The following is a 144,179-nucleotide window of genomic DNA, read 5'->3' as shown; positions in this document are numbered from 1 at the left end:
TTTAGTTACTGAAGCACAGATGGAGTAGATAAAAAGGGCAACATCTCAGATTCAGAAGTATTAAAAGTATCCAAAATGAATCACAAAACCCAGTGATATCTACCAGCATGAGAGCAGCATGTGAGTGAACAGTTTTCTGTGTTCTCAACCATTTACCTATAAAAGCAGGAGCACAGTAAAGAGATATTTTTAGATTTCAAAAACACATTGGTGTCATTCTCTTTAGAAACAAATTATGTTAGGCATTTCCATAAAAGCAATATAAGCTTTTATAGCAAGGCCAACACTCATGAAATCAAGAGGCACATTTGGTCTTTACCATACTGATGTCCTTTTTCTGCCATCAATGAGTATTCTTTATCTCTGCTGATAACAAGAACACAGTCTTGGGAGTTTTCTTTGAAGGACACAGAAGTCTGATGCCAGAGGAACCTGTGACTTGGTTTCCGCTTAATCATGCAGTGAGGAGCTCATCATCTGAACGTCCAACAGCGTCTGGATCTGAAAGGGGATCCAGGTCTGCAAAAGCACCAAACCATGCTGCCATGTCTTGGGAACGTGCCTCTGCAGCTGAAACACAAGAGAGATTAAACTATCATGACAAACCTTTTAAGAAATAAACTTTTTTGTTGTTCATGAGTCTTGTTTTTCATAGACAAAGGAATTTGCTAGGGAATGCTAGTTGATAAAAAAGAACTGAGATGTTTTTAAAAATATTGAAGGGAAAAACCAACATTCAACAATGTTTACATTATTATTTAATAAGGCTGAGACTCCTAGCTTTGCAAATGGCACAAAGGTAGATACTGTAAAGTGATTTTGGGGATTGTTCATCTGCACTTCTAAAGAATGACTATTTACGGCAAATACTAACTATACATTTACTTCAAATGAAGAGACAAAAGATACAATTAAAAAGGACAGAACCTGTTTTCTTGGTACTTACTACTGCATCTCTCTGCAGTGTGGAAGCCAAAATCAAGGAGTTGTGAAGGCAGAAATGCAGGTGAGTGAGCTTGGGACTGTTCCTCTGTAGCCAATCCCTGAACAGGGAGATGGATGCAAGAACTATCAACCACAGTGTGACACTCCTGTGTGATATTTCCTGCACTTGAAGAACTGGGCCTTGACAAATTCTTCAGGAAAGAAAAATCTTCCAAGGAGTCTGTTTGGAGTTCTGAAAGTTATATAAAATATATTAAGGTAAAGAAAATGTATTCTTTTGACTACTTAATTTGTGAGGTGCTTCACAGTACATTATCGCTCTTGTTTTATCAATATGTATTTACTGTTTATTTAATTTTTACAGTCTATTGTTCTAAATACCCTAAAGGCACCAAATCCCATATGATCTTGGAAGCTAAGCCAGGTCAGCAATAGCTAGTATATCTGAACTGACATATATAATTGTTGGACTCCAGCTCGCATCACCCTTGATCACTGGCCATGCTTTTGTGGCTGACAGGAGTTAGAATTCAACAACATCTGGAGACTGTAGGTTCCCTACATGTATTCTAGTTCAATACTGTTCTTTATAACAATGCTGCTTTTGTTACATCACACCAGTAAATATACCACATGATACAGCATGACTTAAAATTTGAGCCTTAGACTTAAAGATACAAGTAAAATTAAAAATTAATGTTTATTGTGTGTTCTATAGAACAGTTCCGTCTTTTTAAACGTAGAAAACAAACAAGTGCATTCATATCTGAAGTCAAAGACTTTCACGGCCAACATCCTTAATTTTTTGTGGGTTTTTCAGGCTATGACGCTAAAAGAGTTTATTGCTGATGTTTTGCCAGCAGCTGTGACTGACATCACAAAACGTCAGGAATAAAATCTTCTAGAACATGGCCTCATAGCCCGAAAAACTCACAAAAAACTATAAATGCATTCATATATCTTTATTGTTCAAAACACAGAATGCACCATACTTAGACCTGTACATGTGTACCCTATGCCCTTCTCTGGTTTGGTCAGATGTGAATCAGTCTAATGGAAAAGAACAGTCTATATTGCCTAGAAATATAAAAACGTATTACTGTGTTGACAGATACATAGCTATTAATTTGTTATATCACAACTATATTGTGATAGACTATATTAAATCTTCCTTCTGTGGTTATTCCTTAATCTATCTATGACAATTCTTAACACTAAAGCAACATCCATTCTTTAGGCCAGCCTTTCTCAACCTGACAATTAAAGTATCTGCCGGACTCCCATCATTCCCATGCAGCAGTCCTATTATGGGCTTTGTAGTCCAGTGGTGAACAAGATTCTAGGAAGGAGTAAGGCAACTTTAATAGGACAAAAGGAGACCTTCTAAAGGAGCCATTAACAAAATGGGCTACCTTAATGTCAACAGTGAAAAACTCTGTACCATTCTCTTTAAATCCCATAGTTTGGCCTAACACAACATTTTAAATACGTTAATTAAGAATAACATAACTAATTAAAAGATTTATATTGTTACTGTTTACAGCAGTGATTTTCTCAGATTGTAAGCCCGAGGGCAGGGAACCGTCCAATTAAAAAGATTGTATGTACAGCGCTGTGTAAATTTACAGTGCTTTATAAATAAAGGTTAATAATAATAATAATAATAATAATAATAATAATAATAATAATAACTGTCAAGCATCTTACCTGTCAGAGCTTCAGAGCTTTCATCTTCCACTAAAATCATCCTTGATTTTTAAAAAAAGCAAAAGAAATAATTTAAAATGGTGGTGGTGCTGGAGGCACTGAAATGCTATACACTGATGAGAATTGGAGCCCACTGTTTCTTATAATAAAATGAAGAAAGGTGTTTACAAAAAGATTTATCAATATTTATCTGAATATTTGTGGAATAACACAATGCATATTTTCTGTGAAGCTAGATCTACACAAGCTTAATGTTATGCCCATCACTTCCCCAGACGTAAGAAAGACACATTGGATCAAAATGTTTGGCTATATAGTCTCTCTCAGCTCTCCTCACTAGTTATTATGTTAGCCAAGCCTGCTGCAAGCATTCAAAATAACTTCATAGATTTTCATTATGAACACCTCTGGGAAAACAACAGTCTATCAATGCCCAAACGCGCTGCTCAGCCACCAAATGGCTAACTGGACTCAAGCCTAATCCAGGTGTGGGACTGAATTTGACGTAGCACATCTTGTGTCAGACACCATGGCTACTGAAGTATTAGTTGAAACATCATTGCTGTTATGTAAATATTTCTGCCCCAAGATCCTGTGGGACAGAGATAAATGGCTTTACTGAATGGAATCATAAAACAATGAGACTGCAGACAAGAGAACCTTGTCCTGCGGTCCTTGCAGGCCTTGCTGTAGGAAGATCCCCTGGGAGGCATAACTTTAAGTAAAGATATTTCCTGAAGACTCAGAAAAGCCAACAAAGCAGCCATTAACTCTGTGAAAACACAAGGGCACTTAGGGCAGGACAATATAGTGCTAACAATATAAAAGGTCAAAGGCATTGCCTTGAATCGAAAATGGTGAACCTAAGAAGTCTGCTGTTTTCCTGCTTTAAGTAAGCCTTAGCTTAAATTGATTAATGCTGAAAACTCATTTTCTGTGCTTTATGAATAGTGGGTTTCTTTTCTGAAATCACGTACACTACAGAACTGTGAATTTCAGATCTAAAACTGAACACTGCTTGTTCCTTCTCTTTGGCTTCACAAATATGGAATATGCTCCAGAGAAATAATCCAATTGAGAATGGTTCTGTGTCTTCAGTCAACAAAAATCTGGAAGCCTGTTCCACAGTTTGTCTCTTCTTGGGACACAAGGGAGGGCAGAAAATTATTGTCTGGGGTTGAATTCTATGTTGTAGCACTAGGTTACAGTTTATAAAATATATTTATCTGTGATGGGGCGACTTGGTGGGAAAGTGACACTGATATATCTTCTTCCTTTTTTGTCAAATCTTCTAAAGACTTCTTCTGTTGGTCCTGAGGCAAAGTTGGGTCTTAACAAATCAGGCAGAGAGGTCTTGTGTCAAGATCTTATTTCCTTCCCCATCACTGCCTGAGTACAACAGATCTGAAACAGGAGAAGCTCTATTCCCTCTTTGTTCTCAGCACAAAAATAGCTATGGCTGTTGCTTTGTGAGCTGACTCTGCTCCTGTCGTCCAAGCTGCTGGATGAGCCTGTACATTTTTGTTGGGACAGAAGACTCAACAGAATTAGATACAGCAGAACACACCCAAAAGACAAAAATTCTAACAAGGTTTCTTTCTTGTTTGTAGACATATTTTATCTTTTTACTCAGAGGGGAGAAAAAAGAACAGATAATGAAAAGAAGTTATCTTTAACATAAGGAATTCATTAAATTTAGGAAATAGAAAACACCAAATTGCACAAGAGAAAAATAAATGCAAAAGAGCACAAGGCCAGGAATCAGATCAGAAGGGAGCTGAAGTAGCAGCTGTGCTCTGAGCAAAGTAGGACGGAGAACTGGCTTCCAATGGGGGAGCCTGACCAGTCAATCATTTTGGTATCAATTGACTTTCCCACCCTCTCTGGGAAATGATGGGCATAATGCACTTTGTGTGGGTTCCTCCTACAGCCAACCCAGTGGAAGTGTATTTGGACAGAGTTAAGGTATTTTTGAAAAGGTCAATTTCCTTGAAACACAAACATAATGATTCCAGGCCTGATACAGCTCCTCTCAGTATATTCAGAAAGATAGTGGAAAGGCTCAATGAAACCCACAGGAACCAGACACTTGGAGTGGCAGTGTGCATGTCCTCTGATCCAGCATCTGATTCTGGCATGGTAACATATGAGCCCCAATCCTACACCTGGGCATATAGCAATCTAGGCCCCCAATAGCAAACTGTCCTGTTGGATTCCAATTTATCTGTTTAGTACCCTTACATCCCACCTTTCATTTATCATGGAAATCAAAGCAGTGCACATGGGATTCCTAGGCATTCATCTACTGAGGCACTGATTCAAACCAGACTTGCAGAGCTTGGCAAAAATGTTTCCATCATATGTCCTCAGATCATGTCTGGAGAATGAAGCCTGATTGGGTTGTCAAAGAGACTTTCACATTCCCACTAGGGATGTATGATGAACCCAATCCTTGCACATTCAAATGCAAAACTGAACTGATGCATATCTCCTGAACTCATGTGCATATTGTAACACAACTAACTTTTGAATTTTTCACATCTCTGAATTTTTTTGTTCAATTTCTGGCTCAAAAAAGCACATAAATAAATAAATAAATTTTAAAGTACACTAAAAGTATATTTAGAAATGTATATTTCAAGAAAATTGAAATTATATATTCAAATGCAAATTTTATAATTTTTAAAAATTGCAAATCAATGTAGGATCAGACAGATTAGACAAACTAATGGCATGCATGCAAAATGTACATGGATTAGAAACAGACTAATCCATTGATTCTTAAGACTGACAACAGGGATGGAGCTGGGAAACCTTAATTCACCACAAAGGAGATGAAAAGGACTGGCTTACAAAATCAGTTTTGGTTCTATGACATTTTAAATCATGAAAACATACTTATTAAATTCTGCAGTGGTAATGTCCCTCCTGGCATCATCATTGTCTTCTACAGTAGATTGGTCAATAAGTTTCTGAAAAAGTTCATAAAGGGATGATTTTAAAACAACTGTTGATAATAATAATGATGGTTATTGTTGATCTTTTCCCCAAAGAATGTGATTCAAGGCAGCTTACTAATTAAAATAACAATATAGTTAAAAATATATAAAAAGCCAACACTAACATAGCTATCAACAAAGTAAAATAACTGCCCTGTCATCTGAACTATGGTCCCCCTGTGTAAGACTTATACCATGGACCCTCCACATTTGCTGGGGTTAGGGACACAGGACCCCCATGGAAAAAATGCAAATAAAAACCATTTTTAAAAAAAAATCTGGGTAAACACCTCTCTAGGAAACCCTAGGCCCCCCAGTGCAACTCTGTGGTCAACACCCAGCAGAAACTAACCACAGAATCATGCTGGAGGGCCTACAAATGGCTAGAGAAGTGCTTTTTTCTAGGAAGCTGTAAGTCTCCCAGCATGACTCTATGGTCAACTTTCAGCACATCAGAATTGCTTTAGGAGGTACTTATCACACACATACATCAACAGTGGAAGAGCTACATGATTGGGAGGCACTGATGGATATGTGGTGTGAGTGGGTGTGATTTTGCTCCTCTCCTTCACTCCCCCTCACTATTCCCAAGCAGTCTATTATTCTGCATGTCAGATTTGCTTTGGGAGGTACTTATCACACACATACATCAACAGTGGAAAAGCAACGTGATTGGGAGGCATTGATGGATTTTGTCCATCAATGAAGGAGCACTGCAGCAATGGATATACTGCCGTCCAGCTACTGAACAGACACAGGGGTAGTGTAAAAGGTGCGGTCACAGACTCTGCTATCCTTCTCTAATTCCATTTTTCAACCCTCATATGAGAAAGTCCTTAGTCAGTAAGAATATATCCTCCCCAAACTTGCATAGATACTTCTGAATGCAGGAAAAGCTAACACTTCAAATTTTGTTAAAAGAACAAGTGAGAAGATTGCAAGAGCACTGCCTCTTGTTTTGAATCTTTCAGCCATGCAAGTTTCCTATCTTTCCAAAAAGATCTATTGTTCCTTTGCTCATCCAAATGCGTATGTTAGTGCTGCTTCACACATTACTGTTTAGGCGAAGTATGCCTTAGGTTCTAATTGTTTGTTAGAGGTGGATGTGTTAATTGTCCTTACAGATAGTTATGAGGGGCATGCAATGAAGCAGAGGAGCAGACAGGAAGACATTAATGTGACAACAGCACATCAGATGGTTTTTCAATTGTGTGTTATGCACTAGAAAGATGTACATAGGCAGTGCTCTTGTGTCTCTCCAAAATGTTTTATTTGAGCTTAAGAAGTTTTAAATGCACACTAGAAAATGTACATTTGCATATATTCATGCAACAGAATGTGATGCATGTTCATTTTAAGGCAAATCAAATACAAACAGAAAAACTGTAAAAAAAACCACACACACACACAAAGTAGTCAGTGAATATTATCATGCTTCTTTTCTATAGTTGGTATTCTTGATTTGGGGAAAAAGTAAAATATATTAACCTCAGATGCGATATGATGAGGTGACTGGAGATGTACAAGGTCTTCCTTAATTTCAGACATCTTTTGAGCAGTCTTCTCACAAAAATGCAAAAAGGTTGTCTAAGAGAAGTACACCAAGAGATTATCCTTTAACAATGATATATGCCATATTTCCTCTCTGCTTGTAGTGGAGTAGACACTATAATCATGTTTGTTTCTATGTTGAAGCATCCCCTGTTTCATTGGGCAACACTTGCCCGTCCAGAGCTCTTATTTATCTGTATGAGAATCAATGAACAGTTGGGAGCAACCAAGCTGATCATATAGGTGTTAAAGAGGGTAAACAACACCTGATGTGCATATATTTTAATACAGCATACCATATTTTTTTAAGAAAAAGAACACTTTGTGTAGTAGCAATTTATAGCAGAGAACTAGTGGGACGGGGATAACTTTCTGCCACCCACTATTCATCTGTTCCAAATTGTCTCCACAAGGAGCCTTTTCCACCAGAAAGCCCTAAAGATTTCTGGATTATTCACATGGGAAAAAAACCTTGACAAACTGTTTTTAGAAGTGAGGCAAGAGATTATGAAAATATAGTTCCAAAGGTGTTAAATTTTAAGAGTATTAATAAGATCTGTAAGAACTCAAACTGGCTCTTCAATGCCGGCTAGTTGGATTTCAGGTCAGTAGAATCTAATCAACATTAATCATTTTAAAAATTCTTTTGGAGACATAACTCTCCCTTTCATTATGTATTAAATATATCAAGTATGAATAAAGCTTTGAACCAGGTTTGAATTGTCAGTTTTAGTTTCATCCAGTTTCTAATAATTTACAATCTTAATATTGGTTTATTTACATGTTTGGTATTTTTTTCAGAAAGCAGCGTGAAAATCTATATACATTTTCATGCATTAATATACACATTGTATATGCAATTTTGCCTAGCATACACATTTTTGCAAGCAATATCCCCTAATATAGCCATCTATGTGTGTACATTTCCTTAATATATGCATCTTCCCTACCATCTGCACTTTTTGATTGAACTACATTGCAAAATCTAAGATGTAGAAATGAGCCACTTTGGTGTAGTAGTTTGAACATTGGACTATGACTCTGGAGCCCAGGGTTCAAATCCCTGCTTGAGCATAAAACAGCATAGCAATTTTATGGAAGGAAACAAAGCACTATCTGGACACAATGTAATGGAATTATGGAAGCAAGCAGCAATATGAGGACACAAATTGGCCCATTAAGGTAACACAGGAGCTTATATATTTTATTTTCGGTATAGTTCTTCTATATAGTTTTTAGCATCTTGGGTGGTTAGGGTAGATCACAGGAAAACATGCCTATTCAAAACTAGTCTGCCAAGTGCTATAACATATCAATCTGCTCTTTCCCAAAGTGGGCAGTTTCATGCCAATGTGAACCAATTCCAGCTTGTCTCAAAGAAATTACTGAATTATCTGTGTTAATAAGAAACAAACTAATTACAACAAGCACTCAAAGATATAGGCCACTTTCCCCCATTAAAAAATTGCTGGTATTTCAAAATGCAAGCCTGGGAGTTATCTACTCTTAGATATAATTTAACAGAAGATATTTTGATGATGGAGGTGGAGCTGAGGGACCTTGCACTTCACTACTCTAGGTCATGTTAAGAGCCCTAATGTATCCTTTATATCTAACTCTGGCTAGCGGTTTCCATGTCAGTGGGGCCATAAATCCTCAAAATAGGCTCAACATATTGGACAGCTCCTTTAACATTTGAACCAACATCCAAGAGCAGGTTCACTATGCCACTGACATGGAAGTCACCAGCCACCATTAATAACATAACCACATCAGCTGATTTGTTTCACATGTCTGAGTGTATAACTTAGGAAAATATAATTCATTAACTTATCTCATTAAGCGAAAGATGTTCACCCTAAAGATGTTCACCCTCAAAGAACATTAGTGAATGGTATTCATGCCATCTAATAAGCTGGTGTGTATACCTGGTAAGAAGCAAGACAGTGTGACAACATATTACAGCGGCTGGCTCCAAGAAGGTCTACCTTCTGGCAAACATCCATCTTCAGTTTATCAAATTGGGTTTTAGTATTTCTAACCTGCATCTGCACCTAGAGTGATAAAAGAGAAAATTATAAGAGCCTTTTAAGAAAAAGTCTTGAGAAAATACACTCTAAAAATAATTATTTATGTTGCTTGTTGGCGTGAGCATTTTATACCGGCACAACAATCAATTAGACCATGTACCACACATGTGTAAGGAGCCAATTAGCCTTGGGTCATTTCTAGGACCTGAGACCCAAACCAGGACCATTAGTTCTTTCAGAGTGACAACAATAATTCATCTCAGTATGCGTAATCATGCATAATATGAAAGATATTAGGGATTTTTTATGAGTTAATTTTTTTAAACTTTTCATGTAGTGAGGGAATTGGGGAGGGGTTCAGGAGAGAATCCTTGTTTCTAAACCCCATGCCAAGTCTCTCACCAAATACACTTCCTAGGAGAAATAGGACCTATTCTAGAACATTTCTGCTTTGGGAATATGTACTTTTCTGAACTTCTCCATTTGTTTGCATGTATCTGGATCCAGTCCCTGGGAAGCATCCTTCATCCACAGCAAAGTCCCTCGATACTCGGTACGTGCTTCCTCCATTCGACTGATTGTTAGCAAGGTGTCAGACACAGCTCTCTGGCTGAATGTTGCTAGTTCTTGTCCAAGGCGAGATAAAGCAGTGCAAAGAGCTAACCTAGATTTTAAAAAGGAAGTGAATTAGATTACAGATCACATTAAAATACCAGCACTGCATTACCAGGCTGGGAAATATGTCCCCCGCCCCCCCGATATTGTTGGACTGAAGGAATGATGGGAACTGAAGTACAGTACAACTCTTGGAGGGCCACTGTATTCCACCCCGATATATAATGACAATAAGTTTCTACAGTATATTCTAAAATGGTATAAATGATCAATGTTTATACTGCAACAGGTTTAATGTGTATCACACTACTTCCTTTTCTACATAATAAAGGAAGATAAATGAACACGTGTTTTTATGAACAACTCAGAATTTATAAATTTAGTATTCACTTCCTGGCCTTAATCTTGTCACAGAATGTCTGCTCTGGGATACCAAATCTATAAAAGATACCCTTTTAGTATATTATTTTTGTAGTGGTTGTACTATATTCACTGCTGAAAAAATGGGGTAGTAACATCACCACCACAAACAAACCTTTGTTGGGAAGAACAACAGAGGGCCTGGCCAGTGGAAGCAGTCATTCTGTCAATTTGAGTTTCTTCCTGCACTGCTTGAAACTTCAAGAACAGCCCTAATTCATTTTCCTGTTCAGATATAGCTACAAGCGAGAAAGAAAAAAGCAGTGTCCTTAGTATTTTCAATACTAAGTGCCCTTGTATTTCAAGATTGTGGATAGTTGCACATATAGGAAGAAGACCTCATTAAATAGAAAGAACAAAAGGATCATATCTGGCAGAAACAAAATGCATAAACTCAATTATTCCAACTATTAAAGAATATATTATATAACTGTAACACAGATTAATTATTTTTATATTTAATAAATCATAATCAAGGCTAGCAAATCATCATTATGTGGAAAGACACAGCTATCTCTAGCAACAGATTTTGGGGATGTTATGAAAGGGCAGCAAAATTATGCATTATTTACCTTCCTATTTTACTGCTAGGATTGGGAAGAAGTATTTTATAGGACTGTCTGACTTGTGTGCCAAACTAACTTGGCTGGCCCTGAATTGTACACACCTTGCTTTAGGTGCATGAGGTGTGCCATTTGGTGTCAACCTCAAGCAGGTAACAAATTTGGTCCAACCCTGATCATCATAAAACAAACTAAAGCACATTTCTATCTATGTTACCATTTAAGCTCTGCTGGTATTTTTCCATTGTTTTTCGAAGATCTGTGCAGGTCCCCTGAATGCTGTGAAAAACCTTTAACAGAAAATGGTTATTGTTAGTGTATTAATTGGACCAAATGAACATGAATAATAAATGGAAAACTGTCATTAATTGAACTGGCAAACCTCCCAAGCTCAAACTTAAAACAGTACCATTTGCTATCCTTCCCAATATAAATTTCAGACAAGACTGATATACATGCAAATCCTTGACCTGTATTTTACAAACATACAGTATGTTAAATGATTACCTCTAATTTGGCATCTAACTCAGCATCAGATGCTACCACATGTTCGTCTTCTTTTTCTCCTGTTAGTTTTAGTAGAACTTGCTTTGTTTTCCAGAATTTCTTCTGCATTTTGCTGACTACTGACTGATCTTCTGGATAAAACTGATTGAAAGTGTCCATGGAATAACTAAACCATGAAAATAAACATACATTTTTATGATTTATTGGCATTTCATCATGTTGAATAAAGTAGTCATTAATCAGATAAAACAGAAGGAGAAAATGATTAGTCATTCTAAACTTATCTGAAGTTCGGATAACTAAACTTAGTTACAGTGATTTTTTAATGTCTTTATTACAATCTGAATTTGCTTCTTTCTTAACAACCTCTGTCTATGTGATGTAGGCTGCATCGCGCAACATAACATTGTTGTTAAATGGCCCATGACCTTCCTGATTGAATCTATCCATATGGGATGCAGTCTTCTTCTCTTCCTACTACCCTCTACTATTCCTAGCATTGTTGTTTTTCCTAATGAGTTGTACCTTCTTATGATGTGGCCCAAGTACAACTGCCTCAGTTTTGCCATCTTGGCTTCCAGGGAGATTGTCTTTGCATCTCCATCTTTGACCTCCTTTAGTAATGTTTTCAGCGACTAATTTGGTGTTGTCTACATATCTAAGACTGTTGCTGTTCCTTCCTCCTATCTTCATTCCTTCTTCTGAATCTAAACTGCTTTTCTTGTGATATTTTCTGCATACAGAGTGAATAGATAGGTGATAATATACAGCCTTGCCTAACCCCTTTGCCCTGAGAATGAAACTGTTTCTCCAAATTCTATTCTAACAGCAGCCTCTTGCCCTAAGTGCAGATTCCTCATCAGGGCTATCAGATGTGTTGGCACTCCAATGTCTTTAAGAACATTCCATAGCTCTCTCTGATCTATGCAGTCAAATGTGTTGCTATAGTCTATAAAGCATATGCTGATTTCCTTTTGGAATTCCTTGGTGTGCTCCATTAGCCATCATATGTTTGCAATGTGGTCCCTAGTGCCTTGACTTTTCTGCACCTCTGGAATTTGTCTTGCCATGTATGGTTGAAGTATGCTGTAGAATTTTAAGCATAATTTTGCTTGTTTGATATATTAATGCTATGGTCATATAGTTCCTGCAGTCTTTTATGTCTCCTTTTTGGATTGGGATATATATTATTTCCAGTGTTTTGTTTTCCATATTTGTTGACATACATTAGTTAATGTTAAGAGTTGCTTCTGCCTGTGTGCACTGTATCAGTTCGATTGTTCTTGGCTATTTATTTTTCCCAGTTTCCCTTATTGTAGCTTCCACTTTGCTTTTTAGAATTTGGGGGTCATCTTCGTATGGTTCTTTGCTCTATGTGTCATTTATTTTTTCATCTCTTTTACATAACTTTTCTGTATATTGCATCCAGCGTCTTTATTTTTTCTTGATCTTGTAGTATTATTTTTCTCATCAGAGAGCATTCCGGCCCTTGGTTTGAATATAGCATTACTGATCATTAATAACCTTCAGGTGATACAAAAGGGCAAACAGATGCTTCAAGAACTTTACCTATTGCATCTGCAAGTGTTTCATCACTAATATTAATTATTTGTTTAATTTCAAGAGACCTATGTGTAAATAGCTAGAGGAGATCATGAGAGCTACCTACGCAAAACGTATGCATATGTGGTAACCTTGTATGTATTACTCCTTTTAAATTTTAAGCCAACTTTACTTGCAAGTTTGGGTGAAAGGCATGATGGAAGTAAATATAATAGTTATAATAATAATAATAACAACAACGTATATCTGTAACTTATGTTAAATGCACTTTAACTGCTCTGCCTATATGGAATGTATATATTAAATAAATATAATTACAAAACAAACAAAACTATATACAATTTACTATGCCAGTTCAGATGGGGAAATAACAACTGGCAAGTTTCTTTAATAATTGCATTAAACCTTTATCTTAATTTTGTTTAAATTTTCAAGAAATGACAGCTGACAGACATATTTATGTCTGGTCTCTCTGTAGGATTTATGTAAGATGGAGAAGAACATCACTTAAAATAAGAATACACTATTAACTTTATTGGGGGAGAAATAGCACATCCTGCATAAAAAGAAAAATAAATGAAAAACATACCGGCTAAAATCCTATTGATGGTGTATGCTGATGTAATCCCTGTTTATGGGGAATGTTGCAGAAGGGAGGTATCCTTTTTTAAAAAATATTATATTATATTATATTATATTATATTGACATACAGATACATCAACATCTATATATACTCATATATAATTAAGACATATAGAAAACATGAAAAAAGAAAGTAAATTAACATAAACAGTCTTTAGTTAACATATATCTAAAACATATATTTGCTATACTAATATTTACTATGTTACTATGCATTTATAGTATAGCATTATTATATTATATATTATAATATAATAGTATATTAACTAAATTACCCTTGAAGGATTGGTCCCTTCATTCCCCCGTTAACATAACTATTCTGTTCCTTTCTATCCAAAAATCTCTTACCTTACCCACTTATTTCCTTCTAGTTTCTCTCTCATTACTCTCTAACCCTTCTCTTATATCTTCCTACTACCTCTACTCCTTCCCTTTTCCTACCTATGACATACACATACCTTCAGCTACGTTGTCTTGTCTGCAGAAGGGAGGTATCCTATACTGTATTTTTAACTGTCAAACAGAAGAAGGATAACAAAATGTCATACTTCCTCCCTCCCCCCTTTTTTTTTTTAGTGGTTGAATACTGTTTGCAAACAGTAGCCCTAGATCACCTTAGGAAGTAATGGCCAAGTCACCTGATATCCAGGCTTGCTTTAACTTGATCAACTCAGTTTTCCATTTAGATAGATGCCATTGTTTATAGTAGCCATCTCTGCAATTAAATTATTGAAGAGCTACTACAGAGTAAGTTCTTTGTAGAGGTGATCTACAATCATAGCAACAACAGTTATTCTGTGTGTTTTTTTTAAACATAAAAACTCAAGTATCTGGATCCAGTATTAGAAAGCTGGGAGAGATGTCCGCAAGAAGAGATTTTTAAAAATAAAGCCCTCACAAGCACAGCCAAATCTTACCATCTAACCCTGTATAAATCTACTCACTGGTAGATCCCATTGTGTTGAGTAGGTTTTATTATTCCCAAAAGCAAGCAGGTGCAGGATTACTGGATTAGCCAATATTTCCCTTTAATTTCCTAATAACCTGAGTCGCCCCCTTTTCCTCCGCTCTCCTCCTAAAACATATTAACAGTATGTAGTAATGGGAGTAGTAGGAGTAGTTAGGGGTAGCAGCAGCCTAGTGGTTCCCAGGCCAAGGCTATGGGGGCGAGGAAGAGCAAGAGGAGGCAAACTAGGGCCTTCTCCTCTTCCTCTTCTTCCCTCACAACAAGCAGCCTTGACAACAACAACAACAAGGCCTTCTTGCTTCTTCTCCCCTTTGGGTCCGTTGTTGTGTTGGCAGGGCAACCGCCTCATAACTGCCAAGGAGGCCCAGGCACCACAAAATGGAGGGCCTTCTCCAAGAGAAATGGAAGGACATGGCTCAATGAAAGCTCAAAACACTTGACCACTGGCCTTGGCCCCCCTTCCCTTCTCTTCCTCTTGTGTCATGTCTTTCTTTTTAGACTAAGGTTGAAGGCAGGGAACAGTCTAAGGACCAAAACACACTGCAGAAATAATAATCCAGTTTGAGGCCACTTTAACTGCCCTGGCTTGGTGCTAGGGAATTCTGGGAACTGCAGTTTTGTGACATTTAGCTTTTTCTAACAGAAATATCTGGTGCCACAATAAACTACAACTCCCAGGGACAGTATTGTACTATATTGTTGTGGCCCAGAGCTCTCTCTCTCTCTCTCTCTCTCTCTGACAGAGAAGGATCAGTTGCACCACACAAATCCCCAGCAGTTGGTTTTTATTATTAAAGACTAAAAATGTCAAAAATACACCGCAGAAATAATCCAGTTTGAGGCCACTTTAACTGCCCTGGCTCAGTGCTAGAGGATTCTGGGAACTGTAGTTGCCAGAGCTCTACTCTGGACCCCACAGCAAACTCCAGCTCCCAGAATTCCATAGCCTTGAGCCAAGGCAATTAAAGCGGTGCCAAACTGGGTCATTTCTCCAGTGTGGATGCAGCTTAAGAAAGCTTGGCCAATAATCAGGAATTCTGGGAGCTGCAGTCCAAAACATCTGGAGAATCAAAGTTTGGGAACCACTGAGCTACAGGATTCCTATCTTTTTATGCTGAATCACACTGGCAAGGCTGTGTCTTTCAATACCTTAAGAAGTCTGTAACAAAGTTCAAAATATCCATTTTGAAGGCATGGCGAAATTGTTTTTTAAAATAATCAGTGCAGGCAGATATAGGTTCTAGGACTCAACCGCAGCCTGAAATGATGAGGTGCCCTGACACAGGGAAAGTGTCCATAATTAACAAAGTGCCCGCCCTTCTCTACTGGTTTAAATATTATGTCCTCTCTATTCTTCAGATTGAGTAAGATTAGTCTCTCTCCCCTTCTCATATTATACCAAATGCGGGACTCATTCCTATAAAGCGCCTGAAAGCAAATGAAATGCACAAAGTACTACAACTCCCTTTGTGTGTTAAACCACATGCAGAAGCTTCAATGTACAAGCATGCAACACACTAACTGAGATTAGGGTTCTCTGGTCCACTGTATCTGTATGATGCTTGTATTCAGAAGTATTACATTGACACTTGCCACATCTTTAAGCATCAAAAGATTTATTTGTCTCAATCAGTTTAAATTTCAAATGCCTTTAATGAATTATTTTGTTTTTTGGTTGAATAGCTTTTGTGCCTGTTTTTGTGCCACAATATGGTATTTTGTTTTTTAAAAAATATTATACCCACAGCACTGGAATCCTTCATAGATCACTAGCAGTTTATATAACGTTTTAGAAAAATCAGAATCCCAGGGAAGTACTCTTCCCCTTTGGAACCTTCTCTACCCCAGAAGATGCTTTTACACCTGAAGGGAAAAAGCATATAGATATCTGTTTCCCCCCTAAATAAGGTGCATCCTCAAGCATTTTTTTTAAAATGATGGCATTTTAGGAGGTTACAGATTTTTCCCCTTCTCCTGTTTCCCTGTTAACAAAGTAGGTGTGTTCCTAATTATTACTTCTTTAACAGAAAATTTAGTAGCAGAGGCAAAAATGACATAGAAGAAGTAAGGATATATTCCTGCATTAAAAAAGAAAGAAAGAAAAAAGAACAGCTTAGCATTACAGCAAACATTTTATTCAAAATAAAAAATACACACCATCAAGTCAGGGAGGTCATGCATAAATAAACAATAACTTTCAAGAGGCCTCCTGAAGGGCTCTTCCAAAATGCATCCAGGGATAACTTTTTTTCTTTCACCACCCTCCACTTTACTTACAATTTCCCGTTATTGTGGCCAGAACTATGCTTTTCTAACAAACTGGCAGTAGCTGATGAGCTGTTTTGTTTTGCTGTTCATACATTCTCAGGAAGATATTCTGGAAGAAACTGTTTACCTTGCCTGTTGCAGGCAGGCAGGCATGGCTAGAATCAGAGCCGCTACAGAACAATCCCATTATTTCCCAGTTCAAACTTTATTGCATTGTTTATGGCACACACACACTGCTGGAACACCATACATAAAGTCTGTGTTTCTCCAGTTCTCTTTCACCATCCTCCCAATGCTGTAGCTGCTAAAAAACTTCTAGCTACCCAAAGAGGTAGTAGGGTGTTCATCAGACTTTGCAAAAAGCTTATTTGTCAGAGGTTTTGTTGGGACTTGCCTGTATAGTTACTCAGAAGTACTCACCCTAAATTAAAGGGGAGGGGGACATGCCATGATATGAGGGTATAGGCTTACAGCTACACTGTCTTGAAGTTAGTAAAAACATCTACTGTAAATACTTGACTATAAGTCGACCTCATGTATAAACTGAGGGCCGGTTTTGGGGGCAAAATTATGGATTTTGCCATGATCCTTGGATAAGCTGAAGATAAAACTTAGGGACATGTAATAAAAGATCTTAATGATGATGCAAAGGAAAACAATGCCAAAGAACCTACAAAATTATGGCATGAATTTTGGCTCACACTAAAAGCTGGATGGAAGAGAAAGTAGAGGAGGTAAGTGCTTCCAGGACAGATTGCACTCTTGCCTTTCGCCAGGGGATGGTTCCCTTTTAAATAAGAGTTAAAGTATAGTATTTACATTAACCCGCAGATAAGTCAACCTAGGTTTTTGGGGTCAATTTTTTGACTAAAATTTCTAGACTTATACATGAGTATATACAGTAGTATCCACAGCAGACATCCTGTAATGCATGGGTTTTATCTATTTATTAAATGTTGACAGCTTCTTTATAAAATGTGACTCCCCTGTCATTCCCAAGAAGTCACAAAATACATGTTGCTATTTTTTTCCCACCTGCAATGTACCAGAAAATGGTGAACTTTCTATGAGTAACATGAACCACAAACGAGGTGATTTGGCTGAAGTCTATTAAAAATTAAAGACAACATTTCGATCATGTAGCACTGGAGAGGAAAGCAAGTGCTCCTGCTCAGAAGTTGAATGAAAAACAGCCACCACACCACCCAGTAATCAACAGGTATACCTTCAAGCCAATACATTTCTTTTCCCAATGGCTTAGAGAAATATAGCCTGGGCTGTTCTAACATAAACCAAGAATCTAATACTTTCTTTTCAACAGTTTCTAGCGGTGTTCTTTCAATATACAACACTGTTTTGACATTTCTTCAAGTAGCAGAAATGCACTTTTGGGTAGCCACTGGGGGGAAAAACACTCAGTATTTGTTACAAATTCAATCCCAAGGCGAATATCTTTTTTAAAAAAACAAAACGATTTTTGGTGTGTTCAAATCAAAGATGGGCATCACATCACCCCTCCCTGCCACTGTTGTTGACCATTGGACATGCTAGTTAGGGCAGATGAGAGTTGGAAGCAACAATACGTGGAATGCTCTGACTTTCTACCCTTGTATGATTTGTTCAGTGAGATTTCCCTTTTTCATTTCACTAACAATGTTACATGCTATAGAATGCTTTTGGATGTCCAATCAAATTCAAAAGTGATTAGATACACAACACTTTGGGCTGCTGTTTAATGAAACTCTAAGTCCCCTTGGATTTCTGAACCACTCTGTACATTATTTGGGATCCTGGCCCATTAAAATATCCTGACTTTGTGACAAGGAAGCGGAATTACTTCATAACCATGAAGTAGACCCAAAATGAACCAGAATCTACAATATTGTCAACAGATTTTCATTAACTAACTCCTCAGTTGACTGCTGAAGGTAATGGAAGCTATGAAGCAAAATAAAATTGTTCATTTAAGAAATACACTTGCATAAAATAAAAATAGTTTAATATATTGTTACACAATTATATACTGCTAAGCTCAAACATGCTTCAAGCTACTGACCCAGATTTTCTTCAAACAGTTCGTAAAGGGGAAAGGCTTTAAATACAATCACCCAGCCATACACAACAAAGGGCAGAGTCTTGTATGAATGCACAAACATACATTTTGGGTTAGAGTCTGTCCTTCAGAGAAGAGATTGAGATCTAACTGGAGGATGCAGAAAAAGAACTATTTCCACCGATTATCCTTGCAGCTCTCTCTACCACTTTGTTTCAGATAGTCAGTCAATCCTCCTGAGGAACATTTTAAAGTGAAGGAGGAATCAGCAAAAATTACATCTACCCTGTTCGTCCAGTAGAAACCTCTGAGAGCACAGTTGCACTTGTGGGAAGTCTGGATCAAACACATGATTTCTCAACCTGTAAAATAGCACATTTTCTACAGTTGTGGTACAAAAGGGTGCAAGAATATATAGCAGAAGAGAAGGTCTCTGTTTGGTTGTTTGCTTATTTCATTTTCATGCACCAACATCAGAGGTGGTTGCTTGATATCTGTAGGAATATAGCTTGTTGTCTGCTCCACCACTCAAAAGCAACTGTAATTTGAGAGGAAGAAAATTAATTATAACAAGATATATTTTTTAAAAAATAGCTAAAATCTAAATAACACAAACTCCTAAAAAATGAAAAACTCACCATTCTGTGTCTATTTCAAAATATTATTATTTTTTAAAGAGCAGCATTTTTAAAATAATGAAACCTACCATAAAGCTGAATCTTTTGGTCAGTTCGTAAGTACCAGGAAAACCTGTCATTTCATAATTCCCCCAATATTAAAAATAACAGGATGGAGAGTTCTTTCCCTGTGTTGGTTGAGAATCTGTTTTGTCTGTTTTTATTCTTCTGCTGTGATATGAATGCATAACTCTTATTAGTCTGTGTGGTATGTACTTCTTGGGCATAAGCGTTTCATGAGGGGTTCCTGTTGTTTTGAAACGTTTTTGTTTGTAGGGGGTAAGATTTGACCAGGGAGGCAGAGTATTTATTTTGCTGCTGCTGTTTTTACCCTATCCAGTGTGTGTAAGGGAAGAGGCTGTGGGGTATGTTCTCCCATTTTTACCTACTCCACCAATATATCCTCCATTTTTACCCACTCCAACTATTCGAGAAGAGGATGCTCTTACCCCGGCTTCTGTCCATTCCACACACAAAACTTTGTCTTCATGAGCCGCCAAGTCATAGAGAGGAGCCTTGCAACTGATGATACACAGATATTTGAGATAGTCATTCTACTCATAGTGCACAAAAGTAATATTATCCTATTCACAAAACTTCTGAAACCACCCATCAAATTATTTGGATAACAGGGGTGAAGAAAGTGGCATTTCTGAACTCCTAAAGGCCCTCAAACCCCTCTTAAAAATCAGGTCTTTTTTGCTTTTTTTGCCTAATACCCTCAAATGAAAGAAAACCATTTACAAAATATAAGTTCCCCTTTTCTTCCCTGTGTCCAGCCCCTTCAAAATTACTTTGCTATAGCCAATAAAACAGTGACTCATAGTCACTTCCAATAGCAAGAGCAATAGCATTTACACTTCTTTAACATTTAGTAGTGAACTCAGCACTTTTTAAGTGGTTTACAGTTTGTTAGCCAATGGCCCCAACAAGCTGGATACTCATTTTACTGACCTATGAAAGGACAGAAGGCTGAGTCAACCTTAGAACCCTGGGATCGAACTCACTACTTTGTGGCTATAGGACTGGCATTTAACCACTCTGCCACCAGGAGCACTGGAACATGATCATGGAGCCCAAAGACAAGTCATGGGGTCAAACAGTGTACCCTATTTCAGTTTGTGAAGCCATGTCCAAACAAACAAACCAAAACACACACACACACCCCTCCGAAAACCAAGATTTAGGCTTACCTCCTCGTGTCCCAGAGCTTGACAACATTGTCTAAAGAACCTGAGATGAGCTGTTGTTCATGCGTTGGTGACCACTTGACTGAAGTTACCCAGCCAGTATGTGAGGTGAGAGAAAGTAGTACCAAAGAACCATCTGCAAGAGGGCAGACAAGAGTTACTAGACATATTTTGAGAAAGGGTCACATAATCCACACAAGGGTGTCAAGACAAATACATACAGTATAGGGAAAATTAAAGGCCAACATTTTTAGAAACTGTACCCAAAAGGAAATGTATCAGGTTGAAAGAAGGAAACTGTGCCATGCCAGTGTACAGTACAATACAATACACAGTCCTCATCATTCAGTGCAACTTTGGATGAAGTCTAGAAAGGTGAGAGGGAGGCACCACTTTACCTAGAGAGGAGGAGGTAGGAATGCCATCTAAATTGTGCTATGGCAGATCTGCCTCTGTCTTTTCAGATCTGCCACAAACCTGTTGCTTGTGGCACCCCTTCGGCTCAGCAAAATCACTCAAGAGTAGAAACATTTAGGTTGTTTTGAAAGTAGAAATAAAAAGGTTAAAAAACCCAAAAAAGCATAACAGGGCTTGTAAATACTAAACAAAAGGACACTTGCAGGCCCGCAGTGGGTACTTAAGCATGCAGGGAAGTAGAATCACTTTTTGGACTAGAACTTCCAGAATCTTCCTACCAGTATAGCCTTGTACCCAGTCAAACTATTTATTTACCTAGCTCAGTACTGGAAGCAAGTGTGGTTTTGTGGTTTGAACACTAGACTAGGACTTTGGAGACCAGGGTTCGAATTCCTACTAAGCCATGGAAACCCCTCTGAACAAATCTTGCCAAGAAAATTTCATGATAGGTTTGCTTTAGGGTCACCATAAGTCAGAAATGAAGGCACACAACAACAAAGCTCAAAAATTACTCTTTTCTTAATGGCAAAGACTTGCTAGTGTCTCAAGCAGAGAGGGGTCCTCCCATTCACCTGTACCTGATGTTTCTAATGGGAGAGAGAACAACCACTGCAGAGAAGAGAGAAACTACTGTGGCCAAAACTGGCAGTTCTCCTCATGTTATAAAAGTATGCAATCAGTCATTTTAGGTTTGGAAGCCTTATCAGAACACCTGTTTCAAAATGTGCATGAGCAACTCGGGGAAATGCATTAAATTAATGTTTTAGCTATTGAGGAACATGTAAAAATTTTTCACCATATTTAATCTTTACTCACCTTTGGTCCGAGGATCCCATAACCGAATGTGTCTGTCAGTGCTTCCAGAGGCTAGGCGCCGACACAGTGGTGAGTAAGATATAGAGTTAAACACTTTGTTTCCAGTCTGTGTAACAATAAAGGGAAAGGTAATGTCTCTTCACATCTTATACAAATGTTCTGTTGAAATCAGTTAACTGAAAGAGCTGAGAACCAATCAAACTTAAATGGCAAACTCACTTACCAAAGTTGATCTGAGGCCTCCTGTCTCAACATCCCACAATTTGATTGTGTGGTCCCATGAAGCACTGCATATTTCATCTGTATCTGACCAAAGTACAGAAGAAACTGATTCGGTGTGACCTGAGAAGGTTGCAATAGGAGTCTGGAGATAAAAAGAAAGATTAGAAAAGATAGTTACTGGAAACACTTTAAATTTGTTGACACAAATTTACATCCATGAAAGCTATAATCACATATACATTCAGTGGAATTTATCTGCAGATCAGTGTGCATGGGATTGTGCTATGAGTTTCTGGTATTTATCCCCATTAGTCAGCTCTAGAGTCAATGCAGCCTCTGCTGTCTGCTAGGATAGCAGCACTGCAACCGCAACCTTGTTTTTCCAAAAATGTAATACCTTGGGTGTAATATCTGTGCTGGTTCATGGGAGGAGGGTTAAAAAGCCCCAAGCCCATAGCATCTATCATGTTTGTAGCAGTGTCTGTGTTTCCTTATCCTCAATGAGCTACAATGGAAATGTTATGGCAATGAATTCTGGGGAAACAAAGATGGCAGCTGCAACGACAGCTCCAGAAACTGCGGGGTGAATGCCATAGGTGTAACCAATAATGGTAGGCTCAAACATGGTAAGTAGCCACTTTGTGTCTTGGTACCCATCCATTCTAATGTAACTGTATTTGGTCCAGCTTTATCTTACTCTTGTAAGTCCCAATTGCTCTGTTTTCTGCTTTTTCCTTGGTCTATTTGCTACTTCCTCTGTTTCCATTTCATCCTCTTCATCTGTAGGCACTGAAAACAAAGAAAGATTATTTTAACCATAATTCAAATGGTCCAGTCTACTACTATAATAAATCTTTACGTTAAAAAAATCTTTATCTAGCTATTTCCTAACAAACCTGACACTAAAATAACTAATTCTACTTTCTACTCTGAAATGTTGAGGCACAGGTGTATTATTTTTAGAAGCTTAGCTAGAATCTAAGTTCCCTATTAATTCACTTTTACGAAAGCATGTGTTTAGAATCCAAGTGTTATATAAGTAAAATCCAAACCAAAAATCATTAAAACCTGAAACAGTCTTCCCAAAGCTGGGTTCCAATGTTTTAGACCACAACTCACATCTGTCTGGCATGGCCAAAGGTTAAATGATGGAAGTTGTAGTCCACAGAATCTAAAGTGACCCAGGTTGAAGACACATTACAGTTCTGATAGGGTCACAGAGGTGGACCACCAGAGACTATCTGAACATTTAAATTGGTGACTTCACAGAATTAGGGTGACTGTGATCCATTAGCACTGCAATTTGAAAGTTTTATCACCTACATCCAATTGTTATTCCCAACTAGTTATACCTACTAAATCACTGGGATTTACATAGATGTTAATTTATTACAGGCCTACTGAATCACTGGATCTAATTTGGATGGGACTAATTATTGGATTTAGGCCTAAATCCAACCAAAAGCAATCATTGTGATGTATAACGCTAGCAGAACATACATTTGTTTTAGTCTACTCATGGGAGATAGTGGAAGCTTCTCCCTCTGCCCATTCGTTTCCCCTAGTTTGCAATAACAGCTGGATCCAGCCAGATGCAGCTTCTTCTCCCTAGCCACTAATCAGCCATAGGGACATGTCCAGACTTGTTTTGGCTTCACCTGAACAAGGAAAGAGGAAGGAGAAACCTCCATCCCAGCGTAAGCCTGCTTGGTCCTCTAGAGCATCTGGAATAAGCCTGGGCTCATGGCTACAACCAATCAATGGTGAAAGAGACAGAACTGTATGCAGGAACCACTGGGCTGTTGCCATGCTCTGGGGTGGAAGCCTTCAGGAATAAGGTACTTGACAGCAATTTCCACAAGGTCCAAAAAATGCTGTACACTAGCATAACTACTAGTTATCCCTGCATATGTCAGCAACTGAATGGTAAGAACTACATACCACTGAGTTGAAAGATGCTTACATCTATGTACATTGGCACAGGATTGCAGCTTAAATGTATGTATGACCGTAGAGTAAGCTTGCTATAGCTAGATCAGCAATTTAAGATTTCTATGACACTTTAATAGTTTCATTGAAACATAAAATTTTGTGGCCATAAAGTGTTATCCACATACATGATAGTGTGAAAAAAGACAGTCAGTGGGTCACAGATGACTTACCTACTTTGTACATTAGTTGAAACTAATGATTATTATGGTTAGCTGAAGTATTTATCCAGCTCATATTACTATAAAAAGATAAAAAGCTAGAATTTTCTGCCACATTTGAAACTTCCAGTAGTCAGTCATTCATATATATTTGTGAGAAATTTTAAACTGCAAAGCTTGGGGTAGATTATATTTTATAAACTGTTATTCAGGGTCATTAAAAGCTGTGCAGTGCAGACACATGCAATTACAGCCCAGATTTAAAGGCTTGTAAGTTGAATTTCTTAGGATACAAATTTAACTTAAGGTTCAGATATCATACCTGCAGACCAGATCTTCAGCATTTTATCCCAGGATCCACTGCAAAACTAAGAAAAACAGAACAAGAGTCACTTCTCAACAAAAAATGGTTTAAATTTACTTCATAAATAATTTCAGAAGGCTCAGCTTTTCCTAAGCTCAAGTCAGAACGAGTTTGACTCACAAAGTTAATTTGGACTAAACTGGACTCCAGCTCAAATTAGTGTGCCTATACCCAAAGCAGATTTGAACTGAATCCAAGGGAGCATTTCACTAGCACGCCCCCCCCCACCCAAGTTTCCAGAGCTACTTTGCCTCAGACCTTGCTAAAATTCCTTTTTTTCATGGGCTACAACTTCCAGAATTCCCCAGCTAGCACAACCATGCTAGCTGGGGATTTTGGGAGTTGTATTCCCCCCAAATGAAAGGTCTGTGTGGTGAGATTGCCACAGCAGTGGAAATAACTGACAATATTAAAGAGCTCAGGCACAAAGGCTAAATGCTTCTGTACGCACTTTAGGAACATCCATTCTAACTTGGGTAGCACAGAAATGCCTAATATTTCTCCCTCCTCCGACCTGGCCCTGGCAGTCCTAGCAGCAGGCTCCTTGTCTTCATAGGGGCTGAGAGAGTGACTGGGTTGCTCTCTAGCCAAGTTTAGGGAATCACAGGACATGCCTGGGCTGTCCTCCTGATCCCCAGCCCCTGACATCGTTGTTGGTCCCCTGGCAGTCCAAAGAGACAGGAGAGGGGACAGATAGGAGGCAGAGGCAAAAGGAACAGGAGAGAAATAAAGTTGTTGTTGTTGTTTTTGTTGTTGAAAGAAATAGAGGAGGAAAAGCAGCAGAGCTGATCTGAAAGCGTCTGACCAGAGCAGAGGCAGAAACGAAACTGAAACTTGCTTTGGGGGTTAGTCCTATCCTGTGGACACGCCTCTAAAGTTTTGTCTACTTCCTGCCTGACCTAGAGCGAGCCACAGGGTCTAACCCATACATCAAGGATGCCTTCTCTCCATCGCTGGAAAAATGCCTAATATTTCCTGGCATCCTTGGATGGTCATAAAGCAAGTGGAGGAGGGCCTGGCCTTGTCTGAAGGCTCTACTGGCATGAAGGCTACTCAGTGCCATTCCCCTTCCCCTCCAGTAAGGAGAAACAAGAGAGATTTGATGATAGGATGAAATCTAGCTCATTGTGAATCAAGCTGAAAACTTTGGACTTACTAACACGGTGAGGCAATGTTTTAAGACTAAACTGCAACATTTTGTCCTGTCTGGCTTTTTTAGTGAGCTAGGAACAGAATGTCATGCAACTTACTTTAGTCCCTGAGCCATCCACAGATACAGACTCCACACTTCCTGCATGTCCTCTACAGCAGTGAAGGACCTTTGTTTTGTTCTTTTCTACATTCCATTCCCACAGCAAGATAGTCTGATCCATAGAAGCACTAAGCAGCAGGCATGACAAGCTGTCTGAAGAATGCAGGTAGAGAACACAAGTTCAGATGGTAGCATGTGTGAGGCGTTCATCTTACTGAGAGCTGGCATGGCACAGTCTAGAGGCCAGCACCACCAGGCTTTCCCTCTCTCAGTGCTATCCAGTAGATGAGCCTCAAGGCTGAGGTACTCCATAACATTAAACATTTGTCCATCTTTATGTTTTCCTTTTCTTTTGTACTGTATATTTTAGAGTGGTTTTCCACCTCTGGTCCTCCAGAGATTTTGGATTTCAGCTCCTATAAGCCCCAGCCAGCATACAGGGCAAAAATATCTGGAAGGGCAAAGGATGAGAACCACTGTTTTAAATTGGAAGCATGAGGAAGGGACTTTCCCAACGTTTCTTTTTTATTTATGACACAAAATCTACTTTGAGAGCCCTTCCATCTGTAGAATGTGGTATAAAAAAATAACAATGACAATAATATTGGCCTAGGAATGAGAAGACTTAGGTACTAACGCCTCTGCCATGAAGCTTGCAGGGTAACCTTCAGCAAGTTACAAATCACTATCCCTCAGCCAAACCCACCCGACAGGGTTGTTATGAGACTATAAATGGGGAGAAGGATCACCTTGCCAATGCTACTTGCAGGAAGCATAAAATATAAATTTAAGAAATAAATAAAACATACTCCACACAGTGATGGAATTAAGGATGCAAGTTTCACAAAAAGAGTAAAGAATTTTGTAGCTCTGGCAGTGCATATGATCAGTGAGAATACAATAAATGTACGAAATATGTATGGATTCTCAATTTAATTGCACTGATGCAAAAGTCAACAAGCACTTTTCAGGTGCTGTTCAAGTGAAAGAGTGGTGCAGGGACCCAGGATTGATGCCAAGGTCATGCTAATCCTTTCTAAAACCTTGCTGGTGCATTACTTGAGCCCTTGCACATTTTTCCAAAGCTGTACAATGTGGGAGGGAAGGCACACAAAATCAGCCTTCTCTGGATAGCATACTTTTCAGCCTCCTTGCTTCTTCCACAGCTGCTGCACCTGCCACTTTCTTTCTCCTGCCACCATCACTTGCACAGGGTACAACAGGATTCCTGTCAGCATGCTCAAGGATAACCTCTGTAGTGGGTAACCTCTTCTATCTGTGGAAGCTCCCCATGCAATCTAGATTCCTGAAAAGTTAGGGTTCTAAAACTCAGAGATTTTCCACTGTTAGAAAAAGCTCCCTTTGCAGAAGTCATCTGAAAAGACTCAAGCAGTTTGGAGAAGACTCTGGGGGCAGGGCTGAAGATACGGCCTCACAATGTCTTCTGCATGAGTAAAACATGAACCAGGCTAATACAATTCAGCGAAATGCAAATGGAACACGGATCCTTGTTTTAGAACCCTTGTTTCAAATTAAAAGTGCTACCTGAAATGCTAGCAACCATAAAGTAGAGATTTCAAAGAGGACTGAAGGATTTGCTTAGCACCCCTCTAGAAGACATCTTAATCTGTTGCAGCAAAACAACAAAGACTAACACATTTATTGGAGACCAAAAAAAAAAAAAAAAAGTATCAGTTTGTAAGGTGCTGCAAGATTCTTTATTAGGGCTGTACTTACCTAAACAAGGAAAACCAGCAAGCTTTCTAGGGAACTTATTTAGTCTAAGAGCCAAACAAAGTGAAATCTACTCACCCTTTTTTACCCAGGCCACATCTTTCACCACATCAGTATGCCCAGCAAGTGTGATGATGGGTTTGCCTTCCACTGACCAGATGCGAGATGTCTGATCATAGGAGCCAGTTAAGATCCTATGGAATTCAGAAGTAGAGAACTTGGTGTTTAGTGTTCATAATCTGGCCTCTTCTCTTATAAATTTCAGATTTTTCAGATGTGTTTGGACAACTGAATATTTGAAACATTAGAAACACACACCCTGCTTATGTAGGTCTGTCCCTAGACCCTCCATTCCACTCCATGCATGAGGACTCTAATCTACGAAAGCTCGTGCTACCACCAGCCTTTCTTTCAGTTACAGTTTTTTGTGGGTTTTTCAGGATATGTGGCCATGTTCTAGCAGAGTTTCTTTCTGATGTTTCGCCAGCACCTGTGGCTGTCATCTTTCAGTTAGTCTCAAAGGTGCTACAAGATCCCTTTGCATAGCAGCTTTAAGGCTGTTTTGACTACACAGTGGGCTGGAAACCAATGCTTTTAATCAGTGTTGGAGTGTCCCTAAACTAAATTCTGTTTAAAGTGGTCCTGCTGGTGGGAAAAGGGGGGGGGAGGGAGTCAGGAAGGCAGTTTCTACCCAGTCCTCCTGCCCTGTGCAACCCTCAACACCACTTCTATACCAGAAAGTATCTCAATCCTCCAGAGAAAGTTTTAGATGAAAGGAACCCTTCCATCTTCAGAAGGCTTTTTGGTGGATTTTAACCACTGTTACTGATTATCAATCCTTTCCTAGCAAAACAACAGGGTTATAAATACTGTGCTTAGTTTAAACTACTCCTATTCAAAGTGGTGGTCCTTGGACCAGTGCTAGTCTCTGAGCCATCTGCTACTTGACCCTGGAGGGCTTCCAGGAAAGAAACAACACAAATATGGTACTGATCCCTGACACCTGGGAAAAATAGTTGTTGGTTCCCTGCCACAGACAGCTCAAGAAGTACTGGTTTAAAACACACAAATGGTCACTCTTCATGGTAAGAGGCTTCTTAAATTGATTTACTTAAATTGATTTACTTTCTGTGCTATTTGGAATTTCACAGAAATATTGTTGTTGTGGGTTGTTCAAGTTATTTCTGACTTATGACTTGTGGGGGTTTCTCCACAAGATTGGTTCAGAGGGTTTTTTTGTCTTTTCCTTCCTCTGGGGTTGAAAGAATGTAACTTGCCCAAGGTCACCCGGTAGGTTTACATGACTCTCCAGAGTCATAGCCTAATGCTCAAACCACTACAGTACAAGGTTAGAAACTAAACTGGGAAAGGATGAAGGTTTAGCTGCTAAAATCACCACATTCCCTTATCTGCTCACAGAGATATCACAAGGGGAGGCAGGGAATTAGAAACAATAACTTCCAGGAGAAACAGGAGGGACAGATTCCTTCCTTGTAATCTGGGAATTATTTAAGAGATTTATAAAATACAATATTTCTTCTAACAATGTTCAAAACAGAGTTTAAGACACGCTTGCTATTTTTTAATATTTATACATGAATCAAGCGCAGAGAACGCCCAATGGTGGCGCAGTGGTTAAATGCCTGTACTGTAGTCACTCAAAACCATAAGGTTACGAGTTCAACACAAGCAAAAGGGCTGGAGCTTGACTCAAGTTTGCATCCTTCTGAGGAGGTCACTAAAATGAGTACTCAGATTGTTGGGGGCAATTAGCTTACAATTGATAAACCACTTAGACACTGCTTAGGCGGTATGAAGCAGTATATAAATGAAGCTTGTTTTCGTTTTGTTTATTCTGAAAATAAATAAATAAAAAATTAGCTTTTACCCTCCAGATGTTTAATGTAAAATTCCCACAATCTCATTTCATTGACTTTGCTAGATGGTAGATCTAGGCCAGACCATCTTAAGGCCAAGGGTCCCTTGCTCTTGATTTAAACAAAAGGAATCCAATGCAAATGATAGCTACTGCTTTTCTTCAGTTTGCTAGGGAACAACATAGATTCAAGAGATCATATCCTATCTGCTTGAAATCTTTGTGTGGGAAAGTACGAAGACCCCAAAAAACCCCACAACACTTTAGAACGTATGAGAGCCAACCACCTTTTAGATAAATCAGATATCCTTATTTTAATACAGATTAAAATCCTGTCTGCAGGGGTATGTTTAATTATGAATACTAAAATCCTGTCTGCAGAGGTATGTTTAATTATGAGTACTTTTTGAATTAATATATTCGCATGTAAGAAAAGGAGTTGAGGTATGAAGAATGGGTTTTAAGAAGAGCAATGAAATGGCTTCAAGATGGTGAACCAAAAAGATAGTAAGTGGCACAAAAATGAGCAGAAAATTTAAGTTTTTTTACCATTCTTCTGTAGCTTCAATAGAACTGATCCAATCATCGTGTAGCATGCATTCTTCAGGCTGCGGTGCTGTGTACTTCTCTACGTACTCTATTTCTACTACATCTTCCTGGTTGTGCACAAAAGAAGAAAGTCAATTAGAGTACATTTAGGATTCAATTCTGTGTCATCCACACCAAATCTATTTATTGGGAAATCTGGACTGGACTCAACAGAGTACTTCTGCTGATGAACTCCTTTCCACATAAAACCTTCACAATCTGCTCCAGAGCACTGGCACACTGGAAGGTAGAGGAAGGGGCTGCAGGAGGGGGAAAGAGAGGATGAGGGAGGGGAGGAGAGGAAAATCCTGGTATTTTGGTGCCAGTACACTATTGGATTTAAGCCTTTAAATCATCAAACCCCCTCGCCGAAGACTTACTGTTGAGAGATTCTCCGTTTCCATGTGCTTAACCAAGGCCATACGCAAAAACTGTCCCTTGATGAGAAAGTCAAATTCCACATATTTGTGGCCCTCTGGAGACAAAGAAACCACATATATCAGGATGCACAACTTAAGTCACACAATCCAAAGAAGCAATTTATGACTGAGCATACTTGATGAATGGAAGTGGATACATTTAAACCATAGCCTCCCTTCAGTTATACCTCTACAAATGTAAAACACAATCACTATTATCAAACTTGAACAAGTTTGAGCAAATGTAGTGGGGCAGGGCGGGGGAGAGAACAGTTTTAATTAATGGAGATGATTCATGCCTTACTTCTCAAAGTTTTACTAACTTCACTCACAGGTGACATAGTCAGTGAATTGGAGCCATGGGCATCTTGGTTTCTCTCGGTTGTATGGTTCATTGGACATTCCTCCAAAGCTTTTTTGCCCACATGTACAATCTTGCCCTTTTTTTCTGGGAAAGCAATCATGAAAACAACCCCTAGCCCAGGCAGTCCTGAAGAAGGCCAGAAATCATGTTCTGCCCTTTTGGCAAAAGCAGTCACAGTTATTAACAGAGACTGCCCAGATACATGCAAAGATATATGCAAGAAAGGCAAGGGCTATTTATTGGTTTGAAGTGGCTTTACAATAATTGCACAAACAGACTCAGACACTAAAACCTCCGTCACATTAAGGAAGATGCAAGTTCATCCACAAAAATCAGAACTGGAGGATGACATGGAAATTTGGGATGTGGAAGAGACTGCTACTCAGAAATCACTGGAAGCAGCCCTTAATTGCATTTCTTTCTCTCAGCCTAAACTATTACAGAAAATATATCCAGGGATAGCCATGTTGACCATATAGCAAAGTACAATAAGATCCCAAATCCACAAAACAGTGATACATTTACTGGGCCAACCAAAATGCACAATATACATGTTGCAAGCTTTTGAAGCTCCACTGGCTTCCTCACCAGGCAAATGTGTTAAAATCATACAGGAGGGGGGGGGGGGGGAGATGATGTTAATCATAGAACTGTGTTTTGTCAAGATGTTGTGGCTGTTGTCTTCAGTTGAGATGGTATTGGGAGGAGAGTATTCATGCAAGCAGGCCCCTCCTCCTTTTGGCTATGTCCAGGAAACAAAATTTAAATTCCCTTCTATTTTTAACACCTTTGCCTGATGAAGATGTTATTTCACTTTGCTATTACGCCAAGTTTTTGTGAGGGTAACACCAGTTCAGAGTTATGCAAAATGAAGCCAATTGTGTTCAGCTGATAAATGTATTAGTCCACAATGAGCCGGTGCACAAATTGTGAACACTGCTTTGCTAAAGGAGAGACAAACGAAAGGTGTGTGTGTGTGTGGAAAGGGGTGGGGGATGAACTTACTAACAGGTCTATAGCAACAAGTGCTTAAAAACTAAATTTTGTTAATTACAAATCCCAGATAAAAGTTGTTAGTCCTATGTATTGGATAAATATAAATTTCCAAGAAAGCTACAATCAAATGAGTAGCGACTGCAAAAGGGCAAAGCATCTAAAATAACTTTCCTCCAACTAGGACATACCATTTTTAGCTTCCAGTAATTTGTTGATAATATTACTGAGATCAGCAACTTCCGAAGCAGCTGGGACAGAGAAAGGGACATCGTCTACTATGTACCTGTGGAGAGAAAATAAGTGCAATTTTAGAAATGGATGAAATCTCAATCTTTCATACTGGTTCACATGATCTAGCAAGCTGTCATTGAAGCAAGTACGCAAGTGATTAAGTAGCAGTGACACCTTTGCTTGCCGGTGGTCGGCATCCTTGCAAGGTCCCTAAAACGAATACCCAGCTTGTTGAGGGCAATTAGCTTACACACTGTAAGCCACTCAGCAGTTGTCCCCAAACTGTGGTCTTTAAGGAGCTTTGGATTTCAGCTCCCAGAATCCCAGACAAGGCTTCTGGGAGCTGAAGTCCAAAATCTCTTGAAGGGCACAATTTGGGGACCACTGACTCAGGGAGTGCTTCAGTGCACTGATAAGTGGTATAGAAATGTACTTGCTATTGCTATTGCTATGGCAATGTACACAACCTTTGTTTCATACACAAAACTATTAAAAATACTGGGTATGAAATTACTTTCAGGCTATGTGTATAAGGCGTATATGAAATAGATATGAATTTCAGGTTTAGACTTGGGTCTTATCTCCAAGATACCTCTTTATATGCAATCAGCCGGCCTTATCCATGGGTGTTTTTATCCATGGATTCAAGCATCCACGGCTTGGAAATACTTTAAAAATAGACAAATCCCCATAGGCAACCCTTCATTTTGCCCTGTTATATGAGGGGCACCATTTTATTATGCCATTATATTTAATGGGACTTGAGCATCCACGGACTTTGGTATCCATGGTGTGTGTGTGTGTGTGTGTGTCCTGGATCCAAACCCCAGCGTCTATGCAAATATTCCCAAATGCAGCAAAATGACTCCATAGCTGGGTTCAGCCAAGTCTGGTTGCAAAGCCTCCTCATTCAGAGCTTTTTACTCAAGGAGGAAAGGTTTCGCTTATTTCCATAGGCTCAAAATCCAAAGCGCCGCTGGCCCCAGGCATTTTGGATGACGATGAGGGAGCCTCAACCTGTCCAGGCTCCCTTTGCAGACGCAGATACTGCAGCATGCGATGGGTTGTGTCTGTTTTGTTAAGCGTTGTTGCTCTGTGCCTTCAAGGCCTTTCCCATGTATGGGGGCCCTAAGGCCCCCCTACTATCATGGGGTGTTCTTGGCCAGATTTCTTCAGAGGAGGCTGAGAGAGTGTGACTTCACCAAGGTGGGCTTCATAACCAAGCTGGGAATCCAACCCTGCTCTCCGAGTCCTAGTCCAGCACTCAAACCACTAGGCCACACTGCCTCCATGTAGGGCAGGAGCACCCCCTGTTCCCAGCCAAGCCTAGTTGAAAGGGGGGGTTGGTTCTGGGGGGGGTGCCTGGGAACCCCCAAATATGGGGCCTGTTGCAGCCACTGAGAGGCAGCCTGGCCTAGTGCTTTGAATATTGGGCTGTCACTCTGGGGACCAGGGTTCGAATCCTGCCTCGGCCATGGAAACCCACTGGGGTGACTTTGGCCAAGTCACACTCTCTCAGCCTTCCAGGGGAAGGCCATGGCAGACCTGCTCTGAGCAAACCTTGCCAAGAAAGCCCCATGATAAGACTGCCTTAGGGACGGGGAAGAAGGCACAGAGCAACAGCCGAGCCCCATCCCTCACTTGGGGTCCTCCTCGGTGAAGAAGCGGGCCTGGAGCTGCGCCATGGTCCCGCTCAAAGGCGTCTCAATCCAGGACCCCTCCAAGCGCCACCGCCGAGGACACGTGGCTCAGCTGCTCCCTGGGAAGGCAGAGCGGTGGCTCGGCGAGCGACTGGCAAGGCCTGCCGCTAAAGCCAGAGAGCCAATCGCGACTCCCTCCCTCCCCGCCAGGCCGGCTAGCCGATTGCCCAAAGCACCCGCCCAACTTCCGCGCATGCGCTCTGGCTGCGGGACTGGGAGAGTCGCGCCGCCGCCAGATCCAAGGCCAGGCTGAGGAGACTCCGCCTGAATTTCCCCCTCCGCCTACCCCCACCTCATCCCTCGCGCCCAGGGCTTCTGCGCATGCGCGCGCCGGAGCGACACACAGAAAATGCTGTTCTTTCTACTAATGATACCTTTATGGGACCAACCAAAAATGCACAATGACGTCACGTTCAAGGCTTTCGAAGTCACACTGGCTTCTTCTTCTTCTTCATCACGCATTTGCGATTGACTTCTTGCGAGGGAAAGATTGACCCTTTCGCGATCTAGACTGTATTCGCAATAGATCCTTTTTGCGATCTAGATCGCATTTTAGATTCAGAGGAGATGGCATTTGTGGTGCGCCGTGTCCTTCCTGACTCTCTGGGGCGCCCTCCTGTGGCTGAAAGTGCGCACTTCGGTCCCTGGAGTCTTCTTATTCCTCCCTGCCCTGGAGCGCCCTCTGGTGGCGGAGAGGGGGCGCTGCTACTGCTCGCCCTGTGGCTCCAAGGGGCTCCTGCCAACCTCGTGGCCCTTGCCCTGGGGGGCTCCAGGAAGGGGCCTGAGGGGCCCAGGGCTAAGACAGGCTGCAGGGAGGCCTCCCCCGACCCCTGCTGCATCGCCTGGGGATGATGGGAACTGCCCTCCAACACCCCCCACAGACATGCTGCACCTTATGAGGATGATGGGAAGTGCCCTCCAACACCCCTAACACGGACATTCAAGTCACCAATAAAATTATCTATGTAATATTAATATGTGTGTGTGTGTTTATATTAAATTATATATATACATAACCATGTGTGTAATATTGTGTGTGTGTGTGTATATGTATGCACACACACACGTATAAAATTATAACTTTATAAGTATACATGTGTGTGCATGAGTGCATATATATGTATGTATGTGTGTGTGTGTGTGTGTGTGTGTGTATATATATATATATATATATATATATTAAATTAGATATAATCTAGTTTGACACCCCTTTAGCTGCCCTGGCTCAGTGCTATGGAATCCTGGGAATTCTAGTTTTGTGAGACATTTAACCTTCTCTCGCAGCAAACTGGTGCGACAAGAAACTACAATTCCCAGGATTTCATGGTGCTGGGCCATGGCAGTTAAAGCAGTGTCAAAGTGGTTCATTTTGGCAGTGCAGATACTGCCAAAGTGGCACCAAACTGCATGATTCCTACAATGTAGATGCACTCTTAGGCTGCATCCACATGGCAGAAATAATCCAGTGTGACACCGCTTTAGCAGCCATGGCTCCATGCTATGGAATCCTGGGATTTCTAGTTTCTTGGGTACCAGAGCTCCCTGACAGAGAAGGCTAAATGCCTCACAAAACTACAATTCCCAGGACAATTCCTTAATCGGTGGCAGTGAAACTAACAGAATAATATTTGGCCCCTTCAAACATTTAAAACTATTTCTTTTGGCACAGAATTTTGCATGTGCTGCTTCCAAGTGGTTACTAGCTACGTATCCCAGGATCCCACAGCATGGAGCCATGACAGTTAAAACGGTATGAACCTGGATTGTCTCTGGAGTGAAGATGCAGCCTGAGTTGGGTCCAAGACACACTGCAGAAATAATCCAGTTCAAGACCGCTTTAGCTGCCCTGGCTCAGTGCTAGGGACCCCTGGGAATTGTAGTTTTGCGAGACGTTGAGCCTTCTCTGTCCCAGGCCCCCCACAAATTCTGGGAAGGGCTCTCCTACAGGGAAGCTGTCCTTTGGGGGGTTGTGGGGTAAAGGTCTTGCCAGTGGCAGCCAGGCGCCCCTTGTGCATGCCCTCCATACATTGGAGTGCTGTGTGCTTTCTGGCTGGGAGAGGGCTGGACTGGATGACCTTTGGGGACTCTTCCGAGGAGCCCCTCCATGCTTTGAGTGGGGTCAGTTTCCCTTTGAGTCCCAGAAACCCCCTTCCCTGGGATCTCCCCAGGGCAGCCAGGACTCCCTTCCGCAGCCACCCCAGCTCTTCTGAGAAACTCCCAGCACAGCTTCTGCTCCGAGGGGAAACCTTCTAGACACCTTTTCTTGAATCATTCTATCTTTGAACCAGGGATATTCCCCCCAAAGGGAGGTGCACCGTTCCTGGAGGCACTGCAATACCAGGTCGATGCGTGGAGTGGACGGAGCAAGCTCCTATTCCATCTCCCAGCTCCAAAAATCCATTTAATATATAGTCCTCAAATAGAGGACGTATCAGATATTAAACTGATAAGAACAGATACTACACTTGATCTTAGCCAAAAGGCCGAGAAGCGATACTGAACCCTTCCTCCGCCTCCCAGCCCTCTCCTTCCAACGTCCTTTCAGCCTCCAGTGAGCCCTGACCCTGACCTGAGGCCTCCACGCAGATGGACCCACTACCCACCCTCCAGCCCTGGCAGTGCCCTCTGGCCATGTCCCCCTCCACAGTCCCCAAGGGGCGCCCTTCCGGAGGGGGAGCCTCGCCTCCCAGGGGACCCTTTGGCCCGCAGTGCCACTTCGGAGTTCTCCTCCCTCCCCATTCGTCCTAAATTTGCATGGCCCCACCCCAGGCCCCTCCCACCATGCCCTGCGCTCTGGTTAACCCTTGCTCCCCCTTTCCACAAGGTATCTGCCCTCTTCATCTGGGAAACTCAGGCCGGGAGGAGGGGGAGGAGGAACAGCAGGACTCCTGGCCAGGGAGGCTCTGCTGCGGAAGCATTAGCATACCCTCCAAAGAGGAAGAAGAGGAAGAGTGACTAAGGATGGCCTCTCTCCTCTGAACGCCTGCCTCGAGTCAGTAATGGGCTGGATCAGGGCCGGCTCTAGGTACTGGGCCACCCTAAGTGAGAAATATTGTGGCACACACACACACACCCCTAGCCCCTCAAAGTGTAGGGAAAATGTAGGGCATGATGTAGGACAAATTGTAGGACGTTCAAGAAAAATGGAGGACACGACCAATTAAACGCCAAAGGGTATGATGAGTTTAATTTTTGAGGAATGTAGGAAGCCTAGCTTAAGCAGAAGTAACAATAAACATAAGGATAGTAGAAAGGACGGATGGGGTGGGATTAGAGGGATTGAGAATAACAAAAATAGTATTTACAGTACTTTTGCAGCACTTTGTAGTGCTTTCCAGCACATGATGACCTTGCAGTGCAGGCGGGTAAAAAATATCAAAGACAATAAAATCAAGTCAAAAAACAAATCAAAACAAAACACGGGAACAATAGTTAAAAGACATATTACATTACAAGTTCCCAAACTCCCTCCCATCCTATAAAACATTAAAACAATTCCCAACCGACGGCCAATAAAATCAATCAAGATCATTCAATCCAATGGGAATAATTAGGTAAGTGGGAAAATTGGAAGCCAATTAGGGAAGGCTCGCTGGATAAGATCCATTTTTAATGCCTTCTTGAAGGCACCTAAAGATGTTATTTGGCGGATCTTGTGCGGTAACTTGTTCCAGATTTTTGGAGCTGTCGTCTGGGAAGTCGCCTTCAGTCTAGTTCTCTCTGACTGTGGTAGATCCATCCCAGAAGATCTGAGAGTGCAGCGGGAAGGATTGTGTGGGAGGAGGCGTTCCCTCAGGTATGTTGGACCAAAGTCATTTGTGGCTTTATAGGTAATGACCAACACCTTATAATCTGCCCGGAAGCAAATGGGGAGCCAGAGTGGGGATTTTAAAATAGGGGTAATGGATTCAAATTTTGAACTCCCTGTATCCAATCTGGCTGCCATATTTTGAACTAGTTGCAGCTTCCGAACGAAGCATGAGGGTTGCCCCATGTAGAGCACTTTGCAGAAATCGAGACGAGAGGTTATCAGTGAATGTACAACTGCTTCTAGGTCTTCCCGTTCCAGGAAGGGTCGTAGCTGGCGTATCATCCGAAGCTGATAAGAGGCACTCCTGGCCGTTGCATCCACCTGGGATGACAGCTGAAGCAACGAGTCCAGGAGTACCCCCAAGCTACGAACACAGTCCTTTGGGGGAAGTGTGACCCCGTCCAGAACTGGAGAGCTTATCACCATTCCCAGATTAGGATTGCCTATAGCAAGTCCCTCCGTTTTATTTGGATTCAGCTTAAGTCTATTTTCCCTCATCCAATCCATTATTGACCTCAGACAGTCATTCAGAGGGGAGATGCCATCCTTGGTCACCGAAGAAGTCTGAGACATGGAGAAGCAAATTTGGGTGTCATCAGCGTATTGATAACACCCTGTCCCATGTCTCCAGATGATCTCACCCAGTGGCTTCATGTAAATGTTGAAAAGCATTGCTATTCCTTCTCCTTTCCTTATTGGCCTATTTCTCTTTAAAAGGTTATACCCCTCTCTTACTACTTTCCAAACCTAAGACTCATCCCAACAGTTTCAGTGCTGCCTGTTTTATCGTATCTGCTTTCCTCTCTTAGTGGTCCAAGTTCATATTTGTGTCTGTCTCCTAGCGATAGGAGCAATGAAGAACTGAAGAGGGTTTTGGGGAGCTGTGGTCCAAAACACAGGGCAGAAATCCTCCAGTCTGAGGCTGCTTTAAGTGCCCTGGCTCAATGCTAGGGCCTTCTGGGAACTGTAGTTTTGTGAAACATTGGGCCTTCTCTGTCAGAGAGCTCTGGGTCACAGCAAACTATAGTTCCCAGGGTCCCCTAGCACCGAGCCAAGGCGGTTAAAGAGTCTCAAGCTGTGTGATGTTACGATGTTATCTTTTGTTATATTGTTGTTATATGAGGTTATTTTTGTTTTGGGGATAAACATATATGTTGTTATGTTTTAATATTCATTAACTCAGTTGTGACTCAAGGACACAGACGCATTAAGAAAGATAAGGAGCCTGAGAACGTAATTGTTCTGAAGAACTTGCCAGAATCCCGGAGGGGAGGACATCCCTGCGCCAATGAGAAGTCCAATTAATTGGCTTTATTGGTTAACAGGGTGAGGTTACTTTATGAGGTGATAAAAACAATGTGTCTGGAACCCTCAACAATTGCTTCCTGGCCGACCTGAGAGCACGGGGCGGATTATATGGGGAGAGGCGGTCCTCCAAGTACCCTGGGCCCAAGCCATTTATTGCGCCCGGAAGTGAATGGGCAGCCAATGTAGATCTTGTAGGACAGGTGTTATATGGCTGGTCCTGGAGCATCCAGTGACCCACCTAGCTGCCATGTTCTGCACTAATTGAAGCTTCCGGGTTTGGTACAGGGGTTGCCCCATGTAGAGCGCGTTACAGAAATCCCACCGAGAGGTCACCAGAGCGTGTACCACCGTTTCAAGGTCCCCCCGGCCCAGGAAGGGTCGCAGCTGGCATATCAGCCAAAGCTGATAACAAGTACTCCTGACTGTCGCATCCACCTGAGATGTCAGGTGGAGCGATGAGTCCAGAAGCACCCCCAGACTGCGAACTGAGTCCTTCAGGCAGAGCGTGACCCCATTCAGGACAGGTGGACAAATTTCCATCCCCGGGCCCGGGGAACCTATCACGAGTACTTTCGTTTTCTCTGGATTCAAGCTGAGTCTGTTTTCCCTCATCCAGCCCATTACTGACTCCAAACAGGCATCTAGAGGAGAGATGCCATCCCTGGTCACGGCATCAGTCAGAGACACAGAGAAACATATTTGGGTGTCATCAGCGTACTGATAACACCGCACCCTGTGTCTCCGGATGATCTCTCCCAGCGGTTTCATGTAAATGTTAAATAGCATGGGGGACAGAATGGCTCCTTGAGGGACACGAGATGTAAGTTCCCTCTTATCGGAGCACACGTCCCCCAGCTGCACCATCTGGAATCTACCCAAGAGGTAGGAACAGAACCATTGGAGCGCAGTGCCCCCGATGCCCAACTCCCTCAGGCATTCCAAAAGGATACCATGGGCAGCAGTGAGACAGGCCGATAATTACTCCGAATCAGGGGGTCTAGGGAGGGCTTTTTTAACAGCGGTTTTACAATGGCCAATTTCAAGCTGGATGGAAATCGCCCTTCTCTAAAAGATGAATTAATTATGCGGCATAACATAGTAGTTACGCCCCCCCCCTCCGAGCCGCTAACCAAGAGGGACAGGGATCAAGAGAGCATGTTGTCTTCCTAACACTTCGAAGGGTCTTGTCCACTTCCTCAGTACTCTCAGACTCAAAATGATCCAGTACAATTGAGTCCACGGAAGCTCTGGAGACCTCTTCTCTGGATCTTGAAGAAATACTGGCATCGAGATCAGCCCTTATCCGAGAGGTTTTATCCGCAAATAGGTATGCCATAACCTGGCGGCCCCTGTGACAAACACGCATTTGGAGGCCCCCTCCCGGTCCCGGTCCGGTTTGGCTCCCGGTTCGGGGCCCGCACGGCACCAACCCACCTTCCCCTGCCTCCCTGCGTGGCCGTGCCACCCACCTCCTCCTCCGTTCCAGGCCTTGTGGAGGAAGTAAAGGAGGAGGCGGTGTGCGGGGGGGGAGGCAAAGGAGAGTGGCAGGGAGGTGGGGAGGGGGGCGCGGGCGCACGCAGGAGGCGCATCTCCTTCTCCTCCTCCGTTGCAGGCCGCGCCAAGCGGAGGAGGAGGCAGAGGTGCCTGCCTGGCTTGGTGCTCCTTGCGCGCGTGCGCGCACCAGGGCAGCAGGCACTGGTAGGCAACCATCCACCGCCTCCTCTGCCTGACGCGCCTCCGTGCTGGGCACTTTCTTGGGCCCGGGAGGTGGAGGCAGCGGAGGAGGCTGAGGCGGAGGTGGGTGGCTGCCTGCCTACTGCCTTGACGCTGTCTCCCAGGCCCCAGGGAGGCCTGGAAGCGGCATCCTCCAAGCCTTGCCTGGAGCTTGGGGGACACTGTCTCCCAGGCCCCAGGGAGGCCTTGGAAGTGGCGTCCTCCAAGCCTTCCCTGGGGCTTGGGGGACACTGTCTCCCAGAGCCCAAGGCGGCCTTGGAAGCGGCATCCTCCAAGCCTTCCCTGGGGCTTGGAGGACACTGTCTCCCAGGCCCCAAGGAGGCCTTGGACAAGGTTTTAAAATGTAGGACCTTTTTTTAAAAATTTCCTGGCAAGGAAATTTAAAAAAAAAAAACCTACATTTTTAAATCATGTCCTACATTTTTCCCGGTTTGGAAGCCCTCAGGGATGGCAACCCTATCCGCAAAGAAGTTGTTAAACTTGTCACAGCAGGCCTTGGATGGTTCCAAAATAGAGTTCAGGGAGGAGGGCAGCTGAGTAAGCTCCCTCACTACCCTGAACAGCTCTGCCGGACGCGACTCCGCAGACGCAATACGTGCAGCATAGAACGAATTCTTTGCTGCACTTATTGCCACTCCGTAGGCCTTCAAAAGAGAGTCCAGGAGTGCCTTGTCGGCTAAGTGCTGGTGTCTTCACTAGTTGCGCTCTAGTCGTCGCAGGACCGGCTTCCTTGCCCTTAGATCTTCCGTATACCAGGGCTGTTTTTTGGAAGCAGGCCTGAAAGGCGCTTGGGAGCGATACTGTGTTTAGCCCTGGAGAGATCAGTATCCCAGATGTTGGTCAGGGCATCAACAGAATCGCCGTCAGTTCCAACCATATACCCCTCTAGGGCTTCTTGGAACCTTTTGGGTTCCATCAGCCTTCGAGGGTGGACCATTCTAATAGGTCCGCCACCACTGGGAGGGATCTGGGTAGATGCCTTGAATTTAAGCTCAACCAGAAAATGGTCCGTCCATGACAAGGTGGAGATATTTGTTACCTCCGCCCATGGATTCTCCATGACCATATCAAGTGTATTACCAGCAGAATGCGTGCGCCCTGAGACCAGTTGAGACAGGCCCATGGAAGTCATGGTAGCCATGAACTCCCGAGCCGCACCAGTTGGACTATGGCTGGCCTCGAAGGGGATGTTGAAGTCCCCCAGGACAAGAAGCCTAGGGGACTCCAACACCAGCTCCGAGACTAGCTGTGTCAGTTCGGCCAGGGAGTCTGTTCGCGCACAGGGTGGCCAATAAACCAACAGAATCCCTAAACTGTCTCTGGCCTTCAGGGTCAGGTAAATACATTCGATATGGGCAGTTTGCCAGACATGATTCCTGGTTAAGGAAAGGGTGTTCTTATGAATCAAGGCAACACCCCCCCCCCACCGCCCACCTAACCTGGTCTGGTCCTTGATTGAGTACCCGGCAGGAAGGGCCTGTGCCCACACTGCTTCGCTTTCAGGCCCAAGCCAGGTCTCAGTGATGCAAGCCAAGTCACAGCTCTTATCCTCTAATAGGTCGTATATTATGTGGGTCTTATTCTTTACGGAGCTGGCACTGCACAGGAGCAGAGACAGGGTTTGTGGTACAGTTGGACTGACCCTCAGATCTCTTTGGTTAGGAGAGTGGATGGAAGGAGAGATAGATATTACGCAACGATCTCGCCTTCCCTTGTGAAGTGACTCCACTCTCCTACCGCTATATCCCCCCCTGCCCCACACTACTCCAATGGGAGCCCTGCTCACACCAAAAACGTCATTCGCTACCTCCCCAAACTGAGCACTTCCCGTATCCATAAACTCTCCCCCCCCCCCACAAAGCAACACAGCAACAGAGAAGAGATACAACACCAATCATTCCTCTGCTTCGACACAGCTAGCAAGGACCCGCCCCTATCGCCTGCTACAAGGCTGCACAGCTGCGCAGTTGCTGAGTTGGAACTCCGTTGGCAGCTTCTCTAGGTCGGTGCGCAGCTGTGCAATCCTAACACCCGAACCTAGAGAGCCATCCGGCACAGCAAACGCAGCAAACAGTCCTCCAAAGGGCCACAAACGGGGGCGGGACGAGGAGGAGTCCAGTGGGCTGGCTTTGTAGCGTGCCCCTGCCACAGGCATACCCTTCTCTCCGCCTTCCCCCAGCTGTTAAAGGGCACTCCTTAGTCCTGGCTGGAAACGCTGATTTGGGACTCCGGTGGCAGTTTCTCTGGGTCGGTCGGTGCTCAGCTGCGCAATCCTAACACCCGAACCTAGAGAGCCACCCAGCACAGCAAATGCAGCACAGTCCTTCGGAGGCCCACAAATGGGGGTTTGTGATTCGACTTCGCTCCATCCATCGCTCCCACCATGAAAGCAGATCTTTCCATCCTCCCCTTGTAATTTCTTGTGTTTTGGGCACAATTATCATCCCCACTAGTTTGCACGGCTTCAAAATGCATGTCAGTCATCTGTCTGTCATCAGTGATGTAAGTGGCAGCCTGGCTTTGGAACTATATACGTATATAAATTGATAGAAGATTCAATTCATTTTGCAACTACTTTCAATTAGCCAGGCAATCTGATGGCAGCTCATAGCGACGCAAGTAGTTGCAAAACCAATGAATCAAATCTTCTATCAATTATATATATATATGTATATGTATATGTATATGTATATACATATAGTTGCCATGATTGACATGCATTTTGAAGTGGCAGAAACTAGTGAGGATGACAATCATGCCCCCAAAAGAAGCGATTACACTTATTATTGTTATTATTTATTAACCAAATCAGCAATTCACTTCCAATCATAGTGGGAATGCAGTCCTAAGGCCCAAAACACACTCTGGAAATAATACAGTTTGAGACTGCTTTTAAGAGGGTTTTACAGGAGTAAGAATAAGGAGTAACTAAATATATTTGTTATTCCTTATTCCTGTTATTGTATTATACATGCAAACACCAAAAAACAAACCAATTTTGTTATATTGCACTAATTTAGAATTATTATTTCTTAATTTTTTTTGTTTCAGGTCATATGATTTTTTTTTATTGAGGAGTATAATAGGAGTAGGAGTTAACACTGAGAAAAAACATGACTTCTTTTCCCTTTTCCTCCTCCTCTTTTTCACTTCCATTGACTGACAGCCATGCCTCCCTCTCCTTGCCACCAGGTGGCGCTGTTTCCCTCCTTCTAGCCTCAGAGCTTCCATTCCTCCTCTCTGGAGGCAGAGACCTCATGGAAGGCGGGGCAGAGAGTGGTGGGAGGGGCTGGGGTAGGGGTCATGCAAATTTCAGACCAATGGGAAGAGAGGAGGACCCCAAAGTTTCCTGGAGGGAAAAAGGGTCCCCCTGTGAGATGAGGCTGGAAGGGCAGGGAGGCTTTGGCTCAGGGGTCCTGGAGAGGGCCATGGGGGGAAGGTGCTGCTGGGGCCAGAGGGCAGGCAGTGGGGCCTAGTGGGTGGAGGCCTCATGGCAGGCTTGGGTCTCACTGTATCTTGGAAGAGCGTTGGAAGGAAAGGGTCCAAGGGCAGTCCCATATATCATTCTATGGAGCATTCCTTTGAGAAGCTAAGCATGCTTTTTAAGTATTTTGGAATAGATGCTGCTGTAGTAATTGCTTTCTTTTGGAGGGTGTAGCAGGCAGGGAAATGCCATCAAAGGCTGCTGTTACAGTGTTTATTTGTGCCATGCTTAAATTGATTGATGCTTATTGGCAGAGATTTTCCTTCTCAGCCGTTTTGTATCTTGTTGCAGTGAAGAAGGGAGCAGAGCCATGGCCTCCCCCACCAGCCTCCTTCTTCTTTGGTCCTTTATTTCTTCCTCTGTATTTGGAGACCTTCCTTGAGGGAGGGAGCCTTGGGCAAAGGACTTTGCAGAGCCCTCTCAGAGCAAAAGGAAGGAAGAGAAGGAGCCTCTGTGGATGATGGGCTCAAGAGTGGCTCAGCCATGCACAGGAGGCCCCTTCGGAAGACCTAGGGTTCATTCCCATTTACCTTTAAACTGGTTTGCGATGGGCCTTTGCTCCTTCCATCATTCCCTCTATGAAAGTGGATCTTGTCATTCTCTCCTTGTAATTGCTACCTTTTTGGCACAATTGTCATCTCCACCAGTTTGTGCCGCTTCAAAACGCATGTCAATCACCTGTGTCTCATCGGTGATGGAAGCGGCAACCTGGGAACGTTTTATTGCCATATTAACATTACAGGGACTTGTTGAAGATTTTGACTAAATATTTGGTGAGATTTGGGGGGGGATTTGGTGAGTTTTGGCCAAACGTTTGGGGAATTATCTTCGAGGCTTGAATCACAGTCACTGAAAATCCCAGTTTGGCCCAGTCACACTTCCAGCAGTGATCTGTGAGAAAGCAGCAGTTCTGTGGCTCTGTTCCAGGAGCCCCCTCCATTGCAGCCTTCTGCCCAGCCAGGGTCCCAAAAGGCCCTCCATTTTGAGCCTGACCCAGCAGCACCATTTGGTGTTTTCACTGTTGCCTTTTAGCCCTTGTTTTGGGCATGCCCTGCATTGTTCCATGCACGTCCTCCATTTTGAGTAGGACCAGGAAGAATGCATTTATATTTATATTATTTTAGCGTTTATTTTTATCATGTCCTCCATTTTTCTTTGCATGCCCTCCAAGAAGCAGAGATTTACATTTATATTGTTCTTAGCTATTATTTAATCATGTTCTACATTTTCCCTTGTCCTCCACTTTGAGCATGACCAAGAAGCATGTATTCAAATTTATGTGAGTGGTTTTAGCTTTTTTATTTTTATTTCTAATAATCAGAAAATACATATTGCATATTTATATTGCATATTGCAGAAAATACATATTGCATATTTATGTTACATATTGCAAAAAATATATATTGCATATTTATATTGCATATTGCAGAAAATACATATTGCCCAATCACTGGTTGCAGAATTGTCTGCAGCGCAGTGGATCTTGTCTGAGTTTCAGGTCTTCCTGTGATTTCAGTGATTCCGGTGATCCTAACACCTACATTCGTTATGGCTAGAAACGGTTAAAATCATTTATAGCGGGTAAAAGAACAGAATGAATCACAATCTCCAAAAATCACAGTTTGGTGCTCAAGAACAGAATGAATCACAGTCACTGAAAATCACAGTTTGGCATTCAAGCCAGTCCCAGTTCCATAAGAAGGCAGCAGAGCCATAGTCCCCACCAGCCTCCTTCCTTAGTCCTTTATTTCTTCCTCTGTTCTTTGGAGGCCTTCCTTGAGGGAGCCTTGGGAAAGGACTTTGCAGAGCCCTCTCAGAGCAAAAGGGAGGAGGAGAAGGTGCCCCTGTGGATGATGGGCTCAAGAGTGGCTCAGCCATGTCCAGGAGGCCCCTTTGGAAGACCTAGGGTTCATTCCCATTTACCTTTAAACTAGTTTGCGATGTGCCTTTGCTCCTTCCATCATTCCCTCCATGTCATTCTCTCCTTGTAATCGTTACTTTATTTGGCATGATTGTCATCTCCCCCAGTTTGTGCTGCTTCAAAATGCCTGTCAGTCATCTGTGTCTCATTGGTGATGGAAGCGGCAACCTGGGAACATTTTATATATATATATGATTCAATTCATTGGTTTTGCAACTACTTGCAATTACCCAGGCGATCCCACGGCAGCTCATACTGAGGCAAGGACTTGCAAAGCCAATGGACTGAAGCTTATGTCAATTCATTTTAAGTGTGTGTGTGTGTGTATATAGTTCCCAAGCCAGGTGCTGTTTCCATTACTGATGACACACAGATGATTGACACGCATTTTGAAGCGACGCAAATTACTAGGGATGACAATTGTGTCAACAAAGAAGCAGTTACACTTATAAGCTACAAATTTGCAGAAACAGACAAACTCACAAGAATTTTGACAGAAGGAAATTTAGGGGAAAAAGGGAAAAGACTGGAGCTGCGTGATCACATTTTTACCACAGAAAAGAGGAGAGTGAACAACAGAGAGGTTTGTAGAAAGATGGAGTTAGAAGATAAAGAAATTGTGTGATACAATATCAAGGTTAGATAAAGTCAAAGGAACTTGGAGAAAAAGTTACTTAGGATTTAGTAAACGATGGGTAGCAGACATACTAGAAAGTGAATAATAAAGGATTACAGATGAAATAATGAAAAATAACCAGATTTGTAGGCTAGGAAGGACATGTCGCATAAATGTAGAGAAGCATGGATGTTTTATAGTGAATTGAATAATATCTGTGTGTCTAGGGAAGTTCACTATAGCCCTCGGATCTAATGCCCAGAAGAAGAGGGACTGAAGATGGAAAATAGAGAGTGAAGGAAAGTAAGAGTAAATAGGGGGAAAGGGGGAAAGGAGGTAAGAAAATAGGGAAGTGAGAGGAAGAAGGAAAGTGGGAGAGATAAAGAGAGATAGTGGCTGATCTACAGAAGGATGTAAAGAGATGGAGAGTTAGAAATGAACAGGTAAGTAGATCTAGAAAGTCTTAGGAAAGGTTAAGAAACTGATAGGGAGAAATAAAATAAAATAAAGGAATTGCTTAATAAACTAATTAATAAATTAGGATAGATCAAAAACATTCTAGAATGATTACAGAAGAGATAATTTAGGAGTAGAATGAAAATAGTAAGTTTGTATTGTATTCTTTTATTTGTTTAATGCCTTATAAATGAGTAATGTATTGTTTTATTTGTCTAATGGTTTATAAATTTAATAGTTTATGTATTTAAGTTTACTGTTAATGTATATGTTTTTAATAAAAATTATATTAAAAAAAGAAAGATATAGCCCTGTTGCTCTGTAGATTCAGTCAGTAGAGAGGTCTAGTATCACCTTTGACACTCAATGAAAGCAAGAAATTGGCAGCAGGACCTTTTGTAGTTTACTTCCTCAGATACATATCATCATCATCATCATTCAAAGATAATAATAGTCTGTAAAATCAATATGTAAAGAGGTCTTATAGCACCTTTGAGACTCACTAAAAGGAAGAAGTTGGTGGCATGCATCTGAGGAAGTAGACAAGTCTACAAAAGCTCATGCTGCCAACTTCTTCCTTTCTGTGAGTCCTAAATGTGCTACTAGATGGAGGGAAGTAATAGTGCCGCTGTATTCTGCTTTGGTCAGGCCTCACCTGGAATAATCCTTTGTCCAGTTCTAGGGACCACAATTCAAAAAGGACATTGAGAAAGTGGAGAGTGTCCAAAGGAGGCAAAGGGCCTGGAAACCATAAAGCCTTGTGAGGAGAGACGTAAGGAGCTGTGTATGTTTAGCCTGGCAAAGGGAAGGGTAAGAGGTGATATGGGAGCCCTGTTTAAGTATTTGAAGGGATGTCATGTTGAGGATGCTGCAAACTTGTTTTCTGCTGCTTCAGAGAATAGGACCTGACACAGGGCTGGCTCTGCCATATAGGCGACCAGGCAGCTGCCTGGGGGCTGGGCACAAAATTGGAGGGGAGGATGCATGGCAAGGAGGCCAGGGAGAAGTCCCAGAAGTCCTGCCTCTTTCCCCCCAAGAGGAAGAGGAGAGAGGCTGGGAGGGAAAGGACTTGGAGGCACCCAAAAACAACAACAAGAAAAAAGAGTAATGAATTTGTGTATGAAACACAGTTTGTGCAGCACACTGAACCACCAGAAAGCAAAGGTGCCATTCTCTTAGCCACCCATTTATTCTATCATTCATTTTATTTGTACCCACAATTTTGGATCCTGGAGTATTTTGCAATTCCAGATATGGGAGACTCAACCTGTATGTTATAATGGACAGTCAAAGGCATATAATAGGCATGTTTTCATCAAAGGGCGTCCGATGGTATTCAGTGGGGCATACAGCCAGGTTACTGCTTAATTATCGTGGGCATTAAATGAACCCACTTTTAATGGTTGCAGACCTTGGCCTGATTTCCGGGGCGTAAGCCAAACTGAATGTAACAGACAAAGCTCTGAATAGACATGCTTTGCATTGCATAGAATGAGGACAGTTGGTGCCAATACTGAGTGGTCATTGCAAGCCATTGTCTTCCTTTGCATCTCAGTTGGCACTAGACAGAGCCACAACTTGGATTTTTATTCACAACATAAAACCTTTCTTCTTTTAAAACGGGTTCAAAATGAGGCAGAAGCACCTGTATTGGAAACACGTGATTCCTTGTCTCAGAATCTGAGTGGAAATGCAAAAATCGCAATGACTGTGGCCAGATTTAGGGAGCCATTTTCTCTCCACCTTATAAAAAAGGCCACTGGTCAGAATGCTGGAAATCTCAAACAACAACGTCCTTCTTCCGAACAGCAAAAACTTCTAGTATTTTGGATTCCCTGGATAAAAGGATTGCATCCAGCATAATGGCCGAGGGTGGAAGTGAGACGGATTTAAGCAGGCAAATAGTTCACAGAAATCCCAAGAAATCAGCAGAAGTGGTTGCAGTTGTGCCTCAGCAGACTCAGATATGGGTTCAGACGCTCCAGAATTGCTAGCTATTTAGTTGTGAAAGCACAGCTAGTTCCCCTGATGAAGAATCCCAAGTTCCTGAAGAAGAAATTCAGAGTGAATCTTCTTTGGGAACAGAATGTGACTCAAACCAAAGCCAAAGGTGTGCCTTGTCCCAGCAATTCCACCGTTCATCCCCCAAAGCAAAATGCTTGATGATCAGCTCTCCTCTCTCTCACAGGGATCCAGTTTGTGGGAAGAAAAGGACATTTGGAGGACCGTGGTTCTTTCTCAATATGGAATCCCAATGGAAATAACAAAGAGAACTGTGCCGCTGAACTTCACTCTGAGCATCCTGAGAGACAGAGTGAAGAAGCAGCAAGAGAGGAAAGCTGAAATACTAAATTACAGGAAATTTAGGGCAAAAATTAGTCCAGGAGAAAATAAAATAGCAGAGGATGAATTAAGAAAAAAATCATAAGGTATTTGTGCTTGCCTATTAATTTCTCTGTTTGCAAAATAAGAGTACAACCCTGGTTTTGGGTGTATGTTGTGCAGATGAGTACTGAAGAAGGTTTGAGAATACAGTGGGCCCTTGGTATCTACTGGGGTCTGGTTCCAAGACACTCTGTGGATAATGCTCAAGTCCCATTAAATACAATGAGGTAGAAAAGTGGTATCCTGGATATAAAATAGCAAATCAAGGTTTGCTTTATAGAATTTATTTTGTTCACAGTATTTTCAAACCATGGATGGTTGAATCCATGGATGAAAAATCTGCGGATATAGAGGGCTGATTGTAATAAGTCTGGAATTTTGGTTCTGGATAAAAAAAATCATCTCCCATTCAGTGAAACGGTTTGCTTTCTGTCTGCTGTGAGCCATAGCTTCCTATCCTCTGGGTTTCAAAGTCCTTCTGACTCTCCATTAAGAGGGGCTTCCCTTCTTTTTCAAGATGAGGGATATACTGAGAGTGTTCATGTATGAAATATTTATTAAAATGGGAGGACGGTGGTTGGTTGGAGAACCTCTACACTTCTGTTATAAATTTTATAACCTCCTTTTTTGTTTTCCACCAATATACAGTAAAGAGATGTTTGCAAAAATGGATATCGTTGGCCAGTTTAATTTAGGATTCATAATAGCCAAGCTGAACTCAGACCTCTTCCTAATCGGTCAACATGCTTCTGATGAGAAATACAATTTTGAGCAATTACAAGAGCAGACTATTCTACAGGGAGAGAAGCTAATCTCGTTAGTCTTTCCTAGGAGACTAAAGGGTCTGAGAAGGTGAGGGATAGTTGGTTTCACACAAAGTAAAGTCCATCCATTGGTATTAGCCTTGTTGCTTCTTACAGTCTGGGGTATCTTCCTTGTAGCTACTCTGGATGTAACCCAGCAGACAACCAGATATAAATATTGAATATTGCCACTAAGCTTTAGCTGAAAGACCCTATCTCCCTTTAAGAGTCAGCCCAAGTTTTAAGGTCTTTGGTCTCAGTTTTAGGACTGAGGCTTTCTCTCAGTCTTACCGCCATCACAAGGTCATTTGGGAAGGACCTGCGAGAGAGCCTTCTCAGTGGCTGCTGCTCCTCTATGTAAAATCTGTGTAAAAGGAAATAGTTTGTGGTGGGGTTGTGTTTATCTATTTATTATGATCTATATATTTACATTATTCTAATCTGCTTTTTAATCATTTTTAAAACTAGAAGAGTATTTAAATATGTTTCACTGTAAACTGTAATAAATGTCTTTGGAGGAGATGTGGTTCTCCCAGAATGATTCTGGAGAAAAGTGGCAGTCTGATCTCGCTGACTTCAGATATGACTGTACTGTTTGGTCTCTTGGACTTTTTCAGGCCTCGGAATCTAAATTTAATTGTTGTAAGTGAGAGTATCTTGATAGAAAACCTGGAAACCTGGTTCTGATTTTGTCATTGATGAAAATGGTAAGTTCCTATCTAAATTTCTTACTATTTGTTTACTTGCTTGTGAGAATGGAATTATAGTCACCTCAAGGATGCAACGTTCCTGCCTCCAAGACCTTCTGTCCATCTGGCTACTTCCTCTCAGACATACTATCTAATGTACCTAATGAAACTGTAAAGACTTTCAGAAATATATGATGTTTTAGTCTGATATTAAAGGGGAAAAGTCAACTCTGTCCACTACTCTTGTATGGTTAGTTCCTTCAAATCACCTAATTATTTGCATCTGACCCTAAGTCAAGAATCTGCTTCATAGGCTTCATTTGCTTCATTGTTTCATATCCAAGGGGTTGGAGGAACACATTGGACCTGCAATGGGATGCTGGGCAGCTACACTACGTTTGTCCCACCTTCACTCTTCCATATTGGGTGTGATGCTTGTTTCATCCCCAAAATAATCTCTGGCACCCCCCAAAGCTTTAGAAGCAGGCTCAATCTGTCTTAGTTCTTATATCTCCCCAGCTGTCCAGTCCCAGATGAATTTTATTGCTAAATGAGAAATAATGAGAAAGCCCCATCTGAGCCATAAAAATGTGCAGCACAATGGCCAAGAGCAAAGCAACTCAGGATCTGAGGGTGGTGTCGGTCATTTTGAGGTTAAACAACAAAAAACTGAACCCACAATTTGGATGAGTGGGATCCCTTGGTGGGATGTACATACCTGAGTTATGCCAGGATCTGATATGTACCCAGAGCTTTTTTCAAGTAAACTTTTCCCATTCCCTTCACTGGGCAGAAATTTATGTCAGTGTAACACTGCTGCATATAGCCATATAGCCTGAAAAACCCACAAAAATCTATGAAAGAATGAATTGGCATCATGAGCTTTCGCAGACTTCAGTCTACTTCCTCAGATGCTTTTGGGATGTTCCTTTGAAGAGTAAAAAAGGGTATTTACGGTATCATATAACTGATTGAAATTGCAAGAGAATAGTACTCCTTGTTTTTCCTTCCACAGGTGATGGTTGGAACAGCACTTAATGCGAATGAGATGAAGAAACTCCCCCCCCCCCCCCGCTCACCATTCCCTTCTCCTTTTGTGTCATGTCTTTTTACATTGTAAGCCTTGAGGGCAGGGAACTGTCTATTATCCCTTCTGTTGTAAGCTGCCTGGATTCCCAGTGATTGGGCAGCATATAAATAAATCCGAGGATGATGATGTTAACTCACATGGGTGAGATTGAGCATCCTTGGAACTGTCCCCATGGAAAACCCACAGTAAGGCAAATAGCCAATCTAGACCTGATTTCACAAGAATCACAAGTGGTTTCTTTTTGGATTTCATTGTGAATGCAACTGTGATCCTGTAGAATCCTACTTGATCATGAAACTCTCATTTCTGACTCATCGACAGCTCAGGTTGTCGTTTTGTGTTGTCAAAAAATACTGTGTTATCAAATGCGCAGCCAGTGGCAATAGTGACGCACAAAGATATTCGTGAATGAATTGTGCCTGACGTCTGTCTTCCTTGCAGTATTTCAGGCTGCGTCCTCAGATCTCAAAGTGACATCCGCAAAGATTGAAAGTTTTCTTCCCTGGAGCCAGAACTGGCTGAAGTGGCATTTCTGCCTTTGGAGAAAATACAACTTTGAAGACCTGTGGATAGAAACTGTATTCCTTCGCGCAAAGGTTTTGCCCAATCACAGTTGCTTTCTCCCTTTTCCATATGTGAAAAGAGAAGACAAGAAGTGATAGCAGACAATGTAGAGGTATGAGAACTGGAGAAGATTATGAGCCTGGAAAGGGAGCCAGTAGTGTTTTCTCTTTGGTTTTTCTACAGTAACTCAACATGTCTTCAACTTTTCCGCTCTGGTCGGAGTGAACCATGTTCCAGTCTTTGTTCTGAGGGAATGGGTCAGTAGCACCTTCATGCTTTCATAGGTGCATTGCTCTGGTAACATACTATTTCTTTGATCAGATATTCTGTGTATACAAGGAATTACTTGTTCATACAATTCTCACAACTTGGGTGACCCCATGTTTTTATATTAGATAATTTTTTTAAATGTGTGTGTGTGTAATGTGTGTGTGTGTGTACATATGTGTGCATTAAATATTTTTATATTTGTCTTCATTTTACCCCTATGGCTGTATTACTTTCAACCATGGGATTCTAGAAACTATGGAGATTGAAACCTTAGACCTTTTTTTACCCCATATTAAACACAGTTTTAGGAAGGTTTTCATAACAAGGGTTCGTTCAATTAATGTGGACACTGCAGTCCAAAAAGACCAGTAAGGGCCAGTGTTGCCCATCTCTGTCCTAAAACAGAGGCTCTTAAACCCATTATGAGTGTGAACAAGGTTTGTAAGCGTTATTTGATTCTGCCCCAGCTGCTCACTCCTCACACCAAGAAATGGTGAAGCAGGTGTGGTTCCTCATTCCTTGCCAGCTACTGTATACACTTATGTAGAAGTCTAAAAACTTTAGCCAAATATTGACCTCCGAAAACCTGGCTCAACTTATCCAATGTAAGTAGTATACTTTAAGTCTTCTCAAAAAAGAAACCTTCCCAGTCTTTGTGTGGCAAAAGGCAAGAGTTTAGTCTCTCTCAGGAAGACCCAAAAGAAGCACTGACCCTCTCTACTCTTTCTGTCATGGCTCTGCTTCTGCCCTTTTTAAATGTCTAGGTGGGAGAAAAGGCATAATAGTTTTGTCCTCATCCACCCAGCTTTTAGCATTTATGGCTGCTGGAATTATGTAAATCCTTTGGCATAGTTTCCTTTGCGTTGTCCTTGACATCCTTTGTAACGTCCCTAGGTTTTACCCCCGACATTAACATCCATAATGCTGGTCCCAAATCCTGTCCTCAAATGATACCCAAGGTTGACTTACAGTTGAGTATATACAATAATCTGAGACTCTCTCCATCAATATATTGGTCGGGAGAGTGCCAATTTACAGTGGTGGTTAAACCAGAATGTCAAGTCAAGCTTAACATGGCAATGAAACATCAACACCTACTGGAATGTGGGAACTGAGCAGGCTCTTTTAGTACTTTTTAAAGCTCTTATAATTATCCATCTATATAGATATGTGGACACATTCTCGTATAGGGATCACCTGGAGGCCCAACGACCCGATCCAGAGAGGGATCTTGAGGGGAAAGGGGGAAAGATGAGTGGCAGGAGGCCAAGGGATGGAAGTGCAGGTCCAGCTTGGAGAAGAGATCTGTCACAGGTGGGATGTCCTAAATAAAATAAATATTTTGGTGGTGCAGTGGTTAAATGCCTGTATTCAGTGGGGTCCTGGGGTGCTTCAGGGGGTATGGACCACACCAGGGGACGCCCTTAAAAGGGGATGACGCCACTGCTCTTCAGGCACCTACATTTTGGCAAAAACAAGCTCTGGCCTTCATCTGCTTCCCTTTAAAATGCTTTAAGAAATGGTGGAAGTGGGGGACCCAGGTTTTTTTAAATTAAAATTTCAAACTTCTGTTTCAAAAAATAAAAATTTTGAAATTTTTATTATAACATTTTCTTTAACAACAACACATTTAAATCGAATCATCCCTGAGTATATGTAAATACATTTAGGCTGTGCATATGATATTGCATAACTGAAGGTATAGTTTCAATTTTGCTAGTTGTTTATGTCTAGTGCTACATTCAGTGATGTATTGGAATTAGGGTTCTTAGAGTAACATTAGTACCAAAAAGCACTACTAAGGATTCTGTATGGTGTGAGATGGGAGGAGGCCAATGGAAGGAGGTGACTCCATGAGTGACCCCACCGGGGGACACCAGCCCTAGGGACACCACTGCCTCTATGCAGCCACTCACGGCCATAAAATAAGGTTGTGAGTTCAATCCCAGCCAGGGCTCAGGGTCAGCTCAGGCTTGCATCCTTCTGAGGAGGTGGCTAAAATGAGTCCCCAGCTTGTTGGGGACAAATAGCTTACACATTGTAAACCGCTTAGGGAGTGCTTAAGTGCACTGATAAGCAGTATAGAAATGTACTTGCTATTGCTATATTGCATTGAGCATCAAGGTGAACCTTTGAGCAGATTCCTTTCTGTGCCAGATTTCCTGCAGAGAGAGCTTCATCTCTGGCTCCTGGAGCGAAAACCGGCCTCCTTCCTCTGTTTATAGGCCAGTTGCCATGAGAAAAGGGAAACCGGGCAAGCGGCCCTTCCATCCAGTCTCTCCCGAAGGACCCTTGGAGGACGTTCGGCCATGCCTTCTCTTCTCCTCCTCTCTTCAGCCATTTTGGTTTCCCCAATTTTTGTCTTACAAGGACTGCAGACTAACCTGGAAGATATGAAAATGTTTTATTAAAACAATATCAGCAAAGTTTAATGGAAATCTGCATAATTAAACTCCCACCGGCACCAGATCCCACTTGGTCTTGGAAGCTAAGCAGGGCCAGCCTTGGTTAGGACTGGGATGGGGGACCCCCAAGGAACACTGTCTGTGTTTTAGGCTGGATTTCAGGGGAAGGAGCGGGCAAAGCCACCTCTGAGGAATCCTTGCCTGAGATGCATGGCCATAAATTGATAGGCGACTTTCCCCTCAATTGTGTGGGACTAAGTGCCCACCACAGCATTGGATTATGACTCTGGGGACTAGGGTTCGAATGTCCGCTCGACCATGGAAACCCCTGGGTGACACTGGGTATGTCGCACTCTCTCAGCCTCAGAGGATGGCAAGGGCAAACCCTCTCTGAGGAAGCCTGCCAAGAAAACCCATTCATAGGGTTGCCTTAGGGTCGCCTAGGGTAAGTCAAAAATGACCTGGATGCACACAACAACAACAACAACAACAACTTTCCACAACAACCTGGGCGTGGTTTGAGCCTTGGATATGGGACTCTGGAGACCTGGGTTCAAATCCTCACTCTGCCATGGAAACCCACCTTGAGTGAGTCACACCATCTCAGCCTCAGAGGCAGGCAACGGCAAACCCCCCTCTCAAAAAACATTGCCAAGAAAACCCACACTTACGCGGTTAGTGGGTTTTTATAACTATGTATATTTGTTGCATGTATATGCGTGTGTGTGCATGTATGCATTTATATGTGTGTGTGTGTGTGTGTGTGTGTATATATACACACACACTGTATATATAGAATAAATGAATGAATGGAATTTATAAAATATATTTTCTTAAAAACTGATACAATCTCTTTCCTTAAAAGGCTGGACCTGTTCTGCCCAGCTGCCTCTCCCTTAAACCAAGAAGGTTATTCCAGGACAGTCATTCTTTGAGACACCTTCGCACCATTCCTTTTCCCTTTTTCCTCCTTCTCTCTTTCACTTCCATTGACTGACAGCCAGGAATCCCGGCATTCCTCCTTGCCTCCAGGTGGCGCTGTTTCCCTCCTTCCAGCCTCAAAGCAGCCGCTCCTCCTCTCTCCTCTCTCTCTCGTTCCTTCCTGGAGGCAGAGACCCCATGGAAGGCGGGACAGACAACAGTGGGAGGGGCCGGGGGCGGGGACATGCAAATTTGGGACAAATGGGAAGAGAGGAAGTCTGCTTGAGGGCCCAAAGGTCCCCCTGCAGGGCAAGGCTGGAGGCACAGAGAACGGTGGGAGGGGCCGGGGGAGGGGCTTAGCAGATTTGAGACCAATGGGGAGGGAGGAGAAAATGTAAATGTTTGTATTGTAATTCCAGCGCGGTGGCCAGGCGGTGGCGATGTTTCCCTTGCTCCCTCCCTCCCAGTGGCTGAAATGAACCCTATGGAAAGAGGGAGAGGATGGGTTTATGAACACAGAGAGCAGTGGGAGGGGCTGGGGAGGGGCCATGCAAATTTAGGACCAATGGAAAGAGAGGAGGGCCCCAAAGTCTCCCTGAGGGCCAAAGAGTCCCCTGCAAGACGCGGCTGGAAGGGCAGGGAGGGTTTAGCTCAGGGGTCCTGGAGAGGGCCCTGGGGGGAAGGTGCTGCTGGGGCCAGAGGGCAGGCAGTGGGGCCTAGTGAGTGGAGGAGTCAAGGTAGGCTCCGGTCGCACTGTATCTTGGAAGAGGGTCCAAAAGAGTGGGTTTATGGGCAACAGGTGCTCTCTACGTTGTGCTTTGGGTTATTGCTTTGTTTAACTTTTGGTCTTGGTGGTTTTGCTTGGCTTAGAGTTATTCATGTTCTGCTGGCTTCTTTCTTACAACAAGATGCAAAAAGGCTGCGATGGGGAGAAAAGAGTAGTTGGAAAAAGCACCTTTTAGAGCTGGAGCATGGGAGCAAAGGCTTGGATAACTATGTCTGCTCCTTCTGGGCCTCTGGATAACAAGACCCTGAAGTGGATACGAAGCTCTTTCCACAATAGAAGGCCAGGCCAACAAGAGGCCTTTGAGGCAAAACTGCAATGGGGCTCAAGCAACTGCTCTTATTAATGCCTCCCAAGGGTGCTGCTCAACCAGGCAACTGTGACAAGCCTTGTGGCCATCCAAGCAAGACACTGCCACACTGGCCCTTGCACTCGACTCCCTGGAAACACTGGTGTCATGCAGGGCTAAAGCTGCTGGCTAAAGCCATCCCGGCTTCAGTGGGTGCCTTATCTTTAAACCGAACTATGCCTGGGAAGATAAGGCAGCTGAGACCGGACACAGTCCTCCCAAAGGAAGGTCATAAGGAGATGTCACAGCATCCCTTTGAAAACAGGAAGCCAGGCACGGCATGCAGACCTATGGCATGGTGACGCTTCAATACACAGGGAGTGTAAACATCCTATTATGAATGCGTGTGTGTGTGTGTATATATATAAAATCATTGTTGCAGATCTGGGAACGTATTAAAAAATTCATAGGAAAATACCTTGATGGGTTTCTCCTCCTCAGGAGGCCTTTTTAGGGAGATGGAAGTCCATGGACAAGGGGCTAAGTGACATTTTTGGCTACTTCCAGGAAAGACCTTTGATTAAGATTAGTACAGCTAGATTCCCAAAGGCATTGGCTCTTATATAATCAACTGCAAGGAAGATTTAAAATGCATTCAAAATCAGAGGAATTTAATACAGGGAAAACCAAGCTAGGTAAGATACGGGTTGAAACCTCTAAAAAAGGTCTCAATCTTTTATAAAGTCCTGTGAAAATAGATACAGGAAGACGAAGAAATGATCCAATGGGCCTCTGACTGTGGGAAGAGTATCGATTTACAATGCAATACTAGCAATATGCCAGAAACAGAACAAGAAGATTTACCAGATCCAAGGCACTGAGAGAAAACCTATGGAGAATGGAAAAGGGATGGCACCCGGCACCAAAGAAAATGGCAAAATGTATAACTCTGAAAGAAGGAATTGTTTGGAAATGTAACACAGCAATCGCTTCATGGTTAATTAGTAAAATATTGGAAGAATGTACATTTGATATTAGAAAAGATGCTACAGATTAAATTCAAGGTGGAACCTGAAATTTACTTGTTGAATAGGCTGAAAGTTATCCCTTCACAGACTGAAAGGGAACATCGGAGAATCACTCTGTATTTGATTACTTTTGCTAGATTGATTATTGCTCAGAATTGCAAAAGCCAGAGCTACCTAAAATTGATGACTGGTTAATAAAAACTATAGAATTCATGGAAATGGATAAGCTGATCGATCAATTAAATAATAAAGATGTTATTAAGTGACTGAGGAGAAGTGGTTTCCGATAGACGATTATTGTAAAAGAGTTTGGGAATAAGATGCAGGACAAGAAAAGTGGGTCTATATTATGTATAACTGTATCTTATTAGTGTGAACAGAGATAAATCTCGTCATATCAATCCAGGAATCTGGTGAAAATGTTATAAGTCAAGTATTTTGATAAAGAGTTCGGAAGCAAAAGGGAAATAGAGGAGTGTTCACTGAAAGAACTGTGGAAGTCTATGGTATACTATAGACATTTGGATTTCGTGGCTATTGATTGATCAGACCGCTTTTTTGTATAAAGCTGATATAACAGTGTTTTAATGTATATAATATGAATATATATATATATATATATATATATATAGAGAGAGAGAGAGAGAGAGAGAGAGAGAGGAAGCCAGCCATGAAGGAGGCCAGAGGACATAAGCATCAGCTAGACAGCTAAGATGAGACATAGCAATAATGGAGGAAAGTCATAAGAAGATGAAAAGAGTAGGAAGAGACCCCAAGGACCATTCAGTCCAGCCCCATTCTGCCATGCAGGAACTCACAATCCAAGCACCCCCGACAGAAGGCCATCCAGCCTCTGTTTAAAGTCCTCCAAAGAAGGAGACTCCACCGCTCTCAAAGTTTTTAAAAACTGACAGACGATTCAATTCATTGGATTTGCAAGTACTTTAGGGAGCTGGGGATGTTTAGCCTGGAGAAGAGAAGATTAAGAGGTGATATGATAGCCCTGTTTAAATACTTGAAGGGATGTCATATTGAGGAGGGAGCAAGCTTGTTTTCTGCTGCTCCAGAGACTAGGACCCAATGGAGCAATGGATGCAAGCTGCAGGAAAAGAGATTCCACCTCAGTATTAGGAGGAACTTCCTGACAGTAAGGGCTGTCCGACAGTGGAACAAACTCCCTCGGAGGGTGATAGAGTCTCCTTCCCTGGAGGTCTTTAAGCAGAGGCTGGATGGCTGTCTGTCGGAGGTGCTTTGATTGAGAGTTCCTGCGTGGCAGAATGGGGCCAGAGTGAATGGCCCTTGGGGTCTCTTCCAACTCTATGATTCTATGATTCTTGCCTCACTGATTGCAAATAGTTGCAAAAGCAATGAATTGAACTTAAAAATCAATTTCATTTAAAAATCCTGGGCCCATAAGTCACACCACAAGCACAAAATCGGCTCTTTGGGGGGGAGGGAGATAGTGGGTCTGCCAAAAACTGAGAGGGATGGTAACCGCCCGTCTGCCATTAGTCCCTCCCCTCCAGAATGAATGAATGAATAAATGAATAAATAAATAATAAAAACTTTATTTGTATACCGCCTTTCCGCAATGATCAACGCGGTTCACAGCACCATCAGATACAAATTATCCAATACCAATATACAATATATCAAATGCAAAGTACATGAAAACCATAAATACATATAATTAAGAAACAGCCTTAAAATCACATGTAAGAACATTAATAACATCTGTCAGTCATAAAAAGCATCTTTCAACAGGCAATAATTTCTAATGGGGATCAGGAGGATATGCTGAGTGAAAAAGGTGAGTCTTTAAGGCTTTCTTAAAGGCATCTAGAGAAGAACTAAGCCTTATCTCATCTGGAAAGTTGTTCCAGTATATGGGAGCTACAGAGGAAAATGCTTTTTGGCGGGTTGATGCCAATCTGGTCTTAGGATATTCAAGTAAGCATTTCCTGGTAGTTCTGAGAGTGCGGGGCGGATTGTGTAGGGAGAGGCGTTCCCTCAAGTAACACGGGCCCAAGCCATCTAGGGCTTTATAGGTGATAACCAACACTTTGTATTGAGCTCAGAAGCTAATAGGCAGCCAGTAGAGAGATCTCAATACCGGTGTTATATGATCTGATCTAGAAGTTCTGGCGACCAATCTGGCTGCAGCATTTTGAACTAACTGAAGCTTCCAAACTTGGTACAGAGGGAGCCCCATGTAGAGCGCATTGCAGAGATCCAAGCGAGAGGTTACCAGTGCGTGTACTACTGTTTCAAGGTCCTTTCGGTCAAGGCAGGGTCGTAGTTGGCGTATCAGCTGAAGCTGGTACCAAGCACTCTTGGCCATCGCATCCCCTTGAGATGATAACTGTAGAGATGAGTCCAGGAGTACTCCCAAACTGCGGACTTTGTCCTTTAGGGGAAGTGTGACCCCATCCAAGACTGGATGGCAAATTTCCCTGTCTGGACTTGGGGCACCTATCACGAGTACCTCTGTTTTCTCTGGATTCAGCTTGAGTTTGTTTTCCCTCATCCAGCCCATTACTGACCCCAGGCAGGCGTCCAGAGGAGAGATGCCGTCCTTAATCACTGTAACAGTCGGAAACATGGAGAGAGAGTTCTGGGTGTCATCAGCGTACTGATAACACCGTGCTCCATGTTTCCAGATGATCTGTCCCAGCGGCTTCATGTGGGGGACAGAATGGCGCCTTGAGGGATGCCAGATGTTAGCTCTCTTTTACGAGCGCCACTGTTCCCCAGCCTCACCATCTGGAACCTTCCCGAGAGGTAAGAACGGAGCCACTGGAGCGCAGTGCCCCCAATGCCTCCCTCTCTCAGGCGTTCAAGAAGGATACCATGGTCGACGGTGTCGAAAGTCACTGGGATGTCCAATAGCACCAGCAGGGACACACTTCCCCTGTCAATACCCAGATGGAGATCATCAACTAAGGCGACCATGGCAGTCTCAACTCCGTGTCCTGCTCTGAAACCAGTTTGAAATGGAATGATGCAATTGAGATCCATTCGCTTTAAATCACAGCGGGAACATGGCCCTAAGGTGCAAAACACACCACGGAATCTTCAAACAGAGGCTGGGCGGCCATCTGTTGGGGATACTTTGAAAAAGCCCTCCCTTGACCCCCTAATTGGGAACAATTATTGGCCTGGCTCGCTGCTGCCATTTTTAGGGAAGGTGATCAAGAGGGCAGTTGCCTTTCAGCTTCAGGGGATCTTGGATGAGACGGATTATCTGGACCCATTTCAAACCGGCTTCCAGGCGCCTTGGTCGATGATCTCCGTCTGGGCATGGGCAGGGGTAGCGTTTCCCTGTTAGTGCTCTTGGACATCTCAGCGGCCTTCGATACCATCGACCATGGTATCCTTCTGGAACACCTGAGAGAGTTGGGCATCGGGGGCTCTGCTCTGCAGTGGTTCCGTTCCTACCTCTCGGGCAGATTGCAGATGGTGGAGCTGGGGGACTGTCGTTCCGATAAGAGGGCCCTTACATCTGGGGTCCCTCAGGGAGCGATTTTGTCCCTCATGCTATTCAACATTTACATGAAGCCGCTGGGAGAGATCATCCGGAGACACGGGGCGCGGTGTTATCAGTACGCTGATGACACCCAAATAGTCTTCTCTGTGTCTCCGACTGATGCAGTGACTAGGGATGGCATCTCTCCTCTTAATGCCTGCTTGGAGTCGGTAATGGGCTGGATGAGGGAAAACAGACTCAGCCTGAATCCAGAGAAAACGGAAGTACTGGTGATAGGCTCTCCTGGCCCGGGTAAGGAAATTGTTCCACCAGTCCTAAACGGGGTCACACTTCCTGTGAAGGACTCTGTGCGCAGTTTGGGGGTGCTCCTGGACTCGTCGCTTCACCTTACATCTCAGGTGGATGCGACGGTTAGGAGCACCTGCTATCAGCTTCGGCTGATACGCCAACTGCGACCCTTCCTTGGCCAGGGGGACCTTGAAACCGTTGTACACGCTCTGGTAACCTCTCCATTAGATTTCTGTAACGCGCTTTACATGGGGCAACCCTTGTACCAAACCCGGAAGCTTCAAGTTAGTGCAGAATATGGCTGCTAGGCTGGTTACTGGATGTTCCAGGGCCAGCCATATAACACCAGTCCTAAAAGATCTCCATTGGCTGCCTATTCGCTTCCGGACACAATACAAGGTGTTGGTTCTTACCTATAAAGCCCTAAATGGCTTGTGCCCAGGGTACTTGGAGGACCGCCTCTCCCCATATAATCCGCCCCGCACTCTCAGGTCGGGTGAGAGACATCTTTAAGAGTTCCAGATGCTCGTTATGTAGCATCTCGGAGGGCTTTTTCTGTTTCAGCCCCACAGCTCTGGAACTCTCTCCCCAATGAGCTCCATACTACAGTACCACGTCCCTTGATGCTTTTAAGAGGAATTTGAAGACCCACTTATTCCGCCAGGCTTTTCCCCCATGAGCCTTGTTGTCACTCTTTTCCCCTTGGCGATGTTTGATGTACTCTATCTCCTCAGCCATTTGTATGGGATGTTGTTGTTGTTATTTTTTATTATGTTTTTTGTATTGTAATATTGGGGGGGGGGTGTTGGGGGTTTATGATGTCTTTAACTGTTTTATCAACTGTTGTACACCACTGTGACTTATGGAATAGCAGTATATAAATAAAATTTTATTATATTATTATTATTATTATTATTATTATTATTAAAGAACAGAGCAGGAAATAAAGGACCAAGGAAGGAGGCTGCTGGGGCCATGGCTCTGATGCCTTCTCCCTGACAACAAGATACAAAAAGAATGAAAACCTACAACTTATCACATGGTTTAAAATAGTAGAAAAAATACATACTTAAATCTCTCCCTGCCCAGAGACCCCCCTCCTTGAGATGTCCTTTGAGGTCACAGTGAGATCTTGCCTGGCCCCAGCTCTCCCTCTGCCTGCCTCCCCCTCCACTCCCCTCCAGCCCCCTCTGCCCTCTCCACGGCCCCCAGCCATGCCCCCTCCCTCACAGCCTGCCCTCCAGGGGGACTCTAGGACAGACTTTGGGGCTCTCCTCCCATCCTATTGGTCCAAGATTTGCATGGCCCTGCCCCTGACCACGCCCACTATTCCTCTGAGCCTCAGGTAGCTGCTTGTCTGTGTTCCATGGCAACTGGGAGGGAGGCGGAGGGTCAGCCTTGAGGGAAGGAAACACTGCCACCTGCTGGCCATGGCACTGGGATTGCAAGACTGGCTGAAGAAATTACATTTTCTCCTCTCTCCCCATTGGTCCAAAATTGGTCTAGCCCCGCCCTTGGCCCCTCCCCACCTTCCTTTGGGTCTCTGTCTCTGGGAAGGAGGTGCCACAATAAACTACATTTCCCAGAATTCCACAGCATTCAGGCATGGCAATTAAAGTGGCTTCAAACTTTATTATTTCCACAGTGTGGATACAGCCTCAAACTGGATTATTTGTGACATTTGTTTTGGACCACAGCTACACAAAACCCTATTTGGTTCTCCCCCAACTCTCCTTTCTCCAGGACACACACACATATAGATAGATAGATAGATAGACAGACAGACAGACAGACAGACAGACAGACAGACAGACACACACACACACACACACACACACTGTCAGGAAGTTTCTCCTAATATTTAGGTGGAGAATAGTCTTCCATAGGAAGTCATTGGACAATAGGCATCATGATCAAAAACTCCATCGCCTCCAAACTCGAAACCTTGCCAACAGGACACTCTGATCGCATTATCTCCTTACGCCTCCCACATGTTGTTCTCTTCAGTATATATGCCCCAACGATGCAAGCCGACCCTGCAGAGAAAGTCAAATTCTACTCAGACCTACGCCACCTTATACAAAAAGTCCCCACAGAAGACAAAATCTTTATCCTTGGTGACTTCAATGCCAGAGTAGGAAAGAACTTCGAAGCCTGGAAAGGTGTTTTAGGCAAGCATGGTGTTGGAAACTGTAATGATAACGGACGTCTCCTGCTAGAGTTTTGTGCAGAACAGCAGCTGACTATTACAAACACCATCTTTCAGCAGAAAGACAGCCTGAAGACAACCTGGATGCACCCCAGATCCAAGCACTGGCACCTCATTGACTACATCCTAGTGCGCCAGAGAAATATTCGCGATGTCCGTCATACCCGAGTGATGCCCAGTGCAGAATGTCAAACAGATCATCGCCTCGTAAGATGCAAACTAAATCTTCATTTTAAGTTCAAACCTAAGAGGGGTGGCATCCTAAAGAGGAGACTCCAAGTCAACAATCTTCAACAAGCTGCCGTGAGAGACAACTTCCAGGCAAATTTGCAAACAAAACCTGAAGACCACCCTATAGACTCTTCTCCTACAGCGCTTTGGCAACATATCAAAAACAGCATCCTGCAATCTGTGGAAGAATCCTTGGGGTTCTCCCTCAAGAAAAACCAAGACTGGTTTGATGAAAACAACCAAGAGATCCCGGAGCTGTTGGCAAAGAAGAGAACTGCTCACCAGGCACACCTCGCCCAGCCATCCTGCCATGTAAGAAAAGCAGCCTTTCGCCTCGCATGTAGTCAACTCCAACACAAACTCAGAGACATTCAGAACAAGTGGTGGATCAATTTAGCAGGAAAGACACAACGTTGTGCAGATCTGGGTGATTCTAGAGGCTTTTACGAAGCTCTCAAAGCAGTGTTTGGACCTATATCAGACCCAAAGCTCCCTATACAGTTCAGATGGTCAAACACTAATCACAGATAAAGCTTCCATTCTGGACCGATGGGCTGAACACTTCCAAAGCCGCTTTAGTGCCAACCGAGCAGTCCAAGATTCAGCTATTCAACAGATGACACAACAACCGATGAAGAAAGAATTGGACATAGCTCCCACTTTGGAAGAAACCGTTAAGGCCATACAGCAGATGAAAAACGGCAAGGCTGCCGGCCGGGATTGATGGAATTCCACCTGAAGCTTGGAAACATGGAGGTCATGCACTCCATGCTAAACGCCACAACAAACTACACTTCCTAGAAATCCACAGCATTGAGGCATGGTTGTTAAAGTGGTGTCTGACTGGATTCTTTTTGCAGTGCGGATACAACCTCAAACTGGGTTATTTCTGCCGTGTGTTTTGGATCACAGCTCCCGAAAACCCTATTCAGTTCTCCCCTATTGTATTGTATTATATATATATATATATGAGCTCTTACTGTCAGGAAATTCCTCCTAATGTTTAGAGGTGGAGCCTCTTTTCCTGTAGTTCTCATCCATCTTGTTCTCTGGAGGGCTCTCTGGAAATACCTTTGTAAGACTGTGTTTCTGGTCCCTGAATATGTGAGATTCCCACTAGATCTCTCTCTCTCTCTCCGTTCTGCTCTCAGCCGTTGTCTCCTCAAACACTTGTTTTGTGCCTTTTGCCTTCCTTCATTCATCAGTATAGAGGACCAGAGCTCTCTCTGACAGAGAAGGCTCAATGTCCCACAAAACTCCAGTTCCCAGGATGCCTAGCATTGATCCAGGGCAGTCAAAGCCAGGGCTGGGAGTAGTGGCGATTTGGGGGTTACTCCTTGTCCTATTCCGGAGTAAGGTGGTTTTCTTAGTGTTAAATCCTACTCCTATTATACTCCTCAATGTAAAAAAAAAATCATATTACTGAAAACAAAAAACAATTAAAACATTAGACAGTGCAATATAATATTTTGTGTGTCTGTGTGTTTGCATGTACAATAAAATAACAGGAATAAGGAGTAACAAATATATGTTTTACTCCTTTATTCCTTACTCCTCAGCCCTGGTTAAAGCAGTCTCAAACTGGATTATTTCCGCAGTGTGTTTTGGAGCTTAGGACCACGTTCCCACTATGATTGAAAGGGAATTGCTGATCAGGTTAATAAATAGTAATAATAATAAGTGTAATGGCTTATTTTTTGACACGATTGTCATCGGGACTAGTTTGCGCCGCTTCAAAATGCATGTCAACCATCTGCGTATCATCAGTAACGGAAACAGCACCCCGGCTTCGGAACTGAATATATATATATATATATATATATATATATATATGTGTATCAAATAAAATGATAGAAGGTTCGATCCATTTTATTTTACTAAATAGGGTTATCATGGCTCAGTAAAATATCTACAATTAAAATGAATATATTACCCAAAATGATTTTTTTGTTTCAGTCTATTCCCATCGTACTGAACGATTTACCATTCAAATTATGGCATAAAGAGCTAACCAAATTTATTTGGGGAGGGAAGAAAGCTAGGGTCAGATTAAAGGAGACGCAGGACAGTATTGACCGTGGAGGACTAGCACTCCCTGACCTCAAAGTCTACTACTATGCATGCTGTTTTGAATGGATCTCAGATTGGTGTAAATTGGAAAATAAGAAAATGCTGCAATTAGAGGGGAATGACATTATTTTTGGATGGCATGCATATCTCTTTTATGGGAAAATTGATGCTAATAAAGCTTTCACAAATCGCATTATAAGGAAAGCACTTATTAATGTATGGGCAAAAAACTCACCACAAATATATAGGAAGATACCTTTATGGACCTCGTTCAATTAAGCCTTCTATAAAAACCAGGAATTAGCACCAAATAAATGGCTAACTTATAAAGATATAACAAAAAAAGATCATAGATCAAAAAAGATAATCCTTAAAACACAGGAAGAATTAATAAATGAAGGCTATACAATAACCTGGTTTAATTATAGACAATTCATAATTGATAATAAAAAAGGATTTGAACTCAAGAAACTTGAAATGGATGAAATTATTTTTTCCAACATAAAATTGCCAGATTTTATAAAATTTTGTTAAAACAAGGAATGCATGAGGAATGTATTAAAAGATCAATGGTAAAATGGGCTCAGGATTTGCAACATACAATTCCCTTAGACCAATGGGGGGGAAATGGGAATAAAAGACTTAAACACACAGTCGGTTATAATTTAAGAGAGAACTATTATAAATTACAGTATTGGTGGTATTTAACACCTCCCAGATTAGCAACAATTTATAAAGATTTCAATGCAAATTGCTGGAAATGTGGTAAAATCCCAGGCTCTTTGTTTCATATACGGTGGAGTTGTGAATATGCTAATAAATTCTGGAAACAAATTCAGAGCTGGATCCAAAATTTTTACACTATGGCCTGTTACAGATTGCCCAAATAAAGCTGCTTCGGGTCTCTTTGGAAGTATGCTGTTTAAATGATGCATGCATCCTAAGAATCCGGAAGCTGCACCAAAGCTGCACTCCAGTGCTTAGGAATGGAGTGTGGCTTTGGCGCGACCTCCGGACTCTTAGGACCCATGCATCATTTAAACAGCATACCTCCAAAGAGACCCCAAGCAGCTTTATTTTGGCAGTCTGTAACAGGCCAATAAGTTCAAAATGGAACCGGAATTGTATTTACTGAACATGGTCAGCGAGGAAGCATAAGAAAAAAAGCATGGGAAATTATTATTTTACTTGGTTACAGCTGCAAGAATAATATATGCAGCAAATTGGAAAAATAAAATTCCAGTTGAGTATGATAAATGGTGGTTAAAACTTTTAGATATCTCAGAAATTGATAAATTAACATGCTTGATACGTGGGAATTCATGGGAAGTTAGCAAAGAGATATGGAAACCTTTGATTGTTTGATTTCATGAGGAAAAAAACATAGAAATGGCTTTGGAGTGAAAACTTAAAGTAATAATACAAGGTTAAAAACAAATGAGTATCCAACCTTCTTCCTTATATATTTTCTATCCTTTAATGTTATTAATTTTCAAATCTCAGTTCAAGAAAACTTCAAACATAATATAAATTATTAAATATGCAATTGAATATTAACTATTTGCTTTTCTTTCCTAAAGGGAATACCTCAAAATTGAGGACTGAAAATGAAGGGGAATCTAATGAGGATATACTGCTTTGTAAATGTAAATGTATCTAAATGTATGAAAGTCCAGATTTCAAGCTTCTGTATTCTACAGTGTTATTTTGTTTCAACATAATAACAAGTTGAGTAAGCAGCAAGTAAGTTACAATAAAAATACAAGTTGAACTAATTAAATAGTATCTTTTTTAAGAAAGGAAATACCAGGAGCTTAGGAAGCACAAAAGTATGTTTTTATTATGATGTCTGTTATTGTATAGTTACGTTGTCAAATTGGTTGTATGTTGTATGTTTTATGTGGTGAGGTTTGTTTTTATTGCAAAACTCAATAAAGATTAATTATTTAAAAAGGAAGAAGATTCGATCCATTGATTTTGCAACTACTTGCCTCACTATGAGCTGTCCTCAGATCGCTTGGGTAATTGAAAGTAATTGCAAAACCAATGAATGGAATCAATTCCTGAGCCGGGCTTCCCAGGTGGCCGCTTCCATCATGGACGACACACAGATGGTTGACATGCATTTTGGAGCAGCACAAAATGGTGGAGATGACAATCGTGCCAAAAAGAAGCAATCCGCTCTTATGGAGGGAATGATGGGAGGGCCGAATGTGAATTGCAAACCAGTTTAAAGGTCAATGGGAATGAGCCCTAGGTGTTCCTAAGGGGCCTCCTGCGCATGGCATCATCCACAGAGAAATCCCCTCCTCTCCTTTGCTCTGAGAGGAACTCCTGCAAAGCCAAAGTCCAAGGGCCCCCCAAACAACATCAAGTAAAGGCCTGGATAACATCTGCTCCATCTCACAATTTCATAGAAGTATAAGAAGAAATTTAGAAAAGAAACACAAAGCATCCCTGGAACAATATTAACAGGCATGCTTAGCCTCTTGGCAGACCAGAGGCCCCTCTCCTTCGGACGCCCTTTGAGGCCACAGTGAGACCTCGGCCTGGCCCCAGCCCTCCCTCCCCCTCCGCTCCCCCTCCGCTCCCCCTCCAGCCCCTCCAGCACCCCCCACCCTCAGCCCTCTCCACCTCCCCCAGCCATGCCCCCTTTCCTTCCACCCTCCCCTCCAGGGGGACTCTGGGGCCCAAGAGAGACTTCGGGGCTACCCTCCTTTCTTATTGGTCCAAAATTTGCATGGCACCGCCCTCGACCACGCCCACCATTCCTCTGAGCCGAGAGTTGCTGCTTCTCTCCAGAGCATCAGCCTTAAGGGAAGAAACAGCGCCATCTCCTGTCCATGACACTGGAATTACAACACCGGCTGAAGAAATCACACAGGCCTCATGTATTTTATTATTTTGCTGCCTCAATGCAAGATTTTCCCTTTATCTCTTGTCAAATATCATCTTTTTAGTTCTAAATCACTTGGGTTTCCAGCCTCTTGTGATGATTCCATCTCCACTGACCTTAGCTATGCATTTCAGTTCTTTATGGAGGACACGACCAATTAAAAGCCAAAAACATTAATAAAAAAACAATATAAATCCATGCTTCTTACACATGCCCAAAATGGAGGGCATTTGGACATTCTCCCTGGATAGAAATGTGGGATGTAGCTTTGTGTGTTGGACTAGGACTCTGGAGACCAGGGTTCAATTCCCTGCCTATTGGGGGACTTCAAGCTCAAGCAAGTCACACTCTCTCAGCCTCCTCCACAGAAAGCATGGCAAACCTCCTCTGAACAAATCTTGCCAAGCAAACCCCAGGACAGGTTAACCTTAGTGTCTCCATAAAGTGGAAAACAACTTCAAGGTACACAACAACAACAAATAACTGAGTACTGTACCTTTAAGTGCAGCGGAGGGTCCAGCATGCTGTAGTGGCCTAGGACTATGGGAGGCCAGGGTTCAAATCCCAGCTTGGCCATGCAGACCCACTGGGTGACTTTGAGCAAGTCACACTCTCTCAGCCTCTCAGGGGATGGTAAAGGCAACCCCCCCTGAAGAAACTTGTCAATGAAAATCTATAGGGTCGCCATAAGTTGGAAAGGAGTTGAAGGCATACAACAACAACAACGCCAACTACAACAATAGAAGGGGAGGAGAAAGGAGGATTCCTCCAGTGTAGATACAGCCCAAGTCTGACCAGACATGTCCTCTTTTCCCAGGACCTGTCCTCCATTCCAGCCTTCTGCCCAGGAGGGAATTCCAAAAAGGTCCCCACTCTGAGCATGACTAAGGAGCAGGCATTTCTATTTTATATGTGTGTTTTGAGCATTTATCTGACTCTGTCCTACATCTTTCTTCCATGCTCTATGCACCAAGGATGAAGGAACAGGGTGACCAGACACGTCCTCCTTTTCCCAGGACCTGTCCTTCAGTCCAACCTTCTGCCCAGGAGGGAATCACAAAAGGTCTGGGGAAGCGAGGGGTCTTGAAGTCCCCTGCGATCCTGGGTGCTGCGGAGAAGGAAGGAAAGGGAAAGGAGGAATGAAGAAAGGAGAAAGAGTAAGAAGAAGGGAGGGAAGGGAAGAAAAGAGGAAGAGAGACGGGGGAAGAAAGGAGAGAGAGAGAGAGAGAGAGAAAGGGAAAGAAGGGAGGAAGGAGAGAGGAAAGAAAAGAGGAAGGAAAGAGGGGGAAGGAAGGAGAGAGAAAAAGGAAAGAAGGGAGGAGGAAAGAGAGAGAGAGGGAGGGAGGAAGACTGGCCGGCTGGCTCCTGCTGTAGGCCTACCTTCCATCTCTCCAGGGCTGGTGCCAGGCCTGCCATTCCCGCCCCCCAGGATCACCCAGCTTGGGCTAATTGTGGCAAAGAGAGGGTCTTTTTCGGGGAGGGGATGCTAGCGTGGGCCCCCGGCTTTAGTTTCCGCTGCAGCTGAACCCTTTGTCCCTCTTTCTCGCAGCCCCGTGAAGGGCCAGAAAACAGCTTTCTGCTGCTTTCAGCACTTTCTGCGTCTCTCTTGATCTTTGGGGCCCACTTTGGTTGGGAGCCCCGGGGCGCAGCTATGGGCCTGGCGTCCCCCCTGCCTTCCAGGGCCAAAAGCAGGAGGAGGAGGAGGAGGAGGCTCTTTCTTCTTGTTGTTGTTTTTGGTGCCTCCAAGTCCTTTCCCTCCCAGCCTCTCTCCTCTTCCTCTTGCGACTCGCGCCTGTTGCGGGAAGGGAGTGGGGCTTCTCCCTGGCTCTCTCTGGCCTCCTTGCCATGCCGCCCCCTCCAATTTTGCGCCCCAGGCAGGTGCCTAGGTCGCCTATATGGTAGAGCCGGCCCTGGGCTGGAAAAGAAACTCAGGCTGAATCCAGAGAAAGCGGAGGTACTCGCAATAGGTTCCCCAAGTCCAGGGATGGAGATTTGTCAACCAGTCCTCAACGGGGTCAAAGTGTGGAGTTTTGGGGGTTCTTCTGGATCCATCACTACAATTATCATCTCAAGTAGATGCGATGGCCAGAAGTGTCTGGTACCAACTTTGGTTGATATGCCAAATGCATCCCTACCTGGGCCGAAAGGACCTTGAAGCAGTGGTGCTTGCACTGGTAATCTCTCGTTTAGATTTCTGTAATGCGCTCTACATGAGGCTACCTTTGTATCAAGTTCGGAAACTTCACTTAATACAAAATGCAGCAGCCAGATTGGTAACCGGTGCACCTAGGACTGAGCATATAATACCGGTTTTAAGATCTCTTCACTGGCTGCCGATTAGTTTCCGGGCGCAATACAAAGTGTTGGTCATTACCTTTAAAACGCTACATGGCTTGGGCCCGAGTTACTTGAAGGAACGCCTCTCCCTACACAATCCGCCCTGCACTCTCAGAACTACAGGGTAGAACCTATTGGACTGCCCAAAGACTAGATTAAGAGCTCCTTCTCACAGGGCATTCACTATGATGGCTCCAAAATTGTGAAATGGCTTGCCGAAGGAGATCTGTCTCATTACCACCTTAGATGCCTTTAAGAAGGCAACCAAGACGGATCTCTTCCAGCGAGTCTACCCCCCAGACCTGCTTTAACAGCTTAAGATGATAGTCCACTCGGAACTTGATGAGGAATCAGATTTTGATATTGCATATGTTCAGGTATTTTAATGTGTTTTTAAATTTTTCTTTGTATAACGAGAATGTATTTTAACTATATGTAACTTTATATTTGTGCTGTTCTCCCGCCTCGATCCGTAGGGAAAGGCGGAGTATATTAATAATTATTAAGAGGAAAGGCAGAGGCGGGTGAGAGAGAAAGGAAAAGAGAAAACGAAACATCATTTCCAGACTTACAATGGTTCCCTCTCTACCAAAACCGTAGCTGAGTCCTTATACTGACGGTGGCCCAAGATATGCTCTATGATTACAGCAAAGCCTTTGATAAAAAGTCATGGTTCACTCTAAAAAGGGAGCTCCACAACATCTGATCATCCTGATGCTTAGTCTATACTCTGGACAACAGGCCACTGTCAGGACACAATACGGAGGATCAGAATGGCCTCCAGTTGGCCAGGGAGTCAGACAAGGCTTCATCATGGCAGCACAGAAGATACAGAGAGCAGGATTAGCTTTAGCAGAACCAGACACTGGATCACGAGAAGCAAACCTGACTAAACTAAGGATGTCAAAAGTTGGACATAGGATGTCTTCATGTGACTCACTGGAAAAGACAAGAATAACTGGCAAATGCAAGACATAGGAAGAGAGGAAAGCCACTACTACAAGTAGATTTATCCCAAAAAGGAAGCCATAACATTGACTTTGCAAAACCTGAGCAAGGCAGTTGTTGACAAGGTATAAGAGATCTCTCATTCACAGGGTCACCATAAGCTGGATTCCACTTAAAGACAAACAACAACAGCAACAAAGAAACTCTACATATCTACTGAGGATATGAGCAAAGCTTGGAGGACATTTATTACAAAGAAAGTGAATTACATAAGAGATACAAACCGTTCAGGATCCTATCCATATCAGCAAGCGTAAGGTTGCAATGATGGGACCTGCAGTCCTTTAAAAATCGCCAGAACTGAAGCTTCGTCATCAGGAAGGTGCTGTCAAGCGAGTGGTCGTATCCTGAATGCTGTAAAAGTGTAGATCCGTCTCAGTTCTGAGATGTATCTCAATATAGCACAGTGATGGCGAACCTATGGCACGCGTGCCAGAGGTGGCACTCAGAGCCCTCTCTGTGGGCACACATGCTGTCTCCCTAGCACAGAGTTTGTCAGAGTTTCTTACTAGAAAGCCAGAGGGATGTGGCACTTTGCAATAAATAAGTGGGGTCTGGGTTGCAGTTTGGGCACTTGGTCTGTAAAAGGTTCACCATCACTGGTATAGCATATCCTGCCTAGGGGGAAAAGATGGAAGGGCAAAAACATGGACTCAGACTTATGTTTACAAATCTCAGATCAGAGAGGACACTGGGCCCTGAACTAAGAATATCACAGGTCAAAGCTGGGATCAATGCAAGGTGCATGGGATGGGATGTGTTCAGGTCTTGGCAACCTCTTCAGGCACAGAAGGAGGTAGTAGTGTGCAACATAAACCTCTGAGACTGCCCAGCAGTATGAAGCCTCTGCATTCATCAAGCCTAGTATAAATGTCAAGAGCTTATGTTACTGCTTTGGCCTGGATCTAGCGTCTATACCTCATAGAGGCTTTGGGGGAGTGTGAGTGGTTAGCTCTAAGCTAGAATCCCATTGTGGATTTACAGCGCTATATAAATAAAGCTTAATAATAATAATAATAATAATAATAATAATAATAATAATAATAATTGTGGGAGAAAGGCAGGACATAAATCCCTGAAATAAATAGGCCCAAGAATTAAGACTGGGCTGGAGGGGCATTCCCAGACTTAGGGGTTGAGCTTTGCCCATTCATGGCTAAATACAGCCATGTTGTTTGTTTTGTTTTTAAAAACCTTTTGTTCCTTTAGCACCTTAAATGTATTCCTCCTTATCTCCCTTCTTTTCCCTGGTGAGTAAGAGAACCAAAACCAGCTCAGTATAAACACTGCATATCTGCTTGATTCCTTCTTCCCTGTCTTTTTCTGGAAATACAGCCAATAATGTTGAAATGTCTATTTCAATATTTGATCCCAATGTACAGATGACTCTCCTGGACCATCAACCACCTTGATGCTCTCTACACAGTGGAAAACAAAGAAGGAAATCAACTGTACTGATTCTCCCTACAAAGAAACAAAGATAGCAGATCTGCAGATGATAAAGAACTGAAATGCATTGCTAAGGTCAGTAGAGATGGAATCATCACAAGAGCCTGGAAACACAAGTGATTTAGAACTAAAAAGATGATATTTGACAAGACAACAGGCTAAACATCCCCAGCTCCCTAAAGTAATTGCAAATCCAATGAATTGAATCGTCTGTCAGTTTTTAAAAACTTTGAGAGCGGTGGAGTCTCCTTCTTTGGAGGACTTTAAACAGAGGCTGGATGGCCTTCTGTCGGGGGTGCTTGGATTGTGAGTTCCTGCATGGCAGAATGGGGCTGGACTGAATGGTCCTTGGGGTCTCTTCCTACTCTTTTCATCTTCTTATGACTTTCCTCCATTATTGCTATGGATGGCTTTCTCTCTCTCTCTCTCTCTCTCTCTCTCTCTCTCTCTACATATATATATATATATATATATATTCATATTATATACATTAAAACACTGTTATATCAGCTTTATACAAAAAAGTGGTCTGATCAATCAATAGCCACGAAATCCAAATGTCTATAGTATACCATAGACTTCCACAGTTCTTTCAGTGAACACTCCTCTATTTCCCTTTTGCTTCCGAACTCTTTATCAAAATACTTGACTTATAACATTTTCACCAGATTCCTGGATTGATATGACGAGATTTATCTCTGTTCACACTAATAAGATACAGTTATACATAATATAGACCCACTTTTCTTGTCCTGCATCTTATTCCCAAACTCTTTTACAATAATCGTCTATCGGAAACCACTTCTCCTCAGTCACTTAATAACATCTTTATTATTTAATTGATCGATCAGCTTATCCATTTCCATGAATTCTATAGTTTTTATTAACCAGTCATCAATTTTAGGTAGCTCTGGCTTTTGCAATTCTGAGCAATAATCAATCTAGCAAAAGTAATCAAATACAGAGTGATTCTCCGATGTTCCCTTTCAGTCTGTGAAGGGATAACTTTCAGCCTATTCAACAAGTAAATTTCAGGTTCCACCTTGAATTTAATCTGTAGCATCTTTTCTAATATCAAATGTACATTCTTCCAATATTTTACTAATTAACCATGAAGCGATTGCTGTGTTACATTTCCAAACAATTCCTTCTTTCAGAGTTATACATTTTGCCATTTTCTTTGGTGCCGGGTGCCATCCCTTTTCCATTCTCCATAGGTTTTCTCTCAGTGCCTTGGATCTGGTAAATCTTCTTGTTCTGTTTCTGGCATATTGCTAGTATTGCATTGTAAATCGATACTCTTCCCACAGTCAGAGGCCCATTGGATCATTTCTTCGTCTTCCTGTATCTATTTTCACAGGACTTTATAAAAGATTGAGACCTTTTTTAGAGGTTTCAACCCGTATCTTACCTAGCTTGGTTTTCCCTGTATTAAATTCCTCTGATTTTGAATGCATTTTAAATCTTCCTTGCAGTTGATTATATAAGAGCCAATGCCTTTGGGAATCTAGCTGTACTAATCTTAATCAAAGGTCTTTCCTGGAAGTAGCCAAAAATGTCACTTAGCCCCTTGTCCATGGACTTCCATCTCCCTAAAAAGGCCTCCTGAGGAGGAGAAACCCATCAAGGTATTTTCCTATGAATTTTTTAATACGTTCCCAGATCTGCAACAATGATTTTATATATATACACACACACACACGCATTCATAATAGGATGTTTACACTCCCTGTGTATTGAAGCGTCACCATGCCATAGGTCTGCATGCCGTGCCTGGCTTCCTGTTTTCAAAGGGATGCTGTGACATCTCCTTATGACCTTCCTTTGGGAGGACTGTGTCCGGTCTCAGCTGCCTTATCTTCCCAGGCATAGTTCGGTTTAAAGATAAGGCACCCACTGAAGCCGGGATGGCTTTAGCCAGCAGCTTTAGCCCTGCATGACACCAGTGTTTCCAGGGAGTCGAGTGCAAGGGCCAGTGTGGCAGTGTCTTGCTTGGATGGCCACAAGGCTTGTCACAGTTGCCTGGTTGAGCAGCACCCTTGGGAGGCATTAATAAGAGCAGTTGCTTGAGCCCCATTGCAGTTTTGCCTCAAAGGCCTCTTGTTGGCCTGGCCTTCTATTGTGGAAAGAGCTTCGTATCCACTTCAGGGTCTTGTTATCCAGAGGCCCAGAAGGAGCAGACATAGTTATCCAAGCCTTTGCTCCCATGCTCCAGCTCTAAAAGGTGCTTTTTCCAACTACTCTTTTCTCCCCATCGCAGCCTTTTTGCATCTTGTTGTAAGAAAGAAGCCAGCAGAACATGAATAACTCTAAGCCAAGCAAAACCACCAAGACCAAAAGTTAAACAAAGCAATAACCCAAAGCACAACGTAGAGAGCACCTGTTGCCCATAAACCCACTCTTTTGGACCCTCTTCCAAGATACAGTGCGACCGGAGCCTACCTTGACTCCTCCACTCACTAGGCCCCACTGCCTGCCCTCTGGCCCCAGCAGCACCTTCCCCCCAGGGCCCTCTCCAGGACCCCTGAGCTAAACCCTCCCTGCCCTTCCAGCCGCGTCTTGCAGGGGACTCTTTGGCCCTCAGGGAGACTTTGGGGCCCTCCTCTCTTCCCATTGGTTCTAAATTTGCATGGCCCCTCCCCAGCCCCTCCCACTGCTCTCTGTGTTCATAAACCCATCCTCTCCCTCTTTCCATAGGCTTCATTTCAGCCACTGGGAGGGAGGGAGCAAGGGAAACATCGCCACCGCCTGGCCACTGCACTGGAATTACAATACAAACATTTACATTTTCTCCTCCCTCCCCATTGGTCTCAAATCTGCTAAGCCCCTCCCCCGGCCCCTCCCACCGTTCTCTGTGCCTCCAGCCTTGTCCTGCAGGGGGACATTTGGGCCCTCAAGCAGACTTCCTCTCTTCCCATTTCTCCCAAATTTGCATGTCCCCGCCCCCGGCCCCTCCCACTGTTGTCTGCCCCGCCTTCCATGGGGTCTCTGCCTCCAGGAAGGAACGAGAGAGAGAGGAGAGAGGAGGAGCGGCTGCTTTGAGGCTGGAAGGAGGGAAACAGCGCCACCTGGAGGCAAGGAGGAATGCCGGGATTCCTGGCTGTCAGTCAATGGAAGTGAAAGAGAGAAGGAGGAAAAAGGGAAAAGGAATGGTGCGAAGGTGTCTCAAAGAATGACTGGAATAACCTTCTTGGTTTAAGGGAGAGGCAGCTGGGCAGAACAGGTCCAGCCTTTTAAGGAAAGAGACTGTACCTAGTTTTAAGAAACTATATTTGATATATTTTATAAATTCAGTTCATTCATTCATTCTATATATACAGTGTCTCTATGAGTGTGTGTATACACGCTTTATACACATACACCTATATACGCAAAACATACATATAAATGCATACATGCACGCACACACATATACATACAACATATATACATAGTTATAAAAACCCACTAACCACGTAAGTGTGGGTTTTCTTGGCAATGTTTTTTGGGAGAGGGGTTTGCCACTGCCTGCCTCTGAGGCTGAGATAGTGTGACTCACTCAAGGTGGGTTTCCATGGCAGAGTGAGGATTTGAACCCAGGTCCCCAGAGTCCCATATCCAAGGCTCAAACCACGACCAGGTTGTTGTGGAAAGTTGTTGTTGTTGTTGTGTGCATCCAGGTCATTTTTGACTTACCCTAGGCGACCCTAAGGCAACCCTATGAATGGGTTTTCTTGGCAGGCTTCCTCAGAGAGGGTTTGCCCTTGCCATCCTCTGAGGCTGAGAGAGTGCGACATACCCAGTGTCACCCAGGGGTTTCCATGGTCGAGCGGACATTCGAACCCTAGTCCCCAGAGTCATAATCCAATGCTGTGGTGGGCACTTAGTCCCACACAATTGAGGGGAAAGTCGCCTATCAATTTATGGCCATGCATCTCAGGCAAGGATTCCTCAGAGGTGGCTTTGCCCGCTCCTTCCCCTGAAATCCAGCCTAAAACACAGACAGTGTTCCTTCGGGGTCCCCCATCCCAGTCCTAACCAAGGCTGGCCCTGCTTAGCTTCCAAGACCAAGTGGGATCTGGTGCCGGTGGGAGTTTAATTATGCAGATTTCCATTAAACTTTGCTGATATTGTTTTAATAAAACATTTTCATATCTTCCAGGTTAGTCTGCAGTCCTTGTAAGACAAAAATTGGGGAAACCAAAATGGCTGAAGAGAGGAGGAGAAGAGAAGGCATGGCCGAACGTCCTCCAAGGGTCCTTCGGGAGAGACTGGATGGAAGGGCCGCTTGCCCGGTTTCCCTTTTCTCATGACAACTGGCCTATAAACAGAGGAAGGAGGCCGGTTTTCGCTCCAGGAGCCAGAGATGAAGCTCTCTCTGCAGGAAATCTGGCACAGAAAGGAATCTGCTCAAAGGTTCACCTTGATGCTCAATGCAATATAGCAATAGCAAGTACATTTCTATACTGCTTATCAGTGCACTTAAGCACTCCCTAAGCGGTTTACAATGTGTAAGCTATTTGTCCCCAACAAGCTGGGGACTCATTTTAGCCACCTCCTCAGAAGGATGCAAGCCTGAGCTGACCCTGAGCCCTGGCTGGGATTGAACTCACAACCTTATCTTATGGCCGTGAGTGGCTGCATAGAGGCAGTGGCGTCCCTAGGGCTGGTGTCCCCCGGTGCGGTCACTCATGGAGTCACCTCCTTCCATTGGCCTCCTCCCATCTCACACCATACAGAATCCTTAGTAGTGCTTTTTGGTACTAATGTTACTCTAAGAACCCTAATTCCAATACATCACTGAATGTAGTGCTAGACATAAACAACTAGCAAAATTGAAACTATACCTTCAGTTATGCAATATCATATGCACAGCCTAAATGTATTTACATATACTCAGGGATGATTCGATTTAAATGTGTTGTTGTTAAAGAAAATGTTAGAATAAAAATTTCAAAATTTTTATTTTTTGAAACAGAAGTTTGAAATTTTAATTTAAAAAAACCTGGGTCCCCCACTTCCACCATTTCTTAAAGCATTTTAAAGGGAAGCAGATGAAGGCCAGAGCTTGTTTTTGCCAAAATGTAGGTGCCTGAAGAGCAGTGGCGTCATCCCCTTTTAAGGGCGTCCCCTGGTGTGGTCCATACCCCCTGAAGCACCCCAGGACCCCACTGAATACAGGCATTTAACCACTGCACCACCAAAATATTTATTTTATTTAGGACATCCCACCTGTGACAGATCTCTTCTCCAAGCTGGACCTGCACTTCCATCCCTTGGCCTCCTGCCACTCATCTTTCCCCCTTTCCCCTCAAGATCCCTCTCTGGATCGGGTCGTTGGGCCTCCAGGTGATCCCTATACGAGAATGTGTCCACATATCTATATAGATGGATAATTATAAGAGCTTTAAAAAGTACTAAAAGAGCCTGCTCAGTTCCCACATTCCGGTAGGTGTTGATGTTTCATTGCCATGTTAAACTTGACTTGACATTCTGGTTTAACCACCACTGTAAATTGGCACTCTCCCGACCAATATATTGATGGAGAGAGTCTCAGATTATTGTATATACTCAACTGTAAGTCAACCTTGGGTATCATTTGAGGACAGGATTTGGGACCAGCATTATGGATGTTAATGTCGGGGGTAAAACCTAGGGACGTTACAAAGGATGTCAAGGACAACGCAAAGGAAACTATGCCAAAGGATTTACATAATTCCAGCAGCCATAAATGCTAAAAGCTGGGTGGATGAGGACAAAACTATTATGCCTTTTCTCCCACCTAGACATTTAAAAAGGGCAGAAGCAGAGCCATGACAGAAAGAGTAGAGAGGGTCAGTGCTTCTTTTGGGTCTTCCTGAGAGAGACTAAACTCTTGCCTTTTGCCACACAAAGACTGGGAAGGTTTCTTTTTTGAGAAGACTTAAAGTATACTACTTACATTGGATAAGTTGAGCCAGGTTTTCGGAGGTCAATATTTGGCTAAAGTTTTTAGACTTCTACATAAGTGTATACAGTAGCTGGCAAGGAATGAGGAACCACACCTGCTTCACCATTTCTTGGTGTGAGGAGTGAGCAGCTGGGGCAGAATCAAATAACGCTTACAAACCTTGTTCACACTCATAATGGGTTTAAGAGCCTCTGTTTTAGGACAGAGATGGGCAACTCTGGCCCTTACTGGTCTTTTTGGACTGCAGTGTCCACATTAATTGAACGAACCCTTGTTATGAAAACCTTCCTAAAACTGTGTTTAATATGGGGTAAAAAAGGTCTAAGGTTTCAATCTCCATAGTTTCTAGAATCCCATGGTTGAAAGTAATACAGCCATAGAGGTAAAATGAAGACAAATATAAAAATATTTAATGCACACATATGTACACACACACACACATTACACACACACACATTTAAAAAAATTATCTAATATAAAAACATGGGGTCACCCAAGTTGTGAGAATTGTATAAACAAGTAATTCCTTGTATACACAGAATATCTGATCAAAGAAATAGTATGTTACCAGAGCAATGCACCTATGAAAGCATGAAGGTGCTACTGACCCATTCCCTCAGAACAAAGACTGGAACATGGTTCACTCCGACCAGAGCGGAAAAGTTGAAGACATGTTGAGTTACTGTAGAAAAACCAAAGAGAAAACACTATTGGCTCCCTTTCCAGGCTCATAATCTTCTCCAGTTCTCATACCTCTACATTGTCTGCTATCACTTCTTGTCTTCTCTTTTCACATATGGAAAAGGGAGAAAGCAACTGTGATTGGGCAAAACCTTTGCGCGAAGGAATACAGTTTCTATCCACAGGTCTTCAAAGTCGTATGTTCTCCAAAGGCAGAAATGCCACTTCAGCCAGTTCTGGCTCCAGGGAAGAAAACTTTCAATCTTTGCGGATGTCACTTTGAGATCTGAGGACGCAGCCTGAAATACTGCAAGGAAGACAGATGTCAGGCACAATTCATTCACGAATATCTTTGTGCGTCACTATTGCCACTGGCTGCGCATTTGATAACGCAGTGTTTTTTGACAACACAAAACAGCAACCTGAGCTGTCCCTGAGTCAGAAATGAGAGTTTCATGATCAAGCAGGATTCTACAGGATTGCATTCACAATGAAATCCAAAAAGAGACCGCTTGTGATTCTTGTGAAATCAGGTCTAGATTGGCTATTTGCCTTACTGTGGGTTTTCCATGGGGACAGTTCCAAGGAAGCTCAATCTCACCCATGTGAGTTATGAGTTTCTTCATCTCATTCGCATTAAGTGCTGTTCCAACCATCACCTGTGGAAGGAAAAACAAGGAGTACTATTCTCTTGCAATTTAATTCAGTTATGTGATACTGTAATTACCCTTTTTTACTCTTAAAAGGAACATCCCAAAAGCATCTGAGGAAGCAGACTGAAGTCTACGAAAGCTCATGATGTCAATTAGTTCTTTCATAGATTTTTGTAGGGTTTTGGCGCAATATGGCTATGTTTCAGAAGAGTTTATTCCTGGCGTTTTGCCAGCATCTGTGGCTACCAACTTCAGCCTAAAAACCCCACAAAAATTTATGGATGCCGGCAATGAAAGCTTTCGACTTCACATTCTTTCTTTCAGTTAGTCTCAAAGGTGCTACAAGATCTCTCTACATCCCTTTATTCAGTATCTAGAGGCCACAGCATATTTGCTTTAGGACTGCAGAAAGAGACTTACATACTTGAGAATTTCTCCCTACCAAAACAAATTCTTAGACACAAAACATGAGAACGTCTGGAAACGCTTGCAGCCTACCCTTCTATCTGCAAGGACTTACTCATGGTAGGCAGGAACATCTATACTTGGGAAAGCTACAAACAGTCTGCAGTGCTACAGCCTAACATAGGTTTGCCACCTTAGTTAAAATGCGGCCAAAGGGTCATCTTTAAAAAAGGGAAAGAGATAAACTGAGATATATTTGAAAATGTCAATCCATTAGCAGATGCATGACTAGAGATAAGGGCTTCTTGGCACCCTAATAATTGCAACACATGTCCTCACAACTCTGCTTGTCACAAAATAATTCTCCCCAACAAGTGTGTGACTTCAAGGGAACTGAATCTTGGTAAACAGAATAACTGCTTTCACTCCTCAGAAAGCTTGGCAGACCTTTGAAGATCTCTGAAGGCGTACGGCCAGTGCCACAAACGGACAACAACTTCGATGGCCTGTGTTCCCAGAGGGACACCTCTTCCAGTAGTGATAGAATGGGGAGCTTCTCCTGCTTTGACCTTAGGCTATGCCACCATTAGTTTGTATTTGGAAATGTAGTTTGATTTATTGGTTGGATATTAGGAGTACAGTGGGCCCTTGGTTTCTCTTTGTATGTTCCTTTATCCCGTGTGTCATTTATCCTTCCACATTTTTTCCCCACACTGCCAATATACATTATAAAAAATCAGCCATACAGAAAGTATACAGTCTATTCCTGAGGACCATGTAAAGCAAATACAGTACTTACAGACTTTCTACAGTTGCGAGAAGCAAACATTTGTCTTATTCTGGAAGCTCTGCACATCGCTCCTGGGCAATCGCTTAACATGAAGATTAACTCTTTTCTATCTTCTGGACCAAAAGTCCAGGTTTTTTTCATTGGCAAAGAAATTAGCTTCACTCTTTGGGTTACAGGAGCTGAAAGATTTTACAACAATTATTTAAAAACACTTTATCATTGTTAAGGGTTGGAGAGAAATTTTACTTTTTATAACAATACATATAAGTTTTGACATTTATGCTACAGTGTCCCCACTTGCAATCTAAATCCCAAATGGGAATATTTAAATTTAACGTTTCATGCTCTTAATGTAGCAAAGGGTATCCAAACATAAACGGTGAGTACAGAGGTGTGTGTGATTAAGAGGACTGTTTCGTTTTTACTTTGATTTGAGGATTATTTTTGGTGATTTTGTTGTCTTCTAAGGATTAAGATTTATTTAACTCAGAAGAAGAGCTGAAACAGCTGCTGATCAAAATGATCTATCAAAAAGCCCACCATTAGCATTGAGATCAGATGGCCTGACAGAAGTAATAGCAGTTTTGGTCATGAAGCTGCTTCAAGGGAAAGAGGAAACATAATGGTTTCAGTTCTTGTTCCTTACGGCTATCTTGTCCAAAATAGAAATTTCATCCCCAGCTCCTCCTGAGATAAATCATGGCTTTTCATCAGGAGTTTACACATGTCTTTGAAATACAAATTATAAGTGTGAATTCACTGGTTGAGATGACAAAGAATGAGAAAAGAGGTAGTAAGGTAATACATTTCCTGTTACACATAAATGTCACAGGTACTTTGCTCTTAAGACTGGTTTAAGTTTTACTAACAGCACAGGATTCACTCCTTTGTGATGTGTTTCATCCATGTAACCAGAATGGATGAAAGACCTGTAATGACTAGTTTGTGCCAAATCTGAATACCAATTGCTTTCCCAAGCTTTTTCAGGTATAATATAGTGACTGGCCTCCAACCCTATTCAAATGTAAACTGAAGGACAAACTAGCAAAAAAGGGAAAAAGAAAGAAAGAAAACAAGAGAGAGAAAGAGAAAGAGAGAGAGAGAGAGAGGCTAGTTCCTTTCTCAGATTTCCAAAACTGATTTCTTAAACAGCAAAAACAGACATATAGGCTGACAGAGAAGCAACTATTACTAGGACTCATAGTACATGGTAACTCCGCTGGAAGTTGGAAAATTAAACCTTTTAAGAAGTGGCAACTGGGTCACTATTCAACAGTCCATGGTTCCAGCTCATCCATAGAGCTTGGGGGTATTCTTGCCCCATTCATTTTAATGGGTTTGAAAAACTCGGTATGTGCAGAAGCGTTACACTGACATAAATTTCTGCCCAGTGAAGGGAATGGAAATAGTTTACTTGAAAAAAAGCTCTGGGTAGATATCAGATCCTGGCATAATTCAGGTATGTACATCCCACCAAGGGATCCCAGCCATCCAAAATGTGGGTTCAATTTTTTGTTGTTTAACCTCAAAATGACCGACTCCACCCTCAGATCCTGAGTTGCTTTGCTCTTGGCCATTTTGCTGCACATTTTTATGGCTCAGATGGGGCTTTCTCATTATTTCTGGTTTAGCAATAAAATTCATCTGGGACTGGACAGCTGGGGAGATATAAGAACTAAGACAGATTGAGCCTGCTTCTGAAGCTTTGGCGGTGCCAGAGATTATTTTGGGGATGAAACAAAGCATCACAGCCAAAATGGAAGAGTGATGGTGGGACAAATGTAGGCCCGTTACAGACAGGCACCCTAGGACGGACTCAGTCCGTGCTAGGGTTAGAAAGGGGCGTCTCTTCCAGACGCCCCTAACCCTAGCACGGACTGAGTCCATAAGAAATGGCGGCGGCCGTAAGAAATGGAGGTGGCTGCTCTGCGTCCACATGTTGCGCAGCGGAAGTGACGCCGTGAGTGCGCGACTAGCACCTCGCGGCGTCTCTTCCGGGGCACAGGAAGGAGTGCGATTTTCGCGCTCCTTCTTTGCTGCGTCCGGGAACTGCATCGTTTGGCTGCTGCAGTTCCCGAATGCAGCAATCGGCGGCAGCAGCAGACCGCCGCTTTTCGGCGGTCTGTAACCCGCCATAGTATAGCTGTCCAGTATCCCATTGCAGGTCCAGTGTGTTCCTCCAACCCCTTGCATATGAAACAATGAAGCAAATGAAGCCTATGAAGCAGATTCTTGACTTGGGGTCAGATGCAACAAATTAGGTGATTTGAAGGAACTAACCATACAAGAGTAGTGGACAGAGTTGACTTTCCCCCTTTAATATCAGATTAAAACATCATATATTTCTGAAAGTCTTTACAGTTTCATTAGGTACATTATGTCTGAGAGGAAGTAGCCAGATGGACAGAAGGTCTTGGAGGCAGGAAGGTTGCATCCTTGAGGTGACTATAATTCCAGTCTCACTAAAGCAAGTAAGCAAATAGTAAGAAATTTAGATAGGAACTTACCATTTTCATCAATGACAAAATCAAAATCAGGTTTTCTATCAAGATACTCTCACTTACAACAATTAAATTTAGATTCCGAGGCCTGAAACAGTCCAAGAGACCAAACAGTACAGTCATATCTGAAGTCAGCGAGATCACACTGCCACTTTTCTCCAGAATCATTCTGGGAGAACCACATCTCCTCCAAAGACATTTATTACAGTTTACAGTGAAACATATTTAAATACTCTTCTAGTTTTAAAAATGATTAAAAAGCAGATTAGAATAATGTAAATATATAGATCATAATAAATAGATAAACACAACCCCACCACAAACTATTTCCTTTTACACAGATTTTACATAGAGGAGCTTCCACAATCTGGGAGCAGCCACTGAGAAGGCTCTCTCGCAGGTCCTCCTCAAATGACCTTGTGATGGCGGTAAGACTGAGAGAAAGCCTCAGTCCTAAAACTGAGACCAAAGACCTTAAAACTTGGGCTGGCTCTTACAGGGAGATAAGGTCTTTCAGCTAAAGCTTAGTGGCAATGTTCAATATTTATATCTGCTTGCCTGCAGGGTTACATCCAGAGCAGCTACAAGGAAGATACACCAGACTGTAAGAAGCAACAAGGCTAATACCAATGGATGGACTTTACTTTGTGTGAAACTAACTATCCCTCACCTTCTCAGACCCTTTAGTCTCCTAGGAAAGACTAACGAGATTAGCTTCTCTCCCTGTAGAATAGTCTGCTCTTGTAATTGCTCAAAATTGTATTTCTCATCAGAAGCATGTTGACCGATTAGAAAGAGGTCTGAGTTCAGCTTGGCTATTATGAATCCTAAATTAAACTGGCCAGCGATATCCATTTTTGCAAACATCTCTTTACTGTATATTGGTGGAAAACAAAAAAGGAGGTTATAAAATTTATAACAGAAGTGTAGAGGTTCTCCCTTTTTAATAAATATTTCATATATGAAAATTCTCAGTATATCCCTCACCCTGAAAAAGAAGGGAAGCCCCTCTTAATGGAGAGTCAGAAGGACTTTGAAACCCAGAGGATAGGAAGCTATGGCTCACAGCAGACAGAAAGCAAACCGTTTCACTGAATGGGAGATGATTTTTTTTATCCAGAACCAAAATTCCAGACTTATTACAATCAGCCCTCTATATCCGCAGATTTTTCATCCATGGATTCAACCATCCATGGTTTGAAAATACTGTGAACAAAATAAATTCTATAAAGCAAACCTTGATTTGCTATTTTATATCCGGGATACCACTTTACTACCTCATTGTATTTAATCGGACTGGAGCATCCATGGATTTTGGTATCCACAGAGTGTCTTGGAACCAAAGCCTAGTAGATACCAAAGGTCCACTGTATTCTCAAACCTTCTTCAGTACTCATCTGCACATACACCCAAAACCAGGGTTGTACTCTTATTTTGCAAACAGAGAAATTAATAGACAAGCACAAATACCTTATGATTTTTTCCCCCTAATTCATCCTCTGCTGTTTTATTTTCTCCTGGACTAATTTTTGCCCTAAATTTTCTGTAATTTAGTATTTCAGCTTTCCTCTCTTGCTGCTTCTTCACTCTGTCTCTCAGGATACTCAGAGAGAAGTTCGGTAGCACAGTTCTCTTTGTTATTTCCATTGGGATTCCATATTGAGAAAGAACCACAGCCTTCCAAATGTCCTTTTCTTCCCACAAACTGGATCCCTGTGAGAGAGAGGAGAGCTGATCATCAAGCGTTTCGCTTTGGGGGATGAACGGTGGAATTGCTGGGACAAGGCACTCCATTGGCTTTGGTTTGAGTCACATTCTGTTCCCAAAGAAGATTCACTCTGAATTTCTTCTTCAGGAACTTGGAATTCTTTGGCCCTTATCAAACGGGGTTTTTACCAGCTCAGATCCAGGGTGAGTGTGAATCGAGTGATGCAGATTCACATTATAACGTGAATGTGTTTTCACACCAGGTTGTCCTTCTAAATTGAGGGGTTGCAGAGTCAGTCTGAATCATGCGATGCGGATTCATGCAAACTGGAGTGAGTGCACATTGTATTACCACACCAGACCATACCATGCGAATTGAAAGATTTGAATAGGCAGCCTTGCGCATGCTCAGTGGGGCTCTGAAAAGGTCACGGCCTTTTAAGCTTCTGGAGTGAAGCGGCTGGATAAAAAACTGGATTATGTTATAACGTAATAATAATAATAATAATAATAATAATAATAATAATAACGTGAAACATGCCTTGCCTCAGCGCTAATGGAGGGGATCACTTCCCACCCCCAGTTGCCTTTTCAAGAAAACCGCATGAGAAGTTTGCCTTAAGGTTGCTGTTAGTTGCAAATGACTTGAAGGCACACAGTAACAAGTGCAATTTCATCCTGCCCCCTTCACTTGAAAACGGAAAGGACCAGCGGAAGGAAATGGGGGGAAATTGCAGCGCCAGATCATGGGAAATTTGCAACCTGGGGTTTTGTGGAGGGGTTCCAGAGTATAAGCAAATTGGCATTCCACACCAGACCAATCCGCAGTGGATTCAAATCGAGCCTCAATGCGAATCCTGTCAACTCACTTATCTAGCGGACTCCCAAAAATGAGGAGCCAGCAAGGGTTCAGTCTGGGAGCATTGCAGAAGCGCCATGCAAGGGGCTCCCATTAAAAGCAACCTGGTGTGAAAATACACTCACGTTATAACGTGAATTTGCATCACTCGATTCACACTCGCCCTGGATCTGAGCTAGAAAACCCCCCGTTTGATAAATGCCTTAATCAGGGGAACTAGCTATGCTTTCACAACTGAAACAGCTAGCAATTTCTGGAGGCCTGGACCCATATCTGAGTCTGCTGAGGCACTACTGCAACCAGAAATCTTCTGCTGATCCCTTGGGATTTCTGTGAAGTACGCACCTGCTTAAATCCATCTCACTCCCACCCTTGGCCATTTGGCTGGAGGCAGTCTTTTTATCCGGGGAATCCAAAACAGTAAAGAATATTGGAAGTTTTTGCTGTTCGGAAGAAGGACGTTGTTGTTTGAGATTTCCAGCATTCTGACCAGTGGCCTTTTTTATAAGGTGGAGAGAAAATGGCTCCCTAAATCTGGCCACAGTCATTGCGATTTTTGCATTTCCACTCAGATTCTGAGACAAGGAATCACGTGTTTCCAATACAGGTGCTTCTGCCTCATTTTGAACCCGTTTTAAAAGAAGAAAGGTTTTATGTTGTGAATAAAAATCCAAGTTGTGGCTCTGTCTAGTGCCAACTGAGATGCAAAGGAAGACAATGGCTTGCAATGACCACTCAGTATTGGCACCAACTGTCCTCATTCTATGCAATGCAAAGCATGTCTATTCAGAGCTTTGTCTGTTACATTCAGTTTGGCTTACGCCCCGGAAATCAGGCCAAGGTCTGCAACCATTAAAAGTGGGTTCATTTAATGCCCACGATAATTAAGCAGTAACCTGGCTGTATGCCCCACTGAATACCATCGGACGCCCTTTGATGAAAACATGCCTATTATATGCCTTTGACTGTCCATTATAACATACAGGTTGAGTCTCCCATATCTGGAATTGCAAAATACTCCAGGATCCAAAATTGTGGGTACAAATAAAATGAATGATAGAATAAATGGGTGGCTAAGAGAATGGCACCTTTGCTTTCTGGTGGTTCAGTGTGCTGCACAAACTGTGTTTCATACACAAAGCCATTACAAATATTACGTGTAAAATTACCTTCGGCCTATGTGTGAAAAGTGTATACAAAACACAAATGAATTTCATGTTTAGGGTCCCATTTTCAAGATATCTTATTATGTATATGCAAATATCCCAAAACCAGAACCCCAAACACTTCTGTTCCCAAGCGTTTTGGATAAGGGAGACTCAGTCTGTAATGCAACGGAGCTAATGGGACTGGGCCACAGTTCCTATACACTTGGGCTTCCCAAAGAGTCCCCATTCCAGGCTTTGTGGTTGTTGTGGTTGTTGTTGTGTGTCACATTTTGAACTTTTTATGACAGCCTTAAGGCCTTGAGACCTTAATTCCCTTCAGAGGGGGCTTGCCCTTGCCTTCCCCTGAGGCTGAGAGAGTGTGACTTGGCCAAGATCTCCCAGAGTGGGCTTCCATGGCTATAGCAGGGAAGAAATCGCTCCTGGAAGCCGTTCTCCTTACAGAAAGAAACCTCCTACTAAACTGCTCCTTTATCAGTTAAGGCTGGAAGTAGGCCTCCAGGTGGTGCTGCTTCCCTCCTTCCCTCCTCCTAGACTCAAGGCTGAGGCCGCGCCTCCCTCCCAGAGACAGAGCAGGGAGGGGGCAGAGAGGGTGGGAGGGGCCATGCAAATCTTGGACCAATGAGATGGGAGGAGAGCCCCAAAACCACTCCTGGGCCCCAGAGTCCCCCAGGAGGGGCTGTGAGGGCAGGGGGCGTGGAGAGGGCCGAGGGTGGAGGGTGCTGGAGGGGGAGGCAGGCAGAAGGAGGGCTGGGGCAGGCCAAGGTCTCACTGTGGCCTCAAAGGACGTCCCAAGGAGAGGGGCCTCTGGGCAGCAATGGAAGTGAGCATGCATTGTTAGGGTGCATTGTCCTTGACAGTAAGGGAGGAAGAAGCTGTGGAAGACAATTTTAGTCTTGAAATTTTATGGTAGATTTTGTCCAGGCTTTTTAATTCTTCTATATATTTTTCAAGCTCCTCCGCCTTTTTGTATCTTGTTGCAGCGAAGAAGGCAGCAGAGCCATGGCCCCCACCAGCCTCCTTGGTCCTTTGTTTCCTGCTCTTGGTGCCTTCCTTGAGGGAGCCTTGGGCAAAGGGCTTTGCAGGAGCCCCTCGCCAAGGAAAAGGAAGGAGGAGAATGATTCTCTGTGGATGATGGGCTCAAGAGTGGCTCAGCCATGAGCAGGAGGCCCCTTAGGAAGACCTAGGGCTCATTTCCATTTACCTTTAAACTGGTTTGCGATTGGCCTTCGCTCCTTCCTCATCCGTGATGAAAGCAGCAACCTGGGAACACTGTATTTATATAAATTGATAGAAGATTCAATTCATTGGTTTTGCAACTGGCATTTACCCAGGCGATGCAATGCAACTCATATTGAGGCAAGTGCTTGCAAAGCCAATGGACTTAACCTTCTATCAATTCATTTTAAATATATATGTGTGTATGTGTGTATATATATATATATAAATATAGTTCCCAAGCCGGGGTGCTGTTTACATTACTGATGACGCACAGGTGATTGACATGCATTTTGAAGCGGCGCAAACTACTAGGAATGACAATTGTGCCAAAAAAGAAGCCATTACACTTATTATTTTTATTATTATTAATGAGATCAGCAGTTTGCTTTAAGTCATAGTGGGAAGGTGGTCCTAAGGTCCAAAACACACTGCGGAGATAATCCCAAGTCTCCTTCCAAGGGCCTCCTGCGCATGGCTGAGCCACTCTTGAGCCCATCATCCACAGAGGCTCCTTCTCCTCCCCCCTTTTGCTCTGAGAGGACTCTGCAAAGCCTTTGCCCAAGGCTCCCTCAGGCTCCCAAAGAACAGACCAGGAAGCAAAGGACCAAGGAAGGAGGCTGGTGGGGCCATGGCTCTGATGCCTTCTTCACTGCAACAAGATACAAAAAGGCTGAGAAGAACTAGCCAAGCGCTATGCACTACCATAAACATAGCAGAAAAAAAACAAAAAAACTTGAGTTTCAGAAAACAACTTTCACAGCATCCAAGAAGAGCTATAAAAGTCTTAACCAAGTGCTTTGCTGCCCAAAGACCTCACTCCTTGGGAGGTCCTTCAAGGTCACAGTGAGACCTTGCCTGACCCCCAGCCCTCCCTCCGCCTGTCTCCCCCTCTGCTCCCCCTCCCCCCTTGGCCCTCTCCACGACCCCCAGCCATACCCCTTCTCACACAGCCTCCCCTTCAGGGGGTCTCTAGGCCCAAGGAGAGACTTTGGGTTCTCCTCCCTTCCTATTGGTTCAACATTTGCATGGCCCCGCCCTCAAGCCCACCCACTACTCCTCTGAGCCTTGGGTAGCACTAGCTGCTTGTCTCCGTTCCATGGCTGCTGGGAGGGAGGCGGAGCGTCAGGCTTGGGGCAAGGAAACAGCGCCACCGTCTGGCCATCGCACTGGAATTGCAAGACTGGGTGAATTACATTTTCTCCTCTCTCCCCATCTGTCCCAAATTTGCATGGCCCCGCCCTTGGCCCCTCCCACCGCCTTCCTTTGGGTCTCTGTCTCTGAATGAAGGAGCATGAGAGACCCTGCAGACTGGGTCAGCCAGAAAAAGCAGCAGCAGCAGCAGCAGCAGCACAGGTCATAAACAGTCCTGGGCATAAAACACTGAACCTCTGGACCATGGCAACCACTTTCAGGCCAGAATGCAGAGGGAAGCCATTGAACTCCACAAACACCTGGACAACTTCTCCAGGAAAGAGGAAACCCTTAAAGTAAGCAAAGGTCCAAAACACACTGCAGGAATAATCCAGACTGAGACTGCTTGAACTGCCCTGGCTCAATGCTAGGGAATTCTGGGAAGTGTAGTTTTGTGAGACACTCAGCCTTCTGGGTCAGGGACCTCTGGGGCCAGAAGAAACTACATTTCCCAGAATTCCCTAGCATTGAGCCAGCGCAGTTAAAGCGGTCTCAGACTGGATTACTTCTGCAGTGTGTTTTGGAGCAAAGTTTGTCCTCCAGTCCTGAAAAACACCAAAACCAAGACCCAGCAAATGCAAATGAAACCCACCCAGAGTCAGGGGTCTTCCCAGCAGAGAAGGAAGCATTACCCCTGAGCCTTTGCCCTTCAAGAGCAGAAGAGTCCACAGAGGAACCTGGCCACCCCTTCCTTCCCCATAAAGAACAGTCCCTATGCCCGCTCTTTCCATGCCAGCGTCCTCTGAAGATGCCAGACACAGACATACAAGAGAGAGAGAGAGAAAGGAGGAGGCTGGGGCCAGAAGCCTGTCTGATTCCATGTCTTCCTTTTCCAGGGCATGTCCTCCATCACTCCCAAAGGCTTTCTCTTGGCCTTTCCCAGGAGAAAGCAGCCAAGAGGAGGAAAGCCAGGGAAGTGTGTGTGTGTCACCAAAGGAAGGCTGAAAACATTCACAGCAATGTAAACCCATGCTTCTTATGGAGAAGTGAGAGCCTTGTGTCATCTAGGTTAGTGGCACAGTAGTAGTCTTCCCAGATGGAAAACTGGAGGTAGTTAATGTAATGAAATGATACTTTACTGTTTTAAATTCTGTTTTTACCTTCTTTTATTTTCTCTCTCTCTTTTTATCAGTGCTGGTCTATGGCTGTAATAAAGATCCTTTTCTATAGTTAATGTACTTTTAGTGGTTGTATAGAAGAGGGAATTTCAGCAGATGTTGCTGGTTCCCTCTTTGCATGACAAGCAACACCTGAAATTTTGTCATTTACACAACCATTAAAGGTACAGTTTTTAATCCGGTAATCCTATGGAATGGTGCTTTATAGTCCAGGTCATGAGAAGAATTCATCCCATGGTACCCAGTTGATGAGGATACCACTGCAAGTAAAATGTTTTGTCGTCTTTGGTCTAGCCATTAGATAGTTTACAACAGAATTTGAACTCGTTTCTTGGCAAGAGGTGGGTGACATAGCCATCTCAGAGCTGTCTAAATATCATGCCCCTTTCCCCCCACAGAAAAGAAGCAGCTGTACCTCGTCTTGCAGCAATGGCTAAAGATAAGAAGAAAGACAGTAAAGGGGAGGGAAGCCTTTGCCTCCGCCTGCACATGATGCTGCTCTTGACACTGGCACTTCCATACAGACCATTCTGCCAGCTGCAAATCAAGCAGATGAACAACTGGCAGCTCCCTTGGCTTCCAAGGAAGAACCGAAAGAGCCAGATGTGCTTCCAGTCCCAGAACCCATGGAGTCTGAGGAGCCCATTCTCACTCAACTCATTGTTGAAAGGTAATCTGAGAAGTTAACAGAAAACAGGGCAGTTTCACTAGGACTGGTTTGTGTGATGCCACTTTGATGTGTCATTTATACTCATACCTCCTCCAACACTTCCAATTATTTCAAACTATTCCAAATTATAATTTTTAATAATTATGATTAATGTAGCAATTAGTTAGTAATGAGTAATAATTACTTATTAATAGTTATTAATCCAGGGGTTCTTAACCTGTGGTTTATGGACAGGTTTCAAGGGGTCTGGTAACAGGAGGCATACAGGTGTTTTTTCCCTTCAGTTTCCTTCCTGAGGCTTTTAATTTTCCTGTCACAGTGAATTTTAAGGTTAAAAAATTAGTATTTTCAAGTGATCATTGTACTTTCTTTGTTTCAGACCAGTTTATACAAATCGTAATTATATTTGTTTACTGATTTATCACAAGTTGGTTTTCATCTTTTGTTTCCTTTCCTTGTAGCTATGAAGGTGAAAAAGTTCATGGATTATATGAGGGAGAAGGAACAGCATGTTTTCAAGGGAGCAATGTTTATAAGATGGGTATATTTAATTTTTGGCTTCATGAGCTTCAAAGCGCTCAATGTGTCAGGCCCCTCTCATCCCCTGACATTGAGTCTGGATCCAGATGGTTGCTTTTTCTGTTCCTTTCCCATTGATCTCTTGTCCCATCCCATGCCCAGGTCTTAAGCCACATCTGCACATCCATGCCCCCCCCTCCTCAAAAAGGATTATTTTGTTGGTATTAAAACACCTTTTTTTTTTGGTAGATATATTGATGAACTACTTTTTAATTTTGAAGGGCATGTTTTCAGAGGGTCTCATGCATGGATGAGGAACTTACACTTGGGCCGATGGAGTTAAGTATGAGGTAACACGTTGTTAAATGGATCATCATTACAGCTGTTTGTAGTGAGGGCCAAAGTGATGAAACCTCTACCTTGCCAGTACCTGTGCCGGACTTTCAGGGCATAGATGGCTTCATCATTATGATGCCTGACTATCTAAGAATGACATGCTGGATAACAGGACATGCATCTGATGAAGTGAGCTATAGTCTGTGCAAGTTAATACTATAAGAAATTTGGTAATCTTTAAGACAGCATAGTCTTTTTAATGAAGGCTGTTTATATTTTCTTAATGAGAACCAATTGCTCACAGATAGGTTGGTGATTTCTCTCTGTGTGTGATGAACACTTTGCAAGCTCTGATTCCTAACATCACACTGCCATCCCTTCAGCTAAAAAGATACCAAGCTTTTGCTGTGAATCCTGTCAGTAATCCAAACTAGAGTAGTCCTGCTGCATGAACAGGATTTATTAAGTCAGCATTTATGTATCATCCGATTGAATCAGTGGGTTTATTCTAGTTTGGACTCTTGGATTTAGCACTTTATTAACTTGCAATCTTAATTTTTAAATAATTTCTGCTGAGATTTATGCATACATATTTTCTGCGCTGTATTGTGGCTGTGTAGTTTTATTGATGTCTGCAAATCGGATTTTCTTCCCAATAAAAATATAGTTCCAAACAAAATGTCAGTTTTGCAAGTTTATAATACAGAGAGAGACAAAGAGAAAGACAAAGGAAGAGAGGCAGAGAAAGAGAGAGATTGTGAATGTGGGAAGCAAGAATTGCCTTGTGCGTTTGATGAACCCAGTGCTTTGTAGGCAGGTGTTCTTGTTGGTTGCCTCCCTCATGCTTAAACTGTGTATTTATAAATAAAACGATTATTACATGAATGTCATAAATCTGAAAAGAAATCAAAACCCACTGGTGCTGTTTCTGAAACTTCTCATCCTTCAGGAAACTGAGCAGTATCTAAGAAAAATTGTCAAGATGTCCAAGAAAAGTGCCTAATTTCCAGAAGAAATAAGAAATCCTTTGTTCTGGCAGTGAATCTCTTCTTTGCATTTTAGGGAAACTTTGTCAAGCGCCTACAGATGCATCATGGCATTTATACTTGGCCTGATGGCAGCATCTATGAAGGTGAGGTGAAGAATGGGATCAGGCACGGCTTTGGCATGTACAAGTGTGGCACCTATCCAGTTTCGTATGTTGGCCAATGGGTTGAAGGCAAAAGGATGGCAAGGTAATTAAAACATGGTGGCTGACGTATCACCTGGATTGCTGGAATCTGGGCAGGAAGTTCTCCTCTGTGGTGGAAAGGGCTGCAGAATCCAGACTTAACATAAAGATGTGCATTACTGCCTGAGATGGATTTCAACATGTGGATAAGTGACTGATAGTAGTTCTCCTTTTCCTCTGAGAAATGTCTACCTTGCAATTGGTGTCAAAATCCACTATGAAATGTCTTCTAATGTCCATATTCTTGGAGCCCATCCAACCTTGCAATGGGTGGAAATTGGGATTAAAGGGTGTTTTTGAAATTTCGCTAAACATTACTTGCACAGACTCTATTTGCATCATTCAAGTTTCTAATCCAAAACTAAAGCCTACATTGTGCATGTGGCCTTGTGTGGAACAAGCCAACAAACTTGAATGTTAAATGCCATGAATATAATGATGGATTATTTGATAAAATTCAGCTGTTCAATTGACCTTTTTTGGCCTTTAGCTTGTATACTGGGCAATTTTTACAAGGCAAGTGTTTGGTTAATGTAGGGACTTAAGTAATAATAAATACATTTGATCTGTGTGAAAAATGCTTAAGTGTTAAGTATGCATATAATTTGATTTTCAGGGCACCATTTGCTACAACAGGGAAGGTGGTTCTTGGTATGAAGGTGACTTTGTGTATAATGCAAAAAGTGGATGGGGAATAAAATGGTAAATTTTCCAGTTTGTCTGGTTCAGTGAGAATTTGAATATGCTTCTATGGGAAACTTGGAGATTTCCAGTTTCATGCATGTCTATTGATAGCATCCTTTCTCCAAGAAGGTCTGAATGGTATGGTGGCTTTTTTCTAGGGAGCAGTCCTCTCTTTGAAGTGCAGCCGAAAGACATTCCCTCTTTGAAAGTCTTATTTCCAACAGCCTTCTCGGTCTTATTTAAAGATAAAAAATCATAAGGAGGGAGATCAGAGACCCCGAATTTGCCCATCCTAAACATGCAATACATAAAGCAGGATTAGACTTGGAGGAAGGAGGCATGAAAATATGAGGAATGACCACCAACAATTTAAGACATGCAGGGGATACCATACTACTAGCAGAAAATAGCAAAGACATGGAACGATTACTGAAGAAAGTCAAGGAAGGAAGTGCAAAGGCAGAGTTACAGTTGAACATTCAGGGAAGGGAGTAAAAGGGTTGTGTTTTGTTGGTTGATGCTGTGGTTTCAGTTCATGTCTCTAGTTTATGTGCTTTTATGTGTAAACTCAATAAAAATACTGGCAGAAAAAGGGGGGAAAGGAGGAAAATAAAAAAATGTCCCAAGATGATTGACATAACTTTAAAGTAGACACTGATAACTTTGAACCAGTTACAACTTCCCATTTTGCTTAGTCAAGAAATCAGAAAAAGACTAGAACTTGGAAGAAACTAGAGAAGATCTAAAATGTAAAGCTGTCAGGGAATACTAAAGTTAGGATTGCCTATGCCTGTGTGTTACAGTTAACCCTCCTTATCCATGGATTTTTTATTCATGGGTTCAAGCATCCATGGCTGGAAAATATGCCAAAAAAGTGTCAATTCCAAGTAGCAAACCTTGATTTTGCCTTTTGATATAAGGGGCACCATTTTGCTATGCCATTGCATTTAATGGTACTTGAGCATCCACTGATTTTGTTATCGACGGGGGTCCTGGAACCAAACCCCAGCGGATAACAAGGGTCCATTGTGCCAGTTTCTATGTATGATTGTGAGAGCTGGACAGGGAAGGAAGCTGAGAGGAAGAAAATCAACCCATTTGAAATGTGGTCTTGGAGAAGAGTTCTTTGGATATTGTAGATTGCTAAAGAGACAAATAAGTGGGTGTTAAAGCAGGGACGTAGCCGGGTTTTTTTTTTGGGGGGGTCCAGACCCCCCTCCCTTCAGGCCCTGGGGGTGTTCAAGCTCCTTCCTCCCCCCTCCTCCCCTCCATCAAAACCACAGAGAACTGGGAGAGGGAAAAGGGGAAAGACAAAACAAAAGTTGCAGGCTGAGAGAGAGAGAGAGAGAGGAGGGGGAGGGAGGGGGTCCCTTCTTTCCCTTTCGTTTCCATCTGAGTCCAGCTTCCACTCCTCCTCCTCCCCCCCTCCTCCCTTGTGCTTTTGCCAGAATAACAGTCCCTCCTTCCTTCCTGCAGAAGGAGAGTAGGAAGAAGGGAAGGAAGGGGGAAAAGGAAGGAAGAATGATAGGGAGGGAGGGAGAACTGAAGAAAGGGAGGAAGAGGAAGGGGAAAAAGGAAGAAAGAAAAAGGAAGGAAGCTTCTAAAAGGAAATATAAAAGAAAGAAAGGGTGACTTCTAACTTTACTTTCAGCAGTTATATCCATATACAATATAGTAAAATAATAATAATCATAATAATATCCCTTACCCAAAATGCTGAGGACTAGATGTATTTTGGATTTTGGAGTTTTTCAGAGTCTGGTATATTTATATATGTCTAATGGGATATAATGGGAGATGGGATCCATGTATGTTTCATATGCATCTCATAGACATAGGCTGAAGGTAATTTAATACACAATATTTTCAAAATAATGTTGTGCTTCTGTACACTGAGCTTCAGCAAAACCCTGAGACCACTATTCCTTGTATAATTCAACAATTCAGTAATTTCTCTAAACCTTCAGGATTCCCAGGTTTCCTTTTCTTGGGGTCAGACCAGATGCTCTCAGGGTCAGTTTTGGGTTTTGGAATAATTTAGGTTTCAGAAGTCCAGAGAAAGGAGACTCAGACTCTACTCTGGACATTTCTCCTGAGAATGGACTCAGGTTTTCAAAAACAGTCATTTCTGGATTTTTGCAACAACAAAAAAGAGGAGGGTCTGCGATGCAAAAAAGCAAGAGGTTTCCTTCCAGCCTTGTTTTTTCTCTTTTTTAAAAGACAAATAGAATAAAATACAGTTAGCTGCCCCCTTTTTAGCATGTCAATGGGGATGCTTTGACTGAGAGTTGGACTGGATCAGGGCCCTTCTTGGGGTCTCTTCCGACTTTATGATTTTATGATTAATTAATTAATATATGGAATCAATCTAAGACGATGAATCGGGGCTGTGGAGTCCTATGGCCCTGCTCCAGGCAATGCTAGACTGCAGGCCCCATCATCCAGCAGCACCACAGACTGCTGGGAACTGCACACTGCAGAAATAATCCAGTTTGACACTACTTTAATGCTATGGAAAATCCTGGGATTTGTAGTATGTTGTGCCACCAGAGCTCTCTGACAAAGAATGCTAAATATCTCACAAAACTACAACACCCAGATGTTGTTATTGTTGCTTTCTTATATCCCGCCTTTCTCCCAATATATGGACTCAAGGTGGTGATTTTCCATAGCATTAATCTATGGTATCTCTTTCTACAATGTAGATGGACGCCTCCATTACATAATTTGTTGAGGATGCTTTGACTGGGAGTTCCTGCATGGCAGAATGGGGTTGGACTGGATGGCCCTTGGGGTCTCTTCCAACTCCATGATTCCGTGATTCTATAGCACTCTGAGCCTACTGTGAGTTTAATTGTTTTTAAATGTATAAAGTTTTAAAGTTATAGTCTTATAATGCAAGCCATGCACTGATGGACTATTGCACTATAATTTTTTATTGATTGATTTTATACTCTGCCTTTTTCCCAAAATAGGATTCTCTTAAAGGGGTTTGTTTATTATAAAAGGAAAGGAACGTATAATGGCTTGGAATTAAAAATTATGGTAGACAGTCAGACAGACAGAGAGACAGACAGACAGATAAGTCTTGGAATTAAAAAGTGTGTGGTGTGTGTGTGTCTTAAAATTAAAAATCCCTCTTGGAAGTGGGAATGAAATGTTGTGTGGATGCAGCCTGGGTTCTTAGCTCAGCTCAGAAGTTGGAATACAGTGGTGTTTATCACACTATACTGTACTCTTATAGTGCTACTATTCCACTTTGACTGCTCTAGCTGCCACCTGTTGCATTCTGGGATTTGCAGTTTTAAGGAGGGGTATTTAGAATTCTCAGGCAGAGAACTTCTCTGCATGAGAATTCTAAATACCCCTCCTTAAAACTGCCAATACCAGAATGCAACAGGTGGCAGCTAGAGCAGCCAAAGTGGAACAGTAGCACTATAAGAGTATAGTGTGATAAACATCAGTGTCTCAAAGCATGAGCAGAGTGTCTCTGAGCATGAACAGAGTGGCTGCCACTCATTGCTTGAGAAGCTGCACTTTGCTTTATTGAGCTGAATTTATTTGATGTAAACACCTTCAGAGGAAGGGCTCAGTTTGCATCTGCAGTGAAAAAATAATCCAGTTTGATGCCACTTTAACTGCCCTTGGCTCCATGTTGTGAAATGCTGGGATTTTTGGTTTGTTGTGGCACCTGACAGATGACTCAACAGGTCCTCAAAACTACAGATCCCAAGATTCCATAGCACGAAGCCATAACGGAAGTTAAAGTGGTGCCATCCAGGTGTTGAGGGTAAACGCTCAACCCTCTTTTTGTGTCTGGGGGGGGGGGCTGTTAGCCTCTCAAAATGGTAGCACTTAGTCTTGAACCCCCCTTCCCAAAATCCTGGCTACGTCCCTGGGTGTCCTTTGGAGAGTTACACACTCTCACCCCAGAAAACCTGGTGATAGGTTTGATTTAGGATTACTATAAATCAGAAATGACTTGAAGGGAGACAACAGGAACAACAAAAAGAGGAATCTTATTTAACAAAAGCCAAACTATACACGACTTTGTGTAGTCCTGCCATTAGCTGCAAGGTTCTTTATTCCTACAGACTGTCAGAATGGGGCCCCCTATCCAAACTGAGACCACAATACAGTGGTGGTCAAGGAGCTTTTAATGCTTTGCCTTCCATGTGATTGCAATCTGAAACAGCCCTTCCTCCATACCTGAAATTTACATTGCAGAAAACGTTCAATGGAAAGGAACTGGGCCTTTTGTGTAATATATATTTTAGGCATAAGAGATCTGATCTGGATTAAGTTCATCGAAGGTGAATGCAGAGGATTAAAGCTGCCTACTCTCATATTACAATTCTGATCCAGATTGGGGCTGTCTGCAGATAATCAGTGTGGAAGACACCTGAACTCAGCAGCAGAACTACAGTTAACAAAATACTTGGAAACAGAGATTATCAGAAAAAAGCGGTTGCCCGACTCAGCGGGCTGACTGCTTTGCCGCTAGACGCAGCGAACGACTACAAGCCCCAGAGTGCTCTGGGGCTTGCCCCAGCTCCCTATTGGAGCGCGGGGCAAAAGGGGGGCCCCTCCGCCCCGCGACGCTCTGGGAGCTGGGCTCGGTGACCGGGAGTTCCGGTCCTCCAGGGCAGATGATTGGTTCAGCTGCCCTGGAGGAGGAGTCTCCTGGTCAGGTGGAACTGAGGGCGGGGCTTAGGCCTATATAGGCCATGCTGCCAGCCCCGGCCCTCAGTCGGTGCTTGGCTCCGGATGGTTAGGAGCCAAGCAGGAAGGGAGGAGGAGCTGAGCCTTCTCCCACCCACCCACCCACCGCTTGGGTTTGGGTTTTTTGTCACAACTTTGGGGCGGCAGCATAGGCCAGGATCTGCACGGTGTGGTACCAGGGCTACGGAGCTCTGGTTTGGGAGTCAGTCGGGACCCGGGGGCGAATAGGGCAGGCGTATGGCCATTGTGGGGGCCATAACGCGAGAGCGCCTCCCGGTGACTAGGGGCTTAGCAAATATGTGAACGCATGGCAGAGATGCGGTCATACGGTGTTCCTTAGCCCCTAGGTCATCCCAATGCCTGGTGGGTGCCAGGTTGTGGTTAATCAGACAAATGTGGGGTTGTTTGATTTCGCAGATCCTGACCTCATGCTTTTTGCCAACCCTACCAATTGTATGCTTAATAAAGTTGTGGCCTTTCCTCCAACACGGTCTCTTGTGGTTATTCGGCAGCAGCATCTGAGGCAAAGGTGGTCCTTGTGGTTTCACAAATCATTACTCCGAGCACAACTTTTAATACAATAGTTTCCACTTTCCTGGATTCCATGCCAGTTGATGGTTAGCCTGTGCCAATGTTGCTTTGTTTCCAGAGCTTTATTTTTATTTCAAAACCCTTTGTTTGATGAAATATCAGTCATAATCTTATTGACATAATCATTTTAATATCACACACACACTGCATATAAAATTTTAAAATTATAGTGCTTTTGTGGGTTTTTCGGGCTATGTGGCCATGTTCTAGAAGAGTGTATTCCTGATGTTTTACCAGCATCTGTGGCTGGTATCTTCAGAGAACACATTCTTTGATGATATCAGACCCAGATGCAGGCGAAATGTCAGGAATAAATTCTTCTAGAACATGGCCACACAGCCCAAAAAACCCACAAGAAACTATTATAATGTAATTGTTAACCACATGGGAACTTCTTAGTTGTCTGATTTCTATGTATGGTTCTAAAAGCTAGACAGTTAAGAAAGCCAACAGGAAGAGAATGAATTCATTTTAAATGTGGTGCTTGACGAGAGATCTGTAGATACCACAGATGGCCAAAACAGACAAATAAAGGGGTCCCAGAACAGATCTACAAGCCTAGATGACTAAACTGAGACTGCTGTACTTTGGACATGTCATGGGAAAACAAGCCTCATTATATGAAAAAAAAATGCTTTGTAAGGTTGAAGGCAGTAGGAAATGGGGGAGATGGTGCAGTGCGCCCATGTTATATGCGTGCCTTATGTGGACTCCAGCATATGCTGGAGGTCCGTGCCAGGAAAAGCATTGGTGCGCCCACAAGCAGTAATGGTGCATGCCCCCATGTGCACGAGCCCCATTATCTTCAATGGGGCTTGAACATATGTAGAATTCCCCTTACGCGAGAGGGTCCAGAACAGATCCTCCGTATAAGGGAGGAGCCCATTGTATTACAGCTGAATAGACTCAATAAAGGAAGCCACGATCCTGGTTCTACAAGACCTGAGCAGGATGGTAAATGGTAGGGGGACCTGGAGGCCTCTCATTCATGGGGTTCCATAAGTCAGAGTTAACTTAAGAACAATTAACAACCACAAGATCTTTTATAAATACAATGACAAATGAATTAATGGATAAATTGTATGTTATCATAACTTGGAATCTAATTTATACCTATTTTATAATGTGATTCAATATTTGCTCCTTTATCTGTGGATTAAGAGGTCCACTGTAGAAAGGGTAAGCAAGCCAGCATAGTGTAGTGATTTGAGTGCTGGACTATCACTCTGGAGACAATGGCCCCATACAGACAGGCCAAAATAAAGCTGCTTCAGGTCACTTTGGAGGTATGCTGTTTAAATGATGCATGTGTACTAAGAGTCCGAAAGCTGCACCAAAACTGTGCTCCAGTCCTTAGGACTGGATTGTGGCTTTGATGCGGCTTCCGGACTCTTAGGACGCATGCATCATTTAAACAGCATATCTCCAAAGTGACCCGAAGCAGCTTTATTTTGGCCTGTCTGTATGGGACCTATGGTTCAAATCCCAGCTTGAGCACAAAAACCCACTGCGTGACCTTGAGCAAAGTCACATTCTCTCAGTCTCAGAGGATGGCTATGGCAAATCCCCTTGGAAGAAACCTGAAAAGGAAACCTAATTATAGGTTTGTGTTAAGATGGTTGTAAGTCAAAAATGACTTGGAGCCACACAACAACAGCAGCAACAACAACAACCTACATTTCTAAGCCTCTTGCTGTAAGGCCCATCTCTGACCAAGACTCCTTTACTACAAAAGGAATTGCTACCAAACTAGAAGCACACCACTAAAATCTAGAAAGGCAAATTAGAGAGGTAATGGGGGGGAGGGGGGAGCACGGAGACACAGCAAAAATGGAAAGAACAGCAAACAGAAGTAAGGAGTAAAGAACACAATGGGGTACACCAGGGACGTAGCCAAGGTGGGGGGGGGGTTCTTGGGGTCCGGACCCCCTCCATTAGAAAAACGAATGGTGTGTGCTGCTGCGCCGCCACACCCAAGCCCCATTATAATGGTGGCACTTAGTCTGGACCCCCCCCCCCCCTTCCTAAAATCCTAGCTACGTCCCTGGTTAAAGCAAATCAAGCCTGAACTCCCCCCGAAGCCAAGATGACTAAATTGAGGCTGCCATACTTTGGCTTATCATGAGAAGACATGACTCACTAGAAAGAGCAATAATGGTTGGTAAGGTAGAAGGCAGTAGGAAAAGAGGAAAGACAGAGGGAAAGACTCAATCAAGGAAGCCATGGCTCCTCTGAGTCTGCAAGACCTGGGCATGGCTGTTGGTGATGAGAGTGACTTGGAGGTCACTGTAAGTAGAAGTCAGTTTGATGGCAGTTAAGAACAACTGCCCCTCAACATGGAGGCTTCACAACATTTGACAAAGCTCTTTTTTGGAATGCAACTCCCAGAAGCTCCTAGTTAGCAGGGGTTTAATATAGCCAATATAATTAATAGTTACAGTGGATCCTTGTTATACGCTGGGTTTTAAGTATGACATAGCAAAATGGTGTCCCTAATAAAAAATGGAACATCAAGGTAAATTTATACTTTTTTGGAACATTTTCAAACCGTGTATGCTTAAATCCGTGTATAAAAAATCCGTGTATAAGAAGGGCCGACTGTATTTATAAACTCAGTCTCATTATCTGAGACTGAGTTTATGGAACACACTTCTTTGGAGTGCAGTGGAGGCTCCTTCCTGGAGGTCTTTAAACAGAGGCTGGATGGCCATCTGTCGGGGATGCTTTGATTGAGAGTTCCTGCATGGCATGATGGGGTTGGACTGGATGGCCCTTGCAGTCTCTTCCTACTCTACAATTCTATGATTCTATCTTTGAATTTTCCCACTCTCCTTTTAAAGCCATTCATAACAGCCAGACTGTGGACTGAAGTCCATAATTTAATATAGAAAATATTTATGTCTATTTTGAAACCGTGTCTTCTGCCATTGGCAATATCTATCTGATTGCTACATAATTAATTTCCTTGTTCATTTGATTTCCTAACAGTTATAAATCTGGAAATATCTATGAAGGCCAGTGGGAGAGGGATATACGTCATGGAGAAGGGCGGATGAGGTGGCTGACGACTAACCAGGAATATACTGGAAAATGGGTTAATGGAATACAGGTATGGCTTGGTCAAGTATTTCAGTTTTGTTGATTTTGAAGCCATATGCTAAAATAAATCAGTCTCAAGCATGCTGCTAAATACCTTCTCCTTAATTTTTTATGTTGATCTTTTATGTAAGCATTTTATTTACCAAACCCTGAAAAGTGACTTTTTAGACTGTGACTCCCAATGACCTCCTGCAGTAAAAAAAAAAGGGTTTTTTTTTTAAGATTAGCGGCCTAACAATAATGCCCAAAATAAACACTACTGTCTTTATTGAAACAACACCATCAGTGTTTAAACCCAGACATAGGCCGACTTCAGAACAGGAAGGACTTGATTTCAAATACTGAAATCCATTGGTCAGAGTTAGGTGCAAAAACCACGTTTGGGACAGGGATGAGGAAACTGTGGCCTTCTCCTATCATCCTTCATCAGTCTTTTAACTGGTTAAGGTTGATGTGTTATGGAATTCAACAAGATGGAGCAAGCTTGTTTTCTTCTGCTCCAAAGAGTAGGACATGAACTAGTGGAGTCAAATATTTTGACTAAACATGAAGAAGAATTTCTTGACATTAAGAACTTCTGAACAGTGACACAAACGACTTTGGAAGGTGGTCTGCTCTCCTTCATTTCAGGCATCTAAACAAAGTTTCAACAGCCATTTGTCAAGGATCATTTAAGTGTAGATAGTGGAAGTTGTAGTAGATGAGCCTTGAGGTACTTTCATATGCTGTGAACATCTGAAGGGCCATGGGTTTAGAACACAAGACTGAGACCAGGATGTTGCTTTGTGTCCCAGTCATGCATAGGATTCATAGTCTTTCTATATTAAAAAAAAAACCCCAACCCTCCATACTCTTGGTTATGTGGGGCTTTTCTTTATTTCAACAATATAATTTAGGCAAATGGTGAGGTGGACATTTCATTGTAACACATTGTTTCATTGTTTCTCCCCCTTTGCCTGATGAAGAAGCCAGTGGAGCTTTGAAAGCTTGCATCATGTATTTTGTGCATTTTGGTTGATCAAATAAAAGTATCACTGTTTTGTGGATATTGGAATGTTATTGTACTTTGCTATATTGCCAACATGGCTACACCTCAATATGTCTTCTAAGGTTTAGTTATTATCCTTTTTGTGACTCTCTCTTTAGAAGCAGATGAAGTGTTTTGATGGAGGAGGAAGGAATTAAGGTAAAATATGCTGGTATTTTTGATCATACCATTGCCTTTCTTTTACTGCCTCCCCCCTCCCTCCAAATGTCCTTTAGAAGAAGAATTTGGCCCTTGGACGGAAAGAGGTTTTCTGCCTTTTCTTTAAAAGGAGATGAAGTCCATTGATGGTGAAGAAGGAGGAGGTTTATCAATGGAGAAATACTGGGAAGCAGGGCTTGTTGGAGAATAATCCAGAAGTAAAAATGTCTGGATGTGGGGAAAGGTGACAGAGGTAACCATGGGTCACCTGCAGCATGATAGCTAAGGAATCAGGCTCAGCTGAGTCAAAGGAAGTGTTGTCACTGCAAGGTCATCATGTGCTGGAAAGCACTACAAAGTGCTGCAAAAGTACTGTAAATACACATTGTCATCTTGCCTGGAGGACAAGGAATAAAGTAAGTGACACAGCAGGAAGAGGCTGGGCTTAGTAGCGCATGGCACAAGTGTATATAAGGACCAAGCCTCAGTAGACAGTGTGGGTTTTGTTGGTGGCGGATGTTTAGTGGGAGTAGCTTTGTAGCTGTATTTTGTAAATAGAGCAACTGATGATTAAAGAGCCTCTTTGTAGAGACATCTGTTTCAGTCTGCTTTATCAGGTTCAAGGAAGGACGGAGGAGATTCCTGAGCTCCATGACACTTTACTGGTGGCCATCCTGTGTGAAGCTTCAGCGTGAACCTACGCAGGCTGCGCAAGCCATGCTAACAAGGCTTCCTTGAGGAAAAGTTTTGTAATAGAACTGGTATAATTCATTGTGATGCTGCTGAAGGCATTCAACCATAAATTAAGGTGGCCTTTGTTCATTTTTCAGCCTGGTTTTGGGACCCACACTTGGTATCTGAAGAGAATACCTGGCTCGCAATATCCCCTGAGGAATGAGTATATGGGAGACTTTGTCAATGGGGATCGACATGGATGTGGAAAGTACTTCTTTGCCAGTCGAGCAATGTGTGATGATGAATGGGTTTACAACAAGAAACATGGCATGGTAAGCTTTGGCAAGTGTTGTCAATGAAGCTCTATACCAAACCTAGTAGGAGACCTCAGCCTTCTAAGTAACAACATAGGAAGCAATTTTTTTTTTATTTAAGGGTAAGAAATCCCATAACTTGGAAGTGCATGTAAATGCAATGCCAGTGAAACCTTTGTTGCAACCTCTGAGAGGAATTTTGACTTACATTCGGTCAGACCTGGGCTGCAGTCTGCAGGCAGTGCCTTGGCCTAATTGCAAGAGCCTCCTGCTTGTTTGCTTATTGATTTCTTTAATATTCCACCTTTCTCTCAATATGGGACCCAAGGCAGGTCACAATATGAGTTGAAATAAAGTGCAATTAAAACAATGGATGATGCAAAGCTTAAAAAACAATGAAGCCATCATATGAAAAACATTAAAACAGTTTTAACAAGCTTTTAAAATAATAAAAATACAACAGATCTCAATTAAAAAGACCTTCTGCATCAAGACAGTTAATACTCAAAATTCTGAAGGAACAGAGCAAAACCCCCTCTGAACAAATCTTATTAAGAATACGCTGTGATAGGGCCCTTGGGTCTCCATATGTTGGAAATGACTTCAAGGCACACATCAACGTTTGTCCAGAGCTTGGCAATCTTCGTTTTTTGTACTACAGCTCCCAGAATCCCTCTCTGAAAAAGAATAATGCCAAGGCAGATCCATCTAGCTCAGTGTCCTGTTTTCCACAAGGTCCAGCCTAATGCCTGAAGAGCCTGAATGCATTAGCATTGTCTTCCTGATATTGTCACCTGATATTCAGCTGATAACACACAGACATTCAACCTGGAGGGTAATCTGAAGACTTGGCTTACACATTGTACACTGCTTAAGGAGTGCTAGTTCACTGATAAGCAATGCAGAAATGTACTTGCTACTGCTATTGCTATTGAGTAATCATTTGTAGGCCTACCTTCCATCAGTTTATCTAAAGCCTCTTTGAAACCATTGTAACTTGAAGTTATTGCTAAGAACTTTTGCTCAAATAGAATCCTGAGTAGAATTATGTTGATAGTTATGTAGACAGAAATAAAAGCAGGATGTACAGACACGGTTTTCTTTCTCTTTAGGGTAAGCTTTCATTCAAGAATGGGCGTATGTACGAAGGTGAATTTATATATGATCATATAGCTGAATATCCAACTTTTCAAATTGCCATCATGAATACACAAGATCTGAGTGGCATTCGAACGAAGAATCCCCTTGGCACAGGTGAGCGGCTTGATGTGTCCCTGGAAGAAAATATTAGGTTAAGCTTATTAGAAAGTTGAAAAATGTTTATTACACACAGTGAATTCATTCATACAGCAAAGGGATCTTTAGTTTTGTTGTGTGTTTTTGGGGCTATGTGGCCATGTTCAAGCACAGTTTCTTTCTGATGTTTCGCAAGCATCTGCGGCTGGCATCTTCAGAGAATGTTTGCCTGGAAAGGACTTGGCTATATATATTGTGTGATCTGGAAAGGCGGAAGTGATTTGCATCATGAGTATTGTTGGTTGCTAATGGCAGTCCTCAGGGTGTGAGGGTCTGCACAAGAGGACAAATGTCTGCTTGATTAGTGCTCACTGTCTGCTGGGAAACCCCTGACCCTGGGAGATTTCTCATTTGCATTTGTCTTTATCTTGCTATCTTTCAGGACTGGTAGCCAAACCTTGTTTACTTTTAGGGATTCCTCTTTCCTGTTGAAATTGTCCAAGGGGTTGTGGATCTCAATGGCTTTACTGTACCTCCTATAATGGTCATGGTTGGTATGGTTCAGAATTTCAGTGTTTTCAAACAGTATTTTATGCCCAGGATGGTTTGTGGCATGTTCTGCTACTGCTGATTTTTCTGGCTGGCCCAGTCTGCAGTGTCTCTCGTGTTCCTTGATTCTTGTTTGCACACTGCATTTGGTGATCCCTATGTAGACTTGTCTGACGAAATGTCTGATGCTGGCAAAACGTCAGAAAGAAACTCTGCTAGAACATGGCCACATAGCCCGAAAAACCCACAAAAAACTATGGATGCCAGCCATGAAAGCCTTCGACTTTGCAAAGGGATCTTCTTTTCAGAGTAACTGACCTTTAAGATTAGCTGAGTGAAAGAAGTTGCAGGATAAGCTTTCATAGACTTGGTCTACTTCCTCAGATGCAAGCCCGTCTACAAAAGCTTATGCTACAATTAGTTCTGCACAATTAGTCTCAAAGGTGCTACAAGATCCCTTTGGTGGTGATTGCCTTCAAATACTTTCTGACTTACAGATTTTGAAGGCAAATCATCTTGCTATTGCCATCCTCTGAAGCTGAGAGACTGATCTGCCCAAGGTCACCCAATGGGTTTCTATGACCGAACAGGGATTCAAAGCCAGCTCTAAAATCCTTGTTGGATGGCTATACTCTAAATGTGACCCAAGCAGTGCAGAGCCAAATGTATCAATGATTTCCTATCAGCTGTATACTGTGCTTCCGTTATGCACCATACAACTGCATTATGGCTTTGTTTTTTCCATTAATCACATCACAAGACTGGTTTGTACTCACCTTAAGGTCCACTAAGACATCTAGGTCCTGTTAACACATACTGCTGTCAAGCCAAAGCAAGTTCACGCAAGCCTCATGAATTTTATTATTTTGCTGCCTAAATGCAAGATTTTCCATTTATCTCTTGTCAAATATATTTTTAATTCTAAATCACTTGGGTTTCCAGCCTCTTGTGATGATTCCATCTCCACTGACCTTAGCAATGCATTTCAGTTCTGTATCTTATGCAGATCCGATAAGCGTCCCCTCTGAGCCTTCATGCAATTTACTCAGGTCTAACTTCAAATGCCTCCCTTCCCAGCTGCTGAAAGAACCTCTGTGCCTTTTGCTGCTATCTTTGGCGTGTTACACACGCGCCGAAAGTACGTGTTAGGGTTAGGAAGGGACATGTTAGGGTTAGAAAGTGGCGTCAATTCTAGACGCCCCTAATCCTAGTACGGACTGAGTCCGTACAAAATGGCGGTGGCCATTCCACATGGCCGCCGCCACCTTGACGTCTCAGACGCATAGCGTCTGGACATTGCGTGGCAGAAGTGACGCCACGAGTGCTCCCTTTGGCACTTGCTGCACTACTTCCAGGGCACAGAAAGGAGCGCCAAAATGGCACTTCTTTCCTGTTGTGTCCAGGAACCGCACAGTTTGGCTGCTGCAGTTCCCGAACGCAACAACCGGCAGCGCAGGCAGACCGCCGCTTTTAGGTGGTCTGTAAAGCACCTTTGTTTTTTTGTAGTGAGAATTAGTGCAGTTGATTTCCTTCTTTGTTTTCCACTGTGTAGAGAGCATCAAGGTGGTTGATGGTCCAGGAGAGTCATCTGTACATCGGGATCAAATATTGAAATAGACATTTCAACATTATTGGCTATACAGTCGGCCCTTCTTATACACGGATTTTTTATACATGGATTTAAGCATACACGGTTTGAAAATGTTCCAAAAAAGTATAAATTTACCTTGATTTTCCATTTTTTATAAGGGACACCATTTTGCTATGTCATTATATTTAATGGGACTTGAGCATACACGGATTTTGTTATACACGGGGGATCTTGGAACCAAACCCCAGCGTATAACAAGGGTCCACTGTATTTCCAGAAAAAGACAAGGAAGAAGGAATCAAGCAGATATGCAGTGTTTATACTGAGCTGGTTTTGGTTCTCTTAGGACGTGTTCCCACTTAGGTTTTAAAGAGGCTTATCTTGAAGCGATTCCTGAATCGCTTCCTAATTCTTTTTTTAACATTCGTTCCCATTTATTGTAGGGGTGCAAAGTATCCCGATTTATATTACCCTCAAATCGTTCATATGAAGCCAAAACAAGCCTGGACATAGCCCTATGGCTGATCAGTGGCTAGGGAGAAGAAGCTGCATCTGGCTGCACTGTTCTAAGTATTTGCATAAAAAGAGTTTAAGTTTTGCTCCGATTCTACCGAATGTGATGTTGCATTTCAGCTCCAAACACATGCCTGCTTGCCTCTTTGCAGCTCCATATTTCTTGAAGTAGAGAAAGAATTAACATTTCCGGCGAGCAGCTGTCAATTTCCAATACAAAATGGAGAGCCGGCATGTTTATTCATTGCAGGCCACCTGAGTGCCATTTTTTAAAATAGAAATATACAAGGTATTAATACAGGAAACAGATCATAGATAGATTGACAGTGAGATTTGATGAGTTCCATTTGAAAAAGAAACATGATGGCTCTTGTTATAGTCTGAGTACAAACTATGAATCAAAAACATTGAAATAGATTCATACTTTGGCTTTTATCCATCCATTTGTTCTAGGCACTGGAGATCTCTATCTGAAACACTATTTTAATTATGAAGTATGGTAGAAAAAAATTACCAGAGTCCTAACATTTATTCCATCGCTCTGGGGTTGAATGTAAATGATACAGTGCATACCACATAACACAGCTGCCAATATCCCTATGGTTCATTCTGTCCCATTACATTTGGGGGAGGCATTGATTTCCCTCACCTTTGGAAACTTCCCCCAGTGAAATGGGGCAGAGACAGAAAAAGCCATTGCCAGAGTGCCATCACGCTGTCACATGCCATGGCACCATTTGAGCATCCCTGGATATGTCAGGGGAGAGAGATGGAAGGCTACTCTTTTTCAGCAGCAGCCTTGTTTCATTGATTTATTTATGACCTGGAATCTAGCCAGAACTGCCTGGGTCTGTACTTAAAACCCTGGAAGACTCCTTGGGGCCTCCTGCTTTTCCTTTTCCTCCTGGAGAAATTCTGCCACCTCTCTGTCTCTTATTTCCCTGCCCTTCTAAAAACCTGGCAAACATGATGTCCTGATTGTTGGAAGTGCCACATCGCTTTGCACTGAAAAATGAATGCCTCAGAGTGGACAGTACAGAGTGACCAAACGCCATCATCACAATGGAGGACAAGGCACTTCAAAATGGAGGACGTTCAAGAGAAATGTAGGGTATAACAAAATAAAAGCTAAAAACACACAAGTATACATTCATGCTTCTCAGACATGCTCAAAAGGGAGGACATTTTGGAATTTCTCCTGGACAGAAGGCTGAAATGTAGGACATGTCCTGGAAAAGGAGGATGTCTGGTCACCCTGGGACAGTAGTAATAGGTTTAGATAATCTGAGTGACCTGCAAGGATCTGTCTACCTATCCTGATCCTACTGTGATGTAAACGCTTAGGGACTTTTCCACTCCTCGCCCCAGACCTCTCTCAGACCTTCCCTCGAGATGCAGCTAGATTATATAGCAGCCTCAGTAACTTCCCTATCTTCCTGCAATGAAGACTTCAGTGTCTGTGTGGTGTAGTGGTTTAAGTGTTGGACTATGACTCTGGAGGCCAGGGTTTGAATCACAGCTCAACCATAGAAACCCACTGGGTTTCAGTGGAAGGCAATGGCAAACCCCTTGAGAAAAGACTTACCAAGAAAACCCTGTGACAGGTTCACTTTAGGGTCACCTTAAGTTGGAAATGACTTGAAGGCACACAACAACAACAACATGTTCTGTAAGCTATTGGCACCTTTGCTCCTTAGGATCTTTCACTGCTGCACTGCACTAATGCTAATATATGTGATTCCATCTTCCTTCTTTTGCTTCTAGGAAGTCTAATTTGGGGATTTCAACTTGAAATTGGTCCCTAGGACTTGCACTGCAGCCACAACCACAACTGTTGAGGCATCTAGCATGGTGCCTTGAATCATAGAATCAAAGAATTGTAGAGTTGGAGGGAGACCACAGGGCCATCCAGTCCAACCCCCTGCCATGCAGGAACTCTCAATCAAAGTCTTGATAAGATATGGCTGCCATAGGCAGAGAACCATTGATCAAATTCCTATTCAGTGGCAGAGGACAAAGCCCTGCTGACATATGTACATGAATAAAGGTGATGGTAGCAATGGATCTTATCACATATGGGGGGGGGGGGTTGCAGCTCAGATCCGCAATCACTCCTGTTCTAGCAATGCAAAGTGTGATGTTTTTTCATACCTGATCCAGAATCACTCCTGTGTAGCAATGTGAATTAAGGTTAAAACATGATGTTTTACCACACCTGGTTGCCTTTCTGTTGCCATTCCAAATTGAGGGGGAAGCGAAATCAGTTCTATTCCAAGCAAGTCACATGATGCAGATTCAAGCAAAGCGGAGTGAGTGCACATTGTATTACCACACCGGAGGGTTCAACGATTCGAATTGGTACCCTTGCACATGCTCAATGGGGCTCTGGACGCTGTCCTCCTTCCCTGCCCCCTCCTTAGCTGTCATGGGATTAAGAAGTAGTCAGGGGATGATGGGATAGGTCACTGGGGGTCGATGGGGCCAGGATTGGGATACAGGAGAACGCAGAGGATGATGGGATAGTTTGCTGGGGGTCCCTGGGGCCAGGATCGGGATGCAGGAGAAGGCAGGGGATGATGGAATAGTTCTCTGGGGGTCCCTGGGGCCAGGATCGGGATGCAGGAGAAGGCAGGGGGTGATGGGATTGGTCGCTGGGGATTGCTGGGGCCAGGATTGGGATGCAGGAGAAGGCAGGGGATGATGGGATAGCTCACTGGGTGTCCCTGGGGCCAGGATCAGGATGCAGGAGAAGGCAGGGGATGATGGGAATGATGGGATGGGTTGCAGGGTGGCAGAGGGGGTGAGATGGCATGAAGGAGGAGGAAGGGGATGACGGAGCAGGACACAGGGGGCCAAGGGGGGTGACATCGGAGTGATTTTCCACACCAGACCAATTCTCAGTGCAATTGAAGTGAGCTTGGGAGCAAATTCTGTGAATACTTTTTTGTGGGTTTTTCGGTCTCTGTGGCCATGTTCTAGCAGAGTTTCTTTCTGACGTTTCACCAGCATCTGTGGCTGGCATCTTCAGAGAATCTGTGAAGTCACCTTTTTTTTCGGTTTTACCAAAATGAGGGGTCACTTTGGAATCACTGCGGAAGCACCTCGCAAGGAGCTCCCATAGAAAGGAATGGCGTCTGATAACACATTCACATTACGACGTGAATGCGCATCGTTGGAAGCACAGTCACGTCGGAACTGACCTGCAAAAGCTCTAAAAAGGTCCGTGTGATATACTCAAAGGCCAGTGGTGTGTGTGTGTACATATGTCCATGTGTGTGGCTGACCACTTCCTAGCCATTCTGCTGGGCATCTGTAGGACTTTCCAGAAATGGTTCAGTCATGGGAGAGGATGTTCTATTACGATGGAGGTGAATGGGGAATTGCTTGCATAAGAGAGTACTGGATGTTACCTGGTTGTTGTTGTTGTTGTTGTATGCCTTCAAGTTCTTTCCAACTTATGATGACCCTAAAGCAAGGGGTTTCTTGGCAAGATTTGGTGGAGGGGGGTGTAGCATTCTGGGAGCTGTGGTCCAATAAATTCTGGAGAGTCTCACAGTTCCTATCATTGCTTTACGTTGATGTGGAAGTTTCTAGATTCAATTCCAGATGCCTTTACTTAGAAGGATCAGATAACTGTTGATAGACATGATGTGAGCTTATGAAAACTATTTTTTGCATTACAGCTCTCAGACTCCTCTGGTCAAAACATCAGAATCATGTATTGTAAAAGACTTATTAGGCATAGCTGATGGCTTTAGTAGTTTTTTCAGGTCTTCTCAGTCCTATTCAGGATGTATGTCATAGAAAGGCTTCTTCACTTATCTGTTACTATTATTTGATTAATGGCCCTTACTCCGGAACAGAGTATGTGGGCCAATGAAGAGTCACTACTCAGTAGGAGGCTGGATGTTAAACACCAAAATGTCCATTCAGTCTTCTGTCCCAAATCCCTGCCAAGGGAGACTAGGAACTGGTCTATCTTTGTCATCTTTATGTGTTCTGCATATTTTCTTTGCGGTTCACCATTACCAAATTCTTCTCTTGCACCCAGCATTTTTCTCCTACACGCTGCATCATGTTCACTCCCATGTTTGAGTCCTCCAATTAAAAATGTTCCGTACTAAGTGTATTTCAGAAGTCTCTGCATTTACTACCTTTGCAAGTTCCAAGGGTTTCACAGACTTGAGCCACCACACTTCCAGAGGCCAACTTTTTCTTTATACCGCGCAATGACCTCAGTGATCACCTACCACTACCACCAGCTGCATTACACAATTGTTGCAATGTGCCATCTGTACAATGTTCAGCTTGGGCAAAAATATAGGGTCTTTTTCCTGTGCCGGTCTATGACTGTAATAAAGATTCTATTCTATTCAGTGTTGTTGTTATAATTTGTGATTTGTTCCGTTTGATAAGGGTCCTGTGCCCAGAGAATATGGAGCGCCCACTGCATGTGGGAAAGGGAGCATAAACCCCAAAGGGCATACCTGCACAAAACAGTACATACACATACACTTCTTTCTTGCATGTGCAAGAAATCCACAATCATTACACAATTTGTGCAATGTATTAGAACAACAACAACAAGAGTACAGAGAAGTTTCTTCAGTGGTTGATAGAGTTCCTTTTCTTCAGTGATCCATTAAATCTCAGGGTACAGCCTTCTTACCTGGACTATTTAAAATAAAAACCAGCTGGATTAAGCAGTTTTAGACAGCTTTGGTTTCTGTGTACCCAGGACCCTCTCCATGTGCTAAATAAAGGCATGGAAGGGGTTGCAGAGGCTAAACTCATTGAGTAGCATTGCTGCATCCTACTGCCATACTCCCTTGAATGTCTATTTGACATTCCCTCAGAAGGGTTCACTGTATCTACAGATGTTTGAGTGGAGAGCATATATTCAGGTCTCTCCTGGTATGTAGCAGCTCTTCAGGAAAAGAGATTCCACCTCAACTTCCTGACAGTAAGGGCTATTCGACAGTGGAACACACTCCCTTCCTTAGAGGTCTTTAAACAGAGGCTGGATGGCCATCTGTCAATGGAGATGTTTTGACTGAGAGTTCCTGCATGGCAGAATGGGGTTGGACTGGGTGGCCCTTGCGGTCTCTTCCAATTCTACGATTCTATGATTCATATGGCCCTCTACACTGAGAATCATTGTGATGTAGTTGTTAGTGTTAAGAGTAGAACTTAGGAGATCCACATTTTTGTCCTTACCAAGCCATGAAACGCATTGGGTAACCTTGGGTCAGTTTCCCTCTCTCAACCTGATCTACTTCACAGTATTGTTGTGAGGATAACATGAAGAGGAAGATTTGCGTGTTGTTGTTGTTGTTGTTGCCGTTGCCTTCAAGTCCTTTCCAGTTATATTGTGACCTGAAGGCAAACCTATCACACAGTCTCCCTTATCCAAAATGCTTAGAACAGAAGGATTTTGAATCTGGGATTATTATTATTATTATTATTATTATTATTATTATTATTATTATTAGATTTTGGAATATTTGCATATACATAATGAGATATCATGGAAATGGGACCCAAGTCTAAACATGAAATTCACTTATTTTTCATGTACATCTTATACACATCGACTGATGGTAATTTTATACATCATATTTAAAAATAGTTTTATGCATGAAACCAAGTTTTTGTACACTGAACCATCAGAAAGTAAAGGTGTCATGGGTATCTCATTGTTATATATGCATATATATATATATATATATATATATATATATATATATATCATGGAAAGGTAGAACAAATTTAGTTTCAAACCTTTACGAAGGAACAAATGCTAGACAATCAAGTATACTGTAAGCAATCCACTTCTTTTGAATGTAGTTAGGAGGAAGTCAGTAAGTGAAATAAGAACCTTAGGATAAAAGGAAGAATGGAATGCAAAGAAGAAATGTTGAATGCAAATGTAACGTATAATTATGTGTTCATTTTTTATATTCTTTGTTTGTCTGTTTGGTATGGCTGTGTTTCATAAAATCTATTTTAAGAAAGGAAGAAAGTAAAGGTGTCCTTATCTCAGCCACCCATCTGGAGGATTTCAGATTTTAGAATCCCAGAGAAGGGATACTGAACCTCTCTTTCCCTTTCCATAGAAGTAACTAAAATAGTTATCTTTAGTCCCCCCCCCCCCAATTCCATCTGAATGGATGGAGGCCGCAGGAGGCACACCATCAGCCAGTACTTGAACCATGAGATATGTCTCTTCCACCAGCCTCCATCATGGTAAAAGTAACAAAAAGGTGACATTTGCACTAAAACAGGAGTGATGGTATTCTTTGGTCAGTTGCAATGGTAATCAAACCTAGGCTGCTGCCACGCTGCAGAATAAATGCAGGTTGGCACTGCTTTATCTGCCCTGGCTCCATCCTGTGGAATTCTGGGATTTGCAGCTTGTTCTGGGCTGAGGAAGAAGGCTAAATCTCTCGCAAAATTACAGATCCCATTGCATTGAGCCGCGTCACTTAAAGTGGTGCCAAACTGCATTGTGTTATTTGCAGCGTGTTATGTCCAAGCTCTGGTTCATTCCTAAAGAACCTGCTGCCCATACTGCAATTGCTGCCAATAATAATCTGGAAAAAGCTGGTGCCTAGACCATACAATACTAGGAAAATTTCCCTTCTGACTCCTTTTAGTATTTCTGCTCTAACTAGGAAATGGTACACTAGGCTCTTTGAACTGTTTCAGTCCAACACTTTCTAGCAGCAAATGCAATATATAAATTGATTTGTGGAAGAAAAATAAGAATAACTGTTTTGTCTAATAGTGTTGGAGTTCTGCCTTCCTTTCTGAATGGCACTTAGTCTTCGTATGAAAACTGCAGGGTAGATACTAAAGTTTTTATGGACAATGTTGATCTATTGCATTTGCAGAATGCTACGACGCAGCGAACGAATAGCTGCCCTCCAGCCTGTTTGCTACAGGGAAACAAGACAGCCAAGGTACTGGAGATAATTCATTAACCTGGTTTATGTAAAAATAATGTGCATTTCAATGGATGTAGAACTTCGCTCCTTCTTTTTCTGATTCTAATTCTGCCTTTCTTGTGATGTTTTCAGCATATAAGTTAAATAAGTAAGGTGATAGGATGCAACCTTGCCTGCCCCCTTTTCCTGTTGGGAACCACTCTGTTTCACCCAATTCTCTTCAAACGGTGGCCTCTTGTCCTTGGCACAGATGCCTCATTAGGACTATCAGATGTAGTGGCATGCCCATGTCTTTGAGTATATTCCATAGCTTTTTGTGAGCTATACAATCAAATGCTTTTCTGCAGTCTATAAAACACATACTGCTTCTTGTTTAGAATTCATTGGTGTGCTCCATTAGCCATCACATGTTTGCAATGTGGTCCCTAGCGCCCCTTCCTTTTGCGAATCCTGCTTGCACCTCTGGAATTCCTTTCTCCATGTATATGGTTGGAGACTATGCTGCATAATTTTGAGCATTAGTTTGCTTGCATGGAGAACAATGCTATTGTCCTATAGTTGCTGCAGTCTTTTGTATCTCCTGGCAAGATGCGGACCTCCTCCGTTCCTCAGAACGACCTCACCTTTTTAAAAACTTTTTTCCTTTGGGATTCCTTTCCCCCCTTTTTCTCCATGAAGAAACCTTCTGCAGCTGTGGGCTCCTCACCCCTGCCACTCACTCCGACTCTGGCGGATGCTCAGCTGGCTTCTCAGCCGGGGCTGGAGGAGCCCAAGGGAGCCCGGCCAGAGGAGGGATCTTCCCTCTCAGCTGCCGAGGCTCCGCGCCCCCACCCGGCCCATCTTGGGTTGGGGTCCGGCGAGGCGCCATCGGATGGATCATCGCAGGCCCCACCGGTTGCTGTGAGTACTGGGGCCCCTTCGCGCCCTCCCCAGGCAAGCACCCATCTCCCACCAGAGTGGGCTGCTGCCTTTAGAGCAGGGGTAGGCAACCTGCGGCCCGCGGGCCAGATGCGGCCCGGTGAGGCCTTGGGACCGGCCCCAGCCCGGTCCTGCCGCCGATTGCCGCCGGGGCCTTTGGCCTCTCGCACACAGGGGCAATTGTCTATAGAAGCCTCAGAAACATGCATTTATATTAACATTTTTTAAAAAATCAGCAAATTTTTTCGCGTGTCCTCCACTTTTGCCCACTATTTGAAAATTGTCCTACATTTGTCCCGGTTTATTTATTTATTTAAATTTTTAAAAAATTATTTAATTATTTATTTTTTGGCTTCGGCCCCCCAGTTGTCTGAGGGACAGCAACCCGGCCCCCGGCTCAAAAAGGTTGCCTACCCCTGCTTTAGAGCCTTTCTGGCTCAGGAGGTCCCCCATGTATATGACCACCGGGGGACTCTCCAAGGAGGTGGGGAGGATCCAGAGGGGCCCTGGAGCCCTGTGACTGTCCAGGAGGAGGGGGACCCAAGGGATCGCTCCTATGCCCTCCCCCCCGCCGACTTTGGGGCCTTGCTGGCCAAGGGGGCCCCCACCAAGCCACCGCGGTCTGGGGTTGGTATGTATATCAAGGCTTCCCAGTCTGTTGGCCACCCCTTTGTTTTCCATATTTGTTGGAATATTTCAGTTAGTACTAAAGTTGCATCTACTGTTTTGATATTAATTTGTTGCCTGCTTTCGCATTCAAGTCTCCAATGATTAGTTTGAAATCTTTTGATAAAGTGATGCCAAACTGCATTATTTCTGCTGTGCAGATTCAGCCCATGTGAAACCCTGCTGTTAATGACTTTACTAGCTCACTTGGCACTATCTACCCATCTCCTGCTCTTCCTGCTCCTGTTCATTTTTGCTGCTTGTCTGGAAGACAGCCAATGAGAAAGGAGGCAGTGGCATTTCTTGGTCCTTATTTCACTACATCCAGACCTTGAGGAAGCCTAAGGGCAGGTGAAATAGTGAAGGGTGAAAATAGTGAAGAGGATTATAAGCAGGCACAAGGAGTTCTTGTCAGTGGTCATACTGTTGTGGCCCTAGGCACATCCCCTTGCACACTGCCCCCTGAGTATGGCACACTCATCCGATGAGCTGTAGCATCACCATTTTAAAGTGCTGATGTCTTCATTTTACCTTTGTTGATGTGTGGGTACTTAGGGTTTTGAATTAAAGTCTCTTGAAAAAACAGCTCATCTTCAGCCACTCTTCACACCTGAGCTACTACTGAGGCATCGCTATCAGCACCTCTGTATATAAAAAAGTCAAGACTGGACCGTTCTAGACAGCTGGCCGGCCAATAGGGTCTGGTCCAACAGATACTAACCCAGTCTACTGACCGATGTTTCAGGATGTCCGGGCCATGCTCTGAGTCCCCAGTTTTCATAGGTCAGCACTGGATAGGAGGCGGGAGTTCAAGCTCTCTAGTTTCTGTGGGATCAGTTCTAGGCAAGAATATGTTCTAGATAAGAATAAGAAAAAAATTTGCAAATTCTAATTGATTTCTGTTTCCAAATGTCAGTCTTGATTTGGTACAATGTATATGCTATTTCTCTTTTATTGTTAAGATAAATATTTCTCATCCAGACTCCCTATGTAGGCAAGAAGGAATAAACCCCTCACCCCACCTTGATCTGGGAAGAGCCCCTTTTGCTAGCTTTTCTGTCTTGATTTCCAAACGTGAAAGTGTGTTTTCTTTGTGTCTGTGTTTGAATGCCAAGCTGTGAGTAACTGTGGTTGCTGCTTAATACGCAACCTCCACAACATCACCAAGGGGCTCTTTGGTTTTGGCCAAATAATCTCAGAGCCTGGGGTGATCCTGAATGGTGGGCTAGCCAAGCTGAGGCTGCTGCCACACTGCAGAAATAAACCAATTTGACTGACACCACTTTAACTTACATGGCTCAATGCTATGAAATTCTGAGATTTGTAGTTTGGTGGGTTACCAGAGCACTCTGACAGGGAGGGTTAAATATCTCACTAAACTACAAATTCCAGAATTCCATGGCATTGAGTCATGGCAATTAAAGTGGTGTCAAACAGTTTTATTTCTGCTGTGTGGCAGCAGCCTGACTCACAGGCTCCAGGCCTTTACATCTAGGTATGGGAGTCCAGATTGCAACAAACCATAACTCTTGGGTCCATACTATTGTGGAGTGGAGCGCGTGGCATTTTACTTGTGGCCGTCTCTTTGAGGTTCTCTTCCCTTAAGGTCATGTTTATGACAGGATTTGGTCTGGAAGCCACCTTCAGTCCTTTAATCCTTCTTTTTGTGAGTTAATGGGTGCTTCCCACCTTTACAATACACCCCACAAGGGCCCTGGAGTTTTCCAGTTTGCTTCAATCAGGCATGGCTGAATGGAAAGGGCTATCTTCGAACAAGGAAAACCAGGTTGCCTGTTGCAAAGCAACATCAGAGCATGGTCCAGATGGCAAAAATTATTCCTGGGGAAGAAGCCATAAGCTAGGAGAGGCTGCAGCAGTTTGCTTGTGCCTGAGCCTACTGAGAAGGACAAGCATTCACCCCATCTCTCCTCCTTACTCCCGAGAGTTAGCTGACTGCAAACTGCTTTTGCACTTTGAACTCAGTTGTCAGCAGTTGCGGTAATCGGGGGACTAAAAGGGAAAGTGGGAGCTAGAGAGAGAAACTGGGATATATTAAAAGCAGCTGAATAAGTAGGATGGAAAGATGATTTTGGGGATTCTCCTTGCCAAATCAGGACAGCTGGAGGGTGTGGAAGAATTAGCAGTAGATGACTTTGAGATACCCTTGGCCATACAAACCAGGATCTTCTTTTCTCAGGGTGTTCAAAAGAATTAGAAGGTGGTGTCAGCCTGCTGATGCAGAAAGAGAGCCTTACTTCTCCCACACATGTTGGACCATCCTTTGGGAGAACCAGCCATGAGACTACCACAGGCTCCACCACTCCTGGTGATAGGTATGCTAGACTTCAAATGCCCTTTTCCATGAAAAGAAGACTGAAAGTTTGCTTCAATTAGGCATGAGCCCGTGACCAGGGGGACCTTCTAAAGGTGGGGACATGAAATTACCATACTTTTTGCTCCTTCCCCTTTTTTTGCCACACACACACTACAAATTTTAAGCTGTAATGGCAGAAATAATCTAGTTTGACATCACTTTAACTGCCATGTTTCAGTGCGATGGAATCCTGGGATCTGTAGTTTTGCAAGACATTTGGTCTTTTCTGTCAGAGATCTCTGGTGTCACAGCAAACTACAGTTCCCAGAATTCCATAGCATTGAGCTGCAACAGTTAAAGCTCTGTCAAATTGGATGATTTCTGCAGTGCAGATGCAGCCAATGTCTCCATAGTAACAGACTACATTTTAGTAGTCACAAAGAACCTATTTTATAATATTGGCATTCTGTAACTGCCATGGCAACCACCAAAGGAATCCTGGGATTGACTTTTGATCCCTAGGAGCTCCTTGGCTGAGGGTTTCAAGGTCCTGATGCCAGGAGTCCTAAGAGTGTTGCCATGGCAGTTAAAGTGGAATCATAGCACTACAATAGTGCAAAAGGATTCCTTGTGGAAATGGATGAAACGGTAAGTTTAGGTTTCTGGCAAATGCTCACCTACTGCTTTATCACACTGGGGGGCAAACAGGATTTAAACAGGAGTTAAACAAGAGTTAAACAGGAAATAACACATTGCGACAGGAACTGGTTTAAAATATCACAAAAGCCCATAAGTCTCAGGTGTCCCAATGGGATCCAGATTTGGGTAACTTGCCCTGGAACATGCATGCTGCTTGAAGAGGTAGATTTATTAACTATATTAGTAGAACACTATTTTTAGTGTGTGACATATACTGGGGTTGTAGACCTGTCCTTCCTAAAGCTATAAGATTCTCTAGGACTTTGCAGTCCAGACAAGTCACTTCCCAGCTTAACCTCTGCTCTAGAGGGTCTCCTTGCAATTTAGAGCAGATATTTGAGGGTGCATGGGATCTGTGTGAAGGAAGGAAATCAGCTCATCTGAGATTTGGGTTTTATTTGTCAGTGCAAAAGGACCCTGGCCATGTTTGGCGGGGGGGGGGGGGGAGACCTGCAAGAGAGAGCTAAGTCCTGCAGAAAGAGAGATGGAGACAGAGCATAATTACACTTTGGTGGAACTTTATGTTCTGCCTTCTTTTGCAGGATCTTGGCCCTGACTAATCTTTTCATCTTGCTGATTTGACTGGGGTTACAGTATGTCTGGGGAGAGAACAAACAGTAACTTACCCTTTATGTGCTCTTCTTTTTTATTTTAAGGGAGAAAATTTGGATACATTTCAATACCTGGTTATCCAAATCAGAAGCAACTGGAAGCACCCAAACTACACCTGCATATATCAATTTCATGTATATAATTAATAAATGTGGTGATGAATAGAAATATTTAATATACAGCCATCCCTCCTAATTCATGGTGTATCCGTTCCAGGGAAATTTCACGAATAGTCACGTTCCCTCCTTTGTCCATCTTCCTACTGGACATTGAGAAACTGGAGCGTGTCCAAAGGAGGGTGACAAAAATGGTGAAGGGTCTGGAAACCATGCCCTATGAGGAACGACTTAGGGAGCTGGGGATGTTTAGCCTGGAGAAAAGAAGGCTAAGAGGTGATATGATAGCCTGCTACCACAGAAGCAGCTTCCCACACCCTGCCTTCTACCATTTCAGTCCATCTAATAGTAGGGATGAATGTGGCAAACTGTTTTCTGTGTCCTTTACTTCTTTTCAGGTTGGCTCCCTCCTCATATAAGTACATGTTAAAGGTCAAGTGGACTCTGCTCTGCCTCTTGATGGGTTGTGGGATGGTCATCTCTATTAGTCAAGAATGTAGTCACAATTTCCCATTGCCTGCATTTAACAAAAGAGGAAGCAGGTGGTGGGAAGAGCCAGGTGACAAGTCTCCAGCGCAGCATGGAGTTTGGTTCCAAGTCCCACCATTGTACTGTACTTCGATACAGTTGTACATTCTTTCACATTTTTGTGCTGCTTTTAATTTTTTTAATTCCAAAGCTGTTTACAGTAGTTAAAAAAATAAAACCAAACACAGTTAAGAAAACTGTGATAGAAGAAACATATTTCTATAAAATTACCAGGGGTGACTGGCAAGATTAACAATTAGAAAAATAGTTTGCAAACAAATGATGATGGAAACATCTGGCACAAGGAGGCAGCCTGATCTGATGAAAAGTGTGTTTCATATGATGGGTGCCACAACCAAGAAGGCCTTCCTCTGCATTGTAGACACATGGATACTGCTAGGCAGCAGAACAGTAAGCATTCCCACAGAACATAACAGCTGGGCTGGTCTACACAGAAGAAGGCAATCTCCCAAATTTCATACTTTGTGTTCAGTTCACTGCATATGAGCATGCTGTTTGGTTTTGCTTCCAAAAGATAATGACACAATCAGGTGTTTGAACGGCATGAGTTCACCATTGCAAAGGTCCTGATAATACCATCTGCTGTTTCTTTTATACCTACAGTGATGAACTACCAAGGCTAGGGTTGGGGTTTGGATGTAGTTTGACAGTTCCTACAAAAACTTTCAGGTGCTTTACTGCTAGACAAACTGACATCAGGCGCCAATAGTGACACGAGTTCATCCTGAACAACTTGTCTTGGAGCATAAATCCCTCCCCTTTGTTATTGATACTTGTGTCTGCAGTGTCCAGAAATGCAATTGGCTTCCGAAGTCATATTGACATGGGTGCCACATGGTTCAAACATGCACCATATGGCTACCAATAGCCATAGCTTGGGGAAGATACTTGTTTGGATTACACCTCCCAGAATCTGTACCCTAACATGGGCAATAGTTCTTGGGACTGGGACTTCTGGCAGTTGTGGTCCAAAACAATAACTTTTCTAAGCCCTGATATATAATGCCAGAAATATGGTGAAGGCACCAGAGATACTGTGCCTATATGTCATTGCTGGGGAGGGCTAGAGGGAGCGTGAGGCTGCATTAATATCCAGTTCTGGGGGCTTCTCATGAGGCATCTGGTGGACCACTGTCTGAACAGAATGCTAGACTAGTAGAGCATTGATCTGATCCTGGAGGCCTCTCCCACTGTTCCTGTTTTTGAATAGACACATCACCTGAAAGCATCAGCACCATAACAAGGAAAACAAGAAGGAAAGAAGCAGTGGAAGGATCACAATGTTGCACATGTATGCATTTTCTCATGCATAGCTGGAAATCACAGAGCAATTTAAGGCTCATCCCAGCACACTATCACAATGCCCTCTAGATTTTTTTGGATTCCAATACCCATGAGCCTCAGCCAGCATGGCTAGAAGTCAGGAAAGCTTGGAGACGCAGTCCAAAACACCTGGAATACACCATCTTGGGGAAGGCTGTCCTATTACATTTAATTTACAGCCTGATGTTCTGGGAGAAATGGCTTTTAAAACTACTGGCTTCCTTTTAAAAAGATAATGGCATGGCCGTTATTTTGAGCTCAAGATAGGTAAAACCAACACAAGGATTTGAAGTTCAGGTAATTAAATGTCCATGCAGCAAAGCACATGTTTTGGGAAATTGAACAAATGCATTTACAGATGTCCATAATGGATTCAGTTGCTGTCTCTCTCCGTCCAATGACAGACTCTCAGAATCAGAGGAGTTTATCAAACGGGAGGAATTTCTCTTAAATTCGAATGAAAAGAAAGTAGAGCCAGAACGCATTCATGTGAATTCACTAGTTTAGCGAATTTACGTGAATGCGCATTGCATTCAAACTTGCTTCCCATTGCCCGGAAATAGCATGCCATTGCCCGAATTTGCGTGTGGCAGTCTACCATGCAATAATGTTAAACCCCATGATTGCGTTCAGATTGCCATTGGATTATACTTCCAATTTCCTTTGTCTGATAAACTCCAGAAACCCAACCCAAGGCCTGCATGGGCACTTACCACTGTTGAGCAACTGTTGGAACCCAGGGATCCAGGCAGAGCCCAGCAATATTGACTAGGGATGCAAGAATGCTTGTCAGTTTTCTTGTTCTCAACAAAAGAGGATGTGTTGACACCCACTCAGAAATATTGTCAAATGCCACAAGATGTTTCATCTATGCATGAGAGAGCAAAGGCCAGTGCTATTTTTCAGCAATAGCCCCAAATGTTGAGTTTTCTCCCATGCACAGACGAATGTGACAAATAATTGGAAAATGTAGAAACACTCTTGTAATTTCACTCAGCAGAGAGAGAGAAAACACTTGAGGTTTATAAGCAAAGGTGTACATCCTTAGTGTGTGTTTGATCCTGTTGCTCACCTGTTTCCCCTGCCTATGGCCTTGCCTAATGGCAACAGCTGAATCCGGAAAGTTACTCACCATGTTAAATTCTTCACGGTGCCCTTGAGTGCATAATGTAGCATCTATGCTGGATGTTTGGAGGCATTTGGAGAGCTATACTTTCCTGATCCTGAAACGTGGTTGAAGTGACACTGACTAAATATGTTGCTTCAGAGGCTTTTGAAAGGCTGGTATGAGACTGAGATTTTTTTACTGGAATTCTTCAATAACATTTGAATCTGAGATAATAAACAAATGCAACCCTATTCGATCAGTGTAGTGACTTTTCGGGGGGAGGGGCGGTCTGACTATAATCCAGCCCTTTAAATAACCACAAAATTTAACTGGTGCAAAAAAAAAATGTGGACTAACTTGCAAAGACATTAGTAGCTTGTGTTTCCATGTGGGCTGTAGAGCAGACTGGTATTAAAAACTGGCCTTTGGCTTCTACCAAGTGGAGCAGCAATGATGCAATCCTATTCTCCACTCACCCACCTGCATAGAATTCCTGGTTGTTTTTGGAAAGCAGGTAAGCTTATTGTAAATACAAGGCTGCTATATCTATTTATAGTATTTGTAATGTGTCGGTCATAGCACAGGGTGCAACACTCTAGTCCCCAAATGCAATTAAAGCAATTACTCTCAACCAACATTTTGTATAGAGATAGTCCTTGGTGAAAGCTATAATATAATTTCAGATTTGGATTACCGGGAGTAACAATTTAAATGCTACATTAAATGCCATTTAAATTCCTTAATATTTGGCTGCTTGTTTGCATATTTATTTATTTAAGATTATGTATAAGTTTTCTTCCAGTACCAGTCCTCAATGTAGCATACTTAAAACTTAAAGCAATGTGATACTACCACACGAGAACAGAGGTATTGTCTTTCATGGCTGGCCTTAAAACGCATTTCATAATGTCACCGTCCATTATGCATTCCTGTTCTAATCATTTCTGTGTCATGTACTGAACTGTCAGGAATGGCATTTTTCTTTGAGTTGTATCCTTCACATTTATATAAGTTACTAATGGGAAAATGTTCTGAATAAAGTCATATCCCTTCCTTTTTTAAAAACATTTTCTTCAGGACCACTCTTCTTATTAACTGTCAAAAGCTACAGACTGAGGCACAGTACAGAAACCATGGAATCCCTTTCTTACAACATCTCCACTGGCAATTGGTCTACAGTTCACCCTTGGGATATGCGCCCTTGCCATATGCGGCTTAAAGCTTATGCAGATGGCGAGTGGTGAGGGACAAAATGGCATACTCGCTGGAGGCATGTGCGCATCATGGTGCACAGGAGCATGTCGCCATTCAAATAAATGGATCTCAAGCATATGTAAAATTTGCCTTGAATGCGGGGTGGGGGGGGGGAGGCAGAACGGATTCCCCACATATGGCAAGGGCGAACTGTATGTTTAGGCATGCTAGTTTGGATCTCTAAAGCCCTATATAACTTGGTTAAGGTGGGAAATACATATACTATTATTAGTTTGTACCATTTCAAAATAAACTTTTTTTGTTTGATTCATTTTGTCTAAGAGCCTTTTCGACCCTGGCGAAATATATAGTTTCACTAGTATATTTAAATATAAGTCCCCAAAGTTCAAAATACAAGGAACCATTTCTTGGAGCCAGCAGAAGGTGGAGCTGGAACTAGTGGAGGGCAAAAGTCCAGGAGGGCAAATTCTGTACCAAAGTGCTTTGACTTTATTTCCTGTGATTTTTCTATTATGAAAGTTATTTTTGCAGAGGAGGAGGAGGAAGTTGGACAATTGTATGCAAAGAGCTTTCCCTGCATCTCTTGTGAGCTAGTCAAGTCAGGAGCAGAGCAGCACCTAGCAGCTGCTATTGCATGGCCAGTGGAAAGCCATTACACAAGGAGGTACTGGAAAGCTCCTTGTGAAACATACAAAAAATATCTATGCTAGCATTAAATTCTGGTTACTCTGGTCTAGGTCACTGAGCTGATTCTGGCCATTGTCATTTCTTACTTGGTAAATTTTGATAACATGTTTTGTAGAATCACTTCAGTCTCATGTAGGGGCAAAGCGATGTGCTAAATGGTAAGCCCACACTTTAAAGTATGTATTTACAAGTGTTTCCTCAAAGCATAAGAAGAACCATATTGAATGAAACAAAAGACTTCTAGTCCATCTTCCAGTTGGTCAGTAGGAAACCAAAGCCTATGGCCAAACCACAATCAGGATGTGAACATCATAATATCTCCCCACATGTGTTCTCCAGTGTGACACTGTGACACTGCCATATCACTTAGATTTGCTCACTCTGTGCCTCTTGGATCCCACTACACTGGGTCCAAATTATGCAACGACCACTGAGTTCCACAGGAGTCTTCTTCTGCCTGGTCCTAAATAGATTAAGGCGTCTTTCCCCTCAGAATTAACTTTCTAACCCTTGGTACTCTCTCTAACTTAAATGTCTTTATTATTAATTGTTCTTACTACTCTTGGTAGCGTGTTTGATGTTATCTATAAATTACTACAGGCCACTCCTTGAAGAACACAAAGAAAATAACTTTTATTTACATCTAGAACCCATTCCCAATCTAGATTGCTCCCACCAACATTGTAGGTGCTTTTTGAAAAATAAAAAGTAGCTATGTAGACTTCTTCTTTCTTTTTTCTTAAAGCTAAGTAGACAGGAATGTGGTGGCTTAGTGGTTAAGACGCCAATTCTGATTATCAGAAGATCGGAAGGTTGGCAGTTCAAGCACCATATGATGGGATGAGCTCCTGTCGCTAGTCCCAGCTTCTGCCAACCTAAAATGCAAGTAGACAAATAGGTACCACTTCAGTGGGAAAGTAACAGCATTTGGTGCAGTCATGCTGGCCACATGACCACCAGAGAAGTCCTCAGACAATGCTGACTCTTTGGCTTAGTAACGGAGATGAGCACCACCCACTACAGTCGGTTACGACTAGACATTCATGTCAAGCTACTACTTTTACCTTTAGCTATGTAGACATATGGGTAGACCATGTGTCATGTAAAACGTAGGTAGGTTTGCTTTTAGTCTCTACTTCTTTAGGGTTAATCAAATAGTTGACAAAGCTGTGTCTCAGTATAACTGTCACGGAGGCCTATTATTTTGTTTCTACTCTGTTGACTTTGAAAGCAGTTGGAAAGGGCATGCTATTCTCCTATGAAGAAGGAGTAGATAATGACCAGTATTAGACTATGAGGAAGTGAATTCACAGCTAAACAGAAATGCAGAAACATCAAGTTGTGATATGACACAAGTCACATGACGAAGTACAGGAGCATAGAATCTTGCATTCTACCTTTGAGTCAAGTCACACAAATTCAGAAAATCTGAGTGAAGTCCACGTAGCATCTATTAAATAAGCCTTAAATTAGTTAAGATATGTTTGTCAATGCAACCTTCCTAATGAGGCTCATTTGTGGTTGCTTGTAATGTTGTCTGATCGTTTGTTTTCCAGGTTTGGGCGCAGGAGAGTGATTATCAAGAAGGGGCAATTGGGGGAATGTTTCTACTTCATCTATTTTGGTACCGTTGCTATCACTGATGATGAGGATGGGAGCAGTGCTTTTGTGGATCCATCTCCAACTATAATTCAAAGTGGTGCTTCTTTTGGAGTAAGTGTAATCTACCACATCACAGATTTTCATTAAGTGTGCATGCTTACATCAACAGTTGCTGTGGATAGATGTTATGGGCAATTCTGGATGATTCTTATGATTAAACCAGACTGAAAATGTGCATTGTAGATGGTCAGTGACCAGATCTGAATATTCAGGTCCACAACATACAGGGCTAAAGTCTATCTTACTATACCAGGGATGGACAAAGTATTGCCTTGGACTCACCCAGGGGCTTCACTGAGTTACTCCAAACATCCCAATGATTTAACAGAAATGCTGAAAATAGGCTTCTTGACTCCATATGGGACTGTGGCGGGTTATTTCACCAGCTTCTTTCCAGAACTGTTTTAACTCCAGACTTGACTTCCAACCACTTTCTGATTTGAAAAAGGCCTCTTGTGGACCTCAGTTCTTATTTGCTTTAAGATCTGGTTAGTATGGGCAGAAACATGATCTAAATCTGTATTGATTCAGTCCTTACAGTTTAATGTTCCTGGTTTTATTATGTATCCCATCTTCTTGTAGCTAAAGTCCATTTGTTTGGCTACACAGACTAATGATAAAAAATTATAATTGGCCCTGGGTACCAAATTCAAAGCAGAGACGTATCATAAAATATGTAATTTGTAATTGTTTCTTACAATTTACAAGTGAAGGCAAAAAATTACCACAAATAAAGTTACATTTTGATAAAATTACTGTCAAAGTGACTGGGTGAAATTTCCTGGAGAGCTGAGAATGAGTGTGGTGTAATGGTGAGTGTATTGGACTTTGACATGTTGGAGATTGAAGTTCTAGTCCCCACTGAGCCTTGAAATTGACTGGGAGACCTTGAGCCTGTCACTCTCTCTCAGCCTGACCTACTCCATGGGACTAGTATAAAGTTATTGGCAGGAGAAAAGACCAGTAGGTCTCCTTAAGCTCATTGCAGAAAATTGTCTAAATATATATTCAGAAAGATATGACAGAGGGCAGGGCTACACTTGCCAAAATACTCCAGGTTGTCCCTAGAATATTCTGGCCCTGAATTCCCCCATGAATTTGCCCCTTACCTGCTCTCTTTTGCTGCATGTTTTTGGCTCTTGCAACGGGTTGTTGCTTTCCCATGTAGCCCCCATTTATTACCTGGTACCACTTCTGAGGTCAGAACTAGGGCCCAGCCATGCTAGCAAAAAGTGCGTTATTTAAATATGGGTTAGGGGGAAGAAGCCCTGAATGGGATGCAGGCATTATGAAAACAGTCTGGACCCGATTTGGGGTTTGGGCCTGCATCATGTAAACAGGACAGAGTGAACCCAGGGAGAATGCAGGACAAATCACCCATGTAGACAAGCCCATTGGAGTGCCAATTGTTTGCCTTTTCTATAAATGAAAAGAAAACTGTATTTGCATTTGCTGATTCTCTCTTGGCCTGGTCCTTCAGTTCCAGTATATGATCTGATGTGGCATATATCTTCTTGCCCATAGACTGACAGATATCTGGTTTCAAGAAGGATAATTATGCTGCTTGATGGTAGGTTGTAAGCTGATGCTATATTACGTTGTGCCAGCATAGTGCAACAACACATCAAGAAAAGTCTAATTCTGTAATATACCATTACTAAAAGCAATTTTGGCTCAATGTTAGTCTACATGGGCCACGGCTCTTCTCTTCCCCCTCCCCTTCATCTTTTCAACAGCTTTCCTGTGTGGTAGGTTATGATGAGAGAAAGTAACAAGACTAAGGTCTCCCAATGGATTTAATGACTCAGTAGAGACATGAATCTGGATCTCTCAAATCCTAGACCATCAACACTACTGATTCGTCAGATTAAGGGCTTGAATCTTGATTGACATGCCCATATTAGGCCCTATTTTGATTAAATTCTTTCTTCATTCTGAATGGTCAGTTTAATGTCATACATATTAAGCTATAATATCGCAGAATAAAAGCAGTCTAAACTGTAATGCAGAACCAAAGACATTTTGAGGTCAAGAAGGTGATGCCTTCTCGGTCTGGCTGTAGTTGACTTAACTGACCTGATGCCATAGAAGGGGGAAGATGCAGGAAACAGTGTCTGGTCACCATTAGCTGTGTTTTTGGTATCCTAATGATTGGTTTGAGTTGTGTAGATCCTAAGGATGGGTAGGGTAGGCAGAAAGAGTAGGATGTAAGCTTGAGAGACTTAAAAAAACAGGGAGGATTTTTTTTTAAAAAAAGCTTGCAATGGAAATGTGAATTAGAAATTAGGATTTAGACTACTAAGAAGCAGTAGTCCAGAAGCATAAAGAAGTGAAGATTGGGGGGATGAAAGGAAAATACATGAAAACAAGTGAGAAGATAATAGGCAGCTAAATCTGTAGACTTGTTGAATCAGAAACTAGTTTGAAATAATCGGCCATGTACGCTGCTTGCTTTCTACATAACAACCTTTCTACATAATAACAGGAAATTGCCCTCTTACAAGGAACAAGGAGATTGGCGACTGTGGTGTGTATGGAGGAAACAGAACTATTGGTTGTGGATAAAAAGGATTTTTTTAAGTACAAGCTAGACAAGGAACTTCAACGAGAATCAAAAAGCCGATGTAATTTTTTGAGGTAATGGCCTCCTATGTAATTCTGTTCTCCAATACATTGTATTGCTAATTTTCTTATGTTATGTTATTTTGCTTTGCTTTGGTTTCAATGCTATGAAGAAGCAACTTTATTTGTATAAGACGTAGACAATATGTGGCCCTCCAGATAGTGTCAGACTATAATTTTCATCACCCCGAGTTATCAGAGCCAGTAGTGAGGGCTGATGACTGTTGCAGCAGGATTTGGAAGACCGCAACGTCCCACCTTAATATATAATATTAACTCTAATTACATCAAATATTTCCCTTAGTGAATGTGGGACCTACACAGCTTTGGGTGATGTATCATTTATTATGAAAATAATAAGCCAGCTCTTCTTCTAGTGTTGTGAGCATTAGCTTTTTTTTTTTAACTAGTTTTAATGTCCATTCCCCCTCACTCTGCCTTGTCCACATTCCCCATACTCTTTAAAATGGACACCTTGTGTACTTCAGACAGATGCTGGTTTAAAAACACAGGCTCACTGCTGTTGCATACTGTTTAGTCTTCTGTTAAATGTAAGGATTGCTTAAAGGCAGGCATGTAGGCAAGCCTGTGGTTTCATTTCATTTAACAAGTGAAATTAACACATGCTTTCCCTTTGTTTTCAGAACTGTGGATCTTTTTGAAACATTGCCAGATTCTTCAATCGAGCAATTAGGTAACATGTGCAAAGCTGAGAAATCCCACTATGGGCAGGTGATCACCAGTGATCTTTCAGACTCTTCCTACATAATATTTATTTCAAAGGTGAGATCAGTTTGCGATCAGTGTGATAGGCAGTTTCTGTATTGGCCAGTCATATGGTGCCAGTGTCTCCTTCTCTCCCCCTCCCTCTACTCTTGCTATTCCAGAGCAGGCTGTCATTAGTTTTACTTTTATTTTCTCCCCGTCAACTCCCGCCAAATAAAATGTATTTGCTTTTAAACAAATAACTGACTAAATAAAACTATTATATAACAGCAATAAGTAACTGAGAAATTTAGAGAACACCAAATACATGTTTGTTGAAAAGAACATTGATCAGTATTCAGAAATGGAGGAATTCGCTGATCCATTGAAAGAAAGGGACAGTTTGTAGTGGGATAACATGGCACCTGGATCCTCAAAAGGAGGAAAGACAGGGAAATCAGTATAAGAGCATAATAGAGGAAATAGTTAATGATCTACTCAAAAAATTGTGGTCAGATCTCTAGGTAGTTTGGAATGCAATTTTTATTGCCATCACAACAGAAATTGAACAGAGTCGAAGGACATAGAAAAAAATCATACATGATGCTGTAAAACTTCAGATGATGAGTTCAGAATGTTCATAATAGAGAATGAATGCATGGTGATCTGGGTTCTAGTTCACAATACCCATGAGATGTAGTGGTGAAGTTTGCTTGCAATGTGAGGAAAGCCCAGGTCTACCAAGTGCTCAGCATTCACTCATCTCTAGAATATATAGGACAGAACACTGAAGCCTATCAAGACTTGTCGCCTTGGACCCCCTTTGAAAGAAAGGTGAGAAATAAATCACACACACACACACACACACACACACACACACTTTTCTTTCTTAGAAAGTTGCAAAAATGGAATACTCGTTCAGGATGTACAGGAAAGCTCTAAATAGTGCAGTTCAGGAGGAAATATCCTCTTAAGGTGATAATATTTAAACGTCCTTGATGTCCAAGTAGCCCATGAATTGCAACAGAATGATGAAAAATATAATGAAAGACTCATGTGGATGGAAGAAAGTTGTTAAGAAGAGGTGATTTTGGTCTTAGTACTGAAATCTGCGAGAGGCGAGCAAGAACAGTAACATTGATTCTGCTCAGTAACCAAAGGCTGATATACTTTTCCCATTGCATCAGAAGCTAGAGCAAGTAAAGAGGAAAACATGCTGAAGGCATCTACCTATTGCAGGATTTGTTTTCTGTGAGTCAAGGGGTCTATAACTGCCATAATCCCTTACTATTAGTCATGTTGTTTTGAGCTGTTGTAGTGCAAAACATGTGGAGAGCACCATGTTGGGGAAAGTTGCTTTAACTTCTGCATCCCTGCGTAACAACATAAAACTGATCTCCAGAGAGTCTGCAGAATCACTCACCTTTAGTTGATCATAAAAACCAAAAAGCAATCCTCACCTCACACAGCAAGGTTTGGAATTTTGTGTCCTTTCAGATGATGTTGAACTACAGCTCACAATATTTCTTATCCCTAACTATGGGCTCAAACAGACAGGCCAAAATAAAGCTGCTTTTTAATGACACACATCTTAAGAGGCCAGAAGCTCTTGCCAAAGCTGTGCTCCAGTCCTTAGGACTGGAGATGGCTTTGGTGTGGCTTCCAGCCTCTTAGGATGCATGTATCGTTTAAACAGCATACCTCCAAAGTGATCTGAAGCAGCTTAATTTTGGCCTGTCTGTTCAGGCCTTACAATACTCAGGATTGCTGAGAGTTGCAGTGCACATGTATCTAAAGGCTACACAAATGTGTAGCTTTTATTAAGTGCCACAAAATCATTAGTTGTGGGTCCACAGTATCAACTCAACCACTTTTTGTTTTCTTTTTGTTTCAACAGGGCGTTTGTGAGGTTTTGCGACTGGTTGACCTCACCACTTGTCCATCTTATCACAAGTGGCTTTCTAAGCAACTCTGTTTTCCCAAACGCAAACTACACATAAAGGAAAGGTGCCGTTTGAATGCTGGTATATTACATTTTAAAATTTGTATATATGAATGTCACCAAAGCTTCACTGTTGCCAACATGCCATCTAATTCAGACCTCCCTCTTGTTCCCAATAGGAAGCAGTCTCAGCAGAGGGGAAAAAATTATAATACTGTATAGGCAGAATTAGGTTGTTTATTTTGTTGTTCATTTGTTAATTGGAAGGCAGAGCAACAAAAATCAACACACTGATTTTGAGCAATTCATAATCTTGCTTTCAAATGTACATCTCTGTTTCACATATGTTCCGCCTTTCTTCTATTATGGAACTACACACTTTATCACACAAGGCTATAAAAGCAGAATTTTTACAATACAAAATTGTCTTTGGCCGGTACGTATCACACAGCGCTGTCCATTTGAATTTCTGGATACAGATGACCAACCTTAAACAAATAATAGATATCCATGCAGAAATAACACTGGCCAATGTCAGATAGAATTTCATAGGGGAAGGTGATCTGAGGATAACCTTTGTGGACCTGGAGAAGAAATTATACAACCCTGAAATATAGTTAAAGTCCCCCAGAAGATGACCTACAGTTATGCAGTTTTTATTTTATCCTCCCCCCCCCCTTTCCCCTCAGAGTTACTTTAATGTATTCAAGGAAAGAATGGAAATAGAAGTTTACTGAAAGCTTAAATGAAAAAGCTGTAATATGAATTGCAGATATATGCAAACAGGAAGGTCAAACTGGAATAGTTTTGCCCTACTCCATGAAGCAGGGGGGCAGTGTGATACACAGCTCCTCTAGGGCTCCTGAGTGACTCCCCTCATGTGAGGGACCTCATGTAAAAGTTCATTATGAGATCATTCAGGGTGACAAAAGTATATATTTGACTGAAGAGAGTGGGACTCAGGCAGTGGTTTCCAGTCCTACGTCTGGAAGAGAGCCACTCCTGTTGCAGCTCATACAGCAGTGAGGTATCCTCTACGCATTGTTTGTATTGTTTACCTAGAAGACTGCTTCATTATGTCATTGTAGTGATGTGCCAGATAAAGACGTAACCTATATGTTGATGGCATGTTATGCACAAAGCTATTTTTAACTTGGTGGCACTTGAGAAATTGCTTTTAAGATCAACTAGTTATGGTTATTGTTCAAAGACAAAAAAATAGCTTCTTGCCATTATGGTTATAGTTTGGAAAAAGGAATTACAGGTTGAGTCTCCCTTATCCAAAATGCTTGGAACAGAAGGCTTTTGAATCTGGGATTATTATTATGAGGTTTTGGAATATTTGTATATACATAATGAGAGATCATGAAAATGAGACCCAAGTCTAAACATGAGATTCACTTATTTTTCATGTACATCTTATACACATCGACTGATGGTAATTTTATACATCATATTTAAAAATAGTTTTATGCATGAAACCAAGTTTTTGTACACTGAACCATCAGAAAGTAAAGGTGTCATGGGTATCTCATTGTTATATATGTATTAATATATATATATATATATCACGGAAAGGTAGAAAATTTTAGTTTCAAACCTTTACGAAGGAAAAAATGCAAGACAAACAAGTATATTGTAAGCAATCCACTTCTTTTGAATGTAGTTAGGAAGTCAGTAAGTGAAATAAGAACCTTAAGATAAAAGGAAGAATGGAATGCAAAGAAGAAATGTTGAATGCAAATGTAACGTATAATTATGTGTTCATTTTTTATATTCTTTGTTTGTCTGTTTGGTATGGCTGTGTTTCATAAAATCTATTTTAAGAAAGGAAGAAAGTAAAGGTGTCCTTATCTCAGCCACCCATCTGGAGGATTTCAGATTTTAGAATCCCAGAGAAGGGATACTGAACCTCTCTTTCCCTTTCCATAGAAGTAACTAAAATAGTTATCTTTAGTCCTCCTCCCCCCATTCCATCTGAATGGAAGGAGGCCGCAGGAGGCACACCATCAGCCAGTACTTGAACCATGAGATATGTCTCTTCCACCAGCTTCCATCATGGTAAAAGTAACAAAAAAGTGACATTTGCATTAAAACAGGAGTGATGGTATTCTTTGGTCAGTTGCAATGGTAATCAAACCTAGGCTGCTGCCACGCTGCAAAATAAATGCAGGTTGGCATTGCTTTATCTGCCCTGGCTCCATCCTGTGGAATTCTGGGATTTGCAGCTTGTTCTGGGCTGAGGAAGAAGGCTAAATCTCTCGCAGAATTACAGATCTCATTGCATTGAGCCGTGTCACTTAAAGTCGTGCCAAATTGCATTGTGTTATTTGCAGCGTGTTCTGTCCAAGCTCTGGTTCATTCCTAAAGAACCAGCTGCCCATACTGCGATTGCTGCCACACTTTAATAATAATCTGGAAAAAGCTGGTGCCTAGAGCGCCCACTGTATGTGGGAAAGGGAGCATAAACCCCAATGGGCATACCTGCACAAAACAGTACATACACATACACTTCTTTCTTGCATGTGCAAGAAATCCACAATCATTACACAATTTGTGCAATGTAATACAACAACAACAACGAGAAGAGTACAGAGAAGTTTCTTCAATGGGTGATGGAGTTCCTTTTCTTCAGTGATCCATTAAATCTCAGGGTACAGCCTTCTTACCTGGACTATTTAAAGTAAAAACCAGCTGGGTTAAGCAGTTTAAGGCCTGTTACAGACTGCCAAAACAAAGCTGCTTCAGGTCTCTTTGGAGGTATGCTATTTAAATGATGCATGGGTCCTAAGAGTCCAGAGATTGCGCCAAAGCCACACTCCATTCCTAAGCACTGGAGTGCAGCTTTGGTGCAGCTTCCGGATTCTTAGGATGTACGCTTCATTTAAATAGCATACCTCCAAAGAGACCCGAAGAAGCTTTATTTTGGGAGTCTGTAACAGGCCTTAGACAGCTTTGGTTTCTGTGTACCCAGGACCCTCTCCGTGTGCTAAATAAAGGCATGGAAGGGGTTGCAGAGGCTAAACTCATTGAGTAGCATTGCTGCATCCTACTGCCATACTCCCTTGAATGTCTATTTGACATTCCCTCAGAAGGGTTCACTGTATCTACAGATGTTTGAGTGGAGAGCATATATTCAGGTCTCTCCTGGTATGTAGCAGCTCTTCAGGAAAAGAGATTCCACCTCAACTTCCTGACAGTAAGGGCTATTCGACAGTGGAACACACTCCCTTCCTTAGAGGTCTTTAAACAGAGGCTGGATGGCCATCTGTCAATGGGGATGTTTTGACTGAGAGTTCCTGTATGGCAGAATGGGGTTGGACTGGGTGGCCCTTGCGGTCTCTTCCAATTCTACGATTCTATGATTCATATGGCCCTCTACACTGAGAATCATTGTGATGTAGTGGTTAGTGTTAAGACCAAGAGTAGAACTTAGGAGATCCACATTTTTGTCCTTACCAAGCCATGAAACTCACTGGGTAACCTTGGGTCAGTTTCCTTCTCTCAACTTGATCTACTTCACAGTATTGTTGTGAGGATAACATGAAGAGGAAGAGATGTGTTGTTGTTGTTGTTGTTGCCGTTGCCTTCAAGTCCTTTCCAGTTATATTGTGACCCGAAGGCAAACCTATCACACAGTTGTCTTGGCAAAGTCTGTTGCTTTTGTTGCTTGGCTTTGCCTTTCCTTGAGGTTGAGAGAATATGCTTTGCTCAGGGTCACCCAGTAGTATTCCATGGCTGAGCAGGGATTCAAACTCTGGTTTCCACAGTTGTAGTCCAATGCCCAGACCACTACCTTCAACGCATTTATGGAAATGTACCTAATACAGTGGACCCTTGGCATCCACTGAGGTTGGGTTTCAGGATCCTCCGTGGATAACAAAATCCGTTAGTGCTCAAGTCTCATTAAACACAATGGCATGGTAAAATTGTGAGCCTAATATAGGCAAGATCAAGCTTTCTCTTTGGGAATTTATGTACTTTCAACATTTTCAAGCTGTGGATGGTTGAATCCGATGATAAAGAATTTGTGGATACAGATGACCAACCTTAAATAAATAATAGATATCCATGCAGAAATAACACTGGCCAATGTCAGATAGAATTTCATAGGGGAAGGTGATCTGAGGATAACCTTTGAGGACCTGGAGAAGAAATTATACAACCCTGAAATATAGTTAAAGTCCCCCAGAAGATGACCTACAGTTATGCAGTTTTTATTTTATCCTCCCCCCCCCCTTTCCCCTCAGAGTTACTTTAATGTATTCAAGGAAAGAATGGAAATAGAAGTTTACTGAAAGCTTAAATGAAAAAGCTGTAATATGAATTGCAGATATATGTAAACGGGAAGGTCAAACTGGAATAGTTTTGCCCTACTCCATGAAGCAGGGGGGCAGTGTGATACACAGCTCCTCTAGGGCTCCTGAGTGACCCCCCTCATGTGAGGGACCTCATGTAAAAGTTCATTATGAGATCATTCAGGGTGACAAAAGTATATATTTGACTGAAGAGAGTGGGACTCAGGCAGTGGTTTCCAGTCCTACATCTGGAACAGAGGTACTCCTATTGCAGCTCATACAGCAGTGAGGTATCCTCTACGCATTGTTTGTATTGTTTACCTAGAAGACTGCTTCATTATGTCATTGTAGTGATGTGCCAGATAAAGACGTAACCTATATGTTGATGGCATGTTATGCACAAAGCTATTTTTAACTTGGTGGCACTTGAGAAATTGTTTTTAAGATCAACTAGTTATGGTTATTGTTCAAAGACAAAAAAATAGCTTCTTGCCATTATGGTTATAGTTTGGAAAAAGGAATTACAGGTTGAGTCTCCCTTATCCAAAATGCTTGGAACAGAAGGCTTTTGAATCTGGGATTATTATTATGAGGTTTTGGAATATTTGTATATACATAATGAGATATCATGAAAATGAGACCCAAGTCTAAACATGAAATTCACTTATTTTTCATGTACATCTTATATACATCGACTGATGGTAATTTTATACATCATATTTAAAAATAGTTTTATGCATGAAACCAAGTTTTTGTACACTGAACCATCAGAAAGTAAAGGTGTCATGGGTATCTCATTGTTATATATGTATTAATATATATATATATATATCACGGAAAGGTAGAAAATTTTAGTTTCAAACCTTTACGAAGGAAAAAATGCAAGACAAACAAGTATATTGTAAGCAATCCACTTCTTTTGAATGTAGTTAGGAAGTCAGTAAGTGAAATAAGAACCTTAGGATAAAAGGAAGAATGGAATGCAAAGAAGAAATGTTGAATGCAAATGTAACGTATAATTATGTGTTCATTTTTTATATTCTTTGTTTGTCTGTTTGGTATGGCTGTGTTTCATAAAATCTATTTTCAGAAAGGAAGAAAGTAAAGGTGTCCTTATCTCAGCCACCCATCTGGAGGATTTCAGATTTTAGAATCCCAGAGAAGGGATACTGAACCTCTCTTTCCCTTTCCATAGAAGTAACTAAAATAGTTATCTTTAGTCCCCCCCCCCCCCCCAATTCCATCTGAATGGAAGGAGGCCGCAGGAGGCACACCATCAGCCAGTACTTGAACCATGAGATATGTCTCTTCCACCAGCCTCCATCATGGTAAAAGTAACAAAAAGGTGACATTTGCACTAAAACAGGAGTGATGGTATTCTTTGGTCAGTTGCAATGGTAATCAAACCTAGGCTGCTGCCACGCTGCAGAATAAATGCACTGAATAAATGAATAAAGGGCACTGCTTTATCTGCCCTGGCTCCATCCTGTGGAATTCTGGGATTTGCAGCTTGTTCTGGGCTGAGGAAGAAGGCTAAATCTCTCGCAAAATTACAGATCTCATTGCATTGAGCCGTGTCACTTAAAGTGGTGCCAAATTGCATTGTGTTATTTGCAGCGTGTTATGTCCAAGCTCTGGTTCATTCCTAAAGAACCTGCTGCCCATACTGCAATTGCTGCCAATAATAATCTGGAAAAAGCTGGTGCCTAGACCATACAATACTAGGAAAATATCCCTTCTGACTCCTTTTAGACTCCTTTTTACACTAGGCTCTTCAAACTGTTTCAGTCCAACACTTTCTAGCAGTAAATGCAATATATAAATTGATTTGTGGAAGAAAAATAAGAATAACTGTTTTGTCTAATAGTGTTGGAGTTCTGCCTTCCTTTCTGAATGGCACTTAGTCTTCGTATGAAAACTGCAGGGTAGATACTAAAGTTTTTATGGACAATGTTGATCTATTGCATTTGCAGAATGCTACGACGCAGCGAACGAATAGCTGCCCTCCAGCCTGTTTGCTACAGGGAAACAAGACAGCCAAGGTACTGGAGATAATTCATTAACCTGGTTTATGTAAAAATAATGTGCATTTCAATGGATGTAGAACTTCGCTCCTTCTTTTTCTGATTCTAATTCTGCCTTTCTTGTGATGTTTTCAGCATATAAGTTAAATAAGTAAGGTGATAGGATGCAACCTTGCCTGCCCCCTTTTCCTGTTGGGAACCACTCTGTTTCACCCAATTCTCTTCTAATGGTGGCCTCTTGTCCTTTGCACAGATGCCTCATTAGGACTATCAGATGTAGTGGCATGCCCATGTCTTTGAGTATATTCCATAGCTTTTTGTGAGCTATACAATCAAATGCTTTTCTGCAGTCTATAAAACACATACTGCTTCTTGTTTAGAATTCATTGGTGTGCTCCATTAGCCATCACATGTTTGCAATGTGGTCCCTAGCGCCCCTTCCTTTTGCGAATCCTGCTTGCACCTCTGGAATTCCTTTCTCCATGTATATGGTTGGAGACTATGCTGCATAATTTTGAGCATTAGTTTGCTTGCATGGAGAACAATGCTATTGTCCTATAGTTGCTGCAGTCTTTTGTATCTCCTGGCAAGACGCGGACCTCCTCCGTTCCTCAGAACGACCTCACCTTTTTAAAAACTTTCTTCCTTTGGGATTCCTTTCCCCCCTTTTTCTCCATGAAGAAACCTTCTGCAGCTGTGGGCTCCTCACCCCTGCCACTCACTCCGACTCTGGCGGATGCTCAGCTGGCTTCTCAGCTGGGGTTGGAGGAGCCCAAGGGAGCCCGGCCAGAGGAGGGATCTTCCCTCTCAGCTGCCGAGGCTCCGCGCCCCCGCCCGACCCATCTTGGGTTGGGGTCCGGCGAGGCGCCATCGGATGGATCATCTCAGGCCCCACCGGTTGCTGTGAGTACCGGGGCCCCTTCGCGCCCTCCCCAGGCAAGCACCCATCTCCCACCAGAGTGGGCTGCTGCCTTCAGAGCCTTTCTGGCTCAGGAGGTCCCCCATGTGTATGACCACCGGGGGACTCTCCAAGGAGGTGGGGAGGATCCAGAGGGGCCCTGGAGCCCCGTGACTGTCCAGGAGGAGGGGGACCCAAGGGATCGCTCCTATGCCCTCCTCCCCGCCGACTTTGGGGCCTTGCTGGCCAAGGGGGCCCCCACCAAGCCACCGTGGTCTGGGATTGGTATGTATATCAAGGCTTCCCAGTCTGTTGGCCACCCCTTTATTTTCCATATTTGTTGGAATATTTCAGTTAGTACTAAAGTTGCATCTACTGTTTTGATATTCATTTGTTGCCTGCTTTCACATTCAAGTCTCCAATGATTAGTTTGAAATCTTTTGATAAAGTGATGCCAAACTGCATTATTTCTGCTGTGCAGATTCAGCCCATGTGAAACCCTGCTGTTAATGACTTTACTAGCTCACTTGGCACTATCTACCCATCTCCTGCTCCTGTTCATTTTTGCTGCTTGTCTGGAAGACAGCCAATGAGAAAGGAGGCAGTGGCATTTCTTGGTCCTTATTTCACTACATCCAGACCTTGAGGAAGCCTAAGGGCAGGTGAAATAGTGAAGGGTGAAATAGTGAAGAGGATCATAAGCAGGCACAGGGAGTTCTTGTCAGTGGTCATACTGTTGTGGCCCTAGGCACATCCCCTTGCACACTGCCCCTTGAGTATGGCACACTCATCCGATGAGCTGTAGCATCACCATTTTAAAGTGCTGATGTCTTCATTTTACCTTTGTTGATGTGCGGGTACTTAGGGTTTTGAATTAAAGTCTCTTGAAAAAACAGCTCATCTTCAGCCACTCTTCACACCTGAGCTACTACTGAGGCATCGCTATCAGCACCTCTGTATATAAAAAAGTCAAGACTGGACCGTTCTAGACAGCTGGCCGGCCAATAGGGTCTGGTCCAACAGATACTAACCCAGTCTACTGACCGATGTTTCAGGATGTCCGGGCCATGCTCTGAGTCCCCAGTTTTCATAGGTCAGCACTGGATAGGAGGCGGGAGTTCAAGCTCTCTAGTTTCTGTGGGATCAGTTCTAGGCAAGAATATGTTCTAGATAAGAATAAGAAAAAAATTTGCAAATTCTAATTGATTTCTGTTTCCAAATGTCAGTTTTGATTTGGTACAATGTATATGCTATTTCTCTTTTATTGTTAAGATAAATATTTCTCATCCAGACTCCCTATGTAGGCAAGAAGGAATAAACCCCTCACCCCACCTTGATCTGGGAAGAGCCCCTTTTGCTAGCTTTTCTGTCTTGATTTCCAAACGTGAAAGTGTGTTTTCTTTGTGTCTGTGTTTGAATGCCAAGCTGTGAGTAACTGTGGTTGCTGCTTAATACGCAACCTCCACAACATCACCAAGGGGCTCTTTGGTTTTGGCCAAATAATCTCAGAGCCTGGGGTGATCCTGAATGGTGGGCTAGCCAAGCTGAGGCTGCTGCCACACTGCAGAAATAAACCAATTTGACTGACACCACTTTAACTTACATGGCTCAATGCTATGAAATTCTGAGATTTGTAGTTTGGTGGGTTACCAGAGCACTCTGACAGGGAGGGTTAAATATCTCACTAAACTACAAATTCCAGAATTCCATGGCATTGAGTCATGGCAATTAAAGTGGTGTCAAACAGTTTTATTTCTGCTGTGTGGCAGCAGCCTGACTCACAGGCTCCAGGCCTTTACATCTAGGTATGGGAGTCCAGATTGCAACAAACCATAACTCTTGGGTCCATACTATTGTGGAGTGGAGCGCGTGGCATTTTACTTGTGGCCGTCTCTTTGAGGTTCTCTTCCCTTAAGGTCATGTTTATGACAGGATTTGGTCTGGAAGCCACCTTCAGTCCTTTAATCCTTCTTCTTGTGAGTTAATGGGTGCTTCCCACCTTTACAATACACCCCACAAGGGCCCTGGAGTTCTCCAGTTTGCTTCAATCAGGCATGGCTGAATGGAAAGGGCTATCTTCGAACAAGGAAAACCAGGTTGCCTGTTGCAAAGCAACATCAGAGCATGGTCCAGATGGCAAAAATTATTCCTGGGGAAGAAGCCATAAGCTAGGAGAGGCTGCAGCAGTTTGCTTGTGCCTGAGCCTACTGAGAAGGACAAGCATTCACCCCATCTCTCCTCCTTACTCCCGAGAGTTAGCTGACTGCAAACTGCTTTTGCACTTTGAACTCAGTTGTCAGCAGTTGCGGTAATCGGGGGACTAAAAGGGAAAGTGGGAGCTAGAGAGAGAAACTGGGATATATTAAAAGCAGCTGAA

The 144,179-nt window shown here is 42.7% G+C and overlaps 2 protein-coding genes, 1 long non-coding RNA gene, 1 other non-coding gene and 3 pseudogenes across 15 annotated transcripts in view; 3 read left to right on the top strand and 4 right to left on the bottom strand.

The window, feature by feature from the left end:
• Positions 1 to 16,274, bottom strand: part of LOC149313583 (islet cell autoantigen 1-like protein) — a 17,699-nt gene extending 1,425 nt beyond the window's left edge. Inside the window, exons 1-13 of one of the 11 annotated variants that reach the window (XM_089519368.1) lie at positions 14,182 to 15,113; positions 14,002 to 14,056; positions 13,490 to 13,562; positions 11,338 to 11,503; positions 11,048 to 11,120; positions 10,383 to 10,506; positions 9,698 to 9,896; positions 9,131 to 9,256; positions 7,140 to 7,238; positions 5,551 to 5,624; positions 2,653 to 2,693; positions 947 to 1,177; positions 1 to 570 (exon numbers count right to left, since the gene is read on the bottom strand). The exon at positions 1 to 570 is cut by the window's left edge and continues 1,425 nt beyond it. In XM_089519368.1, coding sequence (XP_089375494.1) covers positions 455 to 570; positions 947 to 1,177; positions 2,653 to 2,693; positions 5,551 to 5,624; positions 7,140 to 7,238; positions 9,131 to 9,256; positions 9,698 to 9,896; positions 10,383 to 10,506; positions 11,048 to 11,120; positions 11,338 to 11,496 — 1,242 coding nt within the window. In that variant the 5' untranslated portion in view covers positions 11,497 to 11,503; positions 13,490 to 13,562; positions 14,002 to 14,056; positions 14,182 to 15,113 and the 3' untranslated portion in view covers positions 1 to 454. Of the gene's footprint in view, positions 571 to 946; positions 1,178 to 2,652; positions 2,694 to 5,550; positions 5,625 to 7,139; positions 7,239 to 9,130; positions 9,257 to 9,697; positions 9,897 to 10,382; positions 10,507 to 11,047; positions 11,121 to 11,337; positions 11,504 to 13,489; positions 13,563 to 14,001; positions 15,115 to 15,659; positions 15,794 to 16,255 lie in introns of those variants that run through there. The other 10 variants (XM_089519369.1, XM_089519370.1, XM_089519374.1 and 7 more) reach the window with 10 other exon arrangements.
• A 2,486-nt stretch (positions 16,275 to 18,760) lies between these two features.
• On the bottom strand, positions 18,761 to 34,544 carry LOC149313582 (ribosome biogenesis protein WDR12). 2 transcript variants are annotated; one of them, XM_089519367.1, is made up of 13 exons: positions 34,202 to 34,544; positions 32,085 to 32,179; positions 30,498 to 30,592; positions 30,079 to 30,185; positions 27,732 to 27,847; positions 25,918 to 26,072; positions 24,626 to 24,671; positions 22,851 to 22,942; positions 22,155 to 22,295; positions 21,932 to 22,037; positions 20,702 to 20,834; positions 19,958 to 20,030; positions 18,761 to 19,369 (listed from the first exon to the last, which is right to left on the bottom strand). In XM_089519367.1, the coding sequence occupies exons 3-13, from the start codon at positions 30,537 to 30,539 to the stop codon at positions 19,292 to 19,294; spliced, it is 1,089 nt and encodes a 362-aa protein (XP_089375493.1). In that variant the 5' UTR covers positions 30,540 to 30,592; positions 32,085 to 32,179; positions 34,202 to 34,544; the 3' UTR covers positions 18,761 to 19,291. The 2 variants fall into 2 exon arrangements, with proteins under 2 accessions (XP_089375493.1, XP_089375491.1); XM_089519365.1 differs by lacking the exon at positions 34,202 to 34,544 and adding an exon at positions 33,769 to 33,937.
• Positions 34,545 to 36,131: 1,587 nt separating this feature from the next.
• On the bottom strand, positions 36,132 to 36,322 carry LOC149313581 (U2 spliceosomal RNA). The gene has a single exon (XR_016281170.1). It is a non-coding gene; the product is annotated as a U2 spliceosomal RNA (small nuclear RNA).
• A 12,326-nt stretch (positions 36,323 to 48,648) lies between these two features.
• On the top strand, positions 48,649 to 52,072 carry LOC149313580 (mismatch repair endonuclease PMS2-like; annotated as a pseudogene).
• A 29,383-nt stretch (positions 52,073 to 81,455) lies between these two features.
• Positions 81,456 to 88,646, bottom strand: LOC149313579 (mismatch repair endonuclease PMS2-like; annotated as a pseudogene).
• Positions 88,647 to 93,010: 4,364 nt separating this feature from the next.
• LOC149313578 (radial spoke head 10 homolog B-like) lies at positions 93,011 to 119,653 on the top strand (annotated as a pseudogene).
• Positions 119,654 to 129,254: 9,601 nt separating this feature from the next.
• LOC149313577 (uncharacterized) lies at positions 129,255 to 132,691 on the top strand. Its single transcript, XR_016281082.1, has 3 exons — positions 129,255 to 129,364; positions 131,799 to 131,950; positions 132,580 to 132,691. It is a non-coding gene; the product is annotated as an uncharacterized LOC149313577 (long non-coding RNA).
• Positions 132,692 to 144,179: the final 11,488 nt, after the last annotated feature.

This window comes from Sceloporus occidentalis, unplaced genomic scaffold, assembly GCF_023333645.1.
Source record: "Sceloporus occidentalis isolate IW3139 unplaced genomic scaffold, rSceOcc1.0.p SCAF_4, whole genome shotgun sequence".
Lineage (NCBI taxonomy): Eukaryota > Metazoa > Chordata > Lepidosauria > Squamata > Phrynosomatidae > Sceloporus > Sceloporus occidentalis.
Note: the sequence above shows the minus strand (reverse complement) of the source record. Positions and strands in the feature narration are given on the sequence as shown.

Excerpts from the sequence above, each read along its gene's own strand:
- LOC149313582 (XM_089519365.1), bottom strand. The coding sequence starts at position 33,812 with ATGGCGCAGCTCCAGGCCCGCTTCTTCACCGAGGAGGACCCCAA. Across the intron at positions 32,180-33,768 it reads TTCACCGAGGAGGACCCCAA|GTACATAGTAGACGATGTCC; the intron begins GTGAGGGATGGG and ends TTCTCTCCACAG. Across the intron at positions 22,296-22,850 it reads AGCAATTGGGACTTACAAGA|ACTCCTATTGCAACCTTCTC; the intron begins GTAAGATAAAGC and ends TTTTATCTCCAG.